Source organism: Ranitomeya imitator, chromosome 2 (assembly GCF_032444005.1).
Source record: "Ranitomeya imitator isolate aRanImi1 chromosome 2, aRanImi1.pri, whole genome shotgun sequence".
NCBI lineage: Eukaryota > Metazoa > Chordata > Amphibia > Anura > Dendrobatidae > Ranitomeya > Ranitomeya imitator.
The window spans coordinates 326049488-326176338 of NC_091283.1; the positions used below are offsets into that span (position 1 = coordinate 326049488).

At 43.8% G+C, this 126851-nt stretch overlaps 1 protein-coding gene and 2 long non-coding RNA genes across 3 annotated transcripts; all 3 read left to right on the plus strand.

Moving 5' to 3' along the window:
* Window positions 1-947: 947 nt before the first annotated feature.
* LOC138663534 (oocyte zinc finger protein XlCOF7.2-like) lies at window positions 948-39012 on the plus strand. The gene is made up of 7 exons (XM_069749775.1): window positions 948-1144; window positions 9458-9607; window positions 9737-9913; window positions 9997-10120; window positions 10204-10301; window positions 11696-11786; window positions 37988-39012. The coding sequence occupies exons 2-7, from the start codon at window positions 9536-9538 to the stop codon at window positions 38833-38835; spliced, it is 1410 nt and encodes a 469-aa protein (XP_069605876.1). The 5' UTR covers window positions 948-1144; window positions 9458-9535; the 3' UTR covers window positions 38836-39012.
* Window positions 39013-39330: 318 nt separating this feature from the next.
* Window positions 39331-46266, plus strand: LOC138663535 (uncharacterized). Its single transcript, XR_011318209.1, has 2 exons — window positions 39331-39833; window positions 45804-46266. It is a non-coding gene; the product is annotated as an uncharacterized lncRNA (long non-coding RNA).
* Window positions 46267-109229: 62963 nt separating this feature from the next.
* LOC138667418 (uncharacterized) lies at window positions 109230-112636 on the plus strand. Its single transcript, XR_011318750.1, has 3 exons — window positions 109230-109540; window positions 111902-111949; window positions 112535-112636. It is a non-coding gene; the product is annotated as an uncharacterized lncRNA (long non-coding RNA).
* The last annotated feature ends 14215 nt before the right edge of the window (window positions 112637-126851 follow it).

Genomic DNA, 126851 nt, shown 5'->3' on the forward strand with positions numbered 1-126851 from the left:
TGTCATCATCACTGCTGCATCGACAGGGGTCCAGCTGGTGTATGATGACGTGGGATTTTGGGTGAAAAATAGATGGGCATACAAGTTTGTCGGGGCCACCATAAGATTTATTATTTCCTCACTGAAAAAGAATTTGAAGAAGTCAATTTCAGTGAGGCCATTGGTGTCAAACTGGATTCCTGAGCTGTTGATGAAATCCTGAATGATGGGCTGATAATTTTCAGGGAGTGCAATCTATGTGGGATCAATTGGAGGGGTTGTCTGGGTCCTAGGGTGCCTTACCAGAGGTCCTTCCTAACTAAATGAGGAGGAGGAGGACAAAAGAAATGTGGGATCTTCCTCACTGGTTGAATCTGTGTTGGAGGCAAGGAAAGCGTATGCCTCCTCTGGTAAATACCATTTTGATGAATGGCCATTTTTATTTTTTCTTGCAAACCTCCGGGAATATGTGTGTAAGTGGTGCTTTTATACATGTAATGTGTAAGGCTTGTGTATTGGATACTATCTATTATAAAAAGTAAAAATCCAGAAAAATTGGAGACAGCACACCGTTTGTAGTGAAAAGGAGCTATTTAATCAGCCCAGAAAGCGACGTTTCAGTCTCAACAGGAGCCTTTCTCAAGCTATCCGAAATGTTGCCTTCTGGGCTGATTAAATAGCTCCTTTTCACTACAAACGGTGTGCTGCCTCCAATTTTTCTGGATTTTTATCATTGAGGTTTGGTATTTGCCTGGGGGGCTCTGCACCCGGACTCTTTCTTTGTGCTGCACTAATTTTCTTCCTATTATAAAAATGTAGAAGAAGCACTTAGAAGAAAAAATTGAAAAGAAAAAATAGATGTAAAAAAGAAAGTTTGTATAAAAAAAATTAGATATGTTCACTACACTAATTTCCACTCTATAAATTTATCTGGCACTAACTCTTCTTTTTTTTCTGCAAAAGAAAAACAGACGTTATCAACAATGCAACGTATGCTACCCTAATGCATTACCTAAAAATTTACTTAACGAAAATAATTATTTGTTTGCAAAAGAAAAATGAACGTCATCAACAATGTGACGTACGCTCCAATAATGCACTAGAAATTACCCGGCGATGACCTTTTTTTGTGCAAAAGGAAGACGCAACCTCCGTCTCTGTACAGGTACTCGTCACCAAATACTGTGACGTCCGATACACTAACTCGCTACGTATGAAACTATTATGTGCAATTTTTTTTTCTCTCTAAAACTATTGTATTTTTCGGACTATAAGGCTACTTTCACACTAGCGTTAACTGCAATACGTTCAAATGCGTCGTTTTGCCGAAAAAACGCATCCAGCAAAAGTGCTTGCAGGATGCGTTTTTTCCCCATAGACTTGTATTGGCGACGTATTGCGACGGATTGGCATACGTCAGTATACGTCGTACGACGGATGCGTCGAAATTAGGCGACACGTCGTCTGGAAAAACGTAGATTGTAACGTTTTTTGGCTCTGACAAAAAAACGTGTCGCGACGCATCCAGCGGCATGCTTCTTTGGCTACAATGAAAGTCTATGAGCGACGGATGCGTCGAGACACGTCGTACGACGCAATGCAGCGCTGCAATACGTTTTTTTCTACTGAGCATGCTCAGAACCAGGATTTTTAGCTAATTGGCCAGACATCCCCAAATCTATATAAACCTGGCCTGGGCCTTCAACCCCACATATGCCAGCAAGAAGACACCAGAGAAGAAGCCAGCAAGACTGCCATCAAGACCCCAGCCTGATAACAAGACCCCAGCCGGACATCAAGACCCCAGCCTGACAGCAAGACGCCAGCCTGGCAGCAAGGACCTTCCAGACACACTCCAACAGTGTGAGTATTGCCATTTGTGTGTGTGTGCGCGCATTTGTGTGTGTGTGTGTGCATTTGTGTATGACGTACTGACTACAGCAAGAGCTTAAAACCTGAATACAACCTGAGGCCTGCCGTCGTCCTGCAACAGCCAGTGCCCTGCTAGAGTCCAGATCCACCCTGAGGCCTGCCACTGTGAAGACATCAAGCTCCAGCCGGAGGACTGATGGCCGTGTGTGTGTGTGTGTGTGTGTATTTTTGTACTGCTGTGTGCTTTTGTATGTATGTGTTCACGTGCCTGCACCTTATTATGCCTTCGCTAATATTATGCCTGTTCATGTGTTATGCTTGTGTTATGACTTGCAGGTATGTTTGTGTGCGTCTTGTTGTTTGCATGTGCATTTGTCAATGCCATATTGGTTAATGTACTTTTTTGATGTATTTACTAGTATAGTGGTTTGTGCAGCCTGTGTGAATTTTTTTTTTTTTTATCTGATGTATTATTGCAAAGTCTAGTGGTCTGCAGCTCGTGGTTAGAATGTGTGAGTGTTTTTTTTTTTTTTTTAAAGTGTTGATTTTTTTTACTATTGAAACCATTCCCAGTTGATGTACTTGTATTTAAAATAAAGATTTCTGCTCCATTGTGATTTAAAAAAAAAAGCAAAAAAATAATAATAAAATGTTTAAAAAATTGTCCGTAGTATAATTTCATAAAGGTAAATTTAAAACTGGTGTATGTACCAATGGTACACATGCAATACAGAGTTGGTTGAGGGCTCATTTTTTTACTAAAGGTTATCCTTGGAAGGTTTTTTGGGGGAGGTTATTTAAAAAAAAAAATGTGGTAAAAATATTTTTCCATGGTGTCTCATTTTAAATTTTTTTTTTTTTTTGGGACATGGAAATGAATGGTATAACATGCACCTGTTTTTGGGTTTTGGTTTTCAGCTATTTCTCACATTTTAAAACAGGGTGTTTATTGTTAAACATTACCTAGTTCTGCGGTGGTCTAACTATAAATCCATTATACTTATTATATTACAGATACACTAGGGACCATAGCCACCGGCCGTAGCCACCAGGACCACATCCTCAAATTTTTCAAAGTAAGTTTTGACGACCCCAAATCTGCTACTTCAATGTGTAGAGCAGATTGCAAGTGTCCTTTTAACTTACAGACCCACCAGGACCACAGCCACCGGCCGTAGCCACCAGGACCACAGCCACCGGCCGTAGCCACCAGGACCACAGCCACCGGCCGTAGCCACCAGGACCAAAGCCACCGGCCGTAGCCACCAGGACCAAAGCCACCGGCCGTAGCCACCAGGACCAAAGCCACCGGCCGTAGCCACCAGGACCAAAGCCACCGGCCGTAGCCACCAGGACCACATCCTCAAATTTTTCAAAGTAAGTTTTGAAGACCCCAAATCTGCTACTTCAATGTGTAGAGCCGATTGCAAGTGTCTTTTTAACTTACAGACCCACCAGGACCACAGCCACCGGCCGTAGCCACCAGGACCACAGCCACCGGCCGTAGCCACCAGGACCACAGCCACCGGCCGTAGCCACCAGGACCAAAGCCACCGGCCGTAGCCACCAGGACCAAAGCCACCGGCCGTAGCCACCAGGACCAAAGCCACCGGCCGTAGCCACCAGGATCACATCCTCAAATTTTTCAAAGTAAGTTTTGAAGACCCCAAATCTGCTACTTCAATGTGTAGAGCAGATTGTAAGTGTCTTTTTAACTTATAGACCCACCAAGACCACAGCCACCGGCCGTAGCCACCAGGACCACAGCCACCGGCTGTAGCCACCAGGACCACAGCCACCGGCCGTAGCCACCAGGACCAAAGCCACCGGCCTTAACACCAGGAACACAATGTCCTCTTCTGACAGCCCTCCTCCACAGCAACAGCTCGTATCGGTAAGTAAACAATTTTTTTTTTTTTTTTTTTTAAATTTACATCATTTTTATTCACTACATGCATTTATTATGTTTAAACAGGAATCAGAATCCGATGAGGAGCTGTCAGAAGGGACCGAGACGGGTGGAGACATCCAAGCGGAAGAGGAACCAATTGTAAGTAGAGGCGAAACACTTGCTTCACACATCACACTGCACTATACACAAAACAGAATTTCATATATAACGTAACACAGAAAACATATACATACATTAAAGCTAATTTTTGTTATCCTTTATTTCAGTCTCCTGCTGCTGCTGCTGCTGCTGAACTTCCAGCACAGCGTGAAGGTTCTCCCAGGTGCTCCCAGAGTCGGCGGAATCGACGCCGCGGTCGGCCATCAGTGAGTTGGTTTTTTGTGGGGCTTCGATAGGTAATTTTGTTTTTCAGTCTACTAATTTTTATTTTTTTATTTTTTTTTCTCACAGGCTTCACAGTGTGCTCCCGCCGAAGATTTTGATATTGAAATCGAAGCCCTAATCGAGGAGGTTCGCGAGCGGGAGCCGCTGTGGAACATGGCTGACCGCAGGCATGCTGATACCAGTGTCACCCGTCGGCTCTGGTTGTAAGTATGCCATAACATCTTTCCAAGGTGGGAGAACCTTCTTCCACAGCAGCAGAGCAAACTATGTAAGTATTCACTTTTCAGTGATGTTTAGAGCGGAATGTAATGTCTTGCATTTACCATTTTTTTTTTTTCTTCATTCCTGTCTTCACAGGTGGCAAGGTTAGGAATCGGTGGCGGTCACTGAGGGATCGCTTTAAGAGGGAATTCAACGAGGAGATGCAGGTCCCGAGTGGCTCAGCAGGAAGGAAGAAGAGGAGCTACAGATACGCCCCTGCCCTCTCCTTCTTGAGGCGAACCATGCTGAGTAGAGTGTAAGTATTCAACATCCCAGTAATAACCATGTTAACCTGTCTAATCACAAAACTTTTGTTTCAGTCCGGGCTTTTTCGTATCAATATATTAATTTTGTTTTTTCTTTCACAGCACCTTCTCCAGCCACCGTGCGCCTGCATCTTCCTCTGCACCCTCTGGAGCGATCCCTCCTGAGTCCGCCACCGGGGACCACATCGGTAGGCCCCACACCTCTGACCCCTCCACTTCATCCACCTCAAGCACTGGAGCGCACCCTTCGTTACTCGCATCTGATGGTCAACAGATAGCGTTCCCTTTACCCCACCCCTCTGACCCTGCCACCTCTACACCACCGTTAGGTTCGTGGCGGCAGCGACAGAGGGGTCAGGAAAGGAGCTATGCTCCTGAGTTCTTACATCTAAATGCATCCTTCCAAAGTTCTTTTAAAATTTTGGGAGAACAAGTGACTGCTGGTTTCAACATGGTGCAATCACGCATCAGTGAAACCCACCATGAAACCAGCAGTCGCTTGGATAGGCTGCATTTAGATGTAAGTCAATCTCCGGCCAATCTTTTTTTTCAATCCATGCTCAGGAGCATGGAAAAGCTTTCTTTTGATCAGCAGATGCGGGTAATGAATAGCTGCCATAATGCTCTACTCAAGGTCCTCCACGAACGCCAATCTACCCCCACACCTCCCCACACATCCCAGTCACCATTTCAACATCATGCCCCCCAATATCAACGTCAGTCCCAATACCAAACCAGGCCCACAACCCAAATGTATTCCCCAGTGTTTTCTTCTTCCTTGCCCAGCTTTCCTTCCCCATTCAGTTATACAAATACCCCAACACAACCCCCCTCTGGTCAGCCTCCTGCTTTTCACCACCCTTCCACTGCAGACCAAACAAGTAGGGTTTCCCCAATCCCACCTACCGACGTGGTCCAACATTCCAGCCCCTCCTCCCATAGTTACTCCACCCGACACTACCAAGACTTGTAGTCCAAAAATTATAAGTTTGTAAATGTTAAAAAAAAAAGTTATTTTGAAAAGAAAAACAGTTATTTTGAACAGAAAAACCAAATGGTTTTTTAAAATGATTAAAAAAAACAACAAGGTTTAAAATAAAAATCTTTCTGATTTAAAATCTACTCTGTGTGTGTGTTGATTCATTAAAGTAATAGGGTAAATATTAAAGGTTAAGTGAAAAGAAACACCAGACGTTTGAAAGGTATAACAAAATGGTCTTATATTATCAAGCAAACCACGCTTTGGGATTTTTTTATTTTTTTTTGCTAGAAACATAATTTTTACATAAACAACAAAAGCCATGAAAAACATGGTACACAATGATGTCTTGCCATGGAATCCGCCCAACAGGTGACAAAAAATAATCCGCAAACTGGTCCCTCATCCTAGTAACAGAACCTGTGGAGCGAACAGAGGCACTGCGGTAATCCCACAAGGTTGTCTCCAATTCTTCGTCATCCAAGGTAACGGGCTCCTTTGAAATGACAAAGTTATGGAGCACCACACATGCCTTCACAACATCGTCTACAGTTTTGGTTTCCAGTTTTATTGCCGTCAGCAGAACTCTCCACTTTGCCGTCAATATACCGAAAGAGCACTCTACTTCTCTTCTTGCTCTAGTGAGACGGTAATTAAATAACCGCTTGGTACGGTTTAATTCACGGCTGCTGTATGGTTTCAGTAGGTGCGGCGACAGTTGAAAGGCTTCCTCATCTACACACACATAGGGCAAGGCTGGTTCACTTGTTCCTGGGAGCGGTCTGGCTGGCGGGAAATTGTATGTATCTCCATACAGACAAAGACCCATCGGAGAGTTTTTGAACACTTGGGAGTCGTTGGAACGGCCGTAGGCTCCTATGTCCACAGCAAGGAATCGTCAGTTGGCGTCTGCAATAGCCATGAGTACAATGGAGAAGTATTTTTTATAGTTGTAGTACTCAGATCCTGTTCCTGCCGGTTTTGCAATCCTTATGTGTTTGCCGTCCACGGCACCAACACAATTTGGGAAATTGCAAATTCTCTCAAATTGTTCTGCACTTCTCAACCAGATCTCCATTGATGGTTGTGGGATATACTCCGGCTGTAAAGTGTCCCAAACAGCCCGACATGTGTCCTTCACTATTCCGCCAATAGTGGAAATCCCCAGTCTGAATTGGAAATGGAGTGAAGTCAGAGACTCACACCTAGCTAGGAAGCTGCAGAAAAAAAAAATGTAAAAAAAAATTGCACATACCATCAACAAAAAAAACCAGTGGAATGGCCTCAAACAACCCAAAAAATTACATGCTGCAGAAAATGGTGCGCAATGTGTCAGCGCAGTTTTGTCTGTAGCATGTAATAACATTCAATATGACCAATGACATAAGAAAAAAAAACCAGTGGAATGGCCTCAAACAAACCAAAAAATTACATGCTGCAGAAAATGCTGCGCAATGTGTTAGCGCAGTTTTGTCTGCAGCATGTAATAACATTCAATATGAGCAATGACATAAAAAAAAGATGCTTACCGCAGTGTCACCAGGAGCCGCTCCGCCGGTGTGATGGCAAGCCTCATCCTTGTGTCCTGCCTTTGGATGACCTCCTCTAGTTTTCCAACCAAATAATCGAAATGTTCCATCCTCATCTGTACATAATTGAAGAATTTCTGTGGGTTGCACCGCAACTCCAGATAGAGAGTGGACTGGACACCCCTGGTCATCCGCAGCTCATTGATTGGATGTATCCAGAATCGTCGCACTCTCCGTTGCATCCTCCGTCTTTCTGCTGCCGCCTCCTTCTCCCGCACTATGATATCCAGGCGATTCGTCTCAAATATAACGTCAGTAACCAAACTCGCAATCCTCCCAAGTACACCATCCATCCTTGCCACTAAACTAAAACCCTCAAAGATGGGCTGTAAATACAGTCAGTATATAGATTTCCCTTATTTTCCAGTAGCCAATCAAATTTTGGTGCCTCCCATTTTAACAACGGATCCGTCGTAAAAACGGATGCAACGTATGCAACGCATCCAGCATTTCAACGCAACCGTTTATCGGATTTGCGACGGATCCGTCGAAATGCTGTATGCGTTGCATACGTTTTCCACTTTTTTGACGCATCCGTTTTTTCGGAAAAAAGACGTTTTTGTGACGGTTTGCAGTTAACGCTAGTGTGAAAGTAGCCTAAGACGCACCCCAAATTATGGGGTGGAAAATAGCAGAAAAAAAGATTTTCATATGATGGCGTCCGTCTAAGGGTATGTGCACACGTTGTGGATTTGCCTGTAGAATTTTCAGCTCAGGTTCTTCCTCTCTTGGCAGAAAACGCAGGTAAAAATTTGATGCGTTTTTCATGCGGATTTTCATGCATTTTTGTAAGCTAAATAAAGATCTATTATTTAGCAAAAAAAAAAGAATTGTTATGTCATTTCTTGTCCAACCTCTTCATTTACATACTCCATTGAAAAATAATGTTTACACACAGATAGATAGATAATAGACAGATCCATAGATAGATGGATAGATAGATAAGGCTGGGTTCACACTGCGTTACAGCAGCCCGTTCAACACATACGTTAAACGGGCTGCTGTAACGCAAGTGCCGACTTGGCACCATCGCTAGCGCAGATAGAGCATCTGCTAGCTCTATCTGCGCTAGCAGTGACGGACCCGGAAACGCTGCAGCCCGCGTCTCAGGGCCTGTCACTCAATGACGGCACATGGCTAGCGCACACTTTTGGCACATTAGTATATGGGAGGGGGAAAATGTTTCAAGATTCGTGGTGACCATGGCGGCCATTTTGAAGTCTGCTATTTTGGATCCAACTTTATTTTTTCCAATGGGAAGACGGTCACGTGACACATCAAACTTATTGAGAATTTCACAAGAAAAACAATGGTGTGCTTGCTTTTAACATAACTTTATTCTTTCATGAGTTATTTACACCATTCACACCATTGTTTTTCTTGTGAAATTCTCATTAAGTTTGATGGCACATGACCCTCTCATGGTCTCGTGGCACAGGGCCTGTCTCATGGTACAGGGCCCCCACACAGTATAATCTTCTTACAGTACCGCCAACCTTCAAACACATTATGATAATATGAGATGCCCCACACACAATACTCTACCACCCAAAAAACTAGATAATAACTCACTTATTCCCATTTTTGATACCATATAGCCACTTTGTGTTTTTCGTCTAATATATGGAAGCCTACAAGAAAATGCTAAAAAAAAAAAAAAAGCATAATATAAAGAGAGAATAAAACACTGTACATGGAGACATTGCTATCAAATATCTCCTGTCTTGGTTCTTACAAAAATATCTTTTAAAAAAGCTTCAAACTTCTGTGTGTGAATCAGACCTGAGATCTAACGTGATAGAAGATTACAGTGCGGGGAAGACGGGAAACCTTCATATAGACGGCCGGTGTGATGGAGTCAGTGACTGACTCTGGACAAATATGTTTCTAGAGCCGTAGTAGAAGATGAAGATGTCGTCCTCATCATGAAGTAGTTATTTCTCCTGTCACGTGTAATGAATATCTCCTGCAGTATTACTAATGCCGATTCCAGGGTTGGTAAATGAGACGAGAATTAGCGTTATCATTCAGCTGCCGACTCCGAGGGAGAAACTGCTTGTTGTCTGTGGCCTAAAATATATAGGTTTTATTAGTAGATGCAAAGACGAAAAATGCTGTAAAATAATAAATCTCCTCATATGTTTCCCTTATTATCTCCAGTAATTGTATTACACAAGATTTTTATGATGTTACATCGGCTCATCTTCTCATTCAGGTCTCTACAATATCGGATCCTCTCAGTGAAGATCTTCTATATAAGAGAATTTTCCTGATTTACCCATCAAGGATAGATATGGACAGAGACAAGATGGCGGAGAGGATATTACACCTCACCCTAGAGATCCTCTTCCGGCTTACTGGAGAGGTGAGAGATTCTGATGACGTCGCATTACATCATTCTTATCTATGGAAATAACAGACGGACAGAACTGGAGAGGTGAGGACTCTGGAAATGTCTGTAGTGAGATTTATTAATGTGTCTCTCCATTACCAGGATTACACAGTAGTGAAGACCTCTAGTGATCGCTGTCAGGACCCTGTGTCTGAGGGATGGGGAAGACCCCTGAACCCAATCATGGGGCCTCCACCTCACTCCCTGATACATGAGGACATCAATGACCAGAAGATCCTAGAACTCACCTACAAGATCATTGAGCTGCTGACTGGAGAGGTGACACTGCTGGGAATGCTGGGACATTATACAGTTACACTATGAAGGGATTGGGGTGATGATGATATCATTGTATGTGTCAGGTTCTTATAAGGTGCCAGGATGTCGCTGTCTATTTCTCCATGAAGGAGTGGGAGTATTTAGAAGGACATAAAGATCTGTACAAGGACGTCATGATGGAGGTTCCCCAGCCCCTCGCATCACCAGGTAATAGACAGGACTAAATACACACGGCCTATAAATATCTGTATGTAAAGAATGAATTCAACCCTTGTATGTGTTTCCTCCAGATCTATCCAGTAAGAGGACAACACCAGAGAGATGTCGCCTTCCTTTTCTTCCAGAGGACTGTAAACAAGAACATCCCAAAGTTCCTCAGGATCATCAGGTAGATGGAGAGAAGGTGTCATTAGATCTCCCCCATGATGTGTAGGCAGCTGTGAAGGTCTTGTGCTCAGTCTTGTTTTATCCACCAGTGTTATATGTTTTACTAGATGGTGGCCTGATTCTAACGCATCTAGAATGTGTATGTATGTATATATCAGCCACATAGTATATAGCACAGCCCACATAACACAGACAGCCACGTGGTATATAGCACAGCCACGTGGTATATAGCACAGCCACGTGGTATATAACACAGCCACATAGTATATAACACAGCCACGTAGTATATAGCATAGCCACGTAGTATATAGCAGCCACTTAGTATATAGCAGCCACTTAGTATATAGCACAGCCGCGTAGTATATAACACAGCCCATGTAATATATAGCACAGCCCACGTAGTATATAACACTGCCCACATAGTATATAACACTGCCCACGCAATATATAACACTGCCCACGCAGTATATAACACAGCCCATGTAGTATATAACAGCCCACGCAGTATATAACACTGACCACGTAATATATAGCACTGCCCACGTAGTATATAACACTGCCCACGTAGTATATAACACAGCCAACGTAATATACAGCACAGCCCACCTAGTATATAACACTGCCCACGTAGTTGTAGCAGCCACGCAGTATATAACACAGTCCAAGTATTATGTAGCAGTGTGGGCACCATATCCCCGTTAAAAAAATAAAATAAAAAATAATTATATACTCACCCTCCGGCGCCCCCCGGATCCAGGCAAGGCGCTCAGCGATGCTCCTTGCGACGTTCTGGTCCCAAGAATGCACTGCGGTCTCGCGAGATGATGATGTAGCGGTCTCGTGAGAGCGCTACGTCATCATCTCGTGAGACCGCAATGTATGGCCCGGAGCGTCGCGAGGAGCGGGAAAGGCCCCGGAAGGTGAGTATATCATGATTTTTTATTTTTTTTAATTATTTTTAACGTTAGATCTTTTTACTATTGATGCTGCATAGGCAGCATCAATAGTAAAAAGTTTGTCACATAGGGTTAATAGCAGCATTAACAGACTGCGTTACACCACGTTATGCCGCGGTGTAACGCAGTCGGTTTAACGGACTGCTACAATGCTATGTGGGTGGCGGGCGCTGACTGGGGGGGGGGAGTATGGAGCAGGCACTGATGGCAGGGGAGTAGGGAGCGGCCACTTCGCAGCCGGACTGTGCCCGCCGCTGGCCGCGACCAATCATCGACTTGGGATTTCCGTGACAGACAGACAGAAAGAAGGAAGGAAGTGACCCTTTGACAATTATATAGTAGATACTTGTGTAATGAAAACGGTGGAGATGGCAGGATTAGAGCTGATCATAGATGTGACTTCTCCATCTGTCTGTGACTTTTACAATATTTGTTTCAGGGTGAAGATCTGACCCATATTAATACTACAGAGACATATGTGAGGGGTGATGTATGGTGTAAAGAGGAGATTCCTACATATGACTACCCAGGTGAGTAGGAACCACTAAATGTAGAGAAGTCACAGATTCTTCTCCGTCACCGGCAGTGGCTGCTTTATCGGTGGTGTAGTCCGGCCGTATCACAATCATGTGATCACCATTTTACCTCTAGACCACAACATTCTCCTCCATCCAAAACTGTTCTAATGACTTTGGTCATTGAAAGCCCTTTTCTATAGAGCTTACAACCTGGAGGATACACCTACCCCCTGAGTTTAGGAGACGCTGTTACCTGCCCAGATCTGTGAACTGTAAAGCCAAATGACAGCGTACGTAGAATGTGCTGACAAGTTAGAAAATCACTTCAAGAAAAAAATTATGATGTGTAAGAGAAAGCGGAGGTTAATCATGCTGTTGGCTTCCTAGAACCCTGATATCTTATCGGATGAATCTTCCTTCTCTCCCTTCTGTGCTGCTGAATGTGCTCATATGGTCCCTACATGACCAGGTCCGGTCTTTCTGGCCAAACTTTGCTTCTATAATCGACAACAGTAAATCTGCAGTGAGGCCAAGTATGAATTTCTATACAATAACAACAGTTTCCCTTTATCCTGACTTTTCAATTTGTATTAAAACTAATTTCAAGGAGGATTGTGATAAACTACATATAAAACACTACAAAAAAATAAACGGCAATAAGCCGCAGCCAGCTCACCAACCAGACCATAGATAATTGAGCACAGAGATTCGTCCAGACCAAGACGCCAAGCAATTGCAGTATACGAAAACGTGGAAACTCCAGCTCCAATAAAATGGCAAAATTCTTTATTAGTCCAACTTCATTAAAAAGGACATCCTTACAAAGTAACAAGGACGCAGGTGGTTACATGAATATAGGCAACGCGTTTCGATCACACGGGATCTTATTCATGCCCATATAAAACCCACATTTAGTCTTGCTGATATAGACAATATGGACCTATCACATACTCAATTGAGATCACATGACAAATAGAAAGGTCCTACAGATCACAACTGCATGCATTCTATCACAAGACAAAATGGAAGGTTACAATAGTAATACATACAATGAATACTTATATAAAATATCAACATAGATGATATAAAATGTCATTCCTTTTGTTCCAACCCAAAAAAAGAAAAAAAGAAACAAATATCTAGCCAATGTGGCAGAGTCACATGATGAGACAAAAGGTCCTACAGACCACAACTGCATACATTTTACCGCACAAAGCAGGTAGGAAAAATTCACCGAAAATGCATGTAGAGAATACAGTAAGGAAGATATTAACAATAATGATATAAGATTTCATTCCTTTTATTTAAACCTGCAGGGGAACGGGTGTGTACATCCAAAAGGCTTCTCTGGTTAGTAGCCGCCTTTTTGTGTCACCCCCACGCCTATGTGAGTAAACTTTCTCAATGCCCTGAACTTTTAAAGTTGTAACATCTCCCCTATGTACTGTATTGAAATGTTTGGAAACCATGGATACATTCCTAGTGGTAAAGTTAGAAATATTGGCATCCCTGATATGTTCTGTAATGCGCGTTTTTAGTTTGCGTGTTGTACAGCCTATATATGATAGTTGACAGGCTGTACATTCTACTTTATATACTACATTTTTTGTGTGACAATTAATGAAATTATTTATTTTATAATTCTTGTTTTTTTCTGAGTTAGTGAATATATTCCCAGTTAGAGAGTGTGCACACGTACTGCATGCTGTGGTGCCACGTTTAAAAAAACCCTTGTACTCTAACCATGTATTCATTTTAGGTCTAATTGTGATTGTATTCGGAGCAATAATATCCCCAATGGTTTGGGCTTTTCTAGCAACCACGTTAACCCCATCCTTTAAGATATCCATAAGAATATGATCCTCGTACAGGATGGGTAATCTATTTTTAATAATATTCTTAATTTGTCCAAACTGGGAGCTATACCGAAGACACACTTGGGGCTTATTATTATAATTATGTCTCGCAGAACAGTTATTTTTATTCGATGTCAGTAAGTCATCTCTACATTTCTTGTTCACTATTTCTGTGGCCCTATTCAGCGACCAATATGGATACTTGCGGGCACTAAATTTTTTCTTCAATTCCCCAAATTCTTTAAGTCTGTCTTCTTCCCTGATGCAATTGCGTTTAGATCTAATGAATTCGCCAACCGGTATGGCTTTTATTGTATGGGCTGGATGACTGCTAGCAGCATGCAAGATGGTGTTCCCACTTACCGGTTTAATGTGCGTTTTGCTTGCAATGAATTCATCCTTTATACCAAAAAGATCAAGATCCAAAAAAGAAATACTGTATGGATCCCAAACATGTGTAAACTTTATACCAAAATCATTAGTATTGATATACTCTACAAATCCCGGTATGGCAGACACATCGCCCCCCCCAAATAATGAGGGTGTCATCAATGTATCTGCCATACCAGGAGATGCAATCAACAAATGGGTTATTGGCCGAATAGATATACTCTTGTTCCCATAAGGCCATGGTTAAATTTGCCAAAGATGGGGAATATTTAGCCCCCACTGGAACTCCTGATGTTTGTACATATATCTCATCCCCAAATGTGAAAACATTGTGTTTCATAAGAAAAGATATGAAACACAATGTTTTCACATTTGGGGATGAGATATATGTACACACATCAGGAGTTCCAATGGGGGCTAAATATTCCCCATCTTTGGCAAATTTAACCATGGCCTTATGGGAACAAGAGTATATCTATTCGGCCAATAACCCATTCGTTGATTGCATCTCCTGGTATGGCAGATACATTGATGACACCCTCATTATTTGGGGGGGCGATGTGTCTGCCATACCGGGATTTGTAGAGTATATCAATACTAATGATTTTGGTATAAAGCTTACACATGTTTGGGATCCATACAGTATTTCTTTTTTGGATCTTGATCTTTTTGGTATAAAGGATGAATTCATTGCAAGCAAAACGCACATTAAACCGGTAAGTGGGAACACCATCTTGCATGCTGCTAGCAGTCATCCAGCCCATACAATAAAAGCCATACCGGTTGGCGAATTCATTATATCTAAACACAATTGCAGCAGGGAAGAAGACAGACTTAAAGAATTTGGGGAATTGAAGAAAAAACTTAGTGCCCGCAAATATCCATATTGGTCGCTGAATAGGGCCACAGAAATAGTGAACAAGAAATGTAGAGATGACTTACTGACATCGAATAAAAATAACCGCTCTGCGAGACATAATTATAATAATAAGCCCCATGTGTGTCTTCAGTATAGCTCCCAGTTTGGACAAATTAAGAATATTATTAAAAATAGATTACCCATCCTGTACGAGGATCATATTCTTATGGATATCTTAAAGGATGGGGTTAACGTGGTTGCTAGAAAAGCCCAAACCATTGGGGATATTATTGCTCCGAATACAATCACAATTAGACCTAAAATGAATACATGGTTAGAGTACAAGGGTTTTTTTAAATGTGGCACCACAGCATGCAGTACGTGTGCACACTCTCTAACTGGGAATATATTCACTAACTCAGAAAAAAACAAGAATTATAAAATAAATAATTTCATTAATTGTCACACAAAAAATGTAGTATATAAAGTAGAATGTACAGCCTGTCAACTATCATATATAGGCTGTACAACACGCAAACTAAAAACGCGCATTACAGAACATATCAGGGATGCCAATATTTCTAACTTTACCACTAGGAATGTATCCATGGTTTCCAAACATTTCAATACAGTACATAGGGGAGATGTTACAACTTTAAAAGTTCAGGGCATTGAGAAAGTTTACTCACATAGGCGTGGGGGTGACACAAAAAGGCGGCTACTAACCAGAGAAGCCTTTTGGATGTACACACCCGTTCCCCTGCAGGTTTAAATAAAAGGAATGAAATCTTATATCATTATTGTTAATATCTTCCTTACTGTATTCTCTACATGCATTTTTGGTGAATTTGTCCTGCCTGCTTTGTGCGGTAAAATGTATGCAGTTGTGGTCTGTAGGACCTTTTGTCTCATCATGTGACTCTGCCACATTGGCTAGATATTTGTTTCTTTTTTTCTTTTTTTGGGTTGGAACAAAAGGAATGACATTTTATATCATCTATGTTGATATTTTATATAAGTATTCATTGTATGTATTACTATTGTAACCTTCCGTTTTGTCTTGTGATAGAATGCATGCAGTTGTGATCTGTAGGACCTTTCTATTTGTCATGTGATCTCAATTGAGTATGTGATAGGTCCATATTGTCTATATAAGCAAGACTAAATGTGGGTTTTATATGGGCATGAATAAGATCCCGTGTGATCGAAACGCGTTGCCTATATTCATGTAACCACCTGCGTCCTTGTTACTTTGTAAGGATGTCCTTTTTAATGAAGTTGGACTAATAAAGAATTTTGCCATTTTATTGGAGCTGGTTTTCCACGTTTTCGTATACTGCAATATAAAACACTACACCTGTGCCATGATATATCTCTAAGCTGTGCGTGGCTGATGGCTACAATATACATTTATTCACGCCTGCAGGAGATGTGTTGGCTCGAGTCCTGGTTTCATGGATTCACTCCACGTCATAAATGACATTAGGTTTTCGATCCTGAGGAATTCAGATTACTGCACAATCTCTCCTGAAATGGGGGCACTAATACTTTCTCTACTCTTCTGGTCAGGACTCACAGTAGTTCCAATGGTCCACCATAAATGAGTGCAGCTCCGGTTTACTGTCGGAGTTCTCCCCTCATACATACGTTGTTGTTGGGGATGTAACATTTTATTTGTTCTACATCTTTTTTTTTACCTATCGTTCTGTATGATAGTTTGATTGTGGTGAGATTGGTCTGCCTCACTTATGTGAGTCTGTAACTCCCTCATAGTCTTAAAAAAAGCTCTCCATCTGCTCTTCGAAATGCCTAAGATCTAAATTTAAAGGGAACCTGTCAGCAGGATTGTGCACAGTAAAGGTACCGTCACACATAACGATATCGTTAACGATATCGTTGCTTTTTGTGACGTAGCAACGATATCGTTAACGAAATCGTTATGTGTGACAGCGACCAACGATCAGGCCCCTGCTGGGAGATCGTTGGTCGCTGGGGAAAGTCCAGCACTTTATTTCGTCGCTGGATCTCCCGCTGACATCGCTGAATCGGCGTGTGTGACGCCGATTCAGCGATGTCTTCATTGGTAACCAGGGTAAACATGGGGTTACTAAACGCAGGGCCGCGCTTAGTAACCCCATGTTTACCCTGGTTACCGTTGTAAATGTAAAAAAACAAACACTACATACTTACATTCCCGGTGTCTGGTCATGTCCCTCGACTTCAGCTTCCCACACTGACTGGTGAGCGCCGGCCAGCCATAAAGCAGAGCACAGCGGTGACGTCACCGCTGTACTTTATGGCCGGAGCTCAGTCAGTGCGGGAAGCTGAAGGCGAGGGGCCTGACCAGACACCGGGACTGTAAGCATGTAGTGTTTTTTTTTTTACATTTACAACGGTAACCAGGGTAAACATCGGGTTACTAAGCGCGGCCCTGCGCTTAGTAACCCGATGTTTACCCTGGTTACCAGGGGACTTCGGGATCGTTGGTCGCTGGAGAGCTGTCTGTGTGACAGCTCTCCAGCGACCAAACAGCGACGCTGCAGCGATCGACATCGTTGTCGGTATCGCTGCAGCGTCGCTTAGTGTGACGGTACCTTAACCTACACACAGTGTCAGGCCAGCGCCGTTATACTGATTACACTGATACCCGGTGATGAAATCCGTCTTGTGGTTGTTGTTTAATCTTTATTTGTAGTTTTCAGTTAATGAAATTCTCATGCTCTGGGGTGGGGCTGTGGGCGGGGCTGTGGTGGGACTGTGGGCGGGGTTTTATGTCGTGCTATGATTATATATTCATCTGTTTTGGCTTATGACAGTTCAATGATCCCTCAGTAACCTGCCCCCTATTTTATGTAATGCATATAATAGTGTTGATATTATTGTTGATAATGCCTATAATATTGTGGCTATTGTGAGGCTTAGAAAAATAAATTACTTCCAGCAAAATGACATCATCGGCGATAGCATTTATCTCTTACTTATAGATGCTACTATGCAGGCGCCGCCATCACCGGTGACATTTTGCTGGATGTATTTTTTCTCTAAGCCTCACAATAGCCACAATATTATAGGAATTCTCAACAATAATATCAACACTATTATATGCATTATGTAAAATAGGGGGCAGGTAACTGAGGCACAGTGACCTGTTATAAGCCAATACAGATGCATATGTAATCACTAGTGATGAACGAGCCTGCTCGCCACTACTCGGTGCTCGCCCGAGCATCGCGATGCTCAGAGTTGGCCGAGTATTTCTGGCTTTGGTCGGTGGTAGTTCGGGTCACCACCCTGCATATTTGGCGCTCTTTAGAGGCAATCTTTAGGGATTGCCTGCCACACACTGTAATTGTAATTGCTGCCGTTATCTGTTTTTACATCTTATACCTGAACCTCTTATTGTAAAGCAATCCATAGCCCCCTTTTGTTCTACATTTATTTGCTTGGTCACGCTGCAAACTACAGCCTGGTCATTGTAATTGAAGAGTGTGCAAATCTACGAATTGAAAATGTATTTATTTATTTTTTGCCCAGTCATCAGATGTGAGTGCGCCCAAAAATTATTTTTTTTTATTTTTTTGAGGTACGATCTAATATTTTGTAGTGTCTTACAACATTTTTAGACACCATTTTGCTGCCCCAAAAATCTGTAGCTTTTCTAAAAATATTTACTTACAGTTCATAGATTTATCACTGTGAGTTGTACGCCACATGCATCGCATATAATTGTGCCAAATATCTCACAATTTTAATAACAAAAAATATCGCTCCAAAAGACTGTGTTTAGGTGGGATGGTCTACCCACCTGAACAAGTGCTCAGTTTTTTGGCCCCAGCGAGGCTCCGTGCCTCAGTGACGTCACACACTGCCGAGCAGTGCTGGACATTTTTTTCTTCTCTCCGTGTAACCAGGGAGGCTACCGGCCGGGACGTCCTTGGCTCTGCGCGGATGAGGGAGTCCTCCCTGCTTATTGCATAGATCCTCAGGAGGTATACACTCAGCAGATCTCTTACTCAACCCTGCATGGACTTGCAGCACTGGCAGATATCTGCACATCAATCAAACTCTCGCCTACCCGACTCATTTAACCCTAAGGTATGTGAACCTAATTAGTGTGCAAACAAAACCCATTATTTAAGGTACCGTCACACTCAGCAGCTTTACAGCGAGAACGACAACAATCCGTGACATTGCAGTGTCCTGGATAGCGATCTCGTTGTGTTTGACACGCAGCAGCGATCTGGATCCCGCTGTGCCATCGCTGGTCGGAGTTAGAAGTCCAGAACTTTATTTGGTCGTCAGGTCGGCGTGTATCGTCATGTTTGACATCAAAAGCAACGATGCCAGCAATGTTTTTACATTGAGCTAACAACCAGCGAGAACGATAAGTGAGTCGCCGTTACCTCACTGGATCGCTCCTGCATCGTTCTGGAGTAATAATGTTTGACGTCTCTACAGCGACCTAAACAGCGACGCTCTAGCGATCGGCTCGTTGTCTATATCGCTGCAGCGTCGCTGAGTGTGACGGTACCTTAAGTGTTATTGCCTAAGGCCTGCAGGCTGAATTCTCTGTGCATTTACAGCAGTGATTTGTTGGACTAATGGCTCATTCAGTGTCCACACACTAGCAACTCGCATCAGCTGTATACATATAATCGCATCTTACTGAGCACTTGTTCAGGTGGGTAGACCATCCCACCTAAACACAGTCTTAGCGCGGTATTTTTTTTTTTTTTATTATTGTTTCAATATATCGACGGAAATTAGCACACTGTCCATCTAAGGCCGGCGTCACACTAGCGAGTTTTACGGACGTAAGAGCGCATAAAACACTTCCGTAAAACACGCCTAACAAACATCCCAATTATTCTCTATGCCCCTGCTCCTATCTGCCGTATTTTATTGATCAGTATTATACGGCTCTCTACGGCCGTAAAAAATCGCAGCATGCTGCATTTGTCACCGTATTGCGCAAAAAAAACGCCAATGAAAGTCTATGGAAGCCAGAAAAATACGGATTACACACGGACCAGCAGTGTGACTTGCGAGAAATACGCAGCGGTGTTAGAGAGAAAAGCCGGCAATTCAGTGCGGTGTACAGTAAAATCACACTGACAGCTTACAGTAGAATAGGTAGAATAAATGTGTACACATAGAATAGGTATATATGTATATATATATATATGTCAGTGAGACACATATATGTATATATATTATTATTTCATACAGCGCTAGATAGCTTTAAAGCCGGTAATTCAATTGCCGGCTTTTGCTATCTCCTTCCTAAACCCGACATGATATGAGACATGGTTTACATACAGTAAACCATCTCATATCCCCATTTTTTTTGCATATTACACACTACTAATGTTAGTAGTGTGTATGTGCAAAATTTGGCCGTTCTAGCTATTAAATTAAAGGGTTAAATGGCGGAAAAAATTGGCGTGGGCTCCCGCGCAATTTTCCCCGCCAGAGTAGTAAAGCCAGTGACTGAGGGCAGATATTAATAGCCTGGAGAGGGTCCATGGTTATTGCCCCACCCCCCCCCCCGGCTAAAAACATCCGCCCCCAGCCACCCCAGAAAAGGCACATCTGGAAGATGCGCCTATTCTGGCACTTGGCCACTCTCTTCCCATTCCCGTGTAGCGGTGGGATATGGGGTAATGAAGGGTTAATGCCACCTTGCTATTGTAAGGTGACATTAAGCCAAATTAATAATGGAGAGGCGTCAATTATGACACCTATCCATTATTAATCCAATAGTAGTAAAGGGTTAAAAAAAACACAAACACATTATTTAAAAGTATTTTAATGAAATAAAAACAAAGGTTGTTGTAATATTTTATTCTACGCTCAATCCTTCTGAAGACCCTGGCTCTGTAACAAAGAAAAATAATAAACCAACAATATACACCGAAGATCTGTAACGTTCCACGATGTAAATCCATCTGAAGGGGTTAAAATATTTTACAGCCAGGAGCTCTGCTAATGCAGCGGTGATCAGGGCTGCAAAACCCCGGGGAATGAAGGTAAAGTAGGTCAATGACCTATATTTACCTTCATTCGCGGTGAGGCGCCCTCTGCTGGTTGTTCTCATATGAACTCGAGCCTGGGAGCTTTCCAGGAAAGTTCCCACGCTTGAGGGACAACCAGCAGAGGGCGCATCACCGCGAATGAAGGTAAATATAGGTCATTGACCTACTTTACCTTCATTCCAGCGGGGATGGCCTGAGGACAGGGGGGAGGACAACATGGAGAACTTTCTATCTCTTATTCCAGAGGCAGACAGGTGTACTAAAATGTTGCTGTACCAGAGGCCCTTTGTAGTGGAATTGCTTAAAAAATTGCCATGTGAGAACGCTGACAGCAGACATCAGAGTTTGTTGTACAACCAAGGAGTCCAAGTGAGAGAGACAGAAGTACAATCCAGCTCAGGCAGGGGAACAATGGCAAAGTTCTGGGTCAGTTTTCTCAGACCCTCCCATCGTGCCATCACAGAGGCAAGGGGTGCCGTCACAAGAAGTACAATGTTTGGGAAGATGCTGAGGGAGTACCTTGCAGATCGTACAGACATCCTCTGGGATTCCTCTGTGCCTTTTAATTATTGGGTATCCAAGCTGGCCACGTGGCATGAACTGGCTCTCTACGCCTTAGAGGTCCTGGCCTGCCCTGCTGCTAGCGTTCTGTCAGAGCGGGTTTTTAGTGTCGCTGGGGGAATTATAGCAGATAAGCGCATCTGTTATGAAAGGTAATTCAGTACCACAATGGACATAGAGGTCAGTGCACATACAGTGACCTGGCAATAACCCAAAAAACAAGAACGAGCTCTGAGACGTGGGAACTCTGTTGACTGCAATCCCTAATCCTCTCCAACCACACTAGAGGCAGCCGTGGATTGCGCCTAACGCTGCCTATGCAACTCGGCACGGCCTGAGAAACTAGCTAGCCTGAAGATAGAAAATAAGCCTACCTTGCCTCAGAGAAATACCCCAAAGGAAAAGGCAGCCCCCACATATAATGACTGTGAGTTAAGATGAAAAGACAAATGTAGAGATGAAATAGACTTAGCAAAGTGAGGCCCAACTTTCTGAACAGAGCGAGGATAGGAAAGGTAACTTTGCGGTCAACACAAAACCCTACAAAAACCACGCAAAGGGGGCAAAAAGACCCTCCGTACCGAACTAACGGCACGGAGGTACACCCTCTGCGTCCCAGAGCTTCCAGCAAGCAGAAAAAACAAATTGACAAGCTGGAACAAAAAAAACAGCAAACAAATAGCAAAGAGGAACTTAGCTATGCAGAGCAGCAGGCCACAGGAACGATGCAGGAGGAAACAGGTCCAATACTAGAACATTGACTGGAAGCCAGGAACAAAGCACTAGGTGGAGTTAAATAGGGTAGCACCCAACGACTTCACCATATCACCTGAGGAAGGAAACTCAGAAGCCGCAGTACCACTTTCCTCCACCAACGGAAGCTCACAGAGAGAATCAGCCGAAGTACCACTTGTGACCACAAGAGGGAGCTCTGCCACAGAATTCACAACACGCATCTGCCTGTCAACTCAAATGCTGACAGGCAGACTCTTATAAAAATGAACAAGGGCTGGATTGGGCAAGACATCTGTGCACCACAAAATGAAAACAGCGAAACATAACCTATAATTGTCTTTATGGTGGAGGTGTTATCTCATGCACCTCTTCACAACTACACAGGGGTATGCACATCCAGATTTGGTCTGTTTGGTGATATCCTACTCCTTATCCTCATCCTCATCATCCACAACCATACAAACACCAGGGTGAATGGATTCCGTGATGCTAAAGTCCCTAATTTTTGGATAAAAGGGTGTTTTTATGATGTCTGTTACTAATTGGAAACCAAAACAAATGTTACTCCCCCAGGGGGAAATGTCATAAAGATGAGATGTACGTCTATTCTTCCCATTTATTAGTATATTTTCCTGTTTTCTTAACTGTGGTCAGTCCCCTAATGAGGTAGTGTATACCTCAACAATAGAAAATTATTCAAATGCTTTTATATTATCTTTTTATTTATGTCGCTGAGCTGTTGCTAGGGACAAACATGTCTCGTTGGACACATTCTGGCTTCATATTTATGAACTCGTGTTCGCCCCTCCCTTTTGATATTTTCTTTCATAGGTGGTTTCACATTTTTTATTTTTCTTAGATTTCAGTATGATTTATGTTCTGTCTCCTCATTCTCCACCACTACATCACCAGGTTGAATGTGTGCTGTACTGCTACACCAGTGCAATTTTTGGCAAGGGTGTCTATGATGCACATAAAATAATTTTTAAAAATTTTACCCCAATGGGGATATGTTTGGCAGTCCATGCACTTCGTGTATGGTCATTACAAGTCTAGAAGACCCACTCCTTAACATTGTGCCTAGTTTTTAATAATGATATCCTCCGCATTTCATCATTCGTTGCCACTAGAACACCATGGTGAACGTGTTGTATGTTGCTACAGCCATTCAGTTTTTGGGCAAGGGTGCCTGATACCCATAAATAATTTTTTAAAACTGTGACCCCCATGGGGATATGTTTGTCAGCCCATGCACTTAGTGTATGGGCATTACAAGTTAGGAGACCCGCTCCATTACAATGGGCCTAGTTTTATATTGAGCCCTTTATCTTATGTCTCCTCATTCTCCACCACTAGACCACGAGGTTTAACGTGTTCTGTGCTGCGACACCAGTGCAATTTTTGGCAAGGCTGTCTATGATGCCCATAAAATATTTTTTAAAAATTGAACCCCAATGGGGAAATGTTTTGCAGCCCATGCACTTTGTGTATTGGCATTACAAGTCTAGGAGACCTGCTGCTTAACATTGGGCCTAATTTTTCACAGAATTTCAAATACAAGTGCCTTAATTAGATCAACTCACCGACAAATGACACTATTACACGATAAAGTAAATGACCACAATAAAACTTAACATTTACTTATGAATACTAAAACAAAAACAATACAACATACATGACCTAAAAACACGTATGACTGCAAACAAAGATACAGGGTGCACTAAATCCCTAAATGGCCAACTATCTAATGCCCTACCTTGCAGCAGAGGTTGGCACCCTATAAACCTGCGCAATGGCGCCCCTGCTCAACGTAGGCTCGCCCTAACTGTCCCTAATAGGCCCTATCATGCGGAAAATAGAAAAAACAACAAACAGCAGACCATACATATCAGACAGACAAACAGATGTCACTAGAGCAAAAATTCCATTAATTGTGCAAAAGTGTGCTAAATGGAAAAAGTAACAATGTTGCACATGTAATTAATGGGATATATATTAAGGCCTGTGCAAAAGTGTGTTTTTTTTTGTTTTGTTTTTTAATATAATGATGTAACACACTTACCGTATATACTTGAGTATAAGCCGACCCGAGTATAAGCCGACCCCCCTAATTTTGCCACAAAAAACTGGGAAAACTTATTGACTTGAGCATAAGCCTAGGGTGGAAATGCAGCAACTACCGGTGAATTTCAAAAATAAAAATAGATACCAATAAAAGTAAAATTAATTAGTATCTGCCCCATACTGTGCTCTGCTGCGTTCATATATCCCCATATCTGCCCCATACTGTGCTCTGCTGCGTTCATATATCCCCATATCTGCCCCATACTGTGCTCTGCTGCGTTCATATATCCCCATATCTGCCCCATACTGTGCTCTGCTGCGTTCATATATCCCCATATCTGCCCCATACTGTGCTCTGCTGCGTTCATATATCCCCATATCTGCCCCATACTGTGCTCTGCTGCGTTCATATCTCCCCATATCTGCCCCATACTGTGCTCTGCTGCGTTCATATATCCCCATATCTGCCCCATACTGTGCTCTGCTGCGTTCATATATCCCCATATCTGCCCCATACTGTGCTCTGCTGCGTTCATATATCCCCATATCTGCCCCATACTGTGCTCTGCTGCGTTCATATATCCCCATATCTGCCCCATACTGTGCTCTGCTGCGTTCATATATCCCCATATCTGCCCCATACTGTGCTCTGCTGCGTTCATATTGCCCCATAGATGCTCGGTATAAGTCTGTGCCATGGCCGCTGCTGCTGCAATAAAAAAAAAAAAAAGCCATACTCACCTCGCTGATTGCAGCTCCCAGCGTCCGGTCCCGGCGTCCCTCTGCACTGACTGATCAGGCAGAGGGCGCCGCGCACACTAGTGCGTCATCGCGCCCTCTGACCTGAACAGTCAGAGCGCAGATAGACGCCGGGAAGATGGATCGGCGCCCGGCGGCTGGAACGTGAACAGGTGAATATAACATACTCACTTAGTCCTGGCGATCCTCGCACTGTCCCCGCCTGTCACAGCTGTCTTCGGTGCCGCAGCTTCTTTCTCTATCAGCGGTCACCGCCACCGCTGATTAGAGAAGTGAATAGGCGGCTCCGCCCCTATGGGAGGTGGAGCCGCCTATTCATTTTTCTAATGAGTGGTCCCACGTGACCGCTGAAGAGAGGAAGAAGCTGCAGCGCCGAAGCCCGTGGGACGGCAGGGACAGCGCGAGGATCGCTGGGACTAGGTAAGTATACCTCAGCGCCCTCACCCCCTCACCCACCGACCCCACCGCTACCGTGACTTGAGTATAAGCCGAGGGGGGCACTTTCAGCCCAAAAATTTGGGCTGAAAATCTCGGCTTATACTCGAGTATATACGGTATATTATGTATTGCACGTTTATTTTGGCCTATACTGAGGCAATTATTTTTCCAGTAATTTTTCCTGCCTTATTATTTTTTCATTGCCATAGGCTTATTTGTCCGCACCTTTTTTCCTATAACAGGGTGTATTAGAGACAGACGACTAGAGCGAGGGCGCCATTTGCGCAGGATTATAGGGTGCCAACCCCCGCAGGCAGGTAGGGCGCATCTAGGTACAGTGCAGGGGTATAGGCTAAATTGCCTTAGTATAGGCCAAAATAAACGTGCAATCTATCTAATATATAATTGCCTAGAATACTACTTCCTGCAATTTGTGCCAACTTCCTGTCCGGAGATAATGTCCGGAGATAATGTCCGGAGATAATGTCCGGAGATAAGTGACGTCAACAGTGTCCAGTGTCTGATTGGTTGCCGCCTGCTGCGAGCGACCAATCAGAAACGTGTCGTACTGTGACACACTCCGCCCGCCATTTTGGTGTGATTTTTGAATTTTTACCTCACAGCAAGTTTCTACTGCGTGGAGGCGGGCCCAGTGACGTTGCTCTTCAAGCTCCTGCCGAATTTCGTCAAAAAAATGATAATACCATTTACCAAAACTATATATATTTAGTTGTGAAGTGGTTCAGTGACATTTTCACACCAATTTTGAACTTTTGTTTGGTGTTTTCTCCATATACTGCCTATTATTCACTGACTGTTATACTGAGAGACTGCCGTTTATTAACCTCTTCTTTGCCACATTGGGTATATTGCTCTATTATTTGCCACATAAGGACATTGTCCATTATTGCCCAGCAATTTCTCTGCAATATAAACTGCCTATTTATTAATATCTGCATTCCTGCAAAGAACTATTGCCTATTATTAACTGGGTATTTTCCTACTACCTGACATTGTTCTTAAGCAAAGAACCGTTGTTGTGGCATTTGCCACAACAGGCAAAGTTGTCGTCTGATGTCTTTCATCCCTCCCCTCATAAGCATGTTCATGGATCCTGTGTAACTGTACCTTAAATAACAAGAATTGTCAAGAGCTGGTGAGTGCAGCCATTTTTTGTTCTTTCTTACTATTATTTATTAATTGTATTATTTTTACATTTGAATAAATAAAGTATATATGGATTCTAGACTCCCGATTCTTTAGAATCGGGCTGCCATCTAGTCTAATATATAATTGCCTAGAATACTACTTCCTGCAATTTGTGCCAACTTCCGTGGCTTTGTCCGGAGCTAATGTCCGGAGCTAATGTCCGGAGATTAATTGCCTAGAATACTACTTCCTGCAATTTGTGCCAACTTCTGTGGCTTTGTCCAGAGCTAATGTCCGGAGCTAATGTCCGGAGATAATGTCCGGAGCTAATGTCCGGAGCTAATGTCCGGAGATAAGTGACGTCAACAGTGTCCAGTGTCTGATTGGTTGCCGCCTGCTGCGAGCGACCAATCAGAAACGTGCCGTACTGTGACACACTCCGCCCGCCATTTTGGTGTGATTTTTGAATTTTTACCTCACAGGAAGTTTCTACTGCGTGGAGGCGGGCCCAGTGACGTTGCTCTTCAAGCTCCTGCCGAATTTCGTCAAAAAAATGATAATACCATTTACCAAAACTATATATATTTAGTTGTGAAGTGGTTCAGTGACATTTTCACACCAATTTTGAACTTTTGTTTGGTGTTTTCTCCATATACTGTCTATTATTCACTGACTGTTATACTGAGAGACTGCCGTTTATTAACCTCTTCTTTGCCACATTGGGTATATTGCTCTATTATTTGCCACATAAGGACATTGTCCATTATTGCCCAGCAATTTCTCTGCAATATAAACTGCCTATTTATTAATATCTGCATTCCTGCAAAGAACTATTGCCTATTATTAACTGGCTATTTTCCTACTACCTGACACTGCCTCTTATTAACCGGTTGTTTGCCACCACCACGCTTAAAGCTGTTTAGCTTAGCTAACATGAGCTCTAATAGTAAGGATACTACGGAATTTGTACTTCACTTGCGGCAGGTGCGGCACATGTGGTTTCTGCAGTTTTCGCCACAAAATCTCCACTTACCAGTGTTTTTGTTGTGGCTGCATTTAATGCAATTGCCGAAGCCGCGTTTGCTGCATTTACTGCAAGTTAACTCCAAGCTTCATCTACATTGCATGGCACTTGCTGAAAGTGTGTTGTAGGTCAGTTCTTTGGTGCCAAGTGTGGAAGTTGTATTGTTTTTAACATTACTTCTGCAAATATCAGAAACATGCAGATGTGAAAGAGGTCTGAGTATTAAGAAATAGGAATCAGTTAGTTAGGACCCATCAGTTCAAAGGCTACCGTGATGTGGTTGATGGGCATGCTTATATTAGCCCATCGGTGTACTATGAACGTTGATTTCTTAAATTTTACACTTCTGTAAAAATAAACACAAAAAATTTGGGTACACAAAAAGGCTTTTATTTCTGTTGTACCTATTAGAATTATTTAAAATGAAGGCTTAGCTAAGCCCAAGAGATGATTAAAAACGTTTCATACCAACCCATCAGATGTAAAATTACTGTGAAAATACCTGATGGGCACACAAGTATGCGCCAGTATGGGTACTAAGAGCCTTTCCACATAATAATGAAATATTTTAAAATGTCATAGAACATACCAATATACATAGTTATTGATACATATTATTTATTATTTACATTATTGTTCTTTACCAAAGAACCGTTGTTGTGGCATTTGCCACAACACGCAAAGTTGTCGTCTGATGTCTTTCATCCCTCCCCTCATAAGCATGTTCATGGATCCTGTGTAACTGTACCTTAAATAACAAGAATTGTCAAGAGCTGGTGAGTGCAGCCATTTTTTGTTCTTTCTTACTATTATTTATTAATTGTATTATTCTTACATTTGAATAAATAAAGTATATATGGTTTCTAGACTCCCGATTCTTTAGAATCGGGCTGCCATCTAGTATATAATAATAATAATAATAATAATAATAATCTTTATTTTTATATAGCGCTAACATATTCCGCAGCGCTTTACAGTTTTGCACACATTATCATCACTGTCCCCATTGGGGCTCACAATCTAGAATCCCTATCAGTATGTCTTTGGAATGTGGGAGGAAACCGGAGTACCCGGAGGAAACCCACGCAAACACGGAGAGAACATACAAACTCTTTGCAGATGTTGTCCTGGGTGGGATTAGAACCCAGGACCCCAGCGCTGCAAGGCTGCTGTGCTAACCACTGCGCCATTGTATAATTGTCTAAGGGTTTTTCCGTCTGTCTGTCTGTCCAGGAAATCCCGCGTCTCTGACTGGTCGAGGCCGCCAGGCCTCGATCAATCAGCAACGGGCACAGCGACGATGATGTCATAAAGGACGTAGAAATCCCACGTTTCTGATTCAGCGACGGGCACAGTATCGACGTAGATGTCATAATGGTTGCCATGGCGACGATGATGTCATAAAGGTTGCCTCGACCAATCAGCGACGGGCACAGTCTGCGGCGAATTCTGGAATCATCATTGTCCATATACTACGGGGACATGCATATTCTAGAATACCCGATGCGTTAGATAATATAAGTGTGTTACATCGTTATATATATTTTTTTTTTAAACACACTTTTGCACAGGTCTTAATATATATCCCATTGATTACATGTGCAACATATTACAAAAAGTGTGCAATATTGTTACTTTTTCCATTTAGCACACTTTTGCACAATTGGTCTGATACCCTTGGGGTATACAGTATTTTGTGCTTTTAATATTTTTTAAAATATAGGCCACATATTGAAATAGTTTGTTATCTCCGTCCTACGGCAATTTTATGTGTGGTCTAAAAATAATTTTTTGTCATGCATACATTCCAATTTTTGGTCTGTCTGATACCCTAGGTCTATACATCTTGGTTAAAACAAAAAAATGGTTAGTGTGGTAGTTCCGTGACACGCATCATCTATCTGTGGGCTACAAAGTGTGCTTTGTTGCTGTGTTAGGCCGGTTTCACATGTAACATAGTAACATAGTTAGTAAGGCCGAAAAAAGACATTTGTCCATCCAGTTCAGCCTATATTCCATCATAATAAATCCCCAGATCTACGTCCTTCTACAGAACCTAATAATTGTATGATACAATATTGTTCTGCTCCAGGAAGACATCCAGGCCTCTCTTGAACCCCTCGACTGAGTTCGCCATCACCACCTCCTCAGGCAAGCAATTCCAGATTCTCACTGCCCTAACAGTAAAGAATCCTCTTCTGTGTTGGTGGAAAAACCTTCTCTCCTCCAGACGCAAAGAATGCCCCCTTGTGCCCGTCACCTTCCTTGGTATAAACAGATCCTCAGCGAGATATTTGTATTGTCCCGTTATATACTTATACATGGTTATTAGATCGCCCCTCAGTCGTCTTTTTTCTAGACTAAATAATCCTAATTTCGCTAATCTATCTGGGTATTGTAGTTCTCCCATCCCCTTTATTAATTTTGTTGCCCTCCTTTGTACTCTCTCTAGTTCCATTATATCCTTCCTGAGCACCGGTGCCCAAAACTGGACACAGTACTCCATGTGCGGTCTAACTAGGGATTTGTACAGAGGCAGTATAATTTTCTCATCATGTGTATCCAGACCTCTTTTAATGCACCCCATGATCCTGTTTGCCTTGGCAACTGCTGCCTGGCACTGGCTGCTCCAGGTAAGTTTATCATTAACTAGGATCCCCAAGTCCTTCTCCCTGTCAGATTTACCCAGTGGTTTCCCGTTCAGTGTGTAATGGTGATATTGATTCCTTCTTCCCATGTGTATAACCTTACATTTATCATTGTTAAACCTCATCTGCCACCTTTCAGCCCAAGTTTCCAACTTATCCAGATCCATCTGTAGCAGAATACTCTGGTACGTGAGGTGACAGTTTCCTCACGTACCAGAGCCACTGACACACATAGACACATTAAAATCAATGCATCTGTGCAGATGTCATTGATTTCTTGCGGACCATGTCTCCGTGTGCCAAACACGGAGACAAGTCAGTGTTCGTGGGAGCGCACGGATTACACGGACCCATTAAAGTCAATGGGTCCATGTAAAACACGTACCGCACACGGACGTTGTAGGCAGTCCGTGTGCTGTGTAGGAGACAGCGCTACATTAAGCGCTGTCCCGCCCACTGGTGCCGAAGCCGCTATTCATATCTTCCCTGCAGCAGAAGATATGAATAATTCCATAATTCTGTGTAAAATCAAGATCCAGGTCCCCACCCCCATCCCACCCCTGTGCGCCCCCAGCCCCCCCCACACCCCGCTGTGATTAAAATACTCACCCGGCTCCCTCGCAGCGTCCTGTTCTGGCCGCACCTTCTACTGTATTAGCAGTCACATGGGGGCGCCGATTACAGTCATGAAAATGCAGCTCCACCTCCCATAGGGGTGGAGCCGCATATTCATTACTGTAAATGAGCGGCCCCATGTGACCGCTCATACAGTAGAAGGTGCGGCCAGGACAGGACACTGCGAGGGAGCCGGGTGAGTATTTTAATCACAGCGGGGGTGCGCACAGGGGGTGGGAGGGGGGTGGGGACCTGAATCTTGATTTTACACACGATTATTCATATCTTCTCTACAGCAAACGCTGCTGCAGGGAAGATATGAATGGGGCTTCAGCACGATGCAGGGGACAGCGCTAAACTTTAGCGCTGTCTCCGGCACGGTGCGTGTGGTACCCAGTGGGCACACGTGTGCCACACTGATGTGCCACAGAAACGCACTGGCACACGGACACAGATAATTCCAGTACCGATTTTTCCGGTACCGGAATTATCTGGACGTGTGAGACTGGCCTCACCCTAGCTCAAAACAGTAAACACTATTTTGTCATGAATTCTTTTTTTTAAATTTACCCCCCATGGGGAAATGTTGGTCAGCCCATACACTTAGTGTATGGGCAGTACAAGTCTAGGAGACACGCTCCTTGGTAATGGGACAGTTTTGGTTAGGAGGCCCTCCTCCATGTTTCTTCCAAGGGGGGATTGGGGTGCATGCAAATTTGGGTCAAGGCGGCCCTTGCATTCAATGCATAACGAACCCGTATGGCGGCACCAACTGAAGACTGTAAAGCCAGATACTGGAAGGCCACAGGAAAACCCAGTTCAAAGGCTTATTGGGTTGCATATGACTTGATAGCCTTGCAGGCCTTGCATTTAATGAAACATTTTTTCAGGAGGCCCTCCTGTACCTCTCATGAAAGGGGTATTGGGGTGCGTTGTAATTCTTGGCAGACTAGTCACTCACTGCATAGGCAAAAACAGTATGGGAGACCCACTGTTTAATAATGGCCCTTTAAGAATATTAATGCAAACTGATGCCCCTCTAAAAAATAGGCTTTGCGACTTTAAGAGTCCCTCCTTCATAAATGAAACAAGATGGGTCTCCTTATGTGTCACACCACATGGCCAGCTAGGGTTGTTAAATGTTACAATGACATTTCCCAGTGAATGCATTTGTATTGGTTGAAAGCAATGTTAAAGCTGAAAAAAGCATCAAAAACGCTGCGTGTGAACATAGCCCAAGTGGTGGAGGAACATTTTGCTCTGGGGTTAATTATTTTGCCTTATATACAAGTCATTACCACGGAAAGGATGTACCTTAACATATTTCCCAGCAAAATCCATTTTGGTTTAGTTTTTGTATGTTTTTTGGTGCACCTGTAAAAATGGCATGAAACTCTGACAACATTGCTTACAGCTGTGACCTAGGAGTCAGGAATGCTTCCAGGGGCGATTCCCATGATGTTCCTGTGTCATTAGAGCAGTGTTTCCATCATTTTCAGACATTTTTAGACCTTAAAAGGACCCCCGGGGATCGTTGCAAAAATACTCGGGTTTCCCATAGACTTACATTGGGCTCGTTGTTCGGGTCGAGTACCCAAGTATTCCAATTTGTTCGACTTGAGCAACAATCACCAGAACATTTTAGTGCTCGCTCATCACTAGTAATCACAGAACCACATAAAGCCCTGCCCACAACCCCATCCCGAAGCACGAGAATCTCTTTAACTGAAAACTACAAATACAGATTAAACAACAACCAAAAGACGGATTTCATCAACCAAATTATCATTGTAATCAGTATAACGGCGCCAACCTGACAGTGTCTGTAAGTTACTGTGCACAATCCTGCTGACAGAGAAAATCTCAGCTCTGCACTACTATACACAGTTCTCTTTAAATGTGTAATATTTCTTCTTGATAACTCATCTGACAGAAAATATTGGAGCTTACTAGTGATGAGCGAGTATACTTGTTGCTCGGGTTTTCCTGAGCACGCTTGGGTGGTCTCCAAGTATTTGTAAGTGGTCGGAGATTTAGTTTTCATCGCCGCAGCTGAATGATTTACAGCTACTAGCCAGCCTGAGTACATGTGGGGGTTGCCTGGTTGCTAGGGAATCCCCACATGTATTCAAGCTGGTTAGTAGCTGTAAATCATTCAGCTGCGGCGATGAAAACTAAATTTCCGAGGACTTACAAATACTCGGAGACCACCCGAGCATGCTCGGAAAACTCGAGCAACTAGTATACTCGCTCATCAATAGAACTTACGACAGTTCAGATTGTGAAGTCACCAAGACCCAAACGCTAATTACACCAGAGAGGTTTCACCACTAGTTACTCATTTATTATTGATGAGGACTGTTGAGTTTGATAATACAGTACATGTGTTATTGTCTATACTCACAGTTTTCAACTACAGTAGTTAGTGTCCAAAATACTCTGATTTAACCTCTTCCTGTAGCCAGCTTTGTGTTCCTGATCAGGCCCTATTTTTAAATTCTGACGTGTCACTTTATGCGGTGATAACTTTGGAATTCTTCACAAAGGATAATAGAAAACAAATGGATCTTACAAATTATTTTCCAACTTCGCACAGTACCCTATATGCGGTTGTACACTACTGTCTGGGCACATGAGAAAAAATCTTAATGAACAATTAAGCAGCATTTCACCAAAAAATAATTATCTAGTCTAAAGTCAAGGAACGACTATGCATATTAGTGGCCGCAAAAAGGACAGGACATATCATGGGCCGATCGCAACAACCAATAAACAAAACCAAAGAACAAAGAAGCGATCAAACAAGGGCCAAAATAGTAAAAAAGTAGAAAAAAACTTTATTAAACATACAATATAGCAGGAAATAACAGTGGGTACTCCCACAGGACAAATGTACAATCTAACAGAGAATGAAACACGGGACGAAGACCGGTGATGGCTCAGAAATCCTAATAAATATATAGTAAAAGAAACTAATACTATGATAATTACCCCACGTATTAATGATTATGATAGTTGTAACGTCCCGTTAGTTGTAACGGGTCTTCGTCCCGTGTTTCATTCTCTGTTAGATTGTACATTTGTCCTGTGGGAGTACCCACTGTTATTTCCTGCTATATTGTATGTTTAATAAAGTTTTTTTCTACTTTTTTACTATTTTGGCCCTTGTTTGATCGCTTCTTTGTTCTTTGGTTTTGTCTGGGCACATGGCGGTGTTGAGAAGGGAAGGAGTGCCATTTAGCTTTTTGAATGCAGATCTAGCTGGAATAGTTTGCAGACACAATGTATTGGGGGAACTGTTCGTGATCACCTGCCAGCTCATAAGAAGTCCTCCATGAACATGCTTGGCTCTATCTTATCTGCTTTCCATATCCCAAGGATTGCCTTGTTCATTGCTCTTTAACACCCTTACATGAATCTGGACTTACACTGGGACCCTTAGGCTTGGACCGTGGTGTTACTTGCTATTTTGTGGTGTTATGTGGCAAGAATAATAGTCAGGTAGCTGGGTCAGAACCAAAAGGACATAATACAGAATCAGAAGATACAAGAGTATTTAAGTAAACAGGCCACGGTCACAACAGGACACAAATACACAAGCCGCGAGCTGAGCACAGAGGACTGAACCAGAGGAAGATAATGCTGTATCTGGCAGATTCCGGCAATATGCTTTGACCTTTAGAAGGGTGTGGTACTTTCCAATTGGCTGAAGTAGGGAGCAGATTACTCCAACTGGAACAGATCCCAGATTATATCGGACATGCCATATGCAGAAGCCCTAATATAAGTAAATGTTAGAAAATGAGAATAGCCAAAATCCCCAAAAAGTGATTCCATTTTATAAATTAATTCACTGATGGTTATAATCTATAGGAGAAGTGAATATTTTGACTCCACAGCCGCCTTTTGGAAATTAACATGCAGTGGATATAATCCCCAGCTGGTATGCTCATCCACCCAGCTCTCCTGCTTTGTCTGTCTATATGAAGTACATATAATCCCCACATGGTATGTCATCACCCTACTTTACACACATACTCTTACCTCTGCTCCTAGTATTCACATGGTATGTCTTTCAACTAACCCCAGCTTTACCCCAGTGTTATTTATAACCTTATTTACTTTGGCTTGATTATATGCATCTGGTCCACTCTTAATTCTCTGACCAAGATGAACAGAGACAACTCCTCTCTGCTTCACACCAGATTGCACTTTGTAGCACATATATTGCATAGCTCAAGTCTGCCAAGACTTTAGGCTGCAGTGTGTATCATACAAGTGTGAAGATCAGAATTAAAATCAGAAGGGAACTGAAGGTAACTGGACTCAGTCACTGTAAACAATGTTTCTGTTAGTTTTCACTCTCACCCCTATAATCCTTCACTTTCTGTTAACTCCCCTAATCCCTACTCCTAGTAAGGAACTGTTCATCTCTTCTTCAATCCTCCCCATCCATCTCACCTCCTCCTCAGAACTGTTCCTCAACATACAATCTTCTGTCTCCAAATACAGACAGCCATCTCACGCTCTCTCCTGCTCCCACCTGCTAACACTTTCTCTGCTCCTTCTCACTGCTGGTGATATCTCTCCAAATCCTGGTCCTCCTCACCACATCCCCACAGTCATTTCTACCTCCCATCCACACTTTATCACAAATTTCCGAAACCTCTCTAACCTTATGCCCATTCGCCCAGCCCCCACCTCCCCAGTCCCACTAACAGGAGCTCTGTGGAACGCTCGCTCTGTCTGCAACAAGCTTTCCTACATCCATGATCTTTTTGCTACTACCAAACTTTCCTTCCTCGCCATCACCAAAACATGGCACACTCCTTCTGACACAGCCTCTCCGGCTGCACTTTCGTATGGTGGAATCCACCTTTCTCGCAAACCCCGCCCCAGAAGCAAGCATGGTGGAGGAGTTGGTTTTCTCCTGTCAGATAACTGCTCCTCACCCCAATCCAATTACCACCCTCTGTTAACCTCCCTTCCTCTGAGGTGCACTCTTTGGGCATCTACTCCCCCTTCAACCTCCAAATGGTTGTCATTTACCGCTCCCCCAGGGCCAGCCACCACCTTTTACCAGTTCACCACCTGGCTACTTCATTTCCTCTCCGCTGATATCCCCACTATCATCTTGGGTGACTTCAAAATCCCCATTGACACTTCCCTCTCAGCTGCCACTAAGCTTCTATCTCTCACTTTCTCCTTCGGCCTCACTCAATGGTCTTCTACAGCCACTTACAAAGATGGCCACACAATGGACCTCATCTTCACCCGCATCTGCTCCCTATCTATCCTCTCTAACTCACTTCTTCCTGACCACAACCTACTCACATTCTTTTCCTTCTCCACTCCTTGTCTACAACCCCAACCCACAAACTTGCACACCCTCACAGAAATCCTAAATACCTCGATCTACACTCACTTTCTGAATCCCTTCTCCCTCTTACAGAAATAAGTTCCCTACACAATACAGATGCCGCTGCCTCTCTATATAACATCACAATAGCTGTAGCTTTGTAATCTGTTGCCCCTCTCACACATACCAAAGCTAACAAAATCAATGTCAATTTCGCTATTTCATCCTTCTCTGCTAGATTTCGAAAACTTAACATGGCCAAAACAGAATTCATCTTTCCCCCATCTCACGCGACCCTCCCCCAACGAACCTATCCATTACAGTAAACGGCTGCCCACTCTCCTCTGTCCCACAAGCTCGTTGCCTCTGGGTAATCCTTGACACTCTCTCCTTTAAACCACATATCCAAGCCCTTTCCACTTCCTGCCGCCTTCAACTCAAAAATATTTCACGGATCCGTACATTCCTAATCCAAGAGTCTGCAAAAACCCTAGTCCATGCCCTCATCATCTCCCGCCTTGACTATTGAAACCTTCTGCTCTGTGGCCTCCCCTCGAACACTCTCGCACCCCTCCAATCTATTTTAAACTCTGCTGCCCAGCTAATCCACCTGTACCCCCCGTTCCCCAGCCTATCCCCTCTGTCAATCCCTTCATTGGCTCCCCATTGCCCAGAGACTCCAGTACAAAACCCTAACCATGACATACAAAGCCATCCTCAACCTGTCTCCTCCATACATCTGTGACCTCGTCTCCCGGAACTTACCTGCATGCAACCACCGATCCTCACAAGATCTCATACAACATTTCTCTCGCGCATCACCCTTACTCTGGAACTCTCTACCACAACATATCAGACTCTCGCCTACCATGATAACCTTCAAAAAGAACATGAAGACCTACCTCTTCCGACAAGCCTACTACCTGCAGTAACCACCGATCGACCAAACCGCTGCACGACTAGCTCTACCCTTACCTATTGTATCCTCACCCATTCCTTGTAGATTGTGAGCCCTCAAGGGCAGGGTCCTCTCTCCTACTGTACCAGTCGTGACTTGCATTGTTTAAGATTATTATACTTTTTTTTATTATGTATACCCCTCCTCACATGTAAAGTGCTATGGAATAAATGGCGCTATAATAATAATGTTGGAGAGTGAAAACATTTGGACATTTGTCATTTTATTACCCAACACATAGTGCCCAGATTGTGCTCCAAGAGACACACACTGTAAATGAAGTGGATTGTTCTCACTATAAGATTGCTAAATACAGGGATAATAAATGTTGTTTGGCCACACTGCAAGATTCAGAACAGAAGTGAGAGGAATTTTGCTGCATTGGTTCATAGAAACCTTGTTGCTTTTCAACAGCCTTTGAGCCACTAATAGTGTGGGAACCTCTGTTTTTCCATTGACAGATGATTGACCTGAGTGGGGACTTGTTTTTTGTGAGATGAGAATTTGTATTATTTTCGCCTGCATAACATTGATTGGTTTCTTTTTATTCAATATTTGGGACTCAGAATGAACAAACAGTTGAACGCTATGCTCTACTTGTTCATCCAATAAGGTTTTCTATTAGAATGTGAACTGTCATTGTATTGGTAAATAATTAAAGTTTTTTACATAGTTGCCATTTTTATGGACAGTTTAATTAAAAATGTTTAAAAATATAAAACACAGGGATATTTTATTACAAAATAATTGTTTTTTATCTTAGCAGATGACTGTACCAGGAAATCAGAGGGACAGCTGATATCTTCAGTTTTTAAATCTGATGATCTTGAGATCCTACAAGATACAACTGAAGTGATTGCTATTACCCCAGATATACAATCATCCATTCACCGCAAAGAACTGTCATCTGATCCTGTGAAACAGGTCCCATCTTTTGATTCATTACCGACTACTAAGGAAAATCAAAGTCCCAAAAGTGGCTTTAAAAAACAAAATGATCCTAAAGCAAAGAAGTTATTTGCATGTTCAGAATGTGGGAAATATTTTACACTGAAATCACATTTTCTTAACCACCAGAGAACTCACACAGTGGAGAAGCCTTTTACCTGTTCAGAATGTGGGAAATGTTTTAATTGGAAATCCGTTCTTTATACCCACAAGAGAATTCACACAGGGGAGAAGCCTTTTTCCTGTTCAGAATGTGGGAAATGTTTTATCTGGAAATCCGTTCTTGATATCCACAAGAGAATTCACACAGGGGAGAAGCCTTTTTCCTGTTCGGAATGTGGGAAATGTTTTAACTGGAAATTGGTTCTTTTGATATCCACCAGAGAGCTCACACAGGGGAAAAACCTTTTTCATGTTCAGAATGTGGGAAAAGTTTTGCACGTAAATCACATTTTGTTCAGCACCAGAGAGCTCACACAGGGAAGAAGCCTTTTTCCTGTTCAGAATGTGGGAAATGTTTTAACCGGAAATCTGCTCTTAATAGCCACCACAGAACTCACACAGGAGAGAAACCTTTTTCCTGTTCAGAATGTGGGGAATGTTTTGCACGTAAATCAAATCTTGTTAACCACCACAGAACTCACACAGGGGAAAGTGTTGTGAGTTCTGTTTTTGGGCTCCCTCTGGTGGTTACTGATGGTACTGGGTGACTTGTCTTTCCTGGGTCTCTGGGTTCCACCTGTTCCATCAGGATATGGGAGTTTCCTATTTAACCTGGCTTTGCTGGCATTTCCTCGCCGGTTATCAATGTATCCAGTGTGTCTTGTTACCTCTGCTCCCTGCTCCTAGAACCTTCTGGTCAAGCTAAGTTTGGATTTTCCTGTTTTGGTGTTTTGCTTTATTTGGTTTTTAGTCCAGCCTGCAGATATGTGATTCTTGCTGCTGGTTGCTCTAGTGGGCTGAAATTGCTCCTCATGTACCATGAGTTGGCACATGAGTTCAAGTAATTTCAGGATGGTTTTTTGAAGGGTTTTTCGCTGACCGCGCAGTTCACTTTTGTATCCTCTGCTATCTAGCTTTAGCGGGCCTCATTTTGCTGAAACTGTTTTCATACTGCGTATGTGCTTTCCTCTCATTTCACCGTCATTATATGTGGGGGGCTGCTATTTCTGTGGGGAATTTCTCTGGAGGCAAGAGAGGTCTGTGTTTCTTCTAATAGGGGAAGTTAGATCTTCGGCTGGAGCGAGACGTCTAGGATCATCGTAGGCACGTTCCCCGGCTACTTTTATTTGTGTGTAAGGTTCAGGGTCGCGGTCAGCTCAGGTTCCATCGCCCTAGAGCTTGTTTGTATCTGTGCTTGTCCTTTAGTGATCCCCTGCCATTGGGATCATGACAGGAAAGGCCTTTTTCCTGTTCAAAATGTGGGAAATGTTTTAGCTATAAATCGGTTCTTGTTAGCCACCAGAGAACTCACACAGGGGAGAAGACTTTTTCCTGTTCAGAATGTGGGAAATGTTTTAACCAGAAATCAGATTTTGTTATACACCAGAGAACCCACCCATGAGAGAATCCTTTTTCCTGCTTATATTGGCCTGCCATCTAGATTTAGCAGAGCTGAACCTGTGATGGGACTAATGGATTAAAAACATCTCTGTGGACAGGTGAGGAACTTTATTGTTGTTTTTTTTTTTTACCTCTTTTGCAGATGACAATGGCATCAGGGGAATGGGCGAGGTTGTAAGTATGGTTTAATCCAGAATATTAAAGAAGTATGTGTCTTTCTTTCAATTAAAGGACTTTTTCTGAGTGTCTGTGTTTTCTTACAATATGACTATGGGGTTAGTAATGGGGTGTCTTATTGACGCCTCTTCATTACTAGCCATGGGGCTTGATGTCACCAGACAATACAAAGGTGACATAATTCCGCCTAACTATTACCCCACTTGCCATCGCTACAGGGCAAGTGAGAAGAGCGAGGCTAAGTGCCATGATTGGCGCATGTTAAGGAAGTGCCACTTCTGGGGTGGCTGAAAGCTGATGTTTTTAGCCTGGTAAGGGGTAATATCCATAGCCCCTTCCTAAGCTAATAATATCAGCCCGCAGCTGTCTGCATAGCTTTAGCTGGTTATTAAATATAGGGGACCCCACATCATTTTTTGGGGGGTCTCCCATTTTAATAGCCAGTAAAGGTAAGTATACAGTTGTGAGCTGATATTAACAGCCTGGGACGCTTCATAGATATTACCCTCTTCCCAGGCTATAAACATCAGCCCTTTCCTAGTTACGAAAACTGTGTCGGAGCCCATGCCATTTATTTTCAAAAAAATATTCTTTTATTAAATGCATGTACAGTAATTTGCACACACACACTGTGTAATTGTATTTGCAACTGACATCTATATATCTGTCTATTCTATTTGTATTTACTGTATGTAATCCATCTCTTCTATCCTGTCGACTCCGGCAGTGATTTTACAGAACCCGGAAGATGAATTACCAGCTTTACTTCTATCTACAGTATCTATGCAATATAAATACATATATATGTGTGTCACTGACATCTATACATCTATGTATTCTATATGTATATATCTATTCTATCCTAACCTGTCACTCTGTGATTATACTGTACGCGGCAGATTAATTGCCGGCCTCTATTCTATCTATCTGTGTTTTGAAGAATATTTCCTTTGAAAGCGATGTGTAAATTACAGAGAATTGCTGTATGTAAAAGCTCATGTTAAAATCGGATAGCAATCACACTGCATTCGGATGTCAATCGGATGCTAGGTGTGAGTAATCAGAATGCACTCGCAAGACACTCGCATTACACTCCTGCGACTCTCGGCAGGAAGACTTGGACTGATTTTTCACACATTAAGTGTGACTCCAGCCTAACAAGGTATTCCTCAGTGTCTGAAATCACATTGATCACATAAATATAGATTATATTGATCATACAAATATATACAGTGAGTATGGAAAGTATTCAGACCCCTTTAATTTTTTCACTTTGCTTCAAAGCAGCCATTTGGTAAATTCTAAAAAGGTTTTTTTTTCACATTAATGTGCACTCTGCTCCCAATCTTGACTGAAAAAAAAAAACAGAAATGTAGAAATTTTTGCAAATTTAATAAAAAAGATAAACTGAAATATCACATGGTCATAAGTATTCAGACTCTTTGCTCAGACACTCATATTTAAGTCACATGCTGTCCATTTCCTTGTGATCCTCCTTGAGATGGTTCTATTCCTTTATTGGAGTCCAACTGTGTTTAATTAAACTGATAGGACTTAATTTGCAAAGGCCTGTCTATATAAGACCTGACAGCTCACAGTGCATATCAGATCAAATGAGAATCATGAGGTCAAAGGAACTGGCCAAAGTGCTCAGAGGCAGAATTGTGGCACGGCACAGATCTGGCCACGGTTACAAAAGAATTTCTGCAGTATTCAAGGTTCCTAAGAGCACAGTGGCCTCCATAATCCTTAAATGGAAAAAGTTTGGGACCAGAAGTCTTCTAAGACCTGTCCGTCCAGCCAAATTGAGCAATCATGGGAGAAAGCCCTTGGTAGGAGAGATAAAGAAGAATCCCAAGATCACTGTGGCTGAGCTCCAGAGATGCAGTAGGGAGACGGGAGAAAGTTCCACAAAGTCAACTATCACTGCAGCCCTCCACCAGTTGGGCCTTTATGGCAGAGTGGCCTGATGGAAACTTCTCCTCATTGCAAGACATATGAAAGCCTGCAATGAGTTTGCTAAAAAAAACAAAACACAAGAAGGACTCCCAGGCTATGAGAAATAAGATGTTCTGGTCTGATGAAATGAAGATAGACCTTTTTGGTAAAAATTATAAGTGGTATGTGTGCCCAATATAATACCAACAGTGAAACATGGTGGTGGCAGCATCATGCTATGGGGGTGTTTTTCAGCTGCAGGGACAGGATGACTGGTTGCAATTGAAGGGAACGTGAATGTATCCAAGTATAGAGATATTTGTCTGAAGGTTCACCTTCCAGCGAACCAATGACCCTAAGCACATAGCTAAAATTTAAAAAAAAGTGGCTTCAGAACAACTCTGTGACCATTCTTGACTGGCCTAGCCAGAGCCCTGACCTAAACCCAATTGAGCATCTCTGGAGAGACCTGAAAATGGCTTTTCACCAATGTTCACCATCAAACCTGATGGAACTGGAGAGATTCTGCAAAGAAGAATGGCTGAGGATCCCCAAATCCAGGTGTGAAAAACTTGTTGCATCATTCCCAAGAAGACTCATGGCTGTACTAGCTCAAAAGGTTGCTTCTACTCACTACTGAGCAAAGGGTCTGAATACTTATGACCATGTGATATTTCAGTTTTTCTTTTTTAATAAATTTGCAAAAATTTCTACATTTCTGTTTTTTTCAGTCAAGATAGGGTGCAGAGTACATTAATGAGAAAAAAAATAACTTTTTTGAGTTTACCAAATTTCTGCAATGAAACAAAAAGTGAAACATTTAAAGGGGTCTGAACACTTTCCACTGTATGGGAGGAACATTTTATATTAACCATCAGTAACTTTCTTTTCTCACATAGCATGGTATGGATGCAATGTGGGCAAACTTCTCATAGTGTGGACAGGTGACATCAATTGTTCCTCAGTTTCTTCAGTACATCAACACCAATTATTACACTTTACGGTTCACAGCTGACAAACCAAATATCTCAGTTCCCTTTTTTTTAGACCTTATGCTTCCAGGTATACCATCAAGCAATAAGGTTGGCACAATACTTTTTAGCAAAGACATTGCAGGCAATACAATCCTTTCTAGTAGTTGACACCCTAAACATAACATGGATGCTATCCCTTTTGGCGAATTCACACCGGCCAGACGAATATACTGTATACTCAATATATAGATATATATTTCTCAACTGCATCAGTTAAATCCTGAAGGGCACCAGTCGAACAAAAATGGTTTTATAGACGTGCATCTATTCTACCACACACTATGGTTGTACAATCAGTAGGCAGCTTTTATATCTGGGATTATAATTTGTCTGATCTCATGAATATGGCACAATAATTTATGATGTAATGAAATCCGTATGCATGGCTCCTTCATAAACAAATCCCTATCCATGGTATCTATATAGTTCCTATACAATTCATGTATGACTCCAATATTCCTTTGGTTCCATTTGTCTGCACACTGTGATCTTTTTGCTATCGAACAATGTAAATGGTGTTTTATTATAAGTTTAATAAAATTGGTGCACACATTTCATGTGACCGTCTCCCGCCAGACCATGTGACAGTGCCGCTCTCGAGCTTAACCCCGTATGCACACAACATAAATCACAGCCGGCCAGTCACAATCCCCCTTAAACGTGGTATTTTGTGCTTTGTTGTTCTGTGGAAGGATTTTTCTTTGTCATGATTAAATTCAATGGACGGGTCTACATTTATGTGATTAATGTGTATCCAGACTGTGAGGAGTTCCTTGTTAGTCAGTATGTACATAATGCTGGACTATAGATTGTTTTACTGTGAACTAGTATAATTTGTGTAACACTATGGCAGCTGGAGTTTGTTGGGAGTCATCAGAATATTGCAGTATTTTTACAGACATTGGTATATGATGGCTTTTTGTATAATGTTCTGTTTATTATACTGAGTCCTCCTGTAAATTAGCCGTATTACCATGATGGATCTATGTAGCCTGTGGTCACTCCTGTGCTTCATGCTTCACAATGATTTTCCACCTATGTTGTAATTGGCTTAGAGCTATTTAATAGTTCATTCAGAATATCCTGCCATATCCGATGACTAAGGACGCTACGACACCAGAAACGCGTCAGGTTTTATATATATGTATATATATATATACAGTTAGGTCCATATATATTTGGACAGAGGCAACATTTTTCAAATTTTTGTTATAGTCATTATCACAGTGAATTTGAAACAAAATAATTCAGATGCAGTTGAAGTTCAGACTTTCAGCTTTTATTTGAGGGTATCCACATTATAATTGGATGAAGGGTTTAGGAGTTTCAGCTCCTTAACATGTGCAACCCTGTTTTTAAAGGGACTAAAACTAATTGGACAGATTAAATAATTTTAAATAAAATGTTCATTTTTAGTACTTGGTTGAAAAGCCTTTGTTGGCAATGACTGCCTGAAGTCTTGAACTCATGGACATCACCAGTCGCTGTGTTTCCTCCTTTTTGATGCTCTGCTAGGCCTTCACTGCGGTGGTTTTCAGTTGCTGTTTGTTTGTGGGCCTTTCTGTCTGAAGTTTAGTCTTTAACAAGTGAAATGCATGCTCAATTGGGTTGAGATCAGGTGACTGACTTGGCCATTCTAGAATATTCCACTTCTTCGCTTTAATAAACTCCTGGTTGCTTTGGCTTTATGTTTTGGGTCATTGTCCATCTGTAGTATGAAACAACAACCAATCTGTTTTGCTGCATTTGGCTGGATCTGAGCACACAGTATGTCTCTGAATACCTCAGAATTCATTCAGCTGCTTCTGTCCTGTGTCACATCATCAATAAACACTAGTGACCCAGGGCCACTGGCAGCCATGCATGCCCAAGCCATCACACTGCCTCCGCCGTGTTTTACAGATGATGTGGTATGCTTTGGATCATGAGCTGTACCACGCCTTCGCCATACTTTTCTCTTTCCATCATTCTGGTAGAGGTTGATCTTGGTTTCATCTGTCCAAAGAATGTTCTTCCAAAACTGTGTTGGCTTTTTTAGATGTTTTTTAGCAAAACCAGTCTAGCCTTTTTATTCTTGGTGCTTATGAGTGGCTTGCACCATCCAGTGAACCCTCTGTATTTACTTTCATGCAGTCTTCTCTTTATGGTAGATTTGGATATTAATACGCCTACCTCCTGGAGAGTGTTGTTCTCTTGGTTGGCTGTTAAGGGGTTTCTCTTCACCATGGAGATTATTCTGTGATCATCCACCACTGTTGTCTTCTGTGGGCGCCCAGGTCTTTCTGCATTGATGAGTTCACGAGTGCTTTCTTTCTTTCTCAGGATGTACCAAACTGTAGATTTTGCCACTCTTAATATTGTAGCAATTTCTCAGATGGGTTTTTTCTGTTTTTGCAGCTTAAGGATGGCTTGTTTCACCTGCATGGAGAGCTCCTTTGACCGCATGTTTACTTCACAGCAAAACTTTCCAAATGCAAGCACCACACCTCAAATCAACTCCAGGCCTTTTATCTGCTTAATTGAGAATGACATAACGAAGGGATTGCCGACACTTGTCCATGAAATAGCCTTGGAGTCAATTGTCCAATTACTTTTGGTCTCTTTAAAAACAGGGTGGCACATGTTAAGGAGCTGAAACTCCTAAACCCTTCATCCAATTTTAATGTGGATACCCTCAAATGAAAGCTGAAAGTCTAAACTTCAATTGCATCTGAATTGTTTTGTTTAAAATTCATTGTGGTAATGTCTATAACCAAAATTAGAAAAATGTTGTCTCTGTCCAAATATATATGGACCTAACTGTATATATTTTGGATTCCATGTTTTTAATGAATCTTGAATAAAGCATGAAATGATTTTTACCTATTGTTGGACGGATGTGCCGCTCATTTCCTCTTGTCCTTGAATCTTTGGCTGAAGGTCCCCAGCAGGATTGGCACCGGACACACAGATCTCAACATCGGATGACATGGCATGGTGAGCTCACAATCCCCCTCTATCAAACTATGAATATCTCTACAGCAAGCGCACTCCTTGCAGTTGGCAGCCGAATACATTGTCCACAGCTCCACCATTTCTCTACATCGGGAACAACCTCAGCTTCTTTGTGCTGTTCTTCATTTTTGGGGCTGGAGAGACGATATGCTTTTCGGATCTTGAAACGCTCGGCTCATCTCCTGAAACTCCCTGTACAAAACTTCTCTATAAAAAAGTAATTTAACATATTTCATTTTTGGGGCTGGAGAGACGATATGCTTTTCGGATCTTGAAACGCTCGGCTCATCTCCTGAAACTCCCTGTACAAAACTTCTCTATAAAAAAGTAATTTAACATATTTGATTTTTGAAATTATTCAATAAAATAATTGAATTATCCCCCAAAATCCCAAAAAGCTCTTTTGCTCTTTTTGCTTTCTGTTCTTCTGTATACTTTTTCTCCTTAGCGTTTCACAAATGTCAGACACAAGCCATCACATAAGCGGGCAAGTATCTGATGTCCGTATAGTGAGGCAAAATGTGTAATATAACTATCAGAATGTGACCGGTGTGAATGCGTGCTTCTTTACGGGTCTGTGACATTTTTGTTTTTAGACTTGTAAATTAGGATAACTTCATAGTGGACACAAGTTCTATTGTGTAAGGTGATCCCATAGTAAAATGAATGCATGCTTGTTTTCAAAAAAGAAGGACTTACATTATAGCACTTGTACCAAAGGATGAATAATTAGTTCTGCGATTTTCACTGTGGTAAAAAAATTTTTTATTTGTCTGATGTCCGTGTACAATTTGATTTTTTTTAACCAGCAGCTCATACTGAAGGTCCGCTTACTGTATTTTTCACGCACAGTAAAGTTTTCATAGTGAAATTGTAACATGCTGAGAAATTTTTCTCATGCCGGAGACAGCTTAGAAATAATACACAGTTTGCCAATGCCTCCTTGAATAACATTGGTCCAAGTGCAATTCCTCTTTTTATCAGATTGAACTCGGCCAATATGGCTACTCCTGCGAGCGAGCCCAAAATGATGTGATGTGAACCTCATTCATAAATGATATGACCTGTGACTCCTACTAGCTGACATGACGTGTACAACAAATCCAGGTAGATGGCCGAAATACATTGTCCCCAGACCACAAGAGTCCCTCCCGGGGGCCGATAGTCCCATTGCCTCCATACCAGGCGTTACTCACTGTCTCACAACTTTTAGTTGGCCCACAGATTTCGTATTTCTCACCATTATAGTGTGCAGTCACAGTCTAGGCTCCTCCAGATGACAATAACACAACCGACGTCCATGTATCCAGGACCAGCAATCCTTAAGAAAGTTTGTGAAATCCAAACAACAGATCCCTCAATCATAGCAGGGGGTCCAGCACAGCCAGCAACCAATTTCCAAGACTCCATAGGCCATCCATCCACCTCAGCCTTGATCCTGTTCACGTCATTCCAACAACTCCTCACTAAACATTTGGCTTCTTATTCTCCCTCCTACTTAAACATTTGCTTTTAGCTCAAAATAATGAAGTATATTCCGTAAACCCATCATCTGAGTCTGCATGTGAGACCCTCTGTGGTGATGGCTCTCCTGGGTCTACTATCCCAATCCACATAATGGGCCTAACTGCTGACACAACAATGGCTTGAGACCTTGAGATACAGATGAGATTAATAGAATGATTGCTATACCTTTAGCAATCTCCTGCCTGGCCTTAGGCATCCATAAGATCCAGCCTGCATGTCTGCCTCTGCTTGCTGTCACTGAATGAAAACATTGATTCCTGAGGCTGAACTGATGAGCAAGAAAATCACTAATAAAACACAGAGAGCAAATATCTAATAAAATTAAATAATATCAATGTAAACGGTGCTCAGTGCTGGAAAAAGTCTGCATCCCATAGAGCTGTGGATGCCACTCTATGTCCATTTGTCCAATAGTCTTTAATAAGTGGCCAGCTCTTCACATATGTCATCTCACACATGAGATCTCCCCCTCCATATGCCATCTCCTCCCCCTCTCATAAGCCATTTCCCCATCATATGCTATCTCTCACATGAGATCTCCCCCCTCCATATGCCATCACCCCCCTCTGTGATATGCCACCTCTCAGAAGCCATCTCTCCCCTTACCCTTCTACCACCTCTCATATTTTGAACTCTGTACAAAAAGCTCCATAGAAACATTTGCCCCATACAATGCAAGTGCGATAAAAAAAAAAATGACATACTCACCTCTTGTCCTGAGCAGGCGGGGACACCGGCACTTGCGATATTCACCTGTCCCCATTCCACCGCTGCGCTGTCTTCCGCATCCTCTGCAGTGACTGTTTAGGCAGAGGGCGGCGTGCACACTAAACACGTCATCGCGCCCTCTGACCTGAACGTCACAGCCAAAAAACGCAGAAGACACTGTCCAGCGGGGACAGGTGAATATCAGAATGCTCACCCTCTCCCGTTACACTCACCAGCTCCTGGCACTGTCCCTAGCAGCTTCTCACTGAGAGATGGTCTCTGGCGCTGGCAGCTTGTTCCTGTGTTCAGTTATCACAGCTCATTAAAGTAATGAATATGCGCGCCACCCCTATGGGAGTGGAGTCGGGTCCATATTCATTACTTTAATGAGCGGTACCACGTGACCGCTGAACACAGGAAGAGCTGCGGGCGTTGGAGAAGCAAGGACGTGCAGAGATGCACAAGGAGTAGGTGAGTATGATGGACAGCTGCCGCTCCCCCTCCCCGGCCGACCCCCTGGGACAATGACTTGAGTATAAGCCGAGAGGGGCATTTTCAGCCTAAAAAATGGGCTGAAAATCTCGGTTTATACTCGAGTATATACGGTAATTAAGTAACATCCTCATGTTTCTGTTTGGCGACCTCCAACCCATGACATTCAGAACTCATCTTAGAAAATTCACAAATTGGGGATGAAAACCATCATTTAGAAAAAAAAGGCGACAGTGCACTGATTAATCTGACTGTTGAAAGCGACCTGAGGAAGATGTAAGAATGAAGTCCAGTCCTCCTGCTGAGCCGCAGCAAAACACTTTAACCCCTTAATCCCATATGACGTACTATCCTGTCAAGGTGACCTGGGACTTAATTCCCAGTGACGGGATAGTACATCATACGCGATCGGTCGCGCTCACGGGGGGATCGCGGCCGGTGTCAGCTGACTATCACAGCTGACATTTGGCACTATGTGCTAGGAGCGGTCACGGACCGCTCCCGGCACATTAACCCCCGGCACACTGCGACCAAACATGATCACAGTGTTCCGGCGGTACAGGGAAGCATCGCGCAGGGATCGGTACAAGGCAATGTGCTCACCTTGTACCGAGCATCTCCTCCCTGCAGGCCCCGGATCCAAAATGGCATCGGGGCTACTTCCGGGTCCTGCAGGGAGGTGGCTTACCAAGTGCCTGCTCAGAGCAGGCGCTGGTAAGCCAGGAGCCCTGCATGTCAGATCGCTGATCTGACACAGTGCTCTGCAAAGTGTCAGATCAGCGATCTGTCAATATACAGTGATGTCCCCCCTGGGACGAAGTAAAAAACTAAAAAAAAAAAAAAATTTAAATGTGTAAAAAAAATTTTTTTTTAAAAATTCCTAAATAAAGAAAAAAATATATATATATATTGTTCCCATAAATACATTTCTTTATCTAAATAGAAAAAAAAACAATAAAAGTGCACATATTTAGTATCGCCACGTCCGTAACGACCCGACCTATAAAACTGTCCCACTAATAAACCCCTTCAGTGAACGCCGTAAAAAAAAAAAAAAAAAAAAAAAAGGCAAAAAACAACGCTTTATTATCATACCACCCAACAAAAAGTGGAATAACACGCAATCAAAAAGACGAATATAAATAACCATGGTACCGCTGAAAATGGCATCTTGTCCCGCAAAAAACGAGCCGCCATAAAAAGTTACAGTCCTCAGAATAAAGCGATGCAAAAATAATTATTTTTTCTATAAAATAGTTTTTATCGTATAAAAGCGCCAAACATGAAAAAAATTATGTAAATGAGGCATCGCTGTAATCGTACTGACCCGAAGAATAAAACTGCTTCATCAATTTTACCAAACGTGGAATGGTATAAATGCCCCCCCCAAAATAAATTCATGAATAGCTGGTTTTTAGTCATTCTGCCTCACAAAAATCGGAATAAAAAGCGATCAAAAAATGTCACGTGCCCGAAAATGTTACCAATAAAAACGTCAACTTGTCCCGCAAAAAACAAGACCTCACATCACTCTGTGGACTAAAATATGGAAAAATTATAGGTCTCAAAATGTGGTAATGCAAAAAATATTTTTTGCAATAAAAGACATCTTTTAGTGTGTGACAGGTGTCAATCATAAAAATCCGCTAAAAAACCCGCTATAAAAGTAAATCAAACCTCCCTTCATCACCCCCTTAGTTAGGGAAACTTAAAAAAATAAAAAAAAGTATTTAAATCTATTTTTCCATTAGGGTTAGGGATATGGTTAGGGATAGGGCTAGGGTTGGGGCTAGAGTTGGGGCTAGGTGTTGTGAATTCTGTGGCAGAGCTCCCTCTTGTGGTCACAAGTGGTACTTCGGCTGATTCTCTCTGTGAGCTTCCGTTGGTGGAGGAAAGTGGTACTGCGGCTTCTGAGTTTCCTTCCTCAGGTGATATGGTGAAGTCGTTGGGTGCTACCCTATTTAACTCCACCTGGTGCTTTGATCCTGGCTTCCAGTCAACGTTCTAGTATTGGACCTGTTTCCTCCTGGATCGTTCCTGTGGCCTGCTGCTCTGCATAGCTAAGTTCCTCTTTGCTATTTGTTTGCTGTTTTTTTTTTTTCTGTCCAGCTTGTCAATTTGTTTTTTCTGCTTGCTGGAAGCTCTGGGACGCAGAACTAACGGCACAGAGGGTCTTTTTGCCCCCTTTGCGTGGTTTTTGTAGGGTTTTGTGTTGACCGCAAAGTTACCTTTCCTATCCTCGCTCTGTTCAGAAAGTTGGGCCTCACTTTGCTAAGTCTATTTCATCTCTACGTTTGTCTTTTCATCTTAACTCACAGTCATTATATGTGGGGGCTGCCTTTTCCTTTGGGGTATTTCTCTGAGGCAAGGTAGGCTTATTTTCTATCTTCAGGCTAGCTAGTTTCTCAGGCCGTGCCGAGTTGCATAGGCAGCGTTAGGCGCAATCCACGGCTGCCTCTAGTGTGGTTGGAGAGGATTAGGGATTGCGGTCAACAGAGTTCCCACATCTCAGAGCTCGTTCTTGTTTTTTGGGTTATTGCCAGGTCACTGTATGTGCACTGACCTCTATGTCCATTGTGGTACTGAATAACCTTTCATAACAGTACTGGAAGCCAAAAGTACTAATGATTCTCAATAGAGGGAAAAAAAGAAGTTCTGAGACCATTTTTTTTTTCTTTGCATTGTGTTTTGCCTTTTTTTTCCCCTAGACATTTGGGTAGTTCAGGACACAGGTGTGGACATGGATATTCAGGGTCTGTGCTCTTCATTGGATAATCTCGTTATAAATGTACAAAAGATTCAAGATTTGGTGGTTCAGAAGCCTATGTTAGAACCAAGAATTCCTATTCCTGATTTGTTTTATGGTGATAGAGCGAAGTTTGTGAATTTCAAAAATAATTGCAAACTGTTTCTGGCCTTGAAACCTCGCTCCTCTGGTGATCCAGTTCAACAAGTGAGACATGTTATTTCTTTTTTGCGTGGCGATCCTCAGGACTGGGCATTTTCCCTTGCGCCAGGGGATCCTGCATTGAGTAATGTTGATGCATTTTTTCTGGCGCTCGGATTGCTGTACGATGAGCCTAATTCAGTGGATCAGGCAGAGAAGAATTTGCTGGCTCTGTGTCAGGGTCAGGATGAGATAGAGGTATATTGTCAGAAATTTAGAAAGTGGTCAGTACTCACTCAGTGGAATGAAGGTGCGCTCGCAGCTATTTTCAGAAGAGGTCTCTCTGAAGCCCTTAAGGATGTCATGGTGGGATTTCCTATGCCTGCTGGTCTGAATGAGTCTATGTCTTTGGCCATTCAGATCTGTCGACGCTTGCGCGAGCGTAAATCTGTGCACCATTTGGCGGTATTACCTGAGCTTAAACCTGAGCCTATGCAGTGCGATAGGACTTGGACCAGAGTTGCACGGCAAGAACATAGACGTCTGAATGGGCTGTGTTTCTACTGTGGTGATTCCACTCATGCTATCTCTGATTGTCCTAAGCGCACTAAGCGGTTCGCTAGGTCTGCCACCATTGGTATGGTACAGTCAAAATTTCTTCTGTCCGTTACCTTGATCTGCTCTTTGTCATCGTATTCTGTCATGGCATTTGTGGACTCAGGCGCTGCTCTGAATTTGATGGACTTGGAGAATGCTACGCATTGTGGGTTTTTCTTGGAGCCCTTGCAGTGTCCTATTCCATTGAGAGGAATTGATGCTACGCCTTTGGCCAAGAATAAGCCTCAGTACTGGACCCAGCTGACCATGTGCATGGCTCCTGCACATCAGGAGGTTATTCGCTTTCTGGTGTTGCATAATCTGCATGATATGGTTGTGTTGGGGTTGCCATGGCTACAAGTCCATAATCCAGTATTAGATTGGAAATCCATGTCTGTGTCCAGCTGGGATTGTCAGGGGGTACATGGTGATGTCCCATTTCTGACTATTTCGTCATCCACCCCTTCTGAGGTTCCTGAGTTCTTGTCTGATTACCGGGATATATTTGATGAGCCCAAGTCCGATACCCTACCTCCGCATAGGGATTGTGATTGTGCTATCGATTTGATTCCTGGTAGTAAATTCCCAAAAGGTCGACTGTTTAATTTATCTGTGCCTGAGCACGCCGCTATGCGGAGTTATGTGAAGGAGTCTTTGGAGAAGGGGCATATTCGCCCGTCATCGTCGCCATTAGGAGCAGGGTTCTTTTTTGTAGACAAGAAGGATGGTTCACTGAGACCTTGTATAGATTACCACCTTCTAAATAAGATTACGGTTAAATTTCAGTACCCTTTGCCATTATTATCTGATTTGTTTGCTCGCATTAAGGGGGCTAGTTGGTTCACCAAGATAGATCTTCGTGGTGCGTATAATCTTGTGCGTATTAAGCGAGGCGATGAGTGGTAAACTGCATTTTATACGCCCGAGGGCCATTTTGAGTATCTTGTAATGCCATTCGGACTTGCCAATGCTCCATCAGTGTTTCAGTCCTTTATGCATGACATCTTCCGAGAGTACCTGGATAAATTCCTGATTGTGTACTTAGATGACATTTTGATCTTCTTGGATGATTGGGAGTCTCATGTGAAGCAGGTCAGAACGGTGTTTCAGGTCCTGCGTGCTAATTCTTTGTTTGTGAAGGGATCAAAGTGTCTCTTTGGTGTCCAGAAGGTTTCATTTTTGGGGTTCATCTTTTCCCCTTCTACTATCGAGATGGACCCTGTTAAGGTCCAAGCCATCCATAATTGGACTCAGCCGACATCTCTGAAAAGTCTGCAAAAGTTCCTGGGCTTTGCTAATTTTTATCGTCGCTTCATCTGCAATTTTTCTAGTATTGCTAAACCATTGACCGATTTGACCAAGAAAGGTGTTGATGTGGTCAATTGGTCTTCTGCTGCTGTGGAAGCTTTTCAAGAGTTGAAGCGTCGTTTATCTTCTGCCCCTGTGTTGTGTCAACCAGATGTTTCGCTTCCGTTCCAGGTCGAGGTCGATGCTTCTGAGATTGGAGCAGGGGCCGTTTTGTCACAGAGAAGTTCTGATTGCTCGGTGATGAAACCATGCGCCTTCTTTTCCAGGAAGTTTTCGCCTGCTGAGCGAAATTATGATGTGGGCAATCGAGAATTGCTGGCCATGAAGTGGGCATTCGAGGAGTGGCGTCATTGGCTTGAAGGAGCTAAGCATCGCGTGGTGGTCTTGACTGATCATAAGAACTTGACTTATCTCGAATCCGCCAAGCACTTGAATCCTAGACAAGCTCGTTGGTCGTTGTTTTTTGCCCGTTTTGACTTTGTGATTTCATATCTTCCGGGCTCTAAAAATGTGAAGGCGGATGCTCTGTCTAGGAGTTTTGTGCCCGACTCTCCGGGTGTATCTGAGCCGGTGGGTATCCTCAAAGAGGGAGTAATTGTGTCTGCTATCTCCCCTGATTTGCGGCGGGTGCTGCAAAAATTTCAGGCTGATAAACCTGATCATTGTCCAGTGGAGAAACTGTTTGTCCCTGATAGGTGGACGAATAAAGTTATCTCTGAGGTTCATTGTTTGGTGTTGGCTGGTCATCCTGGAATCTTTGGTACCAGAGAGTTAGTGGCTAGATCCTTTTGGTGGCCATCTCTGTCGCGGGATGTGCGTACTTTTGTGCAGTCCTGTGGGATTTGTGCTCGGGCTAAGCCCTGCTGTTCTCGTGCCAGTGGGTTGCTTTTGCCCTTGCCGGTCCCGAAGAGACCTTGGACACATATCTCTATGGATTTTATTTCAGATCTTCCCGTCTCTCAAAAGATGTCAGTCATTTGGGTGGTCTGTGATCGCTTCTCTAAGATGGTCCATTTGGTACCCTTGTCTAAATTGCCTTCCTCCTCTGATTTGGTGCCATTGTTTTTCCAGCATGTGGTTCGTTTACATAGCATTCCAGAGAATATCGTTTCTGACAGAGGTTCCCAGTTTGTTTCGAGGTTTTGGCGAGCCTTTTGTGGTAGGATGGGCATTGACTTGTCTTTTTCCTCGGCTTTCCATCCTCAGACTAATGGCCAGACAGAACGAACCAATCAGACCTTGGAAACATATCTGAGATGCTTTGTTTCTGCTGATCAGGATGACTGGGTGTCCTTTTTGCCTTTGGCTGAGTTCGCCCTTAATAATCGGGCCAGCTCGGCTACCTTGGTTTCGCCGTTTTTCTGCAACTCTGGGTTCCATCCTCGTTTCTCTTCAGGGCAGGTTGAGTCTTCGGACTGTCCTGGTGTGGATACTGTGGTGGACAGGTTGCAGCGGATTTGGACTCATGTAGTGGACAATTTGACCTTGTCCCAGGAGAAGGCTCAACGTTTCGCTAATCGCAGACGCTGTGTGGGTCCCCGACTTCGGGTTGGGGACTTGGTTTGGTTATCTTCTCGTCATATTCCTATGAAGGTTTCCTCTCCTAAGTTTAAACCTCGTTTTATTGGTCCGTATAGGATTTCTGAGGTTCTTAATCCTGTGTCTTTTAGTCTGACCCTTCCAGATTCTTTTTCCATACATAACGTATTCCATAGGTCATTGTTGCGGAGATACGTGGCACCCGTGGTTCCATCTGTTGATCCTCCTGCCCCGGTTTTGGTGGAGGCGGAGTTGGAGTATATTGTAGAGAAGATTTTGGATTCTCGTGTTTCTAGACGGAAACTCCAGTATTTGGTTAAGTGGAAGGGTTATGCTCAGGAAGATAATTCCTGGGTCTTTGCTTCTGATGTCCATGCTCCCGATCTTGTTCGTGCCTTTCATATGGCTCATCCTGGTCGTCCTGGGAGCTCTGGTGAGGGTTCGGTGACCCCTCCTCAAGGGGGAGGGTACTGTTGTGAATTCTGTGGCAGAGCTCCCTCTTGTGGTCACAAGTGGTACTTCGGCTGATTCTGTGAGCTTCCGTTGGTGGAGGAAAGTGGTACTGCGGCTTCTGAGTTTCCTTCCTCAGGTGATATGGTGAAGTCGTTGGGTGCTACCCTATTTAACTCCACCTGGTGCTTTGATCCTGGCTTCCAGTCAATGTTCTAGTATTGGACCTGTTTCCTCCTCGATCGTTCCTGTGGCCTGCTGCTCTGCATAGCTAAGTTCCTCTTTGCTATTTGTTTGCTGTTTTTTTTTTCTGTCCAGCTTGTCAATTTGTTTTTTCTGCTTGCTGGAAGCTCTGGGACGCAGAGGGTGTACCTCCGTGCCGTTAGTTCGGTACGGAGGGTCTTTTTGCCCCCTTTGCGTGGTTTTTGTAGGGTTTTGTGTTGACCGCAAAGTTACCTTTCCTATCCTCGCTCTGTTCAGAAAGTTGGGCCTCACTTTGCTAAGTCTATTTCATCTCTACGTTTGTCTTTTCATCTTAACTCACAGTCATTATATGTGGGGGCTGCCTTTTCCTTTGGGGTATTTCTCTGAGGCAAGGTAGGCTTATTTTCTATCTTCAGGCCAGCTAGTTTCTCAGGCCATGCCGAGTTGCATAGGCAGCGTTAGGCGCAATCCACGGCTGCCTCTAGTGTGGTTGGAGAGGATTAGGGATTGCGGTCAACAGAGTTCCCACGTCTCAGAGCTTGTTCTTGTTTTTTGGGTTATTGCCAGGTCACTGTATGTGCACTGACCTCTATGTCCATTGTGGTACTGAATTACCTTTCATAACAGCTAGGGTTAGGAGTGAGGCTAGGGGTGGGGCTAGGGTTAGGGTTGGGGCTTCACTTAGGGTTAGGGCTACAGTTAGGGTTGGGGCTAAAGTTACGGTTAGGGCTGGGGCTAAAGTTAGGGTTAGGGCTGGGGCTAAAGTTAGGGTTAGGGTTGGGGCTAAAGTTAGGCTTGGGGCTAAAGTTAGGGTTGGGGCTAAAGTTAGGGTTGGGGCTAAAGTTAGGGTTAGGGTTGGGGCTAAAGTTAGGGTTAGGGTTTGGATTACAATTACGGTTGGGATTAGGGTTGTGTCAGGGATTGGGGTGTGGTTAGAGTTATGGTTGGGATTAGGGTTAGGGGTGTGTTTGGGATAGGGTTTCAGTTAGAATTGGGGGTTTCCACTGTTTAGGCACATCAGGGCTCTCCAAACACGACATGGCGTCCGATCTCAATTCCAGCCAATTCTGCGTTGAAAAAGTAAAACAGTGCTCCTTCCCTTCTGAGCTCTCCTGTGCGCTAAAACAGGGGTTTACCCCAACATATGGGGTATCAGCGTACTCGGGACGAATTGGACAACAACTATTGGGGTCTAATTTCTCTTGTTACCTTTGGAAAAATAAAAATTTGGGGGGCTGAAAAAACATTTTTGTGGGAAAAAAAATAATTTTTATTTTCACGACTCTGCGTTATAAACTGTAGTGAAACACTTGAGGGTTCAAAGTTCTCACAACACATCTAGATAAGTTCCTTGGGGGGTCTAGTTTCCAATATGGGATCACTTGTGGGGAATTTCTAATGTTTAGGTGCATTAGGGGCTCTGCAAATGCAACGTGACGCCTGCAGACCAATCCATCTAAGTCTGCATTCCAAATGGCGCTCCTTCCCTTCCGAGCTCTACCATGCACCCAAACGGTGGTTCACCCCCACATATGGGGTATCATCGTACTCAGGACAAATTGGATAACAACTTTTTGGGTCGAATTTCTCCTGTTACCCTTGGAAAACTACAAAACTGGGGGCTAAAAAAGAATTTTTGTGAAAAAAAAAGAATTTTTATTGTCACGGCACTGCGTTAAACTAGTGAAACATTTGGCGGTTCAAAGCTGTCAAAACACATCTAGATAAGTTCCTTAGGAGATCTTCTTTTCAAAATGGTGTCACTTGTGGGGGTTTCAATGTTTAGGCACATCAGGGGCTCTCCAAACGTGACATGGTGTCCCATCTCAATTCCAGTCAATTTTGCATTGAAAAGTCAAATGGCATTCCTTCCCTTCCGAGCTCTGCGATGCGCCTAAACAGTGGTTTACCCCCACATATGGGGTATCAGCGTACTCAGGACAAATGTCACAACAACTTTTACTGTCCAAATTTTCTCTTACCCTTCGGAAAATAAAAAATTGGGGGCGAAAAAATCATATTTGTGAAAAAATATGATTTTTTATTTTGTTGGCTCTGCATTATAAACTTCTGTGAAGCACGTGGTGGGTCAAAGTGCTCACCACACATCTAGAAAAGTTCCTTAGGGGTCTACTTTCCAAAATGGTGTCACATGTGGGAGGTTTCAATGTTTAGGCACATCAGGGGCTCTCCAAACGCAACATGGCATCCCATCTCAATTCCAGTCAATTTTGCATTGAAAAGTCAAATTGCATTCCTTCCCTTCCGAGCTCTGCCATGCGCCCAAACAGTGGTTTACCCCCACATATGGGGTATCGGCGTACTCAGAACAAATGGCACAACAACTTTTGGGGTCCAATTTCTTTTCTTACCCTTGGGAAAATAAAAAATTGGGGGCAAAAATATCATATTTGTGAAAAACTATGATTTTTTATTTTGACGGCTCTGCATTAAAAACTTCTGTGACGCACTTGGTGGGTTAAAGTTGTCACCACACATCTAGATAAGTTTCTTAGGGGGTCTGATTTCCAAAATGGTGTCACTTGTGGGGGGTTTCAATGTTTAGGCACATCAGGGGCTCTCCAAACGCAACATGGCGTCCCATCTCAATTCCAGTCAATTTTGCATTGAAAAGTCAAACATCGCTCCTTCCTGTTGTGAATTCTGTGGCAGAGTTCACTCCTGTGGTCACAAGTGGTACTTCGGCTGATTCTCTCTGGGAGCTTCCGTTTGTGGAGGAAAGTGGTACTGCAGCTTCTGAGTTTCCTCCCTCAGGTGATCTGGTGAGGTCGTTAGCTGCTTCTCTACTTAACTCCACCTAATGCTTTGATCCATGCTTCCTGTCAATGTTCCAGTGTTGGACTTGGGTTTCTCTGGATCATTCCTGTGGCCTGCTGCTCTGCATAGCTAAGTGCTTCTTTGCTATTTGTTGCTATTTTTTCTGTCCAGCTTGTCTATTTGTTTTGCTGGAAGCTCTGGGACGCAAAGGGTGTACCTCCGTGCCGTTAGTTCGGTACGGAGGGTCTTTTTGCCCCTTTGCGTGGTTTTCTTTAGGGTTTTGTGTAGACCGCAAAGTTATCTTTCCTATCCTCGTTCTGTCTAGAATATCAGGCCTCACTTTGCTGAATCTATTTCATCCCTACGTTTGTCTTTTCATCTTACTCACAGTCATTATATGTGGGGGGCTGCCTTTTCCTTTGGGGTATTTCTCTGAGGCAAGGTAGGCTTATTTTTCTATCTTCAGGCTAGTTAGTTTCTCAGGCTGTGCCGAGTTGCATAGGGAGCATTAGGCGCAATCCACGGCTGCCTCTAGTTGTGTTTGGAGAGGATCAGGAATTGCGGTCTACAGAGTTCCCACGTCTCAGAGCTCATTCTATTATTTTGGGTTATTGTCAGATCACTGTATGTGCTCTGATCGCTATGTACATTGTGTTACTGATTTGCCTTTCATAACACCTTCCCTACCGAGCTCTGCCATGCACCCAAACAGTGGTTTACCCCCACACCCCACATATGGGGTATCAACGTACTCAGAACAAATTGTACAACAACTTTTGGGGTCCATTTTCTCTTGTTACCCTTGGTAAACTAAAACAAATTGGAGCTGAAGTAAATTTTTTGTGAAAAAAAGTTAAATGTTCATTTTTTTTTAAAACATTCCAAAAATTCCTGTAAAACACCTGAAGGGTTAATAAACTTCTTGAATGTGGTTTTGAGCACCTTGAGTGGTGCAGTTTTTAGAAAGGTGTTACACTTGCTTATTTTCTATCATATAGATCCTCAAAATGACTTCAAATGTGATGTGGTCCCTAAAAAATATTGGTGGTGTAAAAATGAGAAATTGCTGGTCAACTTTTAACCCTTATATCTCCCTAACAAAAAAAATATTTTCGTTCCAAAATTGTGCTGATGTAAAGTAGACATGTGGGAAATGTTATTTATTAATTATTTTGTGTGACATATCTCTGTAATTTAAGGGCATAAAAATTCAAAGTTGGAAAATTGCAAAATTGTCAAAATTTTTGCCAAATTTCCTTTTTTTTTCACAAATAAGCGCAAGTTATATCGAAGAAATTTTACTACTATCATGAAGTACAATATGTCACGAGAAAATATTGTCAGAATCGCCAAGATCCGTTGAAGCGTTCCAGAGTTATAACCTCATAAAGGGACAGTGGTCAGAATTGTAAAAATTGGCCCGGTCATTAACGTGCAAACCACCCTTGGGGCTTAAGGGGTTAAAATTTGTCCCAAAGATTTATTTGTCCTTTCGGCTTGAAGATTGGTTTCAGGGTGGTAGGCACAGGAAAATGACAAGCCAATCCCCATTTTTTTTTACAGAAAGCTCTCCAGAATTTGGAGACAAATTGCACTCCCCTATCAGACACAATGTTAAGAGGAATGCCATGTAATCACACGGCATGACAAATACACAGCCTGGAGAGTGTCAGCATTAGGTAACCCTGACAAAATTTACACACTTCCCACCAGACATGGGGGAGATACATGGACAGAGGAACACAATGAGCCTGTGCACTGAATCACCCCCAAATAACAATTTTCCCACCAGACATGGGGGAGATACATGGACAGAGGGACACAATGAGCCTGTGCACTGAATCACCGACCGAATCACAGCCTTCCCACCAGACATGGGGGAGATACATGGACAGAGGAATTAAGTGTCTATCTGGAATTGGCAAACTTATGACAGACTTTAGTGAGTGAACAAACTTCTCAAGCAGATACAAAATCTTTAGTATCAATATTCATAGACGACCACCAAAAAAGCCTAGTAGTAGCTTTCTGCATAACTGTGACTCATGATGACTAGAGATGAGTGAATCTTTCATCGATTCGGACTATGTTTGCCGAATTTGCAATATTTGCTGTTTAGGCTACTTTCAAACATCCGTTTTTCGCCATCAAGCATCATCCGGCGGCAGGACAGATTGCTGAATCCGGCGAAATTACTGAAAAAACTGATGCGATGGATCAGTTTTCCTGCCGGATCCGAGTAGCTGTTCTGGCCAATCTGATCAGGTAAGGAGAGAGAGAAAGAGAGAGAGATGGAAAAATACAAATTCTGGGCATGTGCAGTTTGAAAAACGGAATCCGTTACTGACGGAATCCAGCACCATAGGCTTCCATTTCAGGAAAAGCCGGACAGCGCAGGATCAGCCGCTGTCCGTTTTTTCACCAGATACAAAAAACATTCCTCTGTCAGTTTTGTCTGGCCGCCGGATCCGCAATTTTTGCCGGATCCGGTAAAAAAACAGACGAAACGTAATACGCAAATACAAGTCTGTCCACAGTACAGATTTTAGCATGTAACTGCAGCAATGAGCCTGGCATGAGGTATTGGTCAGCATTTACAGCTTTGAACATCACAGACGAGGTGGGTGAAGGATCAGTCTAAGTCCCCTTTGCTGGGAGCCCTGATACCACATGCAACACCTCTCCCTGCTTTCATTATGAGCCACACTCAGGTGGCACAAATGTCAGTTTTGCAGACTATCATTGTCCCAATCCTACAAACGGAAGCAAATACCAAATATATAGAAACAACTTTACATACAATTTTAAACATATACTGTACAATACAAATTAAAATATGAGGGATACAATTACAAAAAAATGCAGGCATAGGGTATTAGAATATCTCACCAGATGAATGCTGTGTAGATTTAAAATCTATTTAACCCCTTTACCCTCAAGGGTGGTTTGCACGTTAATGACCGGGCCAATTTTTACAATTCTGACCACTTTCCCTTTATGAGGTTATAACTCTGGAACGCTTCAATGATTCTGGCAATGTTTTCTCATGACATATTGTACTTCATGATAGTGGTAAAATGTCTTTGATATTACTTGCGTTTATTTGTGAAAAAAATGAAAATTTGGCAAAAATTTTGAAAATTTTGCAATTTTCCAACTTTAAATTTTCATGAATAAATATTTATTGTTTACAAAAATGACAACCATAGCCAAAAACATACAAAAATCATAATTCAAATAAACATTACATATAAATAAGAAGGAGGGTGAATGGTAGCAAAAGATGGAAACAGACACAGTGTGGATAATCCTGATGCCAAGTTTTATACTTCTAAAGTGCGTAGTGCAGCAGAATCAAAGGGTCAAGGATCAGGTAATGTAAAGCTCCCCTACAAATTTATAAGTCTGGCTATATACGAGGGGCGATCCAAAAGTAAAGATAATCGGTTATTTCTATTGCACAAAGAAATTAAAATAAAATGTTTTCTTCTCTCTTAGGTACCCACTAGTCCAGGAAAAAAAAATCACTTAAATAGACCACGATTCCCGGGAGCTACATTCATTTGAATATGAACTGCCGAGGAGTGAACATCAAAATGGAAAAAAACGAGCTCAGAGCTGTCATCAAATACCTCTGCTTGAAAAAAATGACTACCAAAGACATACACAGCGACTTGGTGGAAACATTGGGGGACTCTTCTCCTCCATATTCCACTGTTGCACGCTGGGCCAAGGAATTTAAGCTGGGAAGAACATCGACGGAAGATGAACATCGTCAAGGACGCCCATCCACGTCCCTCAATGAAGAAAACGTGAAAAAAGTTGAAGAAGTTGTATTGGCAGATCGAAGAGTGACTATCAGGCATGTAGCTGAGGTCCCAGGGATCTCATATGGCAGTATTCAAAGAATCCTTGCAAAAGAATTGCATATGAAAAAGGTCTCCGCGCATTGGGTGCCAAAAATGTTAACCGACGAGCAAAAGAAGAAACGAGTTGACATTTCAATAGCAAATGTCGAAAAGTTCCAAGCAGACAAGGAAAATTTTTTGTCACGTTTTTTGACCATGGACAAGACCTGGATCCACCACTTTGATCCCGAAACTAAACCACAATCGATGACTTGGAAACGAGCCGACGAACCAACGCCAAAGAAATTCAAAGTGTCAAGCTCAGCAGGGAAGGTTAAGGCGTCCGTTTTTTGGGACGATGAAGGAATTATTATGGTGCACTGTTATGATAGGCAATTCAGTAACACAATGTACATAGCGATCAGAGCACATAAAGTGATCTGACAATAACCCAAAATAATAGAACGAGCTCTGAGACGTGGGAACTCTGTAGACCGCAATTCCTGATCCTCTCCAAACACAACTAGAGGCAGCCATGGATTGCGCCTAATGCTCCCTATGCAACTCGGCACAGCCTGAGAAACTAACTAGCCTGAAGATAGAAAAATAAGCCTACCTTGCCTCAGAGAAATACCCCAAAGGAAAAGGCAGCCCCCCACATATAATGACTGTGAGTAAGATGAAAAGACAAACGTAGGGATGAAATAGATTCAGCAAAGTGAGGCCCGATATTCTAGACAGAACGAGGATAGGAAAGATAACTTTGCGGTCTACACAAAACCCTAAAGAAAACCACGCAAAGGGGGCAAAAAGACCCTCAGTACCAAACTAACGGCACGGAGGTACACCCTTTGCGTCCCAGAGCTTCCAGCAAAACAAATAGACAAGCTGGGCAGTAAAAATAGCAACAAATAGCAAAGAAGCACTTAGCTATGCAGAGCAGCAGGCCACAGGAATGATCCAGAGAAACACAAGTCCAACACTGGAACATTGACAGGAAGCATGGATCAAAGCATTAGGTGGGGTTAAGTAGAGAAGCAGCTAACGACCTCACCAGATCACCTGAGGGAGGAAACTCAGAAGCTGCAGTACCACTTTGCTCCACAAACGGAAACTCCCAGAGAGAATCAGCCGAAGTACCACTTGTGACCACAGGAGGGAGCTCTGCCACAGAATTCACAACAGTACCCCCCCCCTTGAGGAGGGGTCACCGAACCCTCACCAGAGCCCCCAGGCCGACCAGGATGAGCCACATGAAAGGCATGAACAAGATCGGGAGCATGGACATCAGAGGCAAAAACCCAGGAATTATCTTCCTGAGCATAACCCTTCCATTTAACCAGATACTGGAGTTTCCGTCTTGAAACACGAGAATCCAAAATCTTCTCCACAATATACTCCAATTCCCCCTCCACCAAAACCGGGGCAGGAGGCTCAACAGATGGAACCATAGGTGCCACGTATCTCCGCAACAATGACCTATGGAATACGTTATGTATGGAAAAAGAATCTGGGAGGGTCAGACGAAAAGACACAGGATTAAGAACCTCAGAAATCCTATACGGACCAATAAAACGAGGTTTAAACTTAGGAGAGGAAACCTTCATAGGAATATGACGAGAAGATAACCAAACCAGATCCCCAACACGAAGTCGGGGACCCACACGGCGTCTGCGATTAGCGAAAAGTTGAGCCTTCTCCTGGGACAAGGTCAAATTGTCCACTACCTGAGTCCAAATCTGCTGCAACCTGTCCACCACAGTATCCACACCAGGACAGTCCGAAGACTCAACCTGTCCTGAAGAGAAACGAGGATGGAACCCAGAATTGCAGAAAAACGGCGAAACCAAGGTAGCCGAGCTGGCCCGATTATTAAGGGCGAACTCAGCCAAAGGCAAAAAGGACACCCAGTCATCCTGATCAGCAGAAACAAAGCATCTCAGATATGTTTCCAAGGTCTGATTGGTTCGTTCGGTCTGGCCATTAGTCTGAGGATGGAAAGCCGAGGAAAAAGACAAGTCAATGCCCATCCTACCACAAAAGGCTCGCCAAAACCTCGAAACAAACTGGGAACCTCTGTCAGAAACAATATTCTCTGGAATGCCATGCAAACGAACCACATGCTGGAAGAACAAAGGCACCAAATCAGAGGAGGAAGGCAATTTAGACAAGGGTACCAGATGGACCATCTTAGAAAAGTGATCACAGACCACCCAAATGACTGACATCTTTTGAGAAACGGGAAGGTCAGAAATAAAATCCATAGAGATATGTGTCCAAGGCCTCTTCGGGACCGGCAAGTGCAAAAGCAACCCACTGGCACGAGAACAGCAGGGCTTAGCCCGAGCACAAATCCCACAGGACTGCACAAAAGCACGCACATCCCGCGACAGAGACGGCCACCAAAAGGATCTAGCCACTAACTCTCTGGTACCAAAGATTCCAGGATGACCAGCCAACACCGAACAATGGAGTTCAGAGATAACTCTATTCGTCCACCTATCGGGGACAAACAGTTTCTCCGCTGGGCAACGATCAGGTTTATTAGCCTGAAATTTTCGCAGCACCCGCCGCAAATCAGGGGAGATGGCAGACACAATTACTCCTTCCTTGAGGATACCCGCCGGCTCAGATAAACCCGGAGAGTCGGGCACAAAACTCCTAGACAGAGCATCCGCCTTCACATTTTTAGAGCCCGGAAGGTACGAAATCACAAAGTTAAAACGGGCAAAAAACAACGACCAACGAGCTTGTCTAGGATTCAAGCGCTTGGCAGACTCGAGATAAGTCAAGTTCTTATGATCAGTCAATACCACTACGCGATGCTTAGCTCCTTCAAGCCAATGACGCCACTCCTCGAATGCCCACTTCATGGACAGCAACTCTCGGTTGCCCACATCATAATTTCGCTCAGCAGGCGAAAACTTCCTGGAAAAGAAAGCGCATGGTTTCATCACTGAGCAACCAGAACCTCTCTGTGACAAAACAGCCCCTGCTCCAATCTCAGAAGCATCAACCTCGACCTGGAACGGAAGAGAAACATCTGGTTGACACAACACAGGGGCAGAAGAAAAACGACGCTTCAACTCTTGAAAAGCTTCCACAGCAGCAGAAGACCAATTGACTAAATCAGCACCCTTCTTGGTCAAATCGGTCAATGGTTTGGCAACACTAGAAAAATTGCAGATGAAGCGACGATAAAAATTAGCAAAGCCCAGGAACTTTTGCAGACTTTTCAGAGATGTCGGCTGAGTCCAATCATGGATGGCTTGGACCTTAACCGGATCCATCTCGATAGTAGAAGGGGAAAAGATGAACCCCAAAAATGAAACCTTCTGCACACCAAAGAGACACTTTGATCCCTTCACAAACAAAGAATTAGCACGCAGGACCTGAAAAACCGTTCTGACCTGCTTCACATGAGACTCCCAATCATCCGAGAAGATCAAAATGTCATCCAAGTACACAATCAGGAATTTATCCAGGTACTCACGGAAGATGTCATGCATAAAGGATTGAAACACTGATGGAGCATTGGCAAGTCCGAACGGCATCACTAGATACTCAAAATGACCCTCGGGCGTATTAAATGCAGTTTTCCATTCATCACCTTGCCTGATTCTCACCAGATTATACGCACCACGAAGATCAATCTTAGTGAACCAACTAGCCCCCTTAATCCGAGCAAACAAATCAGATAACAATGGCAAGGGGTACTGAAATTTAACAGTGATCTTAAGAAGGCGGTAATCTATACACGGTCTCAGCGAACCATCCTTCTTGGCTACAAAAAAGAACCCTGCTCCTAATGGCGACGATGACGGGCGAATATGCCCCTTCTCCAGGGATTCCTTCACATAACTGCGCATAGCGGTGTTCTCAGGCACGGATAAATTAAACAGTCGACCTTTTGGGAATTTACTACCAGGAATCAAATTGATAGGACAATCACAATCCCTATGCGGAGGTAGGGCATCGGACTTGGGCTCATCAAATACATCCCGGTAATCAGACAAGAACTCTGGAACCTCAGAAGGGGTGGATGACGAAATTGACAGAAATGGAACATCACCATGTACCCCCTGACAACCCCAGCTGGACACCAACATGGAATTCCAATCCAATACTGGATTATGGGCTTGTAGCCATGGCAACCCCAACACGACCACATCATGCAGATTATGCAACACCAGAAAGCGAATAACCTCCTGATGTGCAGGAGCCATGCACATGGTCAGCTGGGTCCAGTATTGAGGCTTATTCTTGGCCAAAGGTGTAGCATCAATTCCTCTCAATTGAATAGGACACTGCAAGGGCTCCAAGAAAAACCCACAACGTTTAGCATAATCCAAGTCCATCAAATTCAGGGCAGCGCCTGAATCCACAAACGCCATGACAGAATACGACGACAAGGAGCATATCAAGGTAACGGACAGAAGAAATTTTGACTGTACAGTACCAATGGCGGCAGACCTAGCGAACCGCTTAGTGCGCTTAGGACAATCAGAGATAGCATGAGTGGAATCACCACAGTAGAAACACAGCCCATTCAGACGTCTGTGTTCTTGCCGTTCAACTCTGGTCATAGTCCTATCGCACTGCATAGGCTCAGGTTTAATCTCAGGTAATACCGCCAAATGATGCACAGATTTACGCTCACGCAAGCGTTGACCGATCTGAATGGCCAAAGACATAGACTCATTCAAACCAGCGGGCATAGGAAATCCCACCATGACATCCTTAATGGCTTCAGAGAGACCCTTTCTGAAAATGGCTGCAAGCGCAGAATCATTCCATTGAGTGAGCACGGACCATTTTCTAAATTTCTGGCAATATAGCTCTATCTCATCCTGAGCCTGACAAAGAGCCAGCAAATTTTTTTCTGCCTGATCTACTGAATTAGGCTCATCGTACAGCAATCCAAGCGCCAGGAAAAACGCATCGATATTACTTAATGCAGGATCTCCTGACGCAAGAGAAAATGCCCAGTCCTGAGGGTCGCCACGCAAAAAAGAAATAACGATCCTAACCTGTTGCGCTGGGTCACCAGAGGAGCGAGGTTTCAAAGCCAGAAACAGTTTACAATTATTCTTGAAACTCAGAAATTTAGTTCTATCTCCAAAAACAAATCTGGAATAGGAATTCTCGGTTCTAACAAAGAATTCTGAACCACAAAATTTTGAATATCTTGAACTCTTGCCGTGAGCTGATCTACACATGAAGACAGACCTTTAACCCCTTAGCGACCGCCGATACGCCTTTTAACGGCGGCCGCTAAGGGTACTTAAACCACAGCGCCGTTAATTAACGGCGCTGTGGAAAAAGTGAATAGCGCCCCCCACAGGCCGATTTTCTCCGGGTCTCGGCTGCCGAGGGTAGCCGAGACCCCAGAGAACATGATTCGGGGGGTTTTTAACCCTCCCCGCATTTGCGATTGCCGGTAATTAACCGTTTACCGGCGATCGCAAAAAAAAAAAAAGGCGATCTCTTTTTAATTTCTCTGTCCTCCGATGTGATCGCACATCGGAGGACAGAGAAAAGGGGTCCCAGATGGCCCCCCAATACTCACCTAGCTCCCCCGATGCTCCTCGTGTCTCCCGGTGGGCGCCATCATCTTCGAAATGGCGGGCGCATGCGCAGTGCGCCCGCCGGCCGGCACCGGGAGAATCTTTGGGGTCTCGGCTGCCTGGGGTAGCCGAGACCCCAAAGAGCATGATCGGGGGTCGGTTTTAGCGACCCCTGTTTTGCGATCGCCGGTAATTAACTGTTTACCGGCGACCGCAAAAAAAAAAAAAAAAAAGTAAAGTGTAATTCTCTGTCCTCTGATGTGATCGCACATCAGAGGACAGAGAAATAGGGGGATTCGGGGACCCTAGCATACTCACCTAGGTCCCTGGATCCTCTTGCTGCTCCTCCTGGCCGCCGGCAGAAGAACATGGCGGACGCATGCCCAGTGCGCCCGCCATCTGTCTCCATCTGCCGGCCGGCAGGAGAACAGCGGTTAGGGCTAAAATTAGGGGTAGGGTTAGGGGTAGGGGTAGGGTTAGGGGTAGGGTTAGGGGTGGGGTTAGGGTAGGGTTAGGGGTAGGGTAGGGGTAGGGTTAGGGGCAGGGTTAGAGCTAGGGTTAGGTTAGGGGTAGGGTTAGGGGTAGGGTTACGGCTAGGGTTAGGTTAGGGGTAGGGTTACGGCTAGGGTTAGGTTAGGGGTAGGGTTAGGTTAGGGGTAGGGTTAGGTTAGGGTTAGGGGTAGGGTTACGGTTAGGGGTAGGGTTAGGGTAGGGTTAGGTTAGGGGTAGGGTTGGGGCTAAATTTAGGGTTAGGGTTGGGGCTAAATTTAGGGTTAGGGTTGGGGCTAAATTTAGGGTTAGGCTTCTTTCACACTTACGTCGGTGCGGGGCCGTCGCAATGCGTCGGCCCGACATACCGACGCACGTTGTGAAAATTGTGCACAACGTGGGCAGCAGCTGTAGTTTTTCAACGCATCCGCTGCCCAATCTATGTCCTGGGGAGGAGGGGGCGGAGTTACGGCCACGCATGCGCGGTCAGAAATGGCGGATGCGACGTACAAAAAAACGTTTCATTGAACGTTTTTTTGTGCCGATGCTCCGCCAAAACACAACTGATCCAGTGCACGACGGACGCGACGTGTGGCCATCCGTCACGATCCGTCGGCAATACTATGGGCAAAAAACGCATCCTGCGGGCACATTTGCAGGATCCGTTTCTTGTCCAAAACGACGGATTGCGACGGAATGCCAAACGACGCAAGTGTGAAAGTAGCCTTAGGGTTGGGGTTGGGGCTAAAGTTAAGGCTAGGGTTGGGGCTAAAGTTAGGGATAGAGCTGGGATTAGGGTTAGGGTTTGGATTAGGGTTGGTATTAGGGTTAGGGTTGGCATTAGGGTTACGCTTGGGATTAGGGTTAGGTTTGGGATTAGGGTTAAGGTTAGGGTTGTGATTAGGGGTGTATTGGGATTAGGGTTAGGTTTGAGGTTAGGGTTGAGATTAGGATTAGGGGTGTGTTGGATTTAGGGTTTTGATTAGGGTTATGGTTAGGGTTGACATTAGGGTTGTTTTGGGGTAAGGGTTGTGATTATGGTTAGGGTTAGTGATTAGGATTATGGATCAGGTTGGGATTAGGGTTAGGGGTGTGTTAGGGTTAGGGTTGGAGCTAGAATTGGGGGGTTTCCACTGTTTAGGTACATCAGGGGATCTCCAAACACGACAGCCAATTTTGCGCTCAAAAAGTCAAATGGTGCTCCCTCCCTTCTGAGCTCTGCCGTGCGCCCAAACAGTGGGTTACCCCCACATATGGGGCATCAGCGTACTCGGGATAAATTGGACAACAACTTTTGGGGTCCAATTTCTCTTGTTACCCTTGTGAAAATAAAAACTTGGGGGCTACAAAATCTTTTTTGTGAAAAAAAAAATATTTTTTATTTTCACGACTCTGCATTCTAAACTTCTGTGAAGCACTTGGGCATTCAAAGTTCTCACCACACATCTAGATAAGTTCCTTGGGGGGTCTAGTTTCCAAAATGGGGTCACTTGTGGGGGGTTACTACAGTTTAGGTATATCAGGGGCTCTGCAATCGCAACATAATGCCCACAGACCATTCTATCAAAGTCTGCATTCCAAAAAGGCGCTCCTTCCCTTCCGAGCTCTGCCGTGCGCCCAAACAGTGGTTTACCCCCACATATGGCACATCAGCGTACTCGGGATAAATTGGACAACAACTATTGCAGTCCAATTTCTCCTGTTACCCTTGTGAAAATAAAAACTTGGGGGCTACAATATCTTTTTTGTGGAAAAAAAATATTTTTTATTTTCACGACTCTGCATTCTAAACTTCTGTGAAGCACTTGGGCATTCAAAGTTCTCACCACACATCTAGATAAGTTCCTTGGGGGGGTCTAGTTTCCAAAATGGGGTCACTTGTGGAGGGTTTCTACTGGTTAGGTACATCAGGGGCTCTGCAAATGCAACATAATACCCGCAGACCATTCTATCAAAGTCTGCATTCCAAAACGGCGCTCCTTCCTTCCGAGCTGTGCCGTGCGCCCAAACAGTGGTTTACCCCCACATATGGGGTACCAGCATACTCAAGACAAATTGGACAACAACTTTTGGGGTCCAATTTCTCTTGTTACCCTTGTAAAAATAAAAACTTGGGGGCTACAATATCTTTTTTGTGGAAAAAAAAAATATTTTTTATTTTCACGGCTCTGCATTATAAACTTCTGTGAAGCACTTGGGCATTCAAGGTTCTCACCACACATCTAGATAAGTTTCATGGGGGGTCTAGTTTCCAAAATGGGCTCACTTGTGGGGGATTTCTACTGTTTAGGCACATCAGGGGCTCTCCAAACGCGACATGGCGTCCGATCTCAATTCCAGCCAATTCTACATTGAAAAAATAAAACGGCACTCCTTCTCTTCCAAGCTCTGCGGTGCGCCCTAACAGTGGTTTACCCCCACATATTGGGTATCAGCGTACTCAGGAGAAATTGCACAACAACTTTTGTGGTCTAATTTCTCCTGTTACCCTTGTGAAAATAAAAATTTGTGGGCAAAAAGATCATTTTTGTAGAAAAAATGCGATTTTTTTTTTTTTCACGGCTCTACGTTATAAACTTCTGTGAAGCACTTGGGCATTCAAGGTTCTCACCACACATCTAGATAAGTTCCTTAAGGGGTCTAGTTTCCAAAATGGTGTCACTTGTGGGGGGTTTCCACTGTTTAGGCACATCAGGGGCTCTCCAAACGCGACATGGCGTCCAATCTCAATTCCAGCCAATTCTACATTGAAAAAGTAAAACGGCGCTCCTTCACTTCCAAACTCTGCGGTGCGCCCTAACAGTGGTTTACTCCCACATATGGGGTATCGACGTATTCAGGAGAAATCACACAACAACTTTTGTGGTCTAATTTCTCCTGTTACCCTTGTGAAAATAAGAATTTGTGGGCGAAAAGATCATTTTTGTGTAAACAAAAGCGATTTTTTATTTTCACGGCTCTACGTTATAAACTTCTGTGAAGCACTTGGGGGTTCAAAGTGCTCGCCACACATCTAGATAAGTTCCTTAAGGGGTCTAGTTTCCAAAATGGTGTCACTTGTGGGGGGTTTCCACTGTTTAGGCACATCAGGGGCTCTCTAAACGTGACATGGCGTCCGATCTCAATTCCAGCCAATTCTGCATTGAAAAAGTCAAACGGCGCTCCTTCACTTCTAAGTTCTGCGGTGCGCCCTAACAGTGGTTTACCCCCACATATGGGGTATTGGCGTATTCAGGAGAAATTGCATAACAAAATTTATGGTTACATTTCTGTTTTTACACTTGTGAAAATAAAAAAAATGGTTCTGAATTAAGATGTTTGCAAAAAAAAAGTTAAATGTTCATTTTTTCCTTCCACATTGTTTCAGTTCCTGTGAAGCACGTAAAGGGTTAATAAACTTCTTGAATGTGGTTTTGAGAACCTTGAGGGGTGCAGTTTTTAGAATGGTGTCACACTTGGTTATTTTCTATCATATAGACCCCTCAAAATGACTTCAAATGTGATGTGGTCCCTAAAAAAAAATGGTGTTGTAAAAATGAGAAATTGCTGGTCAACTTTTAACCCTTATAACTCCCTAACAAAAAAAAATTTTGTTTCCAAAATTGTGCTGATGTAAAGTAGACATGTGGGAAATGTTATTTATTAACTATTTTTCGTGACATATCTCTCTGATTTAAGGGCATAAAAATACAAAGTTTGAAAATTGCAAAATTTTAAAAATTTTCGCCATATTTCCGTTTTTTTCATAAATAATCGCAAGTAATATCGAAGAAATGTTACCACTAACATGAAGTACAATATGTCACGAAAAAACAATCTCAGAATCAGCGGGATCCATTGAAGCGTTCCAGAGTTATAACCTCATAAAGTGACAGTGGTCAGAATTGCAAAAATTGGCTCGGTCATTAAGTACCAAATTGGCTCTGTCACTAAGGGGTTAATGTCCATTGTAACACCTGTGTCCTGAACCACCCAAATGTCTAGGGGAAAAAAAAGACAAATCACAGTGCAAAGGAAAAAAAATGGTCTCAGAACTTCTTTTTTCCCTCTATTGAGAATCATTAGTACTTTTGGCTTCCTGTACTGTTATGATAGGCAATTCAGTAACACAATGTACATAGCGATCAGAGCACATACAGTGATCTGACAATAACCCAAAATAATAGAACGAGCTCTGAGACGTGGGAACTCTGTAGACCGCAATTCCTGATCCTCTCCAAACACAACTAGAGGCAGCCGTGGATTGCGCCTAACGCTCCCTATGCAACTCGGCACAGCCTGAGAAACTAACTAGCCTGAAGATAGAAAAATAAGCCTACCTTGCCTCAGAGAAATACCCCAAAGGAAAAGGCAGCCCCCCACATATAATGACTGTGAGTAAGATGAAAAGACAAACGTAGGGATGAAATAGATTCAGCAAAGTGAGACCCGATATTCTAGACAGAACGAGGATAGAAAAGATAACTTTGCGGTCTACACAAAACCCTAAAGAAAACCACGCAAAGGGGGCAAAAAGACCCTCCGTACCGAACTAACGGCACAGAGGTACACCCTTTGCGTCCCAGAGCTTCCAGCAAAACAAATAGACAAGCTGGACAGAAAAAATAGCAACAAATAGCAAAGAAGCACTTAGCTATGCAGAGCAGCAGGCCACAGGAATGATCCAGAGAAACACAAGTCCAACACTGGAACATTGACAGGAAGCATGGATCAAAGCATTAGGTGGGGTTAAGTAGAGAAGCAGCTAACGACCTCACCAGATCACCTGAGGGAGGAAACTCAGAATCTGCAGTACCACTTTCCTCCACAAACGGAAACTCCCAGAGAGAATCAGCCGAAGTACCACTTGTGACCACAGGAGGGAGCTCTGCCACAGAATTCACAACAGTGCACCATTTGGAGAAGGGAGCCACTATTACGGGCTCCTACTACGCAGAACAAATAAGAAGATTGCGGGAGGCTATCAAGGAGAAAAGGCGCGGCAATCTGCGGGCTGGAGTGTTGTTTCACCAAGATAACGCGCAGGCTCACAAAGCTGCTGTTGCCATGGCTACCATTCAAGAAGCGGGCTTTGAACTGGTGGAACACCCCCCCTATTGGCCAGATCTAGCCCCCAGTGACTTCTTTCTCTTTCCTCGACTCAAGGAACACCTTCGGGGCAAGAAATTTGATGACAATAGCGACGTGATAACCGCTGTTGGGGATTTTTTTGAGGGTCAAGATCAAGAATTTTTTTCTAAGGGAATTCTAAGTTTAGAAAAGAGATGGACTAAATGTATAGACTTGATAGGAGACTATGTAAAAAAAATAAAAAATTTGTTTTGACTATATTCATTGTGTTTAGTATTGATTATCATTACTTTTGGATCGCCCCTCGTATAGTGTCACTGACCCCTGACGAAGCTGACGCGAAACGCGCGTTGGGGCCACCGTGTGGGGCATCCTGGTCGCCATTACCTGGGTAAGGATCAACATGGGTTTATTTATGGCGGTTCCCCTCCCTTGGCTTTTTGATTATTGACCTGACCTGGGGTCATTTAGCCTGTGCGCAGGGCTATATATACTTATATATAGCCAGACTTATAGATTTGTAGGGGAGCTTTACATTACGTGATCCTTGACCCTTTGATTCTGCTGCACTACGCACTTTAGAAGTATAAAACTTGGCATCAGGATTATCCACACTGTGTCTGTTTCCATCTTTTGCTACCATTCACCCTCCTTATTTATATGTAATGTTTATTTGAATTATGATTTTTGTATGTTTTTGGCTATGGTTGTCATTTTTAAATACAATAAATATTTATTCATGGACTTAAACTCCATTTTCTCCTTTTTGCTGCTTATTTGAGGAGTGTCCATTTTGTTAATTGGAATTTAAATATCTCCCTGGGTGGCTCCCCCACTTGTGGTTTGAGCATGGTGGGGGTATTGGATAAAATAACTTCTTATTTGGTTTTTTTTTTGTTTAAATTTTCATGCCCTTAAATCACAGAGATATGTTACAGATCTGTTACAAACCCCCAAATATAACAGAAAGCATGGAAAGTCTACTTCTAAAGCAGATAGATGAAGCTGCAACCCATAATGAGGTCCTGGTTATGGGGGACTTTAACTACCCGGATATTAACTGGGAAACAGAAACCTGTGAAACCCATAAAGGCAACAGGTTTCTGCTAATAACCAAGAAAAATTATCTTTCACAATTGGTGCAGAATCCAACCAGAGGAGCAGCACTTTTAGACCTAATACTATCTAATAGACCTGACAGAATAACAAATCTGCAGGTGGTTGGGCATTTAGGAAATAGCGACCACAATATTGTACAGTTTCACCTGTCTTTCACTAGGGGGACTTGTCAGGGAGTCACAAAAACATTGAACTTTAGGAAGGCAAAGTTTGAACAGCTTAGAGATGCCCTTAATCTGGTAGACTGGGACAATATCCTCAGAAATGAGAATACAGATAATAAATGGGAAATGTTTAAGAACATCCTAAATAGGCAGTGTAAGCGGTTTATACCTTGTGGGAATAAAAGGACTAGAAATAGGAAAAACCCAATGTGGCTAAACAAAGAAGTAAGACAGGCAATTAACAGTAAAAAGAAAGCATTTGCACTACTAAAGCAGGATGGCACCATTGAAGCTCTAAAAAACTATAGGGAGAAAAATACTTTATCTAAAAAACTAATTAAAGCTGCCAAAAAGGAAACAGAGAAGCACATTGCTAAGGAGAGTAAAACTAATCCCAAACTGTTCTTCAACTATATCAATAGTAAAAGAATAAAAACTGAAAATGTAGGCCCCTTAAAAAATAGTGAGGAAAGAATGGTTGTAGATGACGAGGAAAAAGCTAACATATTAAACACCTTCTTCTCCACGGTATTCACGGTGGAAAATGAAATGCTAGGTGAAATCCCAAGAAACAATGAAAACCCTATATTAAGGGTCACCAATCTAACCCAAGAAGAGGTGCGAAACCGGCTAAATAAGATTAAAATAGATAAATCTCCGGGTCCGGATGGCATACACCCACGAGTACTAAGAGAACTAAGTAATGTAATAGATAAACCATTATTTCTTATTTTTAGGGACTCTATAGCGACAGGGTCTGTTCCGCAGGACTGGCGCATAGCAAATGTGGTGCCAATATTCAAAAATGGCTCTAAAAGTGAACCTGGAAATTATAGGCCAGTAAGTCTAACCTCTATTGTTGGTAAAATATTTGAAGGGTTTCTGAGGAATGTTATTCTGGATTATCTCAATGAGAATAACTGTTTAACTCCATATCAGCATGGGTTTATGAGAAATCGCTCCTGTCAACCCAATCTAATCAGTTTTTATGAAGAGGTAAGCTATAGGCTGGACCACGGTGAGTCATTGGACGTGGTATATCTCGATTTTTCCAAAGCGTTTGATACCGTGCCGCACAAGAGGTTGGTACACAAAATGCGAATGCTTGGTCTGGGGGAAAATGTGTGTAAATGGGTTAGTAACTGGCTTAGTGATAGAAAGCAGAGGGTGGTTATAAATGGTATAGTCTCTAACTGGGTCGCTGTGACCAGTGGGGTACCGCAGGGGTCAGTATTGGGACCTGTTCTCTTCAACATATTCATTAATGATCTGGTAGAAGGTTTACACAGTAAAATATCGATATTTGCAGATGATACAAAACTATGTAAAGCAGTTAATACAAGAGAAGATAGTATTCTGCTACAGATGGATCTGGATAAGTTGGAAACTTGGGCTGAAAGGTGGCAGATGAGGTTTAACAATGATAAATGTAAGGTTATACACATGGGAAGAGGGAATCAATATCACCATTACACATTGAACGGGAAACCACTGGGTAAATCTGACAGGGAGAAAGACTTGGGGATCCTAGTTAATGATAAACTTACCTGGAGCAGCCAGTGCCAGGCAGCAGCTGCCAAGGCAAACAGGATCATGGGGTGCATTAAAAGAGGTCTGGATACACATGATGAGAGCATTATACTGCCTCTGTACAAATCCCTAGTTAGACCGCACATGGAGTACTGTGTCCAGTTTTGGGCACCGGTGCTCAGGAAGGATATAATGGAACTAGAGAGAGTACAAAGGAGGGCAACAAAATTAATAAAGGGGATGGGAGAACTACAATACCCAGATAGATTAGCGAAATTAGGATTATTTAGTCTAGAAAAAAGACGACTGAGGGGCGATCTAATAACCATGTATAAGTATATAAGGGGACAATACAAATATCTCGCTGAGGATCTGTTTATACCAAGGAAGGTGACGGGCACAAGGGGGCATTCTTTGCGTCTGGAGGAGAGAAGGTTTTTCCACCAACATAGAAGAGGATTCTTTACTGTTAGGGCAGTGAGAATCTGGAATTGCTTGCCTGAGGAGGTGGTGATGGCGAACTCAGTCGAGGGGTTCAAGAGAGGCCTGGATGTCTTCCTGGAGCAGAACAATATTGTATCATACAATTATTAGGTTCTGTAGAAGGACGTAGATCTGGGTATTTATTATGATGGAATATAGGCTGAACTGGATGGACAAATGTCTTTTTTCGGCCTTACTAACTATGTTACTATGTTACTATGTTACACAATATACTTAATAAGTAACATTTTCCACATGTCTACCTTACATCAGCACAATTTTGGAACCAACATTTTTTTGTTAGGGAGTTATAAGGGTTAAAATTTGACCAGTGATTTCTCATTTTTACAACACCATTTTTTTTTAAGGGACCACATCACATCCAACCCTAACCTTAACCCCTTCATGACCTTGGGATTTTTCGTTTTTCCGTGTTCGTTTTTCACTCCCCTCCTTCCCAGAGCCATAACTTTTTTCTTTTTCCGTCAATTTGGCGATGTGAGGGCTTATTTTTTGCGGGACGAGTTGTACTTTTGAACGACATCATTGGTTTTAGCATGTCATGTACTAGAAAACGGGAAAAAAATTCCAAGTGCGGTGAAATTGCAAAAAAAAGTGCAATCCCACACTTGTTTTTTGTTTGGCTTTTTTGTTAGGTTCACTAAATGCTAAAACTGACCTAACATTATGGTTTTCCAGGTCAGTACGAGTTCATAGACACCTAACATGCCTAGGTTATTTTTTACCTAAGTGGTGGAAAAAAATTCCAAACTTTGCTTAAAAAAAAAAAAATTGCGCCATTTTCCGATACTCGTAGCGTCCCCATTTTTCATGATCTGGGGTCGGTTGAGGGCTTATTTTTTGCGTGCCGAGATGACTTTTTTAATGATAGCATTTTGGTGCAGATACGTTCTTTTGATCGCCCGTTATTGCATTTTAATGTAATGTCGCGGAGACCAAAAAAACGTAATTCTGGCGTGTCGAATTTTTTTCTCGCTACGCTGTTTAGCGATCAGGTTAATGCTTTTTTTATTTGATAGATCGGGTGATTCTGAATGCGGCGATTCAAATATGTGTAGATTTGATTTTTTTTTTATTGATTTATTTTCATTGGGGCGAAAGGGGGGTGATTTAAACTTTTATATTTTTTTTATTTTTTTTCACATTTTTTTTTTTACTTTTGCCATGCTTCAATAGCCTCCATGGGAGGCTAGAAGCAGGCACAGCACGATCGCCTCTGCTACATAGCAGCGATCTGCTGATCACTGCTATGTAGCAGAAATGGAGGTGTGCTGTGAGCGCCGACCACAGGGTGGCGCTCACAGCTGCCGGGGTTCAGTAACCATAGAGGTCTCAATGACCTTTATGGTTACAATACTGAAGCATCGCCGACCTCCGATCATGTGACGGGGGTCGGCAATGCCGTCATTTCCGGCCGCCCAGCCGGATGCGGTAGTTAAATGCCGCTGTCTGCATTTGACAGCGGCATTTAACTAGTTAATAAGCGCGGGCAGATCGCGATTCTGCCCGTGCCTATTACGGGCACATTCAGCTGTTCAAAACAGCTGACATGTCCCGGCTTTGATGCGGGCTCACTGCCGGAGCCCGCATCAAAGCAGGGCTTCTGACCTCGGACGTACTATCCCGTCCAAGGTTAGAAAGGGGTTAACTTTAGCCCCAACCCTAACCCTAATGGGAAAATGGAAATAAACACATTTTTTTAATTTAATTATTTTTCCCTAACTAAGGCAGTGATAAAGGTTTTTTTTATTTACTATTTATAGCGGGTTTTTATGATTGGCAGCTGTCACACACTAAAAGATGCTTTTTATTGCAAAAAATATTTTTTGCATCACCACATTTTGAGAGCTATAATTTTTCCATATTTTGGCCCACAGAGTCATGTGTGGTCTTGTTGTTTGCGGGATGAGTTGAAGTTTTTATTGGTACCATTTTCGGGCACATGACATTTTTTGATCGCTTTTTATTCTGATTTTTGTTAGGCAGAATGAGCAGAAACCAGTAATTCATGAATTTCTTTGGGGGGGGGGGGGCAATTTATACCATTCCTCATTTGGTAAAATTGATAAAACAGTTGAATTCTTCGGGTCAGTACGATTACAGCGATGCCTCATATAATTTTTTATGTTTTGGCGTTTTTTTATACAATGAAAACTACTTTATAGAAAAAATAATTATTTTTGCATCACTTTATTCTGAGGGCTATGACTTTTTTATTTTTTCGCTGATAACGCTGTATGGCAGCTCATTTTTTGCGGGACAAGATGATGTTTTCAGCGGTACCATGTTTATTTATATCTATCTTTTTGATCGCGTGTTATTCCACTTTTTGTTCGGCGGTATGATGATAAAGCATTGTTTTTTGCCTCGTTTTTTATATTTATTTTTTTACGGTGTTCACTGAAGGGGTTAACTAGTGGAACAGTTTTGTAGGTCGGGTCGTTACGGATACGGTGATACTAAATATGTGCACTTTTATTTTTTTATATATATATATATATAATAATAATAATATATAATAATAATAATTTTTATTTATATAGCGCCAACATATTCCGCAGCGCTTTACAAATTATAGAGGGGACTTGTACAGACAATAGACATTACAGCATAACAGAAATACAGTTCAAAACAGATACCAGGAGGAATGAGGGCCCTGCTCGCAAGCTTACAAACTATGAGGAAAGGGGAGACACGAGAGGTGGATGGTAACAATTGCTTTAGTTATTCGGACCGGCCATAGTGTAAGGCTCGGGTGTTCATGTAAAGCTGCATGAACCAGTTAATTGCCTAAGTATGTAGCAGTACAGACACAGAGGGCTATTAACTGCATAAAGTGAATGAGAACATAATGCGAGGAACCTGATTTTTTTTTTAAATAGGCCACACAGGGATCGTTACGTTAATGCATTGAGGCGGTAGGCCAGTCTGAACAAATGAGTTTTTAGGGTACGCTTAAAACTGTGGGGATTGGGGATTAATCGTATTAACCTAGGTAGTGCATTCCAAAGAATCGGCGCAGCACGTGTAAAGTCTTGGAGTGGGAGGTTCTGATTATTGAGGATGCTAACCTGAGGTCATAAATATATTTATTGGAACAATATTTTTTTCTTCTTTAATTAAGATAATTTTTTTTCTTACACACGATAATTTTTTTTTAACTTTTTTACTTTGTTCCAGGGTGGGACATCACTGTATAATGTCAGATCGATGATCTGACACTTTGCAAAGCACTGTGTCAGATCTGCGATCTGACAGGCAGTGCAGCAATCTTACCGGCGCCTGCTCTCAGCACTTCCCTACAGGACCCGGAAGGCCCCCCCGTGGCTATCTTGGATCCAGGGCCTGCAGGGAGGAGGACAGAGGAGACGCTCGGAACAATGCGATCACATCGCGCTGTTCCAAGGGTCTCGGGGAAGCACGCAGGAATCCCCCTCCCTGTGCGATGCTTCCCTATGCCGCCGGAACACTGCGATCATGTTTGATCGCAGTGTTCCGGGGGTTAATGTGCTGGGAGCGGTCCGTGACTGCTCCTGGCACATAGTGCCCAATGTCAGCTGTAATAATCAGCTGACACCCGGCCGCGATCGGCCGCGCTCCCCACGTGAGCACGGCTGATTGCATATGATGTACTATCCCGTCGGTGGTCATACGGGCCCAGACCACCTCAACGGGATAGTACATCTAATGTCAGAAAGTGATTAAACATGAACGCATCACTGTAAGGCTGGGTTCCCATTGCGTTATGGGACCGCGTTTAACGGACAGCGTTGCACGGCGAAATTAACGCCGTGCAACGCGTCCGTTAACGCGCCCATTGAAGGCAATGGGAACGCGCTTCACTAGCGCGTGCCATGTTCGGCACGCGCTAGCGATGCGCCGGTGATTCCTGGCGCGCCGCGGACGCTGCTTGCAGCGTCCAAGGCGCGCCCGCGGTCCGTTCCCCGCTCTCGCAGATCGGGGATCTGCGAGAGCGGGGACGTTACCGCGACCCCGACCGCAGCCCCATAGAAAACATTGCGTTAGCGCAATCCGCTAGCGCTAAACGGATTGCACTAACGCAATGTGACCCTAGCCTGTTGTTTCCAGATTTTTCATTTGACTTGCAGAAACAAAAGAGTCTCATTTATATCAATTAGGAGATGCCTGAAGAGTTCTAATATGATTTCTTCAATGGCGTACCCTGCCAGGCTGAGGTAGTAGATGACGAAAAGGTATTTTTCTTTCAGAATCCGGCGGAAGCGGAGGAGTGAATTTCCAGGAGAGAGGTGTCAGAGGCAAAACTGAGAGTGCAGGGCAATATGAAAAGTTTATTGTATTAACACATCATCAACTTGAACCCGCAGGTTACTGTTCAAAATGCTTGGCAATGGCTATGTTTATCTCTGTGTGGGGTTATCAGAATAACCAATTGAAATACCTCTCTGAATTTGATATCTGACTATCAAAATAGCGTTTATACTTATATGGGCTTGTTGAACTCTTCATATATCGGTTAACTAAACTGTTTTACCTCCCCTGTGTTGGTTAGCTAGGAGGAAAGGAGGCAGTGTATATTGAAGGGGGTAAGACTCATGCTTAGATTATAGACCCCTATGTTAGTGCTATCAGAAAAGGCTGATGGAGATTATCGAAGATCCAAAATGGGATGGTGGCGAGGTACACATTTCTGCAGGTGCCTGCGCCTCAATCCTTGGCCTGGGGACTTGGTTACCCTTTTGGGTTCAGCAAAAACCGGGTTGTCAGACCAATATTTCTGTAGTTGCCTTTGCAAAGAACTATGTAAGATATATACATTGAATCTATTATAGTTGTTATTAGTGGCTCGGATAGACAACAATATAAGAATTTCTATTTATGCCTATATTTAAGTTTTGGGTAGCTTATAGGCATCCCCAGTTGTATTTCTCTGGCTATTATTGGTCAGTGGTTCTAGATCCAATTGTAATTTTAGTTGAATATGATCATTGCACTTACTGTATATACTCGAGTATAAGCTGAGATTTTCAGCCCATTTTTCATTTTTGGGCTGAAAGTGCCCCTCTAGGCTTATACTCGAGTCATGATCGGCGGGTGAGGGGGAGAGAGGACTGTCGCATACCTGCATACTCACCTGCTCCCGGCGCTGTCCCTGCCTGTGCCATGGTCTTCGGGTGCAGCAGCTCTTCCTCTGTTCAGTGGTCACGTGGTACCACTCATTAAAGTAATGAATATGGACTCCATTCCCATAGGGGTGGAGCCGCATATTCATTCCTGTAATGAGCGGTACCAGTGACCACTGACAGTGAAGAAGCTGCCGTGCCCGGAGATCATATGTCCGGGAGAAGGAGCCAGGGACCGAGCCGGAGCAGGTGAGTATTTCATATTTACCTGTCCACGTTCCACCCGCCGGGCGCCGCTCCGTCTTCCCATTCTCTTGCTGTGACTGTTCAGGTCAGAGGGCGCGATGACGTATTAGTGTGCGTGCCGCCCTCTGCCTGCACAATGACTGTGGAGAGCCGGGATGCTGAGGAGCAGCGGGCAGCGACGAGAGGTGAGTATGTAATTTTTTTTTTTATTGCAGCAGCATTATATGTGGCACAATTTTATATGGAGCATCTATGGGGCAATAATGAACAGTATGGAGTAGGGTTGAGCGACTTAGTTTTTTAGGCTCGAGTCGGGTTTCGCGAAACCCGACCATCTCAAAAGTCGAGTTGAGTGAAATCGGCCGATTATCGCAAAAAGTCGGGGATCGACCGAAACACGAAAACCCAATGCAAGTCAATGAGGAAGCATAGTCGGCAGTGAGTGGAGGCCAGGAAAACACCTACAGTGCCCATTTTAATGGCCAAAACATCCATTCTTGGTACTGAAGCTTGTCAATCTTAATTTACCTTATAATAATAGTTAGGCATTGGACATTGGGGGTAATTTAGCAAAATTTGTGGGGGGTATGGCTGGGTCAAGTATTTAGTGGGCCCAGGAAACGTGGACCACGTCACGGCAGTGGAGCAGGGAGAGGTAAGTATTTCAACTTTGCAAGTGCTGTGATCCAGAGCAAGCATGGGGGGGCCCACTCGTTCGCATTGCCACTGGCACAGGGCCCCTCAAAGTAAGGCGGTGTGTTTGCACAGCGGGGGCGCCTCCCACCGGCAGCGACACGTACTATGAGGGGCCCTGTGCCAGTGGCAATGCGAATGAGTGGGCCCCCCCACCTGATGAAGGAACCTGCACTTTCATCTGCACCTTCCTATTTGTCCCCGTGTAAGGTGGTATAGTATGCGGGAAGGGGAACCTCACTTTCAGCACGGTCAGAATCTGGCTGTGTCGCGTGCAAAGGGAATGTAGCGATCTGGGTCAATGTACCAGCAGTGTCATCTAGCACTGGCTGGGCAATGGTCAGGATGAGGAGGAAACGCAGATCTAGGCCCAAATAATAAAGTAGGCTAAATGCATTTCAAAATTGGTAACAGGACTAACCAGGTGGCATTGCTTTGTTCAGTGGAGGACAACTGTAATGAGAGGCTGACACAGAGAGTAGGCCCAAATCAGTAAGTAGTCTAAATGCAGTTCAAAATTGGCAACAGTAGTAAACAAAGTATTGCAGGCAGCAATAAAAAGGAGTTGACTGATGCACAAAAAAGTCAAAAGTGTGGACAAACAAACAAGATAGCTGTGCAAAAAAGGAAGGAGCAACAGGATTTGTGCTTTGAAAAAAGCAGTTGGTTTGCACAGCGGCATACAAACAGCAATGCAGCTATTAGGGAGCCTTCTAGGGCATCCCAATGAGCTACAGCGCTGAAGAAAAAAAAATGTAGCCTCCACTGTCCCTGCAAACAAAAGGTGGTGTTGGACAGTGGAAATCGCTACAGCACAAGCGGTTTGGGGGTTAATGTACCCTGCCTAACGCTATCCCTGCTTCTGACGAAGCGGCAGCAACCTCTCCCTATGCTCAGATCAGCAGCAGTAAGATGGCGGTCGGCGGGAACGCCCCTTTATAGCCCCTGTGACGCTGCAGAAATCAAGTCAATCACTGCCATGCCCTTCTCTAAGATGGTGGGGACCAGGAATTATGTCATCACGCTGCCCACACTCTGCGTCTACCTTCATTGGCTTAGAAATGGCGCTGAACGCGTCATCGAAACGCGACTTTGGCGCGAAGGTCATGTACCGCGTGGCCGACCCCACACAGGGATCGGGTCGGGTTTCATGAATCCCGACTTTGCCAAAAGTCGGCGACTTATGAAAATGACCGATCCGTTTCGCTCAACCCTAGTATGGAGCATTACATGTGGCACAGTTTTATATGGAGCATAAGGAATAGACCATATAAGGGGATCACCCGAGTCTATGGATTAGGTGTAAAAAATGCAAATTTTATTCATATAACATCAATGGATACCTCACCATCATTATGGGTTCCTATATGCCATTCTTTATGTCCTGTGCTATTGCAATTAGTTTTGCTGCTTATATTTGATCCACGGTGATATATGGTTAGACCTGCTTATGTGAGGTATCCATATACTGGTACACTACAGTTACAAATATACTTCCAAAGCAGTGACACTTTATCTCTCAGCTTAGGAGTGCTGTTCATGCACACATCTTATACTGTGTTTATTAAAACTAGCTATTGTATTGTGTCTGGGGAGTGATCGCATCAAGGGGGAGGGCTCCATTATGGGCCATTTGTTTATGTTTCTAGGTCACATGTGTGACCAATTTTAAATGCTTTTAATTGTGTGCTCCATGTGGGTTTTTTCTGTGCCCATTGATGTTATATGAATAAAATTTGCATTTTTTACACCTAATCCATAGCCTCGGGTGATCCCCTTATATGGTCTATTCCTTGTGTGTTTTTTATAGTTCATGATAGCATAGACCAGGTTGGATCCCCATTCTCTCTGTGGTGCCCCCTCTCCATTTACTAAGTTTTATATGGAGCATCTATGGGGCAATAATGAACGGTATGGAGCATTATGTGTGGCACAGTTTTATATGGAGCATCTATGGGGCAATATTGAACTGTATGGAGCATTATATGTGGCAATTTTATATGGAGCATCTATGGGGCCATAAAGAACTGTATGGAGCATTATATGTGGCACAGTTTTATATGGAGCATCTATGGGGCAATAATGAACGGTATGGAGCATTATATGCGGCACAGTTTTATATGGAGCATCTATGGGGCAATAATGAACGGTATGGAGCATTATGTGTGGCACAGTTTTATATGGAGCATCTATGGGGCAATATTGAACTGTATGGAGCATTATATGTGGCAATTTTATATGGAGCATCTATGGGGCCATAAAGAACTGTATGGAGCATTATATGTGGCACAGTTTTATATGGAGCATCTATGGGGCAATAATGAACGGTATGGAGCATTATATGCGGCACAGTTTTATATGGAGCATCTATGGGGCAATAATGAACGGTATGGAGCATTATACGTGGCACAGTTTTATAAGGAGCATCTATGGGGCCATAATGAACTGTATGGAGCATTATATGGGGCACATTGTTATATGGAGCATCTTATGGGGCCATAATGAACTGTATGGAGCATTATATGCAGCACAGTTTTATATGGAGCATCTATGGGGCAATAATGAACGGTATGGAGCATTATATGTGGCACAGTTTTATAAGGAGCATCTATGGGGCCGTAATGAACTGAATGGAGCATTACATGTGGCAGTTTTATATGGAGCATCTATGGGGCAATAATGAATGGTATGGAGCATTATATGTGGCACATTTTTATATGGAGCATTGTATGGGCCCATCATGAACTTTATGGAGCATTATATGGGGCTCCTGATTCAATATGGATATTCAAAAACACTTAACCTACTGATGTCTCAATTAATTTTACTTTTATTGGTATCTATTTTTATTTTTGAAATTTACCGGCGGCTACTGCATTTCCCACCCTAGGCTTATACTCGAGTCAATAAGTTTTCCCATTTTTTTGTTTCAAAATTAGGGGGGTCGGCTTATACTCGAGTATATACAATTTTCTTCATTGTTCAAGGGCGGTCTGCAAACGATAAATGTAACCACTCTTGAAAGGAATAGTATCCTATATCAAAATTTTATATGGAGTCTGTATGGCGTCACTTAAACTTCTTCCATGGAACATTAGGGGGTTGGTATTCCTCAGATACGTAAATCACAGGCACAGATAGGTCTTCAGGAAACCCACTTAACACCAGATGCTATATCCAGAATGAATAAACCTTGGTTACAATGGCAAAAGCATGCCATGAACACTTCCTATCCTAGAGGGGTAGTCACTATGGTGCATAAGTCACTGACATAGCTGGTTCAAGGGGTCAAAAGAGACCTGGAGGGTAGATTTATTTTTATATATGCATTTAATAATATGGTGCCTTATGTACTGCTTAATATTTACAACCCACCACCAGCCAAAATAGATGTACTCCAACAGGCAGCGATTTTTGTATCACAGTACCCTGATGCCAAGATGTTATGTATGGGTGATTTTAATATGGTTCTCAATCTACATTTGGATAGAATGAGCGTGGCAAATTTTAGGCCTGGTAATCAAGACCCCACCGAATTACATTCATAACAGAGATGGGCTGGATTGATTTATGGAGGCAGCAACATCCACTTAGGAAAGAATTCTCCAGCCGCTCGATGTTTATCTAGGATAAAGCATATATTTGGGAATAATGCTGCATTTTCAGATCTGAGTAAAATGGAATATTCCCCTAAGGCAGTGTTCGATCATGCTCCATTGGTGGTATGCCTTCATCTATGGGACCAAAACAGACCAAAGAGATTCTGCATACATCCGTTTTGGTAATCCCTTATAGGGGAATACGATAGAATAACAGATCAATTGGAGGTATTTATAGCAGATCATGGTGATTTTCCTGATAGATTGGTGGTGTGAGACACACTTAAAGCATATTTGAGAGGATGTGTCAGGTCCACGATTTAATATAATAAATGGGAGTCCTCTATTGGGAACAGAAGCTTGCCGAGGAATATAAATCACTAGAAGCTGAGTATATTAATAACCCCTCTGATAACTCTTTACATAATTGTCTCGGGAAAGGGAGGGAATACCCGATTCATTGACAGGAAAAAGCGCAGAGAATACTTTTTTTTCTCTAAGCAGACTTATTTTGAATTAGATAACGAATCGAGTAAATTTATGGCATACATAGTCCAACAAAATCAAATGTCCCCATCAATTTTGGCCATTAATACAAGAGTGGGAACTCCGCTACTTAGATCAGATTGCAGGTAGATTTGAAGAATACTTTAGAGAGCTGTATAGCTCCCAATTAAATCATGCTGTAGGCCCGGTTCTCTTGCAGACTCTTTCTGAAGCACTTACAAGGCACTCACTTCCTCAATCCTTCTATGATGCCACGGTAGTGGTAATTCCAAAGCCAGATAAACCAGCTGAGGAGTGTGGTTCTTATCGCCCCATATCCTTAACACGCATTACAAAATACTTACAAAACTTAGTTAAAACAGATTGAAAACAGTAATATTAAGCATTATACATGAGGATCAATCCAGCTTCATGCCAGAAAGGTCCACCTCATCTAATATTAGAAGAGTGCAGGTTGTAACCCAGATAGGTCACAAATATGGGGAACCCTGGGCGATAGCTTCTTTAGACATGGCAATAGCTTTCGATTCCTTGGAGTGGACATTTTTTGCAGTGTGTGCTTCTGAAATTTGGTTTCTCTGACTAATTTTGCAAGTGGATTAAATTACTTTACTGCATGCCGAAAGGTAATATCCTTGTAAATGGAATACAGTCGGAGTACTTTGATCTAGGTAAAGGAACCAGACAAGGCTGCCCTCTGTCCCTGATGCGCTTTGCCCTAGCGATAGAGCCTATTGTGCTTAAGATTAGACAGGACCCATTGGTGGAGGGTATTAATATAAATTCCAAAATAGACAAAGTTGGATTATATGCAGATGACCTGGTACTTTTCCTAAATAGAGTGGAACAATCAGAGGAATTGACCTCATTAACTATTTTGGAGAATGGTCAGGTCTCAAAATGAATTGGAGCAAATCTGTGGTCATGCCATTTATAGATAGCATAACTGAACCTGTGATGTTTGGACTACAAGTAGTACAGAAATCCAAGTATTTAGGCATTATAATGAATTAAAACCCAATTAAAGACCTTAGGGACAATGTATTTCCCTTTGGTGATATGATGAAAAAAAGATTTGAGGTCTGGTCTCAGCTAACCCTATCTGTGGCATGCAGCATTGGTTTAATCAAGATGATAATTCTTCCAAAGTGTTTATATGTACTGGAACCTTCATCAATTAAGGTCTCCAAAGGATTTTTTAGGAAAATGCATGGCATGATGGCGGCATTTATATGGGGTTCATCAAGGCCTAAATTAAGTATTGGATCCCTGCAGAGACCCAAAAATCAGGGTGGATATGCAGTACCTGACCTAATTTTGTATAATCTAGCTGGTCAACGACGTTATTTAAAGCATTGGATAATTGGTGACAAGCTAACTAGTGCAGAAGCTTATCTCATACACTTTTTGGGTGGACATGCACATTGCACATGGGCAATATTAGAGGATTCCTACAGACCATCACACGGTTTAATATTTATTATTTATTGTTATAGCGCCATTTATTCCATGGTGCTTTACATGTGAGGAGGGGTATACATAATAAAAACAGGTACAATAATCTTAAACAATACAAGTCATAACTGGTACAGGAGGAGATAGGACCCTGCCCGCGAAGGCTCACAATCTACAAGGGATGGGTGAGAATACAGTAGGTGAGGATAGAGCTGGTCATGCAGCGGTTTGGTCGATCAGTGGCTACTGCAGGTTGTAGGCTTGTCGGAAGAGGTGGGTCTTCAGGCTCTTTTTGAAGGTTTCGATGGTAGGCGAGAGTCTGATATGTTGTGGTAGAGGGTTCCAGAGTGGGGGTGATACGCGAGAGAAATCTTGTATACGATTGTGGGAACAGGAGATAAGAGGGGAGTAGAGAAGGAGATCTTGTGAGGATCGGAGGTTGCGTGTAGGTGAGTACCGGGAGACGAGGTCACAGATGTATGGAGGAGACAGGTTGTGGATGGCTTTGCACGTCATGGTTAGGGTTTTGTAGTGGAGTCTCTGGGCAATGGGGAGCCAGTGAAGGGATTGACAGAGGGGGGAGGCCGGGGAATAGCGGGGGGACAGGTGGATTAGTCGGGCAGCAGAGTTTAGAATAGATTGGAGGGGTGCAAGAGTGTTAGAGGGGAGGCCACAGAGCAGGAGGTTGCAGTAGTCAAGGCGAGAGATGATGAGGGCATGGACTAGGGTTTTTGCAGATTCTTGGTTGAGGAATGTACGGATTCGTGAAATATTTTTTTTTTGTTTCAATAATTTTTATTTGAAAGATATCACAAAGATCTCCCAACATGGGAGTATTGAATGTACAGAAGTCACATAAATATCAACAATAACATGGTATTATATGAGGGAGTTATAAATGTTGATTAATTTAAGACAAGACAAGACAAAGACAAGACAGAAATAAAATGGGATAAGCTCAAGATCATGAACAATATAAAACCACTCTACAATTTTACAAAAAATTTCTCTCATATCAACAAATATCAGTCGGACATCAACACCGGCCAGATCAGGTACCCTCAGTCCACTAAAGAGGAAGAAAAGAGTCAACGCCTCACGGAGAAAGGGTGAGAGCTAACTTCATTTGATCATCCGGATGTAGTTCCAGCCATGGCGACCAGATTTGAAAAAAGGAGTTCCAGCTATTGGTTCTCGTCGCTTGGATGCGCTCATATATCATGATAGTGTTCATTCTATCTTTGACAAGAGATATTGGGAGCGAAGGAGACCTCCATTTTGACGTTATGTGTATTTTGGTCGCCATTCCCAATAGGACCACCAGTCTGTGTAAATTTTTGGATAATCCCTGCGGTTTTAATCCCAGGAGGAAGGTCAATGGATTCATTGGTGTCTCTTTTCCATACATCCTATCCACCAAGAGCTTTACCTCCCGCCATAGCTCAGTCACCACCGGGCAGGTCCACCATATGTGACCCATATCTCCAGGTGCATCACAACCTCTAAAACATTTGTCAGAAACCTGAGGATATATGGCATGCAGCCTCGTAGGGACCAGGTATGTTCTATATAAAACTCTGAGGGAAGATTCAACTAGAGATACTTGGTGGGAGCCTCTTGATAAGGCGTTACAACAGCTCTGCCATTCCCTCAGCGAGATGTCAAACCCCAGATCCTCTTCCCACTGTTGCATAAATCTAAGCTTTTTCTCCTCTTGTGTAATAGCAAAGGAAGAGTATAAATAAGAAATAACCCCCCCCCCACCCAGTGGATCACTTGAACATTTTTGTTCAAATCCAGTGATTCGGAAAGGCCTCCCACCCGGTACACTCTTTCTAACAAAATCAAAGATTTGGTTAATACGGAATGCTTCTCGGACTGGCGGGTCATACTTTTGAATGAACTCCTGTTTAGACAGGACTATGTGAAACGGGGAGCAGAGATGCTTTATTGTAGTTATTCCTCTCAGAATCCACCAGGAAAAGGGTTGGGGATCAAGACCCGGGGGGGAAGATTGGGTTGCAAAATAATGAATTTAGTGGCGTTTTCTTGGTTTGCAGCTCATTCTTAAACCTCTCCTTCCTCCAGAGGAGCAGAGACTGAGCCGCGAAAGGTGAGATATTAGCGATATGTTTAGGGAGCTTAGCTTCAGTCCACAGCAGGCCCATCAGAGAGTAAGGTTTCAATAGAAATGACTCCAGTTGGACCCATCTAGGTTTATCTACAGTTGAGCATATTCTGGTTAGCTGGGCAATCTGGGCCGCTTTAAAATAATTTATGAAATTAGGTAACGAGAATCCTATTTTTTTCGGTGAATAAACATGATCTGTTGTTTGATCCTAGGCTTTTTCCCCTGCCATATAAATTTGGAAACCATAGAGTGTATATCGCGTAATACTCTCGAGGGAACTGGAATGGGGAGAGAGCGGAACAGGTATAGAAACCTTGGGAGAGAGACCATTTTTATGGCGTTTATTCTACCTAGCCATGAAAGTGTCAGCGACGACCATTTAGTCAGATCTCGTTGAAAATTCTTTATAAGGGGGGTATAGTTCCATTTATATAAGGTAGATCTGCTAGGTGTAAGGTTAATCCCCAGATAGGTTAGGTAGTGTTCTTTTTTTTCAAATCCAAATTGCGACACTAGATATGCTTGATCTTTTTCAGATGTGTTCAGGAAGAGGGCCTCTGACTTATCTATATTTATTTTAAGCCCTGATTGTTGTGAGTTCTGTTTTTGGGCTCCCTCTGGTGGTTACTGATGGTACTGGGTGACTTGTCTTTCCTGGGTTTCTGGGTTCCACCTGTTCCATCAGCATATGGGAGTTTCCTATTTAACCTGGCTTTGCTGGCATTTCCTCGCCGGTTATCAATGTATCCAGTGTGTCTTGTTACCTCTGCTCCCTGCTCCTAGAACCTTCTGGTCAAGCTAAGTTTGGATTTTCCTGTTTTGGTGTTTTGCTTTATTTGGTTTTTAGTCCAGCCTGCAGATATGTGATTCTTGCTGCTGGTTGCTCTAGTGGGCTGAAATTGCTCCTCATGTACCATGAGTTGGCACATGAGTTCAAGTAATTTCAGGATGGTTTTTTGAAGGGTTTTTCGCTAACCGCGCAGTTCACTTTTGTATCCTCTGCTATCTAGCTTTAGCGGGCCTCATTTTGCTGAAACTGTTTTCATACTGCGTATGTGCTTTCCTCTCATTTCACCGTCATTATATGTGGGGGGCTGCTATTTCTGTAGGGGATTTCTCTGGAGGCAAGAGAGGTCTGTGTTTCTTCTAATAAGGGAAGTTAGATCTTCGACTGGAGCGAGACGTCTAGGATCATCGTAGGCACGTTCCCCGGCTACTTTTATTTGTGTGTTAGGTTCAGGGTCGCGGTCAGCTCAGGTTCCATCGCCCTAGAGCTTGTTTGTATCTGTGCTTGTCCTTTAGTGATCCCCTGCCATTGGGATCATGACAGTATAACCGGCCCACAAAGTGTTAATTGTATTGGCTGAAGTAGGAGGATAAGTAGTCTGAGGAAGTTTTTTTTTTTCTTTTCTTTCTCTTTCCCTCAGAGTTTGCTGCCTAGCCTTATTGCAGCCTGGCTACTTCCTCCTCCTCTTAATCTTTGAATGGCTCTGATCCCAGCTGTTTAACATGGACGTCCAGAGTTTGGCTTCCAGCCTGAATAATCTTGCCACTAAGGTTCAAAATATACAGGATTTTGTTGTACATGCTCCTATGTCTGAACCTAGAATTCCTGTCCCAGAGTTTTTTTCTGGAGATAGATCTCGTTTTCTGAATTTTAGGAACAATTGCAAGTTGTTTCTTTCTTTGAAATCTCGCTCCTCTGGAGACCCTGCTCAGCAAGTCAAGATAATTATATCTTTCCTGCGGGGTGACCCTCAGGATTGGGCATTTGCATTGGCACCAGGGGACCCTGCGTTGCTTAATGCGGATGCGTTTTTTCTGGCATTGGGTTTGCTCTATGAGGAACCTAACCAAGAGATTCAGGCTGAAAAAGCTTTGTTGGCCCTCTCTCAGGGGCAAGATGAAGCAGAAATTTATTGTCAAAAATTTCGGAAGTGGTCGGTGCTTACTCAGTGGAATGAGTGCGCTCTGGCTGCAAAGTTCAGAAATGGCCTTTCTGAGGCCATTAAAGATGTTATGGTGGGGTTCCCTGCGCCTGCTGGTCTGAATGAGTCTATGACTATGGCTGTTCAGATTGATAGGCGTTTACGGGAGCGCAAACCTGTGCATCATTTGGCGGTGTCGTCTGAACCGTCACCTGAGATAATGCAATGTGATAGAATTCAGTCCAGATGTGAACGGCAAAAGTATAGGCGGAAAAAAGGGTTGTGCTTTTATTGTGGTGATTCTGCTCATGTTATATCAGCATGCTCTAAACGCACAAAAAAGGTTGATAAGTCTGTTGCCATTAGTACTTTACAGTCTAAGTTCATTCTGTCTGTGACTCTGATTTGTTCATTATCATCCATTTCCGTCGATGCCTATGTGGATTCAGGCGCTGCCCTGAGTCTTATGGATTGGTCATTTGCCAATCGCTGTGGGTTTAGTCTGGAGCCTCTGGAAGTCCCTATTCCTTTGAAGGGAATTGACTCTACACCTTTGGCTATGAATAAACCTCAGTACTGGACACAAGTGACCATGCGTATGACTCCCGTTCATCAGGAGGTGATTCGCTTCCTGGTACTGTATAATTTGCATGATGTTCTAGTACTTGGTCTGCCATGGTTACAAACTCATAATCCAGTCCTTGACTGGAAATCAATGTCTGTGTTAAGCTGGGGTTGTCAGGGGGTTCATGATGATGCACCTCCGATTTCTATCGCTTCATCTACTCCTTCTGAGATTCCTGTGTTTTTGTCTGACTATCGGGATGTTTTTAAGGAGCCTAAGCTCAGTTCGCTTCCTCCTCACAGGGATTGCGATTGTGCTATAAATTTAATTCCAGGCAGTAAATTTCCTAAAGGTCGTTTGTTCAATCTGTCAGTGCCAGAGCATACTGCTATGCGGGATTATGTTAAGGAGTCCTTGGAAAAGGGACATATCCGTCCATCTTTGTCCCCTTTGGGAGCAGGTTTTTTTTTCGTGGCCAAAAAAGATGGTTCCTTGAGGCCTTGTATAGATTATCGTCTTTTGAATAAGATTACCGTAAAATATCAGTATCCTTTGCCATTGTTGACTGATTTATTTGCTCGCATTAAGGGGGCTAAATGGTTCACTAAGATTGATCTTCGGGGTGCGTATAATCTTATACGAATAAAGCAAGGTGATGAGTGGAAAACCGCATTTAATACGCCTGAGGGCCATTTTGAGTATTTGGTAATGCCTTTTGGACTTTCTAATGCTCCTTCAGTCTTCCAGTCCTTTATGCACAATATTTTCCGTGAATATCTGGATAAATTTATGATTGTGTATTTGGATGATATTTTGGTTTTTTCTGATGACTGGGAGTCTCATGTTCAGCAGGTCAGGAAGGTGTTTCAGGTCCTGCGGGCCAATTCCTTGTTTGTAAAAGGCTCAAAGTGTCTCTTTGGAGTCCAGAAGATTTCTTTCTTGGGGTATATTTTTTCCCCTTCTACTATTGAGATGGATCCCGTCAAGGTTCAGGCTATTTGTGACTGGACGCAGCCTACATCTCTTAAGAGTCTACAGAAGTTCTTGGGCTTTGCTAATTTCTATCGTCGTTTTATAACTAATTTTTCTAGTGTTGTTAAGCCTTTGACGGATTTGACTAAGAAGGGTGCTGATGTTGCTAATTGGTCTCCTGCGGCTGTGGAGGCCTTTCAGGAACTTAAGCGCCGGTTTTCTTCTGCTCCTGTGTTGCGTCAGCCAGATGTTTCGCTCCCTTTTCAGGTTGAGGTTGATGCTTCCGAGATTGGAGCGGGGGCGGTTTTGTCACAGAGAAGCTCCGATGGCTCAGTGATGAAGCCATGCGCGTTTTTTTCTAGAAAGTTTTCGCCGGCTGAGCGGAATTATGATGTTGGTAATCGGGAACTTTTGGCCATGAAGTGGGCATTTGAGGAGTGGCGTCATTGGCTAGAGGGTGCTAGACATCGTGTGGTGGTCTTGACTGATCACAAAAATTTGATTTACCTTGAGTCTGCCAGGCGTCTGAATCCTAGACAGGCTCGTTGGTCACTGTTTTTCTCTCGTTTCAATTTTGTGGTTTCATACCTGCCAGGTTCAAAGAATGTGAAGGCGGATGCTCTTTCTAGGAGTTTTGTGCCTGACTCCCTTGGAAATTCTGAGCCCTCTGGTATCCTTAGGGATGGGGTGATTTTGTCTGCTGTCTCCCCAGACTTGCGACGTGCTTTGCAGGAGTTTCAGGCGGGTAAACCTGATCGTTGTCCGCCTGAGAGACTGTTTGTTCCAGGTAATTGGACCAGTAGAGTCATCTCCGAGGTCCATTCTTCTGCGTTGGCAGGTCATCCTGGAATATTTGGTACTAGAGACTTGGTGGCCAGGTCTTTTTGGTGGCCTTCCTTGTCGAGGGACGTGCGTTCTTTTGTGCAGTCTTGTGAGGTTTGTGCTCGGGCTAAGCCTTGCTGTTCTCGGGCCAGTGGATTGTTGTCACCTTTGCCTATCCCGAAGAGGCCTTGGACGCACATTTCCATGGACTTTATTTCGGATCTCCCTGTCTCTCAAAAAATGTCCGTCATCTGGGTTGTGTGTGATCGCTTTTCTAAAATGGTTCATCTGGTACCCTTGCTTAAGTTGCCTTCCTCCTCTGAGTTGGTCCCTCTGTTTTTTCAGAATGTGGTTCGTTTGCATGGGATTCCTGAGAACATCGTTTCTGACAGGGGATCCCAGTTTGTGTCTAGATTTTGGCGGACGTTCTGTGCTAAGATGGGCATTGATTTGTCCTTTTCATCTGCATTCCATCCTCAGACGAATGGCCAGACTGAACGAACTAATCAGACCTTGGAAACTTATTTAAGGTGTTTTGTTTCTGCTGATCAGGATGACTGGGTTACCTTTTTGCCGCTGGCCGAGTTTGCCCTTAACCCCTCTGTGACCTTAGACGTACTATCCCGTCGAGGTGCCCTGGGCTTATCTGACCCTGGACGGGATAGTACGTCATAGCCGATCGGCCGCGCTCACGGGGGGAGCGCGGCCGATCGCGGCCGGGTGTCAGCTGCTTATCGCAGCTGACATCCGGCACTATGTGCCAGGAGCGGTCACGGACCGCCCCCGGCACATTAACCCCTGGCACACCGCGATCAAAGATGATCGCGATGTGCCGGCGGTGCAGGGAAGCACCGCGCAGGGAGGGGGCTCCCTGCGGGCTTCCCTGAGCCCCCCGCAGCAACGCGATGTGATCGCGTTGCTGCGAGGGTCTCCTCACCTCCCTCCCTGCTCGAGCCCCGGATCCAAGATGGCCGCGGATCCGGGTCCTGCAGGGAGGGAGGTGGCTTCACAGAGCCTGCTTAGAGCAGGCACTGTGAAGGCTGCAGCGCTGCATGTCAGATCAGTGATCTGACAGAGTGCTGTGCAAACTGTCAGATCACTGATCTGTGATGTCCCCCCCTGGGACAAAGTAAAAAAGTAAAAAAAATTTTTTCCAAATGTGTAAAAAAAATTAAAAAAAATATTCCAAAATAATGAAAAAAAATATATATATATTATTCCCATAAATACATTTCTTCATCTAAATAAAAAAAAAACCAATAAAAGTACACATATTTAGTATCGCCGCGTCCGTAACGACCCGACCTATAAAACTGGCCCACTAGTTAACCCCTTCAGTAAACACCGTAAGAAAAAAAAAAAAAACGAGGCAAAAAACAACGCTTTATTATCATACCGCCGAACAAAAAGTGGAATAACACGCGATCAAAAGGACAGATATAAATAACCATGGTACCGCTGAAAGCGTCATATTGTCCCGCAAAAAAAGAGCCGCCATACAGCATCATCAGCAAAAAAATAAAAAAGTTATAGTCCTGAGAATAAAGCGATGCAAAAATAATTATTTTTTCTGTAAAATAGTTTTTATCGTATAAAAGCACCAAACCATAAAAAAATGATATAAATGAGGTATCACTGTAATCGTACTGACCCGAAGAATAAAACTGATTTATCAATTTTACCAAACGCGGAACGGTATAAACGCCTCCCCCAATAGAAATTCATGAATAGCTGGCTTTTGGTCATTCTTCCTCACAAAAATCGGAATAAAAAGCGATAAAAAAATGTCACGTGCCCAAAAATGTTTTCAATAAAAACGTCAACTCGTCCCGCAAAAAACAAGACCTCACATGACTCTGTGGACCAAAATATGGAAAAATTATAGCTCTCAAAATGTGGTATTGCAAAAAATATTTTTTGCAATAAAAAGGGTCTTTCAGTGTGTGACGGCTGCCAATCATAAAAATCCGCTAAAAAACTCGCTATAAAAGTAAATCAAACCCCCCTTCATCACCCCCTTAGTTAGGGAAAAATAAAAAAAAATGTATTTATTTCCATTTTCCCATTAGGGCTAGGGTTAGGGCTAGGGTTAGGGCTAGGGCTAGGGTTAGGGCTAGGGCTAGGGTTAGGGCTAGGGTTAGGGCTAGGGCTAAAGTTAGGGTTAGGGTTTAGATTACATTTACAGTTGGGAATAGGGTTGGGATTAGGGTTAGGGGTGTGTCAGGGTTAGAGGTGTGGTTAGGGTTACCGTTGGAATTAGGGTTAGGGGTGTGTTTAGATTAGGGTTTCAGTTATAATTGGGGGGTTTCCACTGTTTCGGCACATCAGGGGCTCTCCAAACACGACATGGCGTCCGATCTCAATTCCAGCCAATTCTGCGTTGAAAAAGTAAAACAGTGCTCCTTCCCTTCCGAGCTCTCCTGTGTGCCCAAACAGGGGTTTACCCCAACATATGGGGTATCAGCGTACTCAGGACAAATTGGACAACAACTTTTGTGGACCAATTTCTCCTGTTACCCTTGGGAAAATACAAAACTGGGGGCTAAAAAATAATTTCTGTGGGAAAACAAAAAGATTTTTTATTTTCACGGCTCTGCGTTATAAACTGTAGTGAAACACTTGGGGGTTCAAAGTTCTCACAACACATCTAGATAAGTTCATTGAGGGGTCTAGTTTCCAATATGGGGTCACTTGTGGGGGGTTTCTACTGTTTAGGTACATTAGGGGCTCTGCAAACGCAATGTGACGCCTGCAGACCAATCCATCTAAGTCTGCATTCCAAATGATGCTCCTTCCCTTCCGAGCCCTCCCATGCGCCCAAACGGTGGTTCCCCCCCACATATCGGGTATCAGCGTACTCAGGACAAATTGGACAACAACATTTAGGGTCCAATTTCTCCTGCTAACCTTGGAAAAATACAAAACTGGGGGCTAAAATATAATTTTTGTGGAAAAAAAAATATTTTTTATTTGCATGGCTCTGCGTTATAAACTGTAGTGAAATACTTGGGGGTTCAAAGCTCTCACAACACATCAAGATGAGTTCCTTAGGGGGTCTACTTTCCAAAATGGTGTCACTTGTGGGGGGTTTCTACTGTTTAGGTACATTAGGGGCTCTGCAAACGCAATGTGACGCCTGCAGACCATTCCATCTAAGTCTGCATTCCAAATGGCGCTCCTTCCCTTCCGAACCCTCCCATGCGCCCAAACGGTGGTTCCCCCCCACATATGGGGTATCAGCGTACTCAGGACAAATTGGACAACAACTTTTGGGGTCCAATTTCTCCTGTTACCCTAGGGAAAATACAAAACTGGGGGCTAAAAAATAATTTTTGTGGGAAAAAAATTTTTGTTTTATTTTTATGGCTCTGCATTATAAACTTCTGTGAAGCCCTTGGTGGGTCAAAGTGCTCACCACACATCCAGATAAGTTCCTTAGGGGGTCTACTTTCCAAAATAGTGTCACTTGTGGGGGGTTTCAATGTTTAGGCACATCAGTGGCTCTCCAAACGCAACATGGCGTCCCATCTCAATTCCTGTCAATTTTGCATTGAAAAGTCAAACGGCGCTCCTTCCCTTCCGAGCTCTCCCATGCGCCCAAACAGTGGTTTACTGCCACATATGGGGTATCAGCGTACTCGGGACAAATTGGACAACAACTTTTGAGGTCCAATTTCTTCTCTTACCCTTGGAAAAATAAAAAATTGGGGGCAAAAATATAATTTTTGTGAAAAAATATGATTTTTTATTTTTACGGTTCTGCATTATAAACTTCTGTGAAGCACTTGGTGGGTCAAAGTGCTCACCACACCTCTAGATAAGTTCCTTAGGGGGTCTACTTTCCAAAATGGTGTCACTTGTGGGGGGTTTCAATGTTTAGGCACATCAGTGGCTCTCCAAACGCAACATGGCGTCCCATCTCAATTTCTGTCAATTTTGCATTGAAAAGTCAAACTGCGCTCCTTCCCTTCCGAGCTCTCCCATGCGCCCAAACAGTGGTTTACTGCCACACATGGGGTATCAGCGTACTCAGGACAAATTGGACAACAACTTTTGAGGTCCAATTTCTTCTCTTACCCTTGGAAAAATAAAAAATTGGGGGCAAAAATATAATTTTTGTGAAAAAATATGATTTTTTATTTTTACGGTTCTGCATTATAAACTTCTGTGAAGCACTTGGTGGGTCAAAGTGCTCACCACACATCCAGATAAGTTCCTTAGGGGGTCTACTTTCCAAAATGGTGTCACTTGTGGGGGGTTTCAATGTTTAGGCACATCAGTGGCTCTCCAAACGCAACATGGCGTCCCATCTTAATTCCTGTCAATTTTGCATTGAAAAGTCAAATAGCGCTCCTTCCCTTCCGAGCTCTCCCATGCGCCCAAACAGTGGTTTACTGCCACATATGGGGTATCAGCGTACTCAGGACAAATTGGACAACAACTTTTTGGGTCCAATTTCTCCTGTTACCCTTGGTAAAATAAAACAAATTGGAGCTGAAGTAAATTTTTTGTGTAAAAAAGTTAAATGTTCATTTTTATTTAAACATTCCAAAAATTCCTATTAAACACCTGAAGGGTTAATAAACTTCTTGAATGTGGTTTTGAGCACCTTGAGGGGTGCAGTTTTTAGAATGGTGTCACACTTGGGCATTTTCTATCATATAGACCCCTCAAAATGACTTCAAATGAGACGTGGTCCCTAAAAAAAAATGGTGTTGTAAAAATGAGAAATTGCTGGTCAACTTTTAACCCTTATAACTCCCTAACAAAAAAAAAAATTGGTTCCAAAATTATGCTGATGTAAAGGAGACATGTGGGAAATGTTACTTATTAAGTATTTTGTGTGACATATCTCTGTGATTTAATTGCATAAAAATTCAAAGTTTGAAAATTGCGAAATTTTCAAAATTTTCGCCAAATTTCCGTTTTTTTCACAAATAAACGCAGGTACTATCAAAGAAATTTTACCACTATCATGAAGTACAATATGTCACGAGAAAACAATGTCAGAATCACCAGGATCCGTTGAAGCGTTTCGGAGTTATAACCTCATAAAGGGACAGTGGTCAGAATTGTAAAAATTGGCCTGGTCATTAACGTGCAAACCACCCTTGGGGGTAAAGGGGTTAATAATCGGGCTAGTTCTGCTACCTTGGTTTCTCCTTTCTTTTGTAATTCGGGGTTTCATCCTCGTTTTTCCTCTGGTCAGGTGGAACCTTCTGATTGTCCTGGAGTGGACATGGTGGTGGATAGGTTGCATCGGATTTGGAGTCATGTGGTGGACAATTTGAAGTTGTCCCAGGAGAAGGCTCAGCAGTTTGCTAATCGCCGTCGCCGCGTGGGTCCTCGACTTCTTGTTGGTGACTTGGTGTGGTTGTCTTCTCGTTTTGTTCCTATGAAGGTCTCTTCTCCTAAGTTCAAGCCTCGGTTCATCGGTCCCTATAGGATCTTGGAAATTCTTAACCCTGTGTCGTTTCGTTTGGATCTCCCGGCATCGTTTGCTATTCATAATGTGTTCCATCGGTCGTTGTTGCGGAAGTATGAGGTACCTGTTGTTCCTTCGCTTGAGCCTCCTGCTCCAGTGCTGGTGGAGGGAGAATTGGAGTATGTTGTGGAGAAGATCTTGGATTCTCGTGTTTCCAGACGGAAACTCCAGTATTTGGTCAAGTGGAAGGGTTATGGTCAGGAGGATAATTCTTGGGTGGTTGCCTCGGATGTTCATGCTGATGATTTGGTTCGCGCTTTTCATAGGGCTCATCCTGGTCGCCCTGGTGGTTCTCGTGAGGGTTCGGTGACCCCTCCTCAAGGGGGGGTACTGTTGTGAGTTCTGTTTTTGGGCTCCCTCTGGTGGTTACTGATGGTACTGGGTGACTTGTCTTTCCTGGGTTTCTGGGTTCCACCTGTTCCATCAGCATATGGGAGTTTCCTATTTAACCTGGCTTTGCTGGCATTTCCTCGCCGGTTATCAATGTATCCAGTGTGTCTTGTTACCTCTGCTCCCTGCTCCTAGAACCTTCTGGTCAAGCTAAGTTTGGATTTTCCTGTTTTGGTGTTTTGCTTTATTTGGTTTTTAGTCCAGCCTGCAGATATGTGATTCTTGCTGCTGGTTGCTCTAGTGGGCTGAAATTGCTCCTCATGTACCATGAGTTGGCACATGAGTTCAAGTAATTTCAGGATGGTTTTTTGAAGGGTTTTTCGCTGACCGCGCAGTTCACTTTTGTATCCTCTGCTATCTAGCTTTAGCGGGCCTCATTTTGCTGAAACTGTTTTCATACTGCGTATGTGCTTTCCTCTCATTTCACCGTCATTATATGTGGGGGGCTGCTATTTCTGTAGGGGATTTCTCTGGAGGCAAGAGAGGTCTGTGTTTCTTCTAATAAGGGAAGTTAGATCTTCGGCTGGAGCGAGACGTCTAGGATCATCGTAGGCACGTTCCCCGGCTACTTTTATTTGTGTGTTAGGTTCAGGGTCGCGGTCAGCTCAGGTTCCATCGCCCTAGAGCTTGTTTGTATCTGTGCTTGTCCTTTAGTGATCCCCTGCCATTGGGATCATGACACCTGATACCAACTCAAAGTAGTGAGAATAAATTTGGAAGGGTGGTATGGGGGTTAGTGAGGGTTAGAAGCAAATCGTCGGCGAACAGACTAACTTTATATTGATCGCCCAGATCAGCAGGTCCTAAGATGTCGGGGTTTTTCCTTATGGCTTCGGCGAGAGGTTCCATTGCCATAGCGAACAGAGCTGGCGAAAGAAGGCATCCCTGTCTAGTTCCTCTCATTATGTTTATTGGGGTGGGTTGCAGCGACGGGAGCTTAAGATATGCAGTTGGTTTACCGTATAGTAAAGTTAGGCAATTGACTAGTTTGTGGGGCAGACCGAACAAAGATAGTACTTTGAAAAGGTATGGCCATGACACTGAGTCAAAAGCCTTTTCAATGTCTAAGGCTAGAAGCATAGTAGGCCGCTGAGAATTGGTTGCTGAGTGTATTATATCTAGGTTACGTCTTATATTATCCGGCCCCTGTCTCCTCGGTATAAAACCTACTTGGTCTCTGTGTACAAGGGAAGGGAGTACTTTGTTGATTCTATCTGTAATCTGAGAGTTTCTTTAAATTTTTTATAGCATGGTGCTGTAAGACCGTCAGGCCCCGGGGCTTTATCAATTTTCAGTTTTTGGATTATTAGCTCCACATCTTCGTTTGATATCTCAGCCTGCAGTAATGGGGAAGAAGATTCATTAAGTTTAGGGAGTGATAGGTGTTGCAGGAAGGTTTGCAGAAAATGCGGGGGAGGGGACTTAGGTGATGATGAGTATAAATTTTGATAAAAATTATGGAACTCACTATAGATATCTTCAGGATGGGCAGAGACATGTCCGTTACTATTTTTTATTGAGTGGATAGTATTTAAGGACTCTTTTTGGCGCAATTGTCGTGCTAGTAATTTGCTTGGCTTGTTTGCCAGTCTATAAAAAGAGGCCCTTGTCCATGCTAGGGCACATTCTGTTCTATGTGTGAGGACGGTATTTAACTGGAGTTTGACGTCTTGTATCTGCTTGATTAGATACCGTGAAGAGGACTGCTTGTTTGCTTGTTCAAGAGTTAGTAATTTGTTTTCTAGTTTGGTTTGTAATTCCGATCTGTTTTTTTTCCTAGCTGTTGCCAGCTTAATTATGGTGCCCGTGATATATTTCTTGTGTGCTAGCCATATGTTTCCCGGGGATGACTCTTCATTAACGTTCGTTTGAAAGTAGAGCTTAAGGTCATTGCTGATGGTCGCCGCTATTTCTGGGTCTGTCAATAGAGAGCTATTTAGCCGCCATCTGAACAGTTTAGATGTGCTTACGTTAAACTTGAATACTGAGAGGACTGCATCGTGATCCGACCAAGAGGACAGAACATGGCGGGAGAACAGAACCCCCGGCAATGTGTTTTGTTTGCTGTGGTTATGTGTAAGTCTATTCTTGAGTAAGTTTTATGTACAGTAGACAAAAAGGTATATCCTTTTGTGGAACCATTCGTCTCCCTCCATACATCGACTAGTCTATACTCACTCATCAATTTAATTATCCTTCGTCTGTCTCTCTTGGATACGTCTGATCGCTTTGCTGCAGTGCAGTCAAGAGCGGGGTTCAAAGTGAAGTTAAAGTGGGGCGTGGCTATTTAGCCGAAGGGAGCAGACGCACCATAGGAGAGCTCCTGATATCCTGTAGTGATCCTGTTATCCGGACCCCTTTTAAACACCGGCATTGGACTGATTCAAGGTCCCTCTGGACCTAGGAGGGTGCTTGGTTGCTGAGAGCGTTGTGGAGAGGTACGGAGGAGAGCTGCGTTCGGCGGAGCCGGCGTAAGCACGAGGACCGGAATGAGGCGGCGGCCATCTTCCAAGCGCGCGCTCTGAGGATACAGAGCAGCGCTTGCTTCCATCAACACCGGAGCTTCCCCCTGCGCTTTAGAGAACCCCCGGGGAGCACACTGTAAACGGCTGAACCTCTGTGTGCCGGACGGGGGGACCTGTTAGGCGGCACTGGCATTAACGGCGTCCCACTTATAAGCGCGCTGACAGAGAAGCGGCGCGAAGAGCCACATTTGCAGCGCCACTGGGGAGGTGAGCACATATCCTGTTTTTTTTTTTTTTATTGAGGGGGCAAGCAGTGAGTGCCCTGTAAGACTGGGCCCTGTACTCCCCTGTTTGAGAAACATCTGTCTCACTGGTGCAAGTGATTTGGAGGGTTTGGCACCCCTCCTCTCTGCTGCTTCTGTCGGTGCTGTGAGTTCTCCCTTCTTTGGGCATACTGGACATATTTCACATTTCTGGGACGGCCTAGCCTCATATGTGTATAGCTCTCCGCTGGCTCTGCTATCTCTCACCTTGTAACAAGATCTTGGTGCCACTCCACAGCGCAACCTGGGCTGTTCTCCTACCCCCCCTCACCCCTGTCAACTATGCAGCACACCAAGGGGTCAGGAGTAGCTGACAAACTTAAAAAATATGCCAGGGAGGACCCACCGGATGGTGGTCGGACCCTTCGGGGCAATGCCTCACAGATACAACGTAAAGATCGCCCCTCTGATAGTAACGAGGAAGGGGAACAAGAGGAGTTAACCCTCAAACAGGCCTCTGAACAACTAATGCAAGCCATATCTTTAACTAGATCTTCACTCACTGAAAAAATTGAAGATGTACACACCGAGGTGGGCTGCTGTTGTGAATTCTGTTGTCGGGCTCCCTCCTGTGGTCATGAATGGTACTTCGGCTGGTTCTGTCCATGGACTTCCTCTGGTGGGTGTTTCTGAGTTTCACAGGTGACTAGGTTAATTCGTTAGCTGCTGCTCTATTTAACTCCACTTAGATCTTTGCTCCAGGCCACCTGTCAATGTTCCAGTATTGGTCTGTTCACTCCTGGATCGTTCTTGTGACCTGTCTTCCCATCAGAAGCTAAGTTCCAGCTTGTATTTCTTTGGTTTGCTATTTTTCTGTCCAGCTTGCTATTTAATTTGTTGTCTTGCTTGCTGGAAGCTCTGGGACACAGAGGGAGCGCCTCCGCACCGTGAGTCGGTGCGGAAGGTCTTTTTGCGCCCTCTGCGTGGTCTTTTTGCAGGTTTTTGTGCTGACCGCAAAGTAACCTTTCCTATCCTCGGTCTGTTCAGTAAGTCGGGCCTCACTTTGCTAAATCTATTTCATCTCTGTGTTTGTATTTTCATCTTTACTCACAGTCATATGTGGGGGGCTGCCTTTTCCTTTGGGGAATTTCTCTGAGGCAAGGTAGGCTTTATTTTTCTAACTTCAGGGCTAGCTAGTTTCTTAGGCTGTGCCGAGTTGCATAGGGAGCGTTAGGCGCAATCCACGGTCAGCAGAGTTCCCACGTCCCAGAGCTCGTCCTTATTATCAGTAACTATCAGGTCATTCCGTGTGCTCTCAACCACCAGGTCCATTATTGTCCTGACCACCAGGTCATAACAGTACAGGTGGCCCAAAGTACTAATGCATCTCAATAGAGGGATAAGAGAAGTTCTGAGACCATTTTTTTTTTCTTTGCAGTGTGTTTTGTGTCTATTTTCCCCTTTACCTCTGGGTGGTTCAGGACACCGGTGTAAACATGGACATTCAAGGTCTGTCCTCTTGGATGGATAATCTTACTACAAGGATACAAAACATTCAAGATTTTGTGGTTCAGAATCCGATGTCAGAGCCTAGGATTCCAATTCCTGATTTGTTTTTTGGTGATAGATCTAAGTTCTTGAATTTCAAAAATAATTGTAAATTGTTTCTTGCCTTGAAACCTCGCTCCTCAGGTGACCCTGTTCAACAAGTAAAGATCATTATTTCTTTGTTACGTGGTGACCCTCAAGACTGGGCATTTTCCCTTGCGCCAGGAGATCCGGCATTGCGTGATGTTGATGCGTTTTTCCTGGCGCTTGGATTGCTTTATGACGAACCTAATTCAGTGGATCAGGCAGAGAAAATCTTGCTGGCTCTGTGTCAGGGTCAGGATGAAGCGGAGATATATTGTCAGAAGTTTAGAAAGTGGTCTGTGCTCACTCAGTTGAATGAATGTGCCCTGGCAGCAATCTTCAGAAAGGGTCTCTCTGAAGCCCTTAAGGATGTCATGGTGGGGTTTCCCATGCCTGCTGGTCTGAATGAGTCTATGTCTTTGGCCATTCAGATCGATCGACGCTTGCGTGAGCGTAAAGCTGTGCACCATTTGGCGGTACTATCTAAGCATGGGCCTGAGCCTATGCAATGTGATAGGACTTTGACCAGAGCTGAACGGCAAGAACACAGACGTCAGAATGGGCTATGTTTTTACTGTGGTGATTCCACTCATGCTATCTCTCATGCTATCTCCGATTGTCCTAAGCGGTTCGCTAGGTCTGCCACCATTGGTACGGTACAGTCTAAATTTCTATTGTCTGTTACTCTGATTTGCTCTTTGTCATCCTATTCTGTTATGGCGTTTGTGGATTCAGGCGCTGCCCTGAATTTGATGGACTTGGAGTATGCTAGGCGCTGTGGTTTTTTCTTGGAGCCCTTGCAGTATCCTATTCCATTGAGAGGAATTGATGCTACGCCTTTGGCCAAGAATAAGCCTCAGTACTGGACCCAATTGACCATGTGCATGGCTCCTGCACATCAGGAGGATATCCGCTTTCTGGTGTTGCATAATCTGCATGATGTGGTCGTTTTGGGGTTGCCATGGCTACAGGTTCATAATCCAGTATTGGACTGGAAATCTATGTCTGTGTCCAGCTGGGGTTGCCAGGGGGTACATGGTGATGTTCCATTTTTGTCTATTTCCTCTTCCACTCCTTCTGAAGTTCCAGAGTTTTTGTCGGTTTATCGGGATGTATTTGATGAGCCCAAATAGCAATAGTACACACGGCACTCAGGGCTTCTTGGCGGTGCTCAAGTTAGGTATCCAACCCGTCAAAAGTAAGTAATAAATTACTTGGCACTCAGGAAATCTTGTTGCAAGATAAGAAATTAGTTTATTCAGTGCATCCAGTTCCAACTTTTAAACGTTTTCGGTCTTAACAACAGACCTTCATCAGAAATAGTTTTTATGGAATACTGTAACACAAGTATAAAAAACATAGGAGAATACTTTTAGAGAACACGCATGATGCACAGAGCAAATACAGGTGTAACACATATAGCTCGAAAAGATCAATTAAATACATCACTGGTTGTATGGCAAATAACAGCAGTGGCGGTCTAAAAGATCCGGACTGGTGTTCTGTGAGTCACGTTCAGGAGATGCAATAGACTGTGAGCGTGTTTAGGAAAAAAGTGAGAGTATCAAGTCCATATCAGGTGACTGAGCGAGTAGGCTGCATAATGACCACCCCCAAAGGATACAGAGAGTGCGGTGACCTCCCAAGACACGGGGTCACCGGGCTGAGGTGCAAGGTAAGGTGCCTAAAAATATAAAAACACGTACATATGAGTACACACACTAATGCCATTGTATAAGTATCGTATAGTGATAATGAACTGAAAGGTCCTGTTAGGCCTGCCAGACTGATAGACCAATCCTTATGTGTGACCACCTAGAGCCTAAGCCAGTCAGTAAAGGGGATATCTATCTGAACACACGCAGTGCCAAATGTGTGACCCGAGTAGTATGAGTCCGAATGCCCCAATGTAATACCTGGAAGACGTAATAAAATATATGAGGGCAATCAGAGGAGCCAGCGTCAGGTAGGTACCGGGACCAGAAAGCGCCTGGAAAAAACAGTAGGGAGGAGGACTATGACATGTAGTATAATATAGGCTCACTAGTGTGAAGCAGGGACGCGCTCCTACTACAACCGCCATTACCTGAGAGTCTGGAGGAGGAGGAGAGGAGAAAGCGCTGTACGGGGCGAGATGCTCGCAGGGGCAGTAGCGCTGTGGAAGAGAAGGAGCAAGACGTAAGTGACAGGGCCTAGGTGGGGGCGGGAGAGACGAGCGCTGCTATAGGCGGACATAACAGATACCTGGGTTCTCAGAGGACATCGGCGCCGAGCTGCAGGGGTCGCAAGGTTCCCGGGACTGGTGACAGGCAGCGGCACTTCCGGGTTTTAAGTGCGCGCTGCCTGGTAGTCACCTGACCCGTCGCGTCACCAGAGACACATGACCGGGTAGGTAGCGCGTGCGCAGAGAGGACACCGGCCAGAGACGCACTAGAGAGGGATGCAGTACCTACGGCGCCTGCGCGCAAGAGGGAGAGCCATCCGGCTCTGTGTGTGATGATAGTAGCTGTGTGTAGGCAGGGCCGCAACGTAGGGCAGACTGGAAAGTGAAGGGAACACCTGGTCAGAGAGATGGAGCTGCGGAGCAAGGTTAAGGATAAAGTGGGGAAGCACTCAGTATGAAAACTGAACTGACCATGACACAGAGAGAGGGGCCCTACATGGTGGTCACACACTTAAAACCCGGAAGTGCCGCTGCCTGTCACCAGTCCCGGGAACCTTGCGACCCCTGCAGCTCGGTGCCGATGTCCTCTGAGAACCCAGGTATCTGTTATGTCCGCCTATAGCAGCGCTCGTCTCTCCCGCCCCCTCCTAGGCCCTGTCACTTACGTCTTGCTCCTTCTCTTCCACAGCGCTACTGCCCCTGCGAGCATCTCGCCCCGTACAGCGCTTTCTCCTCTCCTCCTCCTCCAGACTCTCAGGTAATGGCGGTTGTAGTAGGAGTGCGTCCCTGCTTCACACTAGTGAGCCTATATTATACTACATGTCATAGTCCTCCTCCCTACTGTTTTTTTCCAGGCGCTTTCTGGTCCCGGTAACTACCTGACGCTGGCTCCTCTGATTGCCCTCATATATTTTATTACGTCTTCCAGGTATTACATTGGGGCATTCGGACTCATACTACTCGGGTCACACATTTGGCACTGCGTGTGTTCAGATAGATATCCCCTTTACTGACTGGCTTAGGCTCTAGGTGGTCACGCATAAGGATTGGTCTATCAGTCTGGCAGGCCTAACAGGACCTTTCAGTTCAGTATCACTATACGATACTTATACAATGGCATTAGTGTGTGTACTCATATGTACGTGTTTTTATATTTTTAGGCACCTTACCTTGCACCTCAGCCCGGTGACTCCGTGGCTTGGGAGGTCACCGCACTCTCTGTATCCTTTGGGGGTGGTCATTATGCAGCCTACTCGCTCAGTCACCTGATATGGACTTGATACTCTCACTTTTTTCCTTAACACGCTCACAGTCTATTGCATCTCCTGAACGTGACTCACGGAACACCAGTCCGGATCTTTTAGACCGCCACTGCTGTTATTTGCCATACAACCAGTGATGTATTTAATTGATCTTTTCGAGCTATATGTGTTACACCTGTATTTGCTCTGTGCATCATGGGTGTTCTCTAAAAGTATTCTCCTATGTTTTTTATACATGTGTTACAGTATTCCATAAAAACTATTTCTGATGAAGGTCTGTTGTTAAGACCGAAAACGTTTAAAAGTTGGAACTGGATGCACTGAATAAACTAATTTCTTATCTTGCAACAAGATTTCCTGAGTGCCAAGTAATTTACTTACATTTGACGGGTTGGATACCTAACTTGAGCACCGCCAAGAAGCCCTGAGTGCCGTGTGTACTATTGCTACTTGCCTTATCCTTACACGAGCACCTCGGACGATGTCGAATGAGACCTTCTCCTTCAACGCAGCAGAAGCAGCGGAAATTCTTTCCAAAGTAACCGCACCCAGCGACTTCCTTCAAATTCCTACTAAAGAGCTCAAGAATCGCGACTTGGAACGTGAGTCCAGAAGAGCAGTTAACCTAGAACTTCACATCATCACAATAGCTGAGTACCTCCGAGTCCAGGGGATCCCGCGGGGCCTAAGAGTCCCTTTACAACCCACCTTCTTCAGGGAGGACAAAGATTACTGTACAAAGTTTGAACACATTCTGAACAAATGTTCAGCAGACCTGATGACCTTAACCCTCTCTTATCTCCAAAAGAACCTGGATACGGTAAATGCACAAATAAACGCCATCGAGAGTCAACTGACCAGCACCATGCCCCTGGAGGAGTTCCAGGAACTCAAGACGAAGAACCAAGAATTATTACGGTCACACAGAGCAGAATTAGAAAAGAGAAAAAGATCAAAGTTTCTGCGAGACACCGAGGACTACCTACAGAACCGAGTCTACCAGTGGCGAGATACTCGGCATTCCACCAGGCGACACAGCTAAGCTCTTCTGGTTCCATCGACGGCAGGCTCGGAACCTCAAACTCTTCCACCTCCCATTCTTCTTTTTTAGGGAACAGCCGCGGCCGCCAAAAGGGAAAACGAGGCGGGGGGGCCAATGTCGCCGTGGAACCCAGAAACCAGATGGCAACTCGCTCACAGGTAAGGACCTCCCACTGGTAGTTAACATCTCCTCTAAAAACTTGGACACACATCAACTGTCGGTACTTCAAAAGGGCCTATCGTTCTGCCCTATGTACAAGTTCAACTCCTTTGAACTCAACATAGATCTACAGAGGTTCTATCGCAACCTCAGACTACGTGTCCACTTCTCAGAGCAATCCCCGGCTTTGAATTCATCAAGACAGGACAAGACTCTGCTTGAACTCCACAATCTGGGGCTACGGACCCATAGTTCCTATATGCCACCGCGGTCCAACCCACCGGTGGAAACTTTTGTTTCCCTTGTTGAGAGAGATATCCACATACTGACTCGGGACATGGACCGGGGAAAGTTCCAGTTCCACACTAATCTCTCACAACCAGAGAGACTTTCACTGGAGCAACTATCGTCGGATAAGTCTTTGATAATTAAACCAGCTGATAAGGGTGGGGCGACGGTGGATATGGATAGATCTGACTATCTGGAAGAAGTCTTCAGACAATTGGGGGACACCACGGTATACAAGGTAATACCACATAACCCCTTGCATCAACTAGTCCAAAAAATTGCGCCAGTCTTAGATTTCCATTTCCAAGCTGGTACTATCGATAGTAAGATGAGGGATTTCCTCATCAAAAGGGACCCCATCACTCCCATATTTTATGTTTTGCCCAAAATACATAAAAGACTAGTTAAACCACCAGGCCGACCAATCGTATCCCTGACCGATTCGGTCTTATCACCACTATCGATGGTCCTGGAAAAAATCCACTAGTTAAGACCACACGTTCCTTCCTGCTGGATACCAATGACTTTATTCAAGTCATCAAGTCTTTGGGCCCCATGACCCCCTCCTCCCTGCTGATTACCTGGGATGTCACCAGCTTATATACTTCGATAGTACATGAGAAGGGCTTAGCAGCTACAGATAGACTCCTGAGTGAGAACAAAGTAGATCTCAAAATCCGCCATTTCTGTGCCGACCTCTTGGGCTTGGTACTCAAGGAAAACTACTTTATGTTTCAGGACACTTTTTATGCCCAACAACAAGGCACAGCAATGGGCGCGAACGTAGCGCCCCCTTACGCAATAGCATACATGGCGGCCTTTGAAAGTGATTTTGTATACAATCATCCCCTATTCATGGCTCACTGTAGGGTTTGGCGGAGATATATCGATGATATATTTTGCGTGTGGGATGGTCCTATTGAATCACTACTGCCGTTTGACCAACACATCAACAGTATCTGGCCTGAACTCAAATTCTCTATACAACAGGACACGCATAGGATTAGCTTTCTGGACACCCTGGTATACAAGGAGAGGGAGGGTCACTTGGCTATTGATTTGTTTACAAAACCGACAGATCGCAATGGTCTTTTGCACTTTACCAGCTGCCACCCACCCTCCATAAAGAACTCCATACCCAAATCACAGTTTCACAGGGTGGACAGAATTGTCTCCGATGAGAATATAAAAAAAACTAGGCTTACAGAGATGGAACGTAAATTTACTGATAGGGGCTATCCCCATGGGGTACTGACAGATGCCAGACGGAATTTATCACACAGCAAACCCAAGGATAATCAAAAGAGAATCCCCTTTGTTTCCACTTTCCACCCTTTCTCTGGCCTAGTGCAGTCTACCATTAGGAGACATTGGAACATCTTAGCCAAAAGTTACCCTACAATTGCAGAGTTCCAAGTGCCTTTCCTCTCATGCTTTAAGCGAGCTAGGAACCTTAAGGATAGGTTAGTTAAGGCAGATGTTGGCCCAGGCACGATGGTCCCCAAACAAACTTTCCTACAAACCCAGAGACGCGGTACATTCCCCTGCCTAAACTGTCTCCAGTGCAGCAACGTACAAAAGGGGCCCTCTGTGTTTCACCCACATACTGGCAAAGCCATTCCCATAAGAGGTTTTTACACCTGTGAGTCCACTTTTGTAGTCTATCTTATAAAATGCCCTTGTGGTCTGGCCTATGTGGGCGAGACCACACAAACAGTGAGGGACAGGGTGGCCCAACATAAATCCACCATCCGATGCAACAAAACGCACCTCCCCCTCCCGCACCATTTTTCCACAAAGAATCACAGCATTTCCCAACTCCGGTTCCAGGTTCTGGAACAGGTCGACATCCCAAGGAGGGGCCAAAACCGTACCAAATTGCTCCAAAAGAGGGAAGCATATTGGATTTACACACTACAGACTCTAGAACCAAAGGGATTAAACAGGGATTACGATGTCTCAGCTTTTTTGTAATATACTGTGTATGTTGTTTAGTACATTTATTAGATGCATTGACCTCATTTGACTGGTTGTGCTATGTTTTTTAACTGTTTCTTGTCTTTTCTCTACAGAATCGCTAATCACACCTCACGCACTGAGCACTGGTCTTATCCCATATGGTACAGTATTTTTGCACTATGCCAATTTTGATAGAGAGTGTTACCCATTTCTCTTTATCGCCCCTCTGTGTGACCACCATGTAGGGCCCCTCTCTCTGTGTCATGGTCAGTTCAGTTTTCGTACTGAGTGCTTCCCCACTTTATCCTTAACCTTGCTCCGCAGCTCCATCTCTCTGACCAGGTGTTCCCTTCACTTTCCAGTCTGCCCTACGTTGCAGCCCTGCCTACACACAGCTACTATCATCACACACAGAGCTGGATGGCTCTCCCTCTTGCGCGCAGGCACCGTAGGTACTGCATCCCTCTCTAGTGCGTCTCTGGCCGGTGTCCTCTCTGCGCACGCGCTACCTACCCGGTCACATGTCTCTGGTGATGCGACTGGTCAGGTGACTACCAGGCAGCGCGCACTTAAAACCCGGAAGTGCCGCTGCCTGTCACCAGTCCCGGGAACCTTGCGACCCCTGCAGCTCGGCGCCGATGTCCTCTGAGAACCCAGGTATCTGTTATGTCCGCCTATAGCAGCGCTCGTCTCTCCCGCCCCCTCCTAGGCCCTGTCACTTACGTCTTGCTCCTTCTCTTCCACAGCGCTACTGCCCCTGCGAGCATCTCGCTCCGTACAGCGCTTTCTCCTCTCCTCCTCCTCCAGACTCTCAGGTAATGGCGGTTGTAGTAGGAGCGCGTCCCTGCTTCACACTAGTGAGCCTATATTATACTACATGTCATAGTCCTCCTCCCTACTGTTTTTTCCAGGCGCTTTCTGGTCCCGGTACCTACCTGACGCTGGCTCCTCTGATTGCCCTCATATATTTTATTACGTCTTCCAGGTATTACATTGGGGCATTCGGACTCATACTACTCGGGTCACACATTTGGCACTGCGTGTGTTCAGATAGATATCCCCTTTACTGACTGGCTTAGGCTCTAGGTGGTCACACATAAGGATTGGTCTATCAGTCTGGCAGGCCTAACAGGACCTTTCAGTTCAGTATCACTATACGATACTTATACAATGGCATTAGTGTGTGTACTCATATGTACGTGTTTTTATATTTTTAGGCACCTTACCTTGCACCTCAGCCCGGTGACCCCGTGTCTTGGGAGGTCACCGCACTCTCTGTATCCTTTGGGGGTGGTCATTATGCAGCCTACTCGCTCAGTCACCTGATATGGACTTGATACTCTCACTTTTTTCCTTAACACGCTCACAGTCTATTGCATCTCCTGAACGTGACTCACGGAACACCAGTCCGGATCTTTTAGACCGCCACTGCTGTTATTTGCCATACAACCAGTGATGTATTTAATTGATCTTTTCGAGCTATATGTGTTACACCTGCATTTGCTCTGTGCATCATGCGTGTTCTCTAAAAGTGTTCTCCTATGTTTTTTATACATGTGTTACAGTATTCCATAAAAACTATTTCTGATGAAGGTCTGTTGTTAAGACCGAAAACGTTTAATAGTTGGAACTGGATGCACTGAATAAACTAATTTCTTATCTTGCAACAAGATTTCCTGAGTGCCAAGTAATTTATTACTTACATTTGATGAGCCCAAAGCCAGTGCCCTACCTCCTCATAAGGATTGCGATTGTGCAATTAATTTGATTCCTGGAAGTAAGTTTCCTAAGGGCCGATTGTTCAATTTATCTGTGCCAGAACACGCCGCTATGCGGAGTTATATAAAGGAATCCTTGGAGAAAGGCCATATTCGCCCGTCGTCATCACCGTTAGGAGCAGGGTTCTTTTTGTGGCCAAGAAGGATGGTTCTTTGAGACCTTGTATTGATTACCGCCTTCTTAATAAAATTACAGTCAAATTTCAGTATCCTTTGCCATTGCTGTCTGATTTGTTTGCTCGTATTAAAGGGGCTAGTTGGTTCACCAAGATAGATCTTTGAGGGGCGTATAATCTTGTGCGTATTAAACAAGGCGATGAATGGAAAACAGCATTTAATACGCCCGAGGGCCATTTTGAGTACCTGGTTATGCCATTCGGGCTTTCCAATGCTCCATCAGTATTTCAGTCATTTATGCATGACATCTTCCGAGAGTACCTGGATAAATTCCTGATTGTGTATTTGGATGATATTTTGGTCTTTTAGGATGATTGGGAGTCTCATGTGAAGCAGGTCAGAATGGTGTTCCAGGTCCTTCGTGAGAATTCCTTGTTTGTGAAGGGGTCAAAGTGTCTCTTTGGAGTTCAGAAGGTTTCATTTTTGGGGTTCATTTTTTCCCCTTCTACTATCGAGATGGACCCTGTTAAAGTCCAGGCCATTTACGATTGGACTCAGCCGACATCTGTGAAGAGCCTGCAAAAGTTCCTGGGCTTTGCTAATTTTTATCGGCGCTTCATCGCTAATTTTTCTACTGTTGCTAAACCGTTGACTGATTTGACCAAGGAGGGTGCTGATGTGGTCAATTGGTCTTCTGCGGCTGTAGAGGCTTTTCAGGAGTTGAAGCGTCGTTTTTCTTCTGCCCCTGTGTTGTGCCAGCCAGATGTTTCGCTTCCGTTTCAGGTTGAGGTTGATGCTTCTGAGATTGGAGCAGGGGCTGTTTTGTCGCAAAGAAGTTCTGAGGGCTCGGTGATGAAGCCATGTGCTTTCTTTTCTAGAAAGTTTTCGCCTGCTGAGCGTAACTATGATGTTGGTAATCGTGAATTGTTGGCCATGAAGTGGGTATTCGAGGAGAGGCGTCATTGGCTGGAAGGAGCCAAGCATCGCGTGGTGGTCTTGACAGATCACAAGAATTTGACTTATCTTGAGTCTGCCAAACGGTTGAATCCGAGACAGGCTCGATGGTCATTATTTTTCTCCCGTTTTGATTTTGTGGTTTCGTACCTTCCGGGCTCTAAGAATGTGAAGGCTGATGCCCTGTCAAGGAGTTTTGTACCTGACTCTCCGGGTGTTCCTGAGCCGGCGGGTATTCTCAAAGAGGGGGTAATTTTGTCTGCCATCTCCCCTGATTTGCGGCGGGTGCTGCAAAAATTTCAGGCTGATAGACCTGACCGTTGCCCAGCGGAGAAACTGTTTGTCCCTGATAGATGGACTAGTAGAGTTATCTCTGAGATTCATTGTTCAGTGTTGGCTGGGCATCCTGGAATCTTTGGTACCAGAGATTTGGTGGCTAGATCCTTCTGGTGGCCGTCTTTGTCACGGGATGTGCGTTCTTTTGTGCAGTCCTGTGGGACTTGTGCTCAGGCTAAGCCCTGCTGTTCTCGTGCCAGTGGGTTGCTTTTTTCATTGCCGGTCCCGAAGAGGCCCTGGACGCATATTTCTATGGATTTTATTTCGGATCTCCCCGTCTCTCAAAAGATGTCGGTCATTTGGGTGGTTTGTGATCGCTTTTCTAAGATGGTCCATTTGGTACCTTTGTCTAAATTGCCTTCCTCCTCTGATTTGGTGCCATTATTTTTCCAGCATGTGGTTCGTTTACATGGTATCCCGGAGAACATCGTTTCTGACAGAGGTTCCCAGTTTGTTTCAAGGTTTTGGCGATCCTTTTGTGCTAGGATGGGCATTGATTTGTCTTTGTCCTCGGCTTTCCATCCTCAGACAAATGGCCAAACCGAACGAACTAATCAAACTTTGGAAACATATCTGAGATGCTTTGTTTCTGCTGATCAGGATGATTGGGTGTCCTTTTTGCCGTTGGCTGAGTTCGCCCTTAATAATCGGGCCAGCTCGGCTACCTTGGTTACGCCGTTTTTCTGCAATTCTGGTTTCCATCCTCGTTTCTCTTCAGGGCAGGTTGAGTCTTCAGACTGTCCTGGTGTAGATACTGTGGTGGATAGGTTGCAGCAGATTTGGACTCATGTGGTGGACAATTTGACATTGTCCCGGGAGAAGGCTCAACGTTTCGCTAACCGCCGGCGCTGTGTGGGTCCCCGACTTCGTGTTGGGGATTTGGTTTGGTTGTCGTCTCGTTATGTTCCTATGAAGGTTTCCTCTCCTAAGTTTAAGCCTCGTTTCATTGGTCCGTATAAGATTTCTGAGGTTATCAATCCTGTGTCATTTCGTTTGGCCCTTCCTGCTTCTTTTGCCATCCATGATGTGTTCTATAGGTCGTTATTGCGGAGATTCATGGCGCCTGTGGTTCCATCCGTTGATCCTCCTGCTCCGGTGTTGGTTGAGGGGGAGTTGGAGTATGTGGTGGAGAAGATTTTGGATTCTTGTGTTTCGAGATGGAAACTCCAGTACCTGGTCAAGTGGAAGGGTTATGGTCAGGAAGATAATTCCTGGGTTTTTGCCTCTGATGTTCATGCTGCCGATCTGGTTCGTGCCTTTCATTTGGCTCATCCTGGTCAGCCTGGGGGCTCTGGTGAGGGTTCGGTGACCCCTCCTCAAGGGGGGGGTACTGTTGTGAATTCTGTTGTCGGGCTCCCTCCTGTGGTCATGAATGGTACTTCGGCTGGTTCTGTCCATGGACTTCCTCTGGTGGGTGTTTCTGAGTTTCACAGGTGACTAGGTTAATTCGTTAGCTGCTGCTCTATTTAACTCCACTTAGATCTTTGCTCCAGGCCACCTGTCAATGTTCCAGTATTGGTCTGTTCACTCCTGGATCGTTCTTGTGACCTGTCTTCCCATCAGAAGCTAAGTTCCAGCTTGTATTTCTTTGGTTTGCTATTTTTCTGTCCAGCTTGCTATTTAATTTGTTGTCTTGCTTGCTGGAAGCTCTGGGATGCAGAGGGAGCACCTCCGCACCGTGAGTCGGTGCGGAGGGTCTTTTTGCGCCCTCTGCGTGGTCTTTTTGCAGGTTTTTGTGCTGACCGCAAAGTAACCTTTCCTATCCTCGGTCTGTTCAGTAAGTCGGGCCTCACTTTGCTAAATCTATTTCATCTCTGTGTTTGTATTTTCATCTTTACTCACAGTCGTTATATGTGGGGGGCTGCCTTTTCCTTTGGGGAATTTCTCTGAGGCAAGGTAGGCTTTATTTTTCTAACTTCAGGGCTAGCTAGTTTCTTAGGCTGTGCCGAGTTGCATAGGGAGCGTTAGGCGCAATCCACGGCTATTTCTAGTGTGTTTGATAGGATTAGGGATTGCGGTCAGCAGAGTTCCCACGTCCCAGAGCTCGTCCTTATTATCAGTAACTATCAGGTCATTCCGTGTGCTCTTAACCACCAGGTCCATTATTGTCCTGACCACCAGGTCATAACAGGCCGCCTAAGGCACGACATGAAAACTATGGGCGGACGCATCACGGAGGTGGAGACGAGAGTGTCACAGGTGGAAGACACCATTGCTCCCATGGAGACTAAATTGACAAAAGTGGCTGGCTCTATAAATGCTTGGAAACAGAAAGCAGATGACCTAGAGAATAGACTGCGTCGGAATAATATCCGAATTATTGGTCTACCAGAACGATCAGAGGGTCAACAACCGGAGGAATTTCTGGAGGACTGGCTTAAAACTTCCTTGGGAGGTGAATTCTCCTCAACCTTCTCCGTGGAGAGGGCTCATAGGGTGCCCGTGAGGCCCCTCCCTCCCGGGGCTCCACCAAGGCCCTTTCTGGCTCGCCTTCTTAATTGCAAGGATAGAGATACCATTCTACGATTGGCGCGGCAGAGGAGCCCTATCAAATTTCATAATGCCACGATCTCGATCTTTCCGGATTTCTCAATGGAGCTTCAGAAACAACTAGCACGCTTCATGGAAAACAAGAAACAACTGAGAGACCGGAATATCATATACTCCATGATCTATCCAGCTCGTTTGCGGGTTGTTCATGAGGGATCTTCTATATTCTTCACTGATCCGGAAGAGGCGACTGAATGGCTATGGGTCCACAAGACGTCCAACGCAAAGAACTCCTAATATATTGGTGCGGGTATATGCATAATAGAGCTCTCTATGTGGATGTCTGACGTAACAACGATACTGGACGCTGAGTTTAGCGAGAGTATCCCCGAATTTGCTTACTAACAGGAGTATGAGACTATACTCCTACACTGTTTGTTTTTTGCACTGTTCTTTTTTCCATGTTTTTTAGGTTTGTTTAATCTGCTCTATAGGTAGAATTCGCCACCAATGGTCCTCTTCCCCATCCCTGGGCCTTGCCCGGACAGCAACACCTTTTTCGTGTTTTGTTATATTTTGATATGTGAACATGGGGTCTGAAATGTTATGCATGACCTGGAATGTGCGTGGTATTAAGTCTCCCCGGAAAAAAATTAAGGTATTTTCTCTGATCAAACGCTACCGTCCACATGTAGTGGCACTGGTGGAGACACACCTGACTAGAGACACGGCTCGGTATATGCAAAAACCATGGGTACAATGGTCCATACACGCGTTTCACACTAGCTACTCAAGGGGGGTCTCACTCTTGATCCATAGAGACGTCAGGTGGGAGGTGAAAGAGGCCAGGAGAGACTCTGAGGGCCAGTTCGTTTTTGTCCATGCATTAATTAACTCTAGAGAGTACGTCAAACTGTGTCTTTATAATCCTCCTCCAGCTAATATATCTATACTTAGAAAGGAGATGAGCTTTGCCCTGGGCTTCCCGGACGCGAATGTTATATGTATGGGAGATTTTAATCTAGTTATGGATGGTGGCCTGGATAGACTGAGACTGGGTGAAGAGATAGCTGGGCGTTCAACCTCCCAGGTTCCATCCCAATTGGCTCTGTTTATGGAGGGGAGTGGATGGTTGGATATATGGAGAATGAGTCACCCTGGGGTGAAAGGTTATACCTGTCATTCATCTACCAGAAGCACTCTTTCCCGCCTAGACTACATATTTGTATCGGTGGAGTTGGCAACATGGGTAGATAGCATTGAACATGGTAATAGGGGAATGTCTGACCATAGCCCAGTAATCCTTAGACTTAGCTTTGGGCAATCCAGAAAATGCATTACTTGGAAACTGAACCCATTCTGGCTTAAATTATTTGACTCTGAGGATAGAACGGTAGACCAGTTGAAATGCTTCATTTCGTCTCATTCTGGACCCCAGCATACCAACATATTTTGGGATGCCCTTAAGGCATATTTAAGAGGGTGTCTATCTTCTACGATATCTTACATTAAAAAGGTAACTTCTAGGGAAGATGATGAGATGGAACAACGACTAAAAGACTCGGAGTCTACATATATATCTAACCCAACTAATGGTAATAAGCTTGAGTGGCAAACCTCCCAGAGACTATATAACCAATACATAGACACTAAATCTAAACGTAAATTATTTTTTACCCGCCAATCCTATTTCGAAATGGGAAATCAAGCTAGCAAATTCTTAGCTTTCCTAGTACGACAACATAATGTATCCAACACTATATTACAAATCCGAACATCGGACGGTTCATTAGTATCCTCAACTGAGGAGATACTTCATTGTTTCCATGACTATCACGAGTCATTATATACATCTAAATGTGATTTTGAGGTTTTGGGAAATTTAGATTATTTATCAGATGTGACATTCCCTGCACTAGACCCAGCTCAACGTGCCTTTATGGACGCTGAGTTCACTTTGGAGGAGGTTGATCAGGCCTTGACAGATATGGCCTCGGGGAAGGCCCCAGGTCCAGACGGGTTCCCCATTGAATTATATAGAAAATACCGTGATATCCTAGCGCCACTTTTGTTGAAGGTGTTTTGGGGGATGTGGGAGGAGGGTTGTATGCCAGACACCTTTTATGAGGCAAATATCATTATACTCAAAAAGGAGGGGAAAGACCCCCTGGAATGTGGATTCTATCGACCTATATCATTGGTTAATGTAGACTATAAGATCTTTACTAAAATTTTGGCCACCAGGTTGAACTCGATTATATTAAATCTCATACATCCAGACCAAACGGGCTTTATGCCAGGCAAAAATACATCTATTAATATTAGACGTGTCCAATCAATAGTCCAATATAGCTCATTGGTGCCAGATAACTCTTGGGCACTGGCATCGCTTGATGCGGCCAAGGCCTTTGATTCTCTTGAATGGCCCTTTTTAATAGCATGTTTGAGGAAATATGGCTTTGGCGATAAATTCTTAAAGTGGGTTGGACTGCTGTATATGAAGCCTAGAGCCCGTATAATTATAAATGGTTCCATTTCTAAACCCTTTTCTTTATACAGAGGGACACGACAAGGATGCCCCCTTTCCCCGGCCCTCTTTGCCCTGGCAATAGAAGCATTGGCGATACGAATAAGGTCCTCATCTGTCATTAAAGGTATTCATATAGCTGGTCGTGTGGACACCATTGGCTTATATGCTGATGACATGGTGATATTCATGGATCAAGTGGAAGAAACGCTGCCGCGGGTAATCGCTACCATAGATATTTTTAGTAGATATTCAGGCCTATATATAAACTGGGACAAATCCGCGTTAATACCCCTTTCCCATTCTCCAATACTTGGTCTTGGGGCTCTCTCCCCCCTTCCGGTCGTACCCAGTTTTAAATATTTAGTTATATACATCTCTCAGTGTAGTAGATTTGACTTGCAACTCAATATACTCCTACTGTTAGAATTAGTTAAATCCAAATTTGCGACTTGGAGCAAACTCCCATTATCCGTGGCTGGGCGCATTAATTTAATTAAAATGATTTTGCTTCCCAAGTTCAATTACTGCCTCCAAAATAGTGCTGTGTTAATACCCAGGTCCTTTTTTGCAACGCTGAATTCCCAACTTACTACATTTATATGGGGGAAATCTAGGCCCAAACTTAAGATATCCACACTACAGAGACCCAAGCAAGGGGCAGGTCAGAGCTCTCAATAGGTGGATGCCCAATAACTGCCTTCCCAACTCGGAAAACCACCTACTTCACTCGGTCCAGGCTGACTGCCCACTAAATTTTTTGGAGGCGGAAAAAACTGGTGCCCCTAGATTGCTACCCTTGCTCCGTCTGGCGCGTTCAGTCTGGAGACAAATTAAAAAAATTATGGGATTTGTAGATATTATAGCAGAGATGCCCTTGTGGAATAATAGCTATTTCTCCACTCTATTGAATCACCCGTCAACTGGTTTTTGGATAGAACATGGGGTCTCCTCAATAGATGATCTGTATGATGGGGGGGGGCTTTGCGTCTTTTGAGCAATTGCAAAATAAATACGAGATAACGCGGTCTCAATTTTTTCGCTACCTACAGCTAAGGTCGGCTATTCAATCATATTTGAGACATATGGGTACAGGTCGCGCTATATTTTCTTTGCCTTTGATAGGGATCCTTAAATCGCAGGGCCCCCAAGGTCTTATCTCCTCCCTATACACATATTTGCTATCTTCAGGGTCTACAGTCACTGTCAATTCTATTAAAGAAAAATGGAGTGAACTGCTTTCTAATATGCATGAGGAGAAATGGGGAGACATCCTCGAGTCTCCGATTAAAGTATCTCCATCAGTTAATAACAGGATGACTCAGTTGTATATTATACATCAATCATATCTAACTCCGATGCGACTTTGTAGAATGGGTTGGTTCCAAACGACAGAATGTATGCGGTGTCACTCACTAGATGCAGACTTTATCCATATGATATAGAGATGTCGTATTATCCTTCATTATTGGAAAGAGGTGACATCATTATTAACACCACTGCTGCTGATCCCTATTCCCCTTGACCCATTAGTCAGTATATTTGGAGTGTGGGAGGAGGAGACCTGGGACCACTATACTGGTACTTTCTTGCGGGAGGCGCTCTTTTTGGCACGTAAGGTACTAGCGCTGAGGTGGATGGGAAACTCCTGTCCTTCTGTAAGAGCTTGGATTGACCTGGTTAATTCCGTTATCCCATATGAACGTACGCTATATCGGAACAGGGGCTGTCCGGGAAAATTTGATAAAATTTGGGGTCGATGGAACTCTTCCCTTCTTACCCTATAGAAATATTATGATGGGTTCTCTTGGTAGTGGTCGAAGGCAGCACGTGGGGGTTGGGCACAAGGATATGTGGCAAATTAGTTAGTAATTAGAGTAGAAGCAGTCTTAATTTGAGAGTTTTAGTTTTACAGGTTTTCTCTTTCCTTACCTATGTAATACATATGTAATACATAGGTTACAGATGGCTAACAAATACATCATAACGTTGGTTGAGAGTAATAAGTACCTTTTATTTCATGTTTAACACTGTACACTTGATAGTACTATAAGTCATGTTCAATGTGTCCAATATATATTGTTTGTAACTCAACTTATTTTGTTGTTAATAAACGAATTAAAAAAAAAAAAAAAAAAGTGAAGTTAAAGTTCCCACACCAGATCAAATGTTGATAGATTACCGATACCTTAGATAGTATTGATTTAAATACTAGCGTCTGAGTTGCAGTGGGCATGTAACTGTTTATTATGCAGATGCTTTGTCCTTGCAAGTTACCATATATGATAATGTATCTGCCCTGGTAGGCCATTTTTAAGTAGTATGGCTACGCCTCTAGTCTTACGCTCCCATGCCGCCAGATAAAAACGAGAGTAGTTGGAGTCAAAGTAATTAGGGCTAGAAGTTTTAAAGAAGTGGGTTTCCTGTAAGCATATGATGTCTGGTTTGTGTTTGTGATAGTCTAGAAATGCCTTTTTACGCATCATGGGCGAGTTAAACCCATGTACATTATGGGACAATACTCTACACATGGGTGTAAAATTTGTTACCGCTAATGATCCGCCAGTGACTATTGCCCGATCTTGTCAACTTGCCGGGAAGTCGCGTCAGAGATAAGTAGAGCAGTGGAACATATTCACATCTGTAGAGAAACGAAAGGGGAAAGACAACACAAGGGGAGACAAAGACATTAGACAAAGAACAATTGAACATTTGGGTAAAATACCCTTTTAAGGCGGTGTTCCGGGGTCCCATAGTAAAAGGAATCCCAGAAGTCGGCCCAGTCAGGCAGCATGTACCGGAGCCCAACAGCCTAACCCTTGCTAATTATAAAATAAGTATAGATGGATCATATACTGAACATAGGTTATAACCAACTGCTATTTTAACTTTCAACCACAGCAGGATTACCCCGAGGCAGCGAGCTTGTGGGACTGGGGAGAGTGGGCAGCCATGTACTGTAATGGATAGGTTCGTTGGGGGGGGGGGGGGTCGCGTGAGATGGGGAAAGATGATTAATTCTGTTCTGTCCATGTTAAGTTTCAGAAATCTAGCGGAGAAGAAGGATGAAATAGTGGACAGACATTGGGGAATTCTGGTTAGTAGCGAGGTGATATCTAGTCCAGAGATGTAGATCTGTGTGACATCAGCATAGAGGTGATACTGAAAGCCTTGAGATTCTATGAGCTGTCCCAGGCCAAAGGTGTAAATGGAGAAGAGCAGGGGCCCAAGGACTGAACCTTGTGGGACCCCGACAGGGGGCGAGGTGAGGAGGTGGTGTGTGAGCGGGAGATGCAGAATGTCCGGTCTGTTAGGTATGAGGAGATCCAGGATAGGGCCAAGTATGTGATGCCAAGGGATGAGAGGGTCTGTAATAGTAGGGAATGGTCCACTGTGTCAAATGCAGCCGACAGGTCGAGGAGGAGGAGGACAGAGTAGTGTCGCTTGCTCTTGGCGGTTAAGAGGTCATTGGTGACCTTAGTTAGGGCAGTTTCAGTGGAATGGTTTGACCGGAAGCCAGATTGTAAGCGGTCAAAGAGGGAGCAAGAAGAGAGATGGGAGGACAGTTCAAGGTAAACGTGTTGTTCCAGTAGTTTGGAGGCATAAGGGAGAAGTGATATAGGGCGATAGCTAGATACAGAGGATGGGTCAAGAGAGGGCTTTTTGAGGATAGGTGTGATGGAGGCATGTTTAAAGCTTGAGGGGAAAACACCAGTTGTTAGTGATAAGTCGAAGAGATGGTTAGGGTTAGGATGAAGACTGTGGTGAGGTTTGGGATGAAGTGGGATGGGAGCGGGTCAAGTGCACAGGTGGTGAGATGCGATCTTGAGAGTAGAGTGGAGTTGATCTTCTGTAATGGTGGAGAAGTTGGTTTTGGAGTTGGAGGGCTGGGAAGTTGGGAGGAAGGGCTCTGGGGTTTGTTGACCAAAACTGTCTCTGATGCTATCAATCTTCTGCTTGAAAAATGAGGCAAAGTCTTCAGCTGAGATACAGGTCCTTCTCAAAAAATTAGCATATAGTGTTAAATTTCATTATTTACCATAATGTAATGATTACAATTAAACTTTCATATATTATAGATTCATTATCCACCAACTGAAATTTGTCAGGTCTTTTATTGTTTTAATACTGATGATTTTGGCATACAACTCCTGATAACCCAAAAAACCTGTCTCAATAAATTAGCATATTTCACCCATCCAATCAAATAAAAGTGTTTTTTAATAACAAACAAAAAAACCATCAAATAATAATGTTCAGTTATGCACTCAATACTTGGTCGGGAATCCTTTGGCAGAAATGACTGCTTCAATGCGGCGTGGCATGGAGGCAATCAGCCTGTGACACTGCTGAGATGTTATGGAGGCCCAGGATGCTTCAATAGCGGCCTTAAGCTCATCCAGAGTGTTGGGTCTTGCGTCTCTAAACTTTCTCTTCACAATATCCCACAGATTCTCTATGGGGTTCAGGTCAGGAGAGTTGGCAGGCCAATTGAGCACAGTAATACCATGGTCAGTAAACCATTTACCAGTGGTTTTGGCACTGTGAGCAGGTGCCAGGTCGTGCTGAAAAATGAAATCTTCATCACCATAAAGCATTTCAGCCGATGGAAGCATGAAGTGCTCCAAAATCTCCTGATAGCTAGCTGCATTGACCCTGCCCTTGATGAAACACAGTGGACCAACACCAGCAGCTGACATGGCACCCCACACCATCACTGACTGTGGGTACTTGACACTGGACTTCAGGCATTTTGGCATTTCCTTCTCCCCAGTCTTCCTCCAGACTCTGGCACCTTGATTTCCGAATGACATGCAAAATTTGCTTTCATCAGAAAAAAGTACTTGGGACCACTTAGCAACAGTCCAGTGCTGCTTCTCTGTAGCCCAGGTCAGGCGCTTCTGCCGCTGATTATGGTTCAAAAGTGGCTTTACCTGGGGAATGCGGCACCTGTAGCCCATTTCCTGCACACGCCTGTGCACGGTGGCTCTGGATGTTTCCACACCAGACTCAGTCCACTGCTTCCTCAGGTTCCCCAAGGTCTGGAATCGGTCCTTCTCCACAATCTTCCTCAGGGTCCGGTCTCCTTTTCTCGTTGTACAGCGTTTTCTGCCACATTGTTTCCTTCCAACAGACTTACCATTGAGGTGCCTTGATACAGCACTCTGGGAACAGCCTATTTGTTGAGAAATTTCTTTCTGGGTCTTACCCTCTTGCTTGAGGGTGTCAATGATGGCCTTCTTGACATCTGTCAGGTCGCTAGTCTTACCCATGATGGGGGTTTTGAGTAATGAACCAGGCAGGGAGTTTATAAAAGCCTCAGGTATCTTTTGCATGTGTTTAGAGTTAATTAGTTGATTCAGAAGATTAGGGTAATAGGTCGTTTAGAGAACCTTTTCTTGATATGCTAATTTATTGAGACAGGTTTTTTGGGTTATCAGGAGTTGTATGCCAAAATCATCAGTATTAAAACAATAAGGCGGAGTCACAGACAGGTACAACAAGACCGAATAGAGAATCTGGGGTGATGATCTCATCACGTGGCAGCTGGTAGAAAATCTGCGACTTCCGGTTTTACTGGTACTGAGTGATTTTCGCAAAAGAGAGACTTATGTGAAATTTGGACATTGATGAACAGTTTTGATTCACACATCGGGTGGATACATAATGTTCAAATTGAATATATTACTATGTTTCATACTAAAACCCCTTTTAGGGGAGATTTACCTCGTAAATGTTAATCTTGAATGAGGAGATTTTTGAGGGGGGGGGGGGGGCGAGCCTCATATCCCTCTAGTTTCAACGTGGGAGAGGTGGAAGGAAACTGTTACTGCTATAGATATTGAAAACGCCAAAATGTCTATGAGAATTTAGGAAAAATATAAGGCGCTTTATGTTTTTGAAGTTTCAGGGTTGCAAGAAGTTCAGGGCTCAGGTATTAAATGTATATAACATTAGATGTTATTATTAAATTTAAAAAAAAAAAAAAAAAAAAGTAGGCGGACGGGAGACTGATCGGTTTGGTTTGGTTTAGTTAATGGCGGAAAAAAGAGAAGTCAATGAAGAGGTTAATGTGTGGGGAGGGGGAGGGGGGGGAGGGAGAGAAAGAAGGGGAGGGAGGGAAGTAAATGTTCATGAGTCCACTTCTAATATACTAATAAGCTTACTACCAGCTGTGATGACATTGTTTGACAGATCATATCCGAACGGGAAGAACTCCACTAGATCTCGCAGAAGAAAATGCTTTGTAGTCAAAAATGGTTAGGTTAATAACTTGGAATATAAAAGGGCTGCGTTCACCGAACAAAAGGCTGATGATACTCCGTCACCCGAAAAGATTAAAAGTAGATATAGCCTTGCTTCAAGAGACACATCTGGATAAAGAAGATTTTTTTAGGATGAAGAAGTTATGGGTGGGTGAAGTCTATGGCTCTAGTTCATTAGATAGGAAAGCGGGGGTCTTAATACTTATACATAAAGCGCTGGCGCATAAAGTAACATCTGCAGAAACGGACCAGGAGGGCAGGTTGATTCATTTGAAACTCCAGATACACAATGACAGTATTAGTTTATATAACATATATGCTCCTAACGCAAACCAAATGAAATTCTTTATGTCTCTACAGAATAAAGTGCTGACTGACAATAGTGACAACATAATTATAGGAGGAGACTGTAACGAAGTGCTTAGGGAGGAGGAAGACAGACAGGGGAGTTTAATGAGACTGAGTTTAGGTGGTGGAAGTAGACTTACAGGGAAAAAAGGCTATTTAGAAGACATGATAATGAATTGGCAGCTGAAAGACGCGTGGAGAACAACACATCCTATGGATCGGGAGTACACACATTACTCTCACGCAC

Bases quoted from the DNA above. Each gene is read 5' to 3' on its own strand.
- LOC138663534 (XM_069749775.1), top strand. From the start codon at position 9,536: ATGGACAGAGACAAGATGGCGGAGAGGATATTACACCTCACCCTAGAG. The intron at 9,914-9,996 runs GTGACACTGCTG...TGTATGTGTCAG, and splicing joins TTGAGCTGCTGACTGGAGAG to GTTCTTATAAGGTGCCAGGA. The intron at 11,787-37,987 runs GTGAGTAGGAAC...TTTTTATCTTAG, and splicing joins TCCTACATATGACTACCCAG to CAGATGACTGTACCAGGAAA.